The sequence below is a fragment of the Hordeum vulgare genome, chromosome 5H (genome assembly GCF_904849725.1).
Source record: "Hordeum vulgare subsp. vulgare chromosome 5H, MorexV3_pseudomolecules_assembly, whole genome shotgun sequence".
NCBI classification, from domain to species: domain Eukaryota; kingdom Viridiplantae; phylum Streptophyta; class Magnoliopsida; order Poales; family Poaceae; genus Hordeum; species Hordeum vulgare.
The window spans coordinates 227,055,851-227,200,029 of record NC_058522.1 but is presented as its reverse complement, the minus strand read 5'-3'; positions in this window follow the sequence as shown (position 1 = coordinate 227,200,029).

Here is a 144,179-nt window from a genome sequence, read left to right as displayed (position 1 = left end):
GTACCGGGATGTGCAACGATCTAGCTTGGCGTATGACTTGCTAGCTATCTTACGATCATGTAATGGAAATTTGAGAGTGACGGAACAAGTCATGAGACGGAATAGTGGGAGTTGCATGGAAATATATCTCGGAATGGCTATGAAAATGCCATAGTAGGTAGGTATGGTGGCTGTTTTGAAGAAGGCATATGGTGGGTTTGTGCACCGGCGAAAGTTGCGCGGCACTAGAGAGGCTAGCGATGGTGGAAGGCGAAAGTGCATCTATACCATGGAATCACATTAGTCATGAAGAACTCACATGCTTATTTCAAAAGTTTTTATTAGTAATCGAAAGAAAGTGCTAAACGCATACTCCTAGGGGAAGGGTTGGTAGGTGTTAACCATCGCGCGATCCCGACCGCAACACAAAGGATGACAATAAATGAATCAATTATGCTCCGACTTCCTAACATAGGGGTTCACCATACGTGCATGTTACGGGAATCACTAACTTCAACACAAGTATCTCTAGATTCAGAACACCCTACTAACATAACTCTTAATATTACCAAATCCACGTCTCAAAACTAATTGAGAGGAATAAAACTTCTCTTTCTAATTAATGCACATGAAGATGGAAGTTTTATTGTGTCCTCTTTGGGTGCCTATCACCTTTGGGACTAATTTCATAGCACAAGACAACTACCAAGTTACACACCGCCGTGCTCTAAAATATCTAAGTGAAGCACATAGAGAAAAGTTATCTAGCTAAAAGGATTTAAGCGAAGCACATGTGAACTAAATTGCCTAACTCAAAAGATATAAGCGAAGCTCAACGAGTATTCTAGCAAATTCACGATGAGTGCATGTCTCTCTCAAAAGGTGTGCAGCAAGGATGATTGTGACACAACAAAAAGAAAAGACTCCTACGATACAAGACGCTCCAAGCAAAACACATATCATGTGGTGAATAAAAATATAGCTCCAAATAATGTTACCGATGGATTGAACACGAAAGAGGGAATGCCTTCCCGGGGCATCCTCAAGCTTAGGCTTTTTGGTGTCCTTGAATTTGGCTTGGGATGCCTTGGGCATCCCCAAGCTTGAGCTCTTTCCACTCTTTATCCCTTTTTCCATGAGAACATCACCCAAAACATGAAAACTTCACAACACAAAACTTAAACAGAAACTCGTGATATCATTAGCACAAGAAAACAAACTACCACCTCTTTAGGTATTGTAGCAAACTTGATTTCTATTTATATTGGTGTTGGATTACTGTATTCTCTCTTTTCCATGGCTAGTACCCCACCCCCGATACTATCCATAGTTTCATCGAAACAAGCGACCAACACAACAAAAACAAAATCTATCAAAAACAGACCAGTCTTTAGCAATCTGTATACTTCATATACTTCTGGTTCATCACAAATTCTGAAAAATTACTACAGCCTGGGAAAATAGCATATCAATGAGAAGAAAAAAGAATCAGCTCAAAATCTTTTTCTGGATAAAAACTAAAAATAATTTCGTGAGCGAAAAGTTTCTGCCTTTTTCCATCAGGATCAAATAACCAACACCAAACTAGTCATAAAGGTTTTGCTTGGCTCAATCACAAAAAGAAACACGAAAGGCACAATCATAACAGAATTATGATGGTGTGGACGCAACAAAACAAAAAGCAAAAAGCAAATATAAATTCATTGGGTTGCATCCCAACAAGCGCTATTGTTTAACGCCCTTAGCTAGGCATAAGGTGATGGAATCACGTGTCGTCGTCTTTGGTACTCAAACCATAAGTAGCCCTCATCATCTTAAGGTCTTCATCTCTCTTAATAGACGGTTCACCACTATTTTTAGGAATGAAAACAGCCTTGGTGGCCTTATTGTGGGCAAAATTTGGAGTGTTCTACACAGCGGCAAAAGCGGAACCCAAGTTGGTCATAACATCCTCTAGTTTGCCAATCCTAGCGGAATCATGACCTAGTTTTTCGTTAATTGTGGGTTCCCTCTACTTTAATTTTTTCAAAGTCATTCCCACCTTGGATCTGTACTGAGTGATTTGATTGTGGATCTTTTTATCCAAATTCTCAATGAGTTCGATCGTATTAACTTTATTTTCAATGATATCCAGCCTACGGATCACGTGTTCCAGTATTAAGGTAGTTTCGTTAACCATGAGTGGGGGTGAGCCTACCAAATTTATTAAAGCACCTTAAGAATCAACGGTATGGCTACCCAAGAAATTTCCGCCTACGATGGTGTCAATAACATACCTATTCCAAGGGGAAATACCCACATAAAAGCTATGAAGTAGGACGGTAGTAGATTGCTTACGAGTAGATCTACTCTGAGCATTGCAAATCCTATACCAAGCGTCCTTTAAGTTTTCTTCCTCATTTTGCTTGAAATTTAGAACTTCGCTATCGGGAGTATAGTTCGAAGCGATAGGTCTAGCCATGAGGACAGGTTGACTATCCCACTCAAACAGGTAGAAAACAATCAAAGAAAAGGGCGAACGAAAAAGGCATATATTTTTGTAAATTTTTGTTTTTCAAAAGTGGGGGAGAGAAAAATGAGAGGCAAAAAAGTAAATGCAAGAGATGAGTTTGCGACACTTACTTGGATGAGCTTCACCTAGAATAATCCCCGGTGCCAGAAATTGACACGTTGATGGGAGACTATTCTTGACTTGATCCTCCCTGGCAACGGCGCGAGAAATCCTTCTTGCTACCTCTTGAGCTTGCATTGGTTTTTCCCTTGAAGAGGAAAGGGTGATGCAGCACAGTAGCAGTAAGTATTTCCCTTAGTTTTGAGAACCAAGGTATCAATCCAGTAGGAGAATCAAGCCAAGTGTCCCGAGTACCCGCGCATACACAAACGAGCTTGCACCCAACGCTATAAAGGGGTTGTCAATCCCTTCAAGATTGATTGCAAAGTGAGATATGAAGGCGGAAAGTGCAACGAAGTAAAAGTGTCAGGCTGGAAATATGATGTGAAGTAGACCCGAGGCCATAGTGTTCAAGAGAGGCTTCTCTCAAAATAGCAAATATTACGGTGGGTGAACAAATTACTGTCGAGCAATTGATAGAACCGCGCAAAGTCATGACGATATATAAGGCAATGATCATACATATAGGCATCACATCCGAGACAAGTAGACCGATACTTTATGCATCTACTACTATTACTCCACACATCGACCGCTATCCAGCATGCATTTAGTGTATTGAGTTCATGACGAACAGAGTAACGCTTTAAGGAAGATGACATGATGTAGAGGGATAAACTCAAACCAATGATGTAAACCTGGCAACAACACGATGCGTGCCTCGCTACCCCTTCTGTCACTGGGTGAGGTCACCGCACGGTATGAACCCAAAACCAAGCACTTCTTCCATTAGAAGAATCATAGATCAAGTTGGATAAACAAAACCCACAACTCGAAGAGAATTATAAGGATATGAAATCATGCATATAAGAGATCATAAGAAACTCAAACAAGATTCATAGATAATCTGATCATAAATCCACAATTCATCAGATCTCTACAAACACACCCCAAAAGAAGATACATCGGATAGATCTCCATGAAGAGCATGGAGAACTTTGTATTAAATATCCAAGAGAGAGCAGAAGCCATCTAGATACTAGATATGGACCCGAAGGTCTATCGCGAACTCTCACGCGTCATCGGAGAGGCAATGGTGTTGATGAAGAAGCCCTCCGTATCTGAATCCCCCTCCGGCAGGGCACCGAAACGTGCCCCAGATGGGATCTTGCGAAGACAGAAGCTTGTGGCGGCGGAAAAGTATTTTCGTGGATCTCTCCCGTGGTTTTTGATTTTTCAGGGATTTGTAGGCGGAAGAAGTAGGGCAGACGAGCCACAGGGGGCCCACAAGCCTGCTAGGCACGGCCCCCCTGGCCGCGCCTAGGGGGCTTGTGGCCTCCCCTGGTGGCCTCTGCCTTGGTTCTCACGCCTCCTGCGTATCTTCTGTTCCATAAACACTCTTTTCAGAAGTTTTATTCCGTTTGGACTCTGTTTAATATTCTCCTCTAAAAAGGGTCAAAAACACGAAAAAAACACGAACTGGCACTTGACACTGAGTTAATAAGTTAGTCCAAAAGAAGATATAAAAGGCATACAAAACATCCAAAGTTTGACAAGATAATAGCATGGAACCATCAAAAATTATAGATACGTTGGAGACGTATCAGCAGACTCTCGATGGTCTCGTACCATTCTTGCATGTTCTCTCGTGCAGGCGGGAAGTTGAGCAACAGTTGGGCTTGCGCCAGTGCTTCCCTTAGTTTTGGGCATGGAGCGATGCGAGGCGTGGGTGGCGCTTTCACTTCTAGCAATCCCAGAAGGAGTGCCTCTACGCACCGTGGTCCGTTGTCCATTCTCACTAGGAGGTTGCAGATGATGCTAGCCTTGCGCATATTGAGGTTGGTGCACAGGAGTCTCGTCTGCACGCCGGTCGGGGTTGCCTCCCCCGGGGGGTCGATTGCGGTAGTCTTGTGAAGCGCGTGGTGGACATGCCGCTGTACGCGCCGTGAGGTTGGTCATGGCGTTCGCTGTTGCCACAGCGCCGACCCCGGACCTCGCCGGCGCATGGTGGGATGTCACCACGACTAGGTTCAGAACGTGGTTCCCAGAGGTCCGCACAATGTTGTAGGTGCGCTCTTCAGCGTGAAGAGTGCGATGCCTGTCTGTTCCTCCATTGCCCATAGCAGCCGACGTGGGCAGCTCGGACGAAGACGGAATGGCTGTTGTTTCTCCCCTAGTCCTCTTAGGCACCATGGGAGCTTGAGGAGGATGGTTGGAGAAATGAACCGTGCCGGAGAATATTCGCGCACAAAATCCCCCTAGCGGGCGTGCCAAAGCTGTCGGGGCGCTTTATCGATGATCTATGGGACAAGTGGGGTCCCTTTTGCTATGATTCTGCGGGGATTACAAATGCACATACAACATCAGTGGCAGCATAGTAAGCGGGTGGTTTAGACAGGTTCGGGTCGTACGGAGCATAGAACCGTATGTTTTGTGTTTTTGTGGATTATGTGGATGATCAAGGTATAAACACGCTCGCCCGACAAGGGTGCCCGAGGGCTGAAGCTACGTGTGGAATGAACGGGATTTCTACCTTTCTAAAGGTAGCCATGGTTCTCCTTTTATAGTATAAGGGGCTACCACAATGGCTAAATTAGTATTTTCGTGGAAGAACAATCCACCCGCTAACAGGTAAAACTACTGACAGAAGCAACAATGGGAAATACCTAACCCTGACAGAGAAGGACATACTCATTAAATGCGTGGTGAGGTGGCAGGCTAGTGACGATCCCCGGCAACGACCACCTCTCCTTATGTGTCGTTCACCCATCTACCTTCTATTCACTTGACACATCACGGGACGAGTGTCGTTACAATGACCGCGCGCCTCTGACCAAGCCCACCTAACCGCCTGCTTGCTCGACACCTCACTGATGCTGACCATCAGCCCGAATGTGGTGGAGTGCACAGATGTGGAGGGGCCTTCCCACACGTGGTTGCTGTCCCGCTTTCCTCCTCCCAGCAAGGAGGTTTGCCGGGGCCTTGTCATGGCCTTTGCTCGTTGTAGTACGAAGGCCGGTGTTGATTGGTAGGGTCTTGCCGGTCCATGGGGTCGCGACTTCCTGTGCACAAGTATGGATACTAAAGCCACCATATTTTAGTACACCCACAACTACCTTTAATTAACCTTTTGGAACTTATGCTTATAGGCATATGCCTTTTGGTCTATGCAATGCACCCGCAACCTTTCGAAGATGTACGCGTGTTACATTCTTTGACTTTTGTGAAAAGATTGTTGAGGTTTTCATGGATGATTTTTTCGTTTACGAGACCTCTTTTGATTATTGCTTGAGCAACCTTGATCGAGTTTTGCACATATTTGAAGAAATTAATCTTGTCTGGAATTGGGATAAGTGCCAATTTGTGTTGAATGAAGGTATAATACTTTGCAATAAAATTTCTGAATGAGGTATTGAGATAGATAAGCCAACGTTGATGCAATAGAGAAAATGTCATGCCCAAAACATATCATAGGTATAAGAAGTTTCCTTGGTCATGTTGGTTTCTATATGCATTCCATTAAAGATTTTTCAAAGATCCCTAGGCGATTAACTAATCTTCTTCAAAAAGATGTTCCTTTTGTTTTTGATGATGATTTTGTAGAAGCCTTTGAAATATTTAAGAAAGCCTTAATTTCTACATTATTATTGAACCACCTGATTGGAACTTACCCTTTGAAATCATGTGTGACGCTATTGATTATGGTGTTGGTGCTATTCTAGGGCAAAGAGTAGACAAGAAACTAAATGTTATTCATTATGCTAGTAAAGCCTGGATACCGCTGAAAGAAATTATGCTACTACTGAAAAGGAATTTTTAGCACTTGTATTTGCATGTGATAAATTTAGACCTTACTTCATTGATTCTAAAGTAACTATTCACACTGATCATGCTGCTATTAAATACCTTATGGAAAATAAAAATTCGAAACCTAGACTTATTAGATGGGTGCTATTACTCCAAGAATTTGACTAGAATGCAAAATGTTCTTCATGACCCACTGTCCATTGATGATAATTTTCCTCATGAGCAACGTGTTGTTGTAAATACTTCATGTAGTACTCCTTGGTATGTGTATTATCCTAATTATATTGTTGCAAAATATATTCCACCAAGATTAACCTATCAACAAAACAAAATTTCTTCTATGATTTTCGACATCACTTTGGGATGATCCACATCTTTATAAAGAAGGAGAATATGGTGTTATTATATGTTGTGTACCTGAGCATGAACATGAACATATCCCAAGGAAGTGTCACTCCGAGGTCTAGAGACGACACCATGCTGGTGAAAGAAGTGCACACAAGGTATTACAATCCGGTTTTTGTTGGCCTACTCTTTTTAAAGATGCTCGTAAGTATGTCCATTCATGTGATGAATGTAAAAGAGTTGGTAACACTAGTAAACGTCAGGAAATGCACAAGAATTATTCACTTGCCATTGAACCATTTGATACGTGGGGCTTTGATTTTATGGGACCTTTTCCTTCCTCTAATGGGTATACTCATATTTTAGTTATTGTTGATTGCGTTACTAAGTTGGTAGAAGCTATTCCAACTAGTAGTGTTGATCATAATACATCTATTAAAATGCTTACAGACATCATTTCCCAAGGTTTGGAGTCCCTAGATATTTAATAACTGATGGTGGCTCACATTTTATTGATGGTGCTTTTTGTAAACTCCTAGATAAATATAATGTTAACCATAGAATTGCATCACCTTATCAACCTTAGTTGATGGCCAAGTTGAATTGAGCAACCGAGAATTAAAACATATTGCAAAAGACTATCAATAGGTTTAGAAAGAATTGATCTAAGAAACTTGACGATGCTTTATGGGCTTATTGAACTGCTTATAAAAAACCCATGGAGATATCTCCTTATAAATTTATTTATGGAAAGACTCGTCATTTACCTCTTGAGTTAGAACTTAACTATGACTTCAAAATTTTTTATGGAAAGAACTTAACTATGACTTCAAATTTGCCGGTGAAAAGAGGTTATTTGATACTAGTTCACAAGATGAATGGAGGACACAAGCCTATGAAATGCCATGTTATTTAAAGAGAAAATTAAAATATGGCATGGTAAAAGAATCTAAAAAACGAGAATTCAATGTAGGAGACCTAATAGTTTTGAAAAATTCTAGTTTCAAATTCTTTGCAGGTAAAATCCTCTCGAAATGTGAAGGCCCATATGTTGTCGAGGAGGTCCATCGCTCCGTGCTATAAAGATCAATAACTTCGAAGGCAAAAAATCCAAGAGTGGCAAATGGGCAATGAATTAAGCATTACACCTCACGTATGCCCAATAATGTTGAAACAAACATTATCAAGTGATAACACTGGAGGAGCACATAAGAGAGAGCTTCCAGAACCCATCAGAAACCTGAAAAAGGAGTAGGTACATGAAATGGTAAGAAAACTGACTCCAAAAATTGTAAAAAATATGTTATGTCAGTTTTGGTATTTTAGAAAAAATCCAAAAAGAAAAATAAGTTAGGGGGACCCATGAGGAAGCCCCAAGGCAAGAGGGCGCGACCATCACCCCTAGCCATGCCCTGTGGCCTTGGGGGCCCCTCATGTGCCTCCCGGAGTCCGTTTTCTTCCCAAGCACGTATTTTTACCTGGAAAAAAACCATAATTTATAGTCCCGACTATTTTGACCACCGCATTGGGAGATTTTACTCTATTCTCATTTTGGGTTGTTTTTCTGGCAGATCTGAAAACATGTCGTCACAAGATTCGTATGGAGAGACCTATGTTTCCCACTATGTTGCGGATCCAAAGATCTTTGGGGATATAGGTCCCTACCTTTGGTCCATATATGAAGAAGGAGACATCAAAGTGGAGGAGACAAGGGATGCCAGCTCAGGTTAAGATGAATCTCCACTGCCCGAGCCTGGAGATATGCATGTGGAATGCAAGAAGTGAAGTCTCCCAAACATGGTAAACAAAGCTAAGGTCCAATTTACCCCATCCCATTTTCTGCACGAAAGCAAGGCGGCATTACGCAAAAATATATTAAAGCTTGAGAAAGGAAATGATGACTTGAGGGAGGAGAATTTGATACAACGATGTAAACTGGAGAAGAAGAATGCCACCGCACCACCACCATCATCTCGCAAAAAGGATGCCTCAGTACATGGGTATGGGCACCACCCTTAGCTTCCTCCAAGCTTGGGGGAGGTTCCCCGGTATCGTATCACCATCACTTCCACCATTACCATCTATCTTAGTTCGATTGTGGGCTGTTTCGAGATTTAGATAAATAATTTTCAGATTTTCTTTGGTTAGAATTCTGCTTTGGGATCCATCTATCCTTATAACAGAGTGTGAGAGATATATAATAAAGATTAGTTCAGTTTGTGTGCTTTACTTATGTGCACCCATTATCATAGCTTGACAAAAAAAAAGAAATAGAAAGATCATATGCTTATCTCATGATAAGTAACGACTTCACAAAAAGAAGGGTATAAGTGATAAAAATTGCTGATAGTAAACAAACATAGTATTGGTCATCATGCAATCTAAGAAAGATTATGATGGAGAATACAAGACTCACATATAAATACACTATCTTGGACATCTTTTATGATTAGGACCCCTCACCAAATATTATATAATGATCAATTGTTGATGTTGGACATGGAAGACAACATAATGATTATGGTAGTTTACATTCACATAGATGTTATATGGTCATGGATCCTTTAACATGTGGTGCCTGCTTTATATCCTTTCTAGCCCAAAAATGCGGCACTAAGTAGAGATACTACTTGTGCATCCATAACCCTAAAGCCCAGTATCTTGCAATGAGAGTCCACCATACCTACCTATGGATTGAGTAAGATCCTTCAAGTAAGTGGTCATCGGTGCATAAAGCAATAAAAAATTGCACCTAAACATGTATTATCTTTTATTGTATGGGAAAATAAGCTTTCTACGATCTTGTGATGGTAAGGAAATAAAAGCGATGGAATACATAATAAAGTTTGCTATCACAAGGGGCAATATAAAGTGACATTCGTTTGCATTAAGAGTCTGCACATCCAAAAACTTAACAACGCATGACAACCTATGCTTCCCTCTGCGAAGGGCATATCTTTTATCTTCGGGAGTTGATTCTTGTGTGTGAGATGATAACCCACAAGTATAGGGGATCGCAACAGTTTTCGAGGGTAGAGTATTCAACCCAAATTTATTGATTCGACTCAAGGGGAAGCGAAAGAATATTCTCAAGTACTAGCAGTTGAGTTGTCAATTCAACCACACCTGAAAGATTTAGTGTCTGCAGCAAAGTATCAGTAGCAAAGTAGGGTGATAGCAGCAGTAGCAATAGTAACCAGTAGCAGCAAAGTAACAACAGTAGCAGCAAAGTAACAGCAGTAGCAACAGAGTAACAGCAGCAGCAGTGACAACAGTAGCGGCAAAGTAACATAGTAAGGACCAGCAGTAAAAACTCATAGGCATTGGATCGGTGATGGATGATTATGCCGGATGCTATTCATCATGCAACACTTATAACACAGAGAGATATGTAACTAGGTCCAGTTCGTCAATCTAATGTAGGCATGTATTCCGTATGTAGTCATACATGCTTAGGGAAAAGAACTTGCATGACATCTATTGTCCATCCCTCCCGTGGCAGCGGGGTCCTAATGGAAACTACGGGATATTAAGGTTCCCCTTTTAATAAAGAACCGTACCAACGCATTAACACTTGGTGAATACATGCACTCCTCATACTATGGTCATCTCCGGGAGTGGTTCCGGCTATTGTCACTCCGGGGTTGCCGGGTCATAACACATAGTAGGTGACTACAACTTGCAAGATAGGATCTAAAACACACATATATTGGCGACAACATAATAGGTTCAGATCTGAAATCATGGCACTCGAGCCCCTGTGACAAGCATTAAGCATGCCAAAGTAGTAGCGACATCAATCTCAGAACATAGTGGATACTAGGGATCAATCCCCGTCAAAACTAACTCGATTACATGATAGATCTCATCCAACTCGTCACCGTCCAGCAAACCTACGATGAGATTACTCACGAACGGTGAAGAGCATCATGGAATTGGCGATGGAGGAAGGTTAATGATGACGATGGCGACGACCCGGAGCCCAAAACGGACTCCAGATCTGCCATTCAGATGAAGAACAGGAGGTGGCGGCGCCTCCGTATCATAAAATGCGATGAATCCTTCTCCCTGATTTTTTTCTGCACGAAACGGAATACATAGAGTTGAGATTGGAGGCGGTGAAGCCTCGTGGTCCCCACAAGCCTGCCAAGCGCGGCCAGGGGGTGGTCGCGCCTCCTGGGCTTGTGGCCCACTGGCTCACCTCCTCCGGTGGATCTTTGCGCAGGTATTTTTCGTTAATTCCAGAAAAATTCTCCGTAAATTTTCAGGTCATTCCGAGAACTTTTATTTCTGCACAAAAACAACACCATGGCAATTCTGCTGAAAACAGCGTTAGTCCGGGTTAGTTCCATTCAAATCATGCAAGTTAGAGTCCAAAACAAGGGCAAAAGAGGTTGGAAAAGTAGATATGACGGAGACGTATCAACTCCCCCAAGCTTAAAGCGTTGCTTGTCCTCAAGCAATTCAGTTGACAAACTGAAAGAGACAAAAGAAAAACTTTGACGAACTCTGTTTGATCTTGTTGTTGTAACTATGTCTAACTCATAACCAGAATGTCAACAAGATCACAAGCAAACCACATAAGAAAATGACATCTAGGTCTCACGGTAAACTCATATCAATGGCATAATTAGCTAGCGAGCAAATAATACTAAGCCTCAAATGTCAACACTTCAATCAAAAAAACATGCAGCAGTCCGAACAGATGGTATCTTGCTAGCTCTTTCTGAGACCGCAAAACACAAATGCAAAGCACCTTCAAACACCAGGGGCTGACTAAACATTGTAACTCATGGCAAAGAAGATCGAGTCAGAGTCATACTCAACATAGTTAAAAGCAAAGCATAAAACCGACAGAGCTGCTCTCTAATTTGTGCTTTTATAAGAGGAGGATGACTCAACAGGAACATAAGTACACAAGCCCTTCGCAAAGGGAAGCATTGATTTGCAGAGGTGCCACAGCTCAGGCTTTGAAACACAGAGATAATAATTTTGGGTGGCATGCTTTCATTGTCAACGCAATGACTAAGAGTTCTCAACATCTTCCACGCTACACATGCTATAGGCGGTTCCCAAATAGAAAAGTAAAGTTTTGACTCGCCGACCACCAATCAATCACACTCCACGGCTAGCCGAATCCTCGGGTGTCGTCCATACCAACATCAATCATGGGGGAGTTTTGTTTGCAATTATCTTTTCGATTTGAACATGCAACTGGGAATTCCAATTACTGGCCCCTTTCTCATGAATTTTAGTGAATAAACACATATCGAGGATAACCCGCCTAGCATGGAAGATACTAATAGCCCCCTATCACCACATGAGCGGTTCGGGCATGCAAAATAGATTATTTCTTGAAGGTTTAGAGAGTGGCACATGCAAATTTACTTGGAACGGCAGGTAGATACCGCATATAGGTAGGTATGGTGGACTCATATGGAACAACTTTGGGTTTATGGAGGTGGATGCACAAGCAGTATTCCCGCTTAGTACAAGTGAAGGCTAGCAAAAGACTCGGAAGCGACCAACTAGAGAGCGACAACAGTCATCAAAATGCATTGAGATTAACTAACATTGAGTGCAAGCATGAGTAGGACATAAATCACCATGAACATGAATATCATAGAGGCTATGTTCATTTTGTTTCAACTACATGCATGAACATATGCCAAGTAATGCCACTTGAATCATTGAAAGGAGGATACCATCCTATCATACTACAACACAGTCATCTCAAAATTCATGTGGGCATCCAAGACAAACCATTATAAGCTCCTAGCTAAGTAAGCATGGCATAAGCAACTATGATCTCTAAGTTGTCATTGCAAACATGTTTCTCTCACAACAAAACTGAATCAGGCACAATGAGCTAGTCATATTTGCAAAATCAAAATAGATCGAGTTCATACCAGCTTTTCCAGGCTCAGTCACTTCATCACATATCGTCATTATTGCCTTTCACTTGCACGACCGAACGATGTGAACAATAATAAGCGTGCTCGTGCATTGGACTAAAGCTGGAATCTGCAGGCAAACACAAAGGAGAAGACAAAGTAATATGGCTCTTTAAAAGATAAACAGATATTCATGCGAGAGCCACTAAACATTGTAACCATGGTCTTCTACCTTGACCCAAAGAAAAATAAAACTATTTACACGGGAAAGCTCCCAACAAGCAAAAGAAGAACAAGAAAATCTTTTTGGGTTTTCTCAAACTAGACAGACACACGAAAATAAAACGAGAAAAAGAAATAAACTAGCATGGATGATACAGGGGCAAAGTGTGAACACCGACGAACAAAGTGAAAGGATACGCAAGAATGTAACGTCCGTGAGAAACACGTAATCCCCCAAGCTTAGGATTTTGGCCTAAGTTGGTCTACTCCCAAGGATGGTCCTGGCGAAACCCAAAATCATAATGGGGGTTATACGGGAGTAATGCAGCCACTGCCTGAATAGCTGCCTCACGGAGACGAGCAACCTTTGCCTCCCTCTCATACTCCTCTGCCTCTCCTCTGGTTATGTAATATCTTCGTTTTACCTGAAAGTTAAAGAAGGCAGGAGCAGGAAGGGTAATATGGAAAACACACTGTTGGTTAAATATCAAACGGTATAGCAGGAATTCATCATCCCTCTCATGGAACTGGTAGCGTGTCAAGGCGACGCGGTCAAAGACAGCTGTATGGAGCGGGGGATCTCCTTCGCATATGGGTACTCCAAGAAAATTTGCTATGCGAGTGGCATACACTACTGGAATTGAGAAATTTGCCGTCTGCCATGCCTTTGCCGTCTGCTGACGCATGGCGAAGAGCCTCTTTGCCGTCAGCTGGTACAAAGCAGATGGCAAAGAGGTTGCTGATGGCAAAGGTTTTATTTTCCGTCGGCCACCACTTTGCCGTCTGCTGACGCATGGCAAAGGCCCCAGAGGCGGACGACAAAGAGCACGCAGACGGCACAGGGGCGCCACCCTAACGGCCGAAGCCCGCCCCACCCCACCCACCCCTTTGCCGTCTGCCTCCCAGCTTCTGCAGACGGCAAAGGGGCGCTCCCCCTAACGGCACCCAACCCCCACCCCCGCTCCCCTAACGGCACACTCCACCCCCGCTCCCCTCAATATCCTGCCTCTATCACGCGCGCCCCTACCCACTCCAGCGCCGCCGCCACCACCACCTGAGCTGCTCCGGCCCACCGCCGCCGCCCACGACCGGAGCTCCCCGCGCCCCTCCGCCTTGCGGCCCTCCTCCTCGCGCTCTACCCACCCAAGCGCCGCCACCACAACCACCGGAACCGCTCCGGCCCTCCACAGCCGCCCACAGCGAGAGCTCGCCCTCCCCTCCTCCCCACGCACCTCCTCCCTACGCCCCTCCTCCCCACCGCCCAGGGCCGGAGCTCGCCCACCCCTCCTCCCACTGCCCTCCTCCCACTGCAGGTAAGTTTTTTTCTTTTTATCTTTATTTCCTGTTTTTTCTTTTAAATTAGATAGTTAATTTAGATAGTTAGTTAGTTTTCTATTTTTTCTGTTAAATTGGATAGTTAGTTTTTTTCCATTTTTTATGTGAAACTAGATAGTTAGTTTATTAGGTAGAAAAAGTAGATAGAGAAGAAAAAAATAGATAGAAAAAAACTTAGAAGAAAATAAGAGAATAATAAACTAGAAGAAAAAGGAAGAAGAAGAAGAAGAAGAAGAAGAAAGAGGAAAGGAGGAGAAAGATAAAAGAAAGAAGAAGAAGAGGAGGAGGAGGAGGAGGAGGAGGAGAAAGAAGAAGAAGAATAATAATATGATGATCAAGAAGAAGAAGAAGAAGAAGAGGAGAGAGGAGAAGAAGGAAGAAAAGGACCCCAACCCCCGACCCCCGGCCCACGACCCCCGACGCCCGACGCCACCAACCCCCGACCCTCGACCCCCGACCTACGACGCCACTGAGACCCGACTCCCGACTGCCGACGCCCGACACCACTGACCCCCGACCCCCGACTCCCGACCCCCGACTCCACTAACCCCCGACCCCCGATTCCTGACGCCATTGACCCTCGACTCAAGAAGCCACTGACCCTCGACCCTCGACCCCCGACGCCCGACGCCACTGACCCTCGACTCCCGTCATCACTGACCCTCGACCCCCGACCCCCGACGCCCCTGACCCTCGACCCCCGACCCCCTACCCCCGACCCCCGACACCATTGACCACCAACCCCCAACCCCCGACACCTCTTCGGCCTCTTGTTGACCAAAGAGACCCCAACCCCCGACGCCAGTGATCCTCTACCCCCGACAACACTAACCCCTGACCACCGACACAACTAACCCCCGACCGCCGACGCCACCGACACCCGACACCACCGACCATCGACGCCACCGACCCCCGACACCACCGACCATCGACGCCACTAAGCCGACGGGGTCATAATTTTGTAAATTATGAGTTAGGTCACGTATTTTCCGATTATGTTAATTACAAAAACATCATATTTGTGTTGATCGGGTGAATTTCAATGTGCAGTTGTTCGACGACCTCCACGTGCGTTGGACGAGCTCCGCCCTTGCGTTTGTTGGTGAGCACAAATGACTTCTCCTCCTACCCCCTTAATTTGCTCTGTCCCGGTCTTCGTGCCGATGAAACTTGCTAGCTATAGGTTTCTTCAATCATGAGTATGCGTGACCAGTATGTGTCTCCTGTTTGAAACGGCGACATCTATAAATATGTATTTCTTTGCATATTTATAACCGCCATCCTTTCGAATTGTCCAACATTATCCATGGACAGCCCGAGTATGTGTAGATTGGGTTTGTTTTCTCGTATGCTGTGCTCCAGATCCGATGCGGAATTTCGTCAGTGCCTCCCCTGTTGTTCTCCGGGTACACATCCTCTCTGCTTATTGCCGAGACGTGTATCAGGAGAACAGCGGGGAGGTGCTGCCGAAATTCTGCGTCACATCTGGAGCAGAGCATGGGAAAACGAACCCAGTCTACACATACTCAGGTGGGATTAGGACCTATCTTTACCTATTAGCGTGTAGGTTGCATGGACGTAATAAAACTGACAAACTTGATTAGCGTATGAATATAGATGATGAATTATATATTTATTTCTTGTGCCCCCATAGGTAGCTAGGAAACATGAGTGATCGTGCTTGGATGTACACTGGTCACCCTAGTCAGAAAGACATGACCCATGAATGGTTAACAAAAACCAGGGGGTTTGTGAGAGCCGCCATTGCAAATGGCCAGCATAAAACATGGTGCCCCTGTCCCAACTGCGACAACTGGAAAAAGCAGACAGAGTTTGAAATGGGTAAACACCTGCAAAAGTGGGGTTTTACGCCTAATTATACGGTGTGGAATTTTCATGGTGAGTCTGACCAACGTGCCAGAGATGAGGTGATTCGTCATCGCACTGACGAGCATGGTACCGGGATTGAAGACATGGTGCAAGACTTTGATGATGCTCGTGATTCGGACGATGAGATGGAGGAATCTGCAAAGGCCTTGTATGAAATGCTGGAGTCTTCAAAACGTCCTCTCCACGAGCAGACTAAGCTTTGTCAGCTGGATGCCATCGCGCAAGTAATGGCTTTGAAGGCTCAATTCAACCTAGGCAGAGAATGCTACGACGCGATGATTACGATATTTGGACGCTTTCTACCCAAAGGCCATGTACTTCCTACAAACCTGTACCAGTCAGAGAAAATCCTCCGTGTACTTAAGATGCCCTATGAGAAGATACATGCGTGTGAGAATGGATGTGCCTTATTTAGGCTTGAGTATGCGGCCTTGAACTATTGCCCCATTTGCAATTCTTCCAGGTATATTGTGGTAGACAACGGCATGGGTGAGAAGAATCAGACCAAAATCCCCATTAGTGTTCTTCGATATCTGCCAATCGTACCAAGACTTCAACGTCTTTTCATGGTCGAAGAGACGGCCAGACAGATGACATGGCACAAATTGGGCAAAAGAACCGAACTAGATGCGGATGGGAACAAGATGCTGGTACACACTTCAGATGGTTTTGCGTGGAGGCACTTCGATGCATTACATAAGGATAAATCGGAAGACCCAAGGCAACCTAGAGTTTCCATCAGCACGGATGGGTTCAATGTGTATGGTATGACGGCAGCACAATACAGTTGTTGGCCTGTATTTGTCATTCCACTAAATTTGCCACCCGGAGAGATTATGAAAAGAAAGAACATTTTCCTGACGTTGATAATTCCAAGGCCCAACTATCCAGGGAAGAATAGAATGTGTACATGCAGCCGCTTAAGGATGAGTTGCAAGAAGCCTGGGATAATGGGATCAAGACCTACGACGCGGCTACCAAAACAACTTTCAAAATGTATGTGTGGTACATGTACTCGACGCATGATTATCCGGCGTTTGCGCTATTCGCTGGCTGGTGTATGCATGGAAGGTTCCCGTGCACCACATGCAAGGCAGCTCTTCAGTTCCGTTGGCTGCAGGCTGGTCGCGAGTATTCTTGCTTCGACATGCATAGACAATTCCTAGATCCTGACCATAAGTTCAGAAAAGACAAGAAGAATTTCATCAAAGGTAGAGTTGTCAAAAACACTGCACCAGCTGCGTTGACAGGCCAACAGACCCTTGATCAGTTAAACGCTCTCGAGCCTGATCCTTTGCGTCCAGGATACTTCAAAGGGTATAATACGGAACACGCCTGGACTCGTAAGTCAGGCTTATGGGATCTCCCTTACTTCAAAGACCTCCTTTGCCCACACAACATTGATGTGATGCACACTGAAAAGAATATTGCGGAGGCCATTTTTGGTACATTGTTCGGTGTAGAGGGGAAGTCAAAAGATAATCCTAAGGCTAGAATCGACCTTGAGGCTCTATGTGATAGACCGTTGCAAAACTTGCGACAACGGAAAGGAAAGCAAAGCATAGCGAAGCCAAAGGAATGGTTCAATCTTGAAGGGCTAGCTATGAGGGAAATGCTATTGTGGGTGAAAATGCGGTTGATGTTCCCCGATGGGTATGCTGCGAATCTAAAGAGGGGAGCGAGTCTTGAGAAATTGAAAATATTTGGGCTCAAGAGTCATGATTGGCACATATGGATTGAGCGGGTAATGCCGGTGATGTTGCGTGGCTTTATCCCCGAGGATGAATGGCTAGTACTGGCAGAGCTGAGCTATTTCTTCCGTTCTCTTTGTGCGAAAGAACTATCGCCTGGCGTGCTAGATGAAATGGAAGAGTTGGCGCCGGAGTTGATCTGCAAATTAGAAAAGATCTTTCCATCGGGCTTCTTTAATCCAATGCAACATTTGATTTTGCATCTCCCGACCCAGGCAAGAATGGGGGGGAGTTCAAAATCGATGGTGCTACTCAACTGAGAGGTTGCAGAAGACGCTTCGAGCTAAGTGTAAAAATAAACGTAGAATTGAAGCATCGATGGCCGAGGCATTCATTACTGAGGAGGCGGGAAATTTCGTGACAGCACACTATGAAGCCAAAAATCATCATTTGCATAACCCGAAGCCTCGGTACAATGATGGCGATCTAGAAAAAGTTCGATCCAACCTCAGCCTATTCAAAGGTAAGCTCGCACCATCCGGTGCTTCGAAAGGGAAATCGTTGGATGTCGAAGAATGGCGGACAATTTCATTGTATATCTTCACCAACCTAACATAAGTGCGGCCGTATATCGAGTAAGTTCTCGGTAATTTATTGTTCCGCAACTTCTAATTGCTTTGAACTACTCTTATTCCCGGATATTTGATATAGTCGATACGTCGCCGAATTCTCGGATGGAGCGGTCATCGAAAAGGATTCCGTCGAAGAGTATGAGCTTCTCGCAAAGCATGGAGGCGACAATCCCGGTTTCATCTCTTGGTTCAAACAAAGGGTAATTAATTACCATTAAGGGCCCATTTGATTTATTGGTCTAATTTGCGGCTAATGCATCCATTCTTTCGTATTAAACTTGTAGGCTGATGCAGAGTCTATGGACGCCGAGTTGAGACAAGTCGCTAATGGTTTTGACTATAAGGTTCGTTCATTTGACAAATACAACATCAACGGGTATCACTTTCGTACCTTTGGCAAAGAGCTATCTATGCCCGACCTAAAGATTAAAAATTGTTCTGTCTCTGCTATCGGCGAAGGAGACATCGAGTATTATGGAAGTGTTGAAGCAATTTATGAACTTCTATTCTATGGTGAAAACCCACCGACCGTCGTAGTCTTCAAATGTTATAGGTTTGAGCCGAGGGAGACTAGAAGGACTCATGAATATATAGGACTAGTCGAAATCAACCTAAACACCCACTTAGATGTTCCCGATGTCTATATTATGGCTCAACATGCGGCACAAGTTTTCTATCTACCGTGGGCCTGCCAAACTGATCCAAATCTCAAAGGTTGGGATGTCTTTTATGAAGTGCCCCCACATTTTAGACCACCTACCCTCAATGAAGAGGATTACGAACCTCACATTAACCCAGACACATATGAAGGAGAATTCTTCCAAGAAACACGTATGTCCAAGAAAGGTTTCAAGAACCGCTCTACTTCACCCCAGAACATTGAAGTACACAGCGACAGTGAATCCGTCTTAACCCCTGAGCCCGAACAGGAAGAGCTGGAAGAAGAAGAGGTTACTGCTCCGGATGACCAGTCACTTCTTGACCGATTACATAATGGTGGCCTTCCACATGTTCTTCGTGATAGTGATGATGATGATGCATTTATTGATGATAGTGATGATCATGATGCATTTATTGACCCCGAAGCATATATAGACGAGGACGATTGTTATTAGTTCATGTCAGGTATTCAACTATTATACTATACATAAATTTTGAGTTCATGTTAGGTATTCAATTTGTATTAGTCATGTTGGTATTTATGACGATGATACACTTAAATTATATACATTTTATTACTCCTGTTGGTATTTATGTTGTACTAATTTCATTTACTCTTTGTCATGACAGGTGTTGAAAGATGGTGGGAAAGGGTCGAAAGCACTCTGCGGCTCCTTCTTCGTCGGCGGGTGATGGGATGGGTACTTCCATTCCTGCCTCGCCTCTTCGGAGAGTGTTGCTCTCTACTATGCAAGGAGCGCCCCCGTTGAGAGGATGTCGACCCCCCGCGAAGCCGTGAGGCACTAAAGGTACACATTGTATTCATGTTGGTATTTATGTTGTACTCATGTTTTATGCATATTGGTATCTATATACATTTTATTACTCATGTTGGTATTTATGTTGTACTAAAGGTACACGTGGCCGCGGGAGAGGTAGGGCTACACGGTCTCTGCCACCACTCCAAGCTGATTCACCTGAGCACATGACTTCTAGGGTGGATTCATCTGAGGTGGAGGCTACACGGTCTCCGGTTCAAGAGCCTCGGGTCGACGAGCCTCAGGTCGACGAGCCTTCGACCCACGAGACTCGTGTCCCAGAGGCTTCCTTCCAGGCAACTTTGGAGCAAAGCAGGGATGAGTGTACGTCCCAACAGACCCAGTGTGATACCTGGCCTAAGCCAAGTGGCCATGCTGGTAGCGACGAGGAGCTAGGTGAGGGGGCTACCGTCTACCAGCGTGGTAGTTCGGGGCTCCCGCTCGTGCCAGCGACCCCCGAGCAGAGGTGGTCGATTAGGCCAAATGGGGACAAGTAAGTTAATTTACTCTTATTTAACCTTTTGCCTTCGCGTTTTCTCAAATATCTAATGTTTTGGCTTTAATTTGTCATACTGTAGGGGTTGGATTGTTGCCAAGGGTGTCCGCAAGCCCAACAACGCCCTTGGTGTTCTTTGCCGTCAAAACTTCCGAGGGTTTGTTACGTTGCCCGGTCGGGAGCGAGAGGTAGGAATGACCTGGGAGCACTACTTGGGTGCCCCGGCCCCGCCAGAGGTGGAGATCGACGGTGTTTTGTGCGACACGAGGGCAGACATGGTGATCCGAAAGTTCTGGGTAATTTCTCTTTCACACAATTATAAATCAACCATAGCTATTTATTGTACTAATCGATGTTGTCTCGTTTGCAGACCTTCTATAGGTGTGAGGAGGGATACGAGGAGGATGCGGAAAAGGTTATCGAAACCGAATGTCGCCGCCTACTTCAAAACTTTCGGCACGAGGCTCGGGTGCAGGCTGTTCGAGACTACTATGCCACGCAGCGTATTAGGATTGACAAAGCAAAGTGCCGTGATGCTAAGATGGAGAAGGAGCATTACATGAAGGTAATTACATATTATTAAGGCTTTGTAGTTAGTTTCCTTGATTTGGTTCTTACACACTCAAATTTCTCTTTATTAACTTAGGTGCCCCCGGGATGGTGTGTGGATAAGATGGATTGTTGGGAGGCCTTGGTGGATCAGTGGTGCTCCGAAATGTGGGAGGCCAGCCACAACAATGCCAAGGAGAGGCGTGGCAAAATGGTTGGCGTGCCACACCATCAAGGGAGCGTCAACTTAATCCAATTTGGCGAGAACTGGGTATGTGGTTTGCTTCATGCCTCATGCAATTCATTTTTAATGCTATCTTGAGCCCTTTACCAATACCATTTTCCTCTCTCTCTTTTAGGCGCGTCACAATAAGACGGAGGCGCCATAGATGTACGACCTGTATGCGATGGCCCATACTGCCTCGTACAAGAAGGTCAAGGCATTCTCTGAGTCTAACCTCGAGCATCCAGAAAACTTCACCAACATATCCTCCCACGACAAGCTCGTGAAGTACAGAGATCACGGGAAGGCGAGGAAAGGGGAGGACTTTAACCCGAGCGAGGGGCGTATTGATCCAGAGCTGGTGATGATAGCTGGAAACGGGAGGCCCCATGGCTCGATCGCCATTGGAGACGGCCTTATACGTTGTCCTAGCACTCTCCGGCAGATAAAGGCACGCCAAACAAGCTCTTGTTTGGAGATAACACGTCGTCCACGGCCAGTCGAGCTCGCCACCGAGTTTAGTTTAATGGGCTCAACTATATTTCCGCTTTATGTTGTGCGTTGGAACCAATATGATTACATTGCTAACAATGAGTTGTGTTGCAGGCTGCTATTCAGAAAGAGAGAGAGGCAATGCAGGCGGCTATAGCGGAGAAGGATAAGGAAATTACGGAGCTGGAGGAGAGGACGACTGCATTGATGGAGGCGGAGACGGCACGGAATGATGTGTCTAACAGGGCCATATACGAGCTCTTCGTGGTAAGTTTCTTCTTCATGTTATTTGAAATCTTGCATTTGAATGTCCGTTTCATTAATAAATAAAAAGTTTGACTTGTCGAAACCAAATGTACAGTCTATGTGCGAGAAGAGCGGCCAAGTCCCTCCGCCGATGCCAGTCATTAACGTGGCGGGGACGGTGAGTTTCATTTCAGTGCAGTGATCTTAAGAGTGTCCTCATGCTAACTATACGTTGCAAACGATGTTTGGTGCAGAATATCTCCCGAAACGCATCGCACGACCCTTCTACAGTCGAGCCTTCTCCAGGTGAAACAAGCCAGAGCCACCATGCTTCAACCTAGCTTAGGTATGTTATTTCTAGTGTTTTAATAAAAGATAGCTAGACTTCCATCTAAATGACATAATTAGCTGAGCCAATTTAGCCTGAAGAAGGGAAGGAAGAAGAAGAAGAGGAGAAGAAGAAGAAGGAGAGGGAGGAGGATAAGAAGAAGGAGAAGAAGGAGGAGAAGAAGGAGAAGGAGCTCCTCCTTCTCCTTCTTCTTCCTCCTTCTTCCTCCTTCTCTTTCTCCTTCTTGTTTTGTTCTTCTTCTCCTCTTCCTTCTCCTTCTCCTCCTCCTCCTCCTCCTCCTTCTTTTACTTCTTATTCTCTTTCTCTTCTTCTACGTAGCTTAGACTCATCCAAGAATGGCTAAATTGGGTAATTATCCATCTAAATGACATAATTAGCTTAGTTAGCTCCAAAATGACCTATTTAATAAAAAATGACCTATACTTAGCTAGTTATCCTCGAAATGACATAATTAGCTCCAAAAAGGCATTCTTAGCCAATTTGGCCCAAAGAAGGGGTCAAGAGGAGAAGAAAGAGGAAAAATGAAAGGAAGGAAGGAAGAAGAAGAGGAGAAGAAGAAGAAGGAGAGGGAGGAGGATCAGAAGAAGGAGAAGGAGGAGAAGAAGGAGAAGGAGCTCCTCCTTCTCCATCTTCTTTCTCCTTCTTCCTCCTTCTCCTTCTCCTTCTTCTTTTCTTCTTCTTCTCCTCTCCTTCTCCTCCTCCTCCTCCTCCTCCTTCTTTTACTTCTTCTTCTCTTTCTCTTCTTCTACGTAGCTTAGACTCATCCAAGAAAGGCTAAATTGGCTAATTATCCATCTAAATGACAGAATTAGCTTAGTTAGCTCCAAAATGACCTATTTAATAAAAAATGACCTATACTTAGGTAATTATCCTCGAAATGACATAATTAGCTCCAAAAAGGCATTCTTAGCCAATTTAGCCCGAAGAAGGGGACAAGGGGAGAAGAAAGAGGAAAAATGAAAGGAAGGAAGAAGAAGAAGAGGAGAAGAAGAAGAAGGAGAGGGAGGAGGATAAGAAGAAGGAGAAGGAGGAGAAGAAGGAGAAGGAGCTCCTCCTTCTCCTTCTTCTTCCTCCTTCTTCCTCCTTTTCCTTCTCCTTCTTATTTTCTTCTTCTTCTCCTCTCCTTCTCCTTCTCCTCCTCCTCCTCCTCCTCCTCCTTGTTTTACTTCCTCTTCTCTTTCTCTTCTTCTACGTAGCTTAGACTCATCCAAGAAAGGCTAAATTGGATAATTATCCATCTAAATGACATAATTAGCTTAGTTAACTCCAAAATAACCTATTTAATAAAAAATGACCTAAACTTAGCTAATTATCCTCAAAAGGACATAATTAGCTCCAAAAAGTCATTCTTAGCCAATTTAGCCCAAAGAAGGGGACAAGAGGAGAAGAAAGAGGAAAAATGAAAGGAAGGAAGAAGAAGAAGAGGAGAAGAAGAAGAAGGAGAGGGAGGAGGATAACGGGAAGGAGAAGGAGGAGAAGAAGGAGAAGGAGCTCCTCCTTCTTCTTCTTCTTCCTCCTTCTTCCTCCTTCTCCTTCTCCTTCTTCTTTTCTTCTTCTTCTCCTCTCCTTCTCCTTCTCCTCCTCCTCCTCCTCCTTCTTTTACTTCTTCTTCTCTTTCTCGTCTTCTACGTAGCTTAGACTCATCCAAGAAAGGCTAAATTGGCTAATTATCCATATAAATGACATAATTAGCTTAGTTAGCTCCAAAATGACCTATTTAATAAAAAATGACCTATACTTAGCTAATTATCCTCGAAATGACATAATTAGCTCCGAAAGGCATTCTTAGCCAGTTTAGCCCGAAGAAGGGGACAAGACGAGAAGAAAGAGGAAAAATGAAAGGAAGGAAGAAGAAGAAGAGGAGAAGAAAAAGAAGGAGAGGGAGGAGGATAAGAAGAAGGAGAATAAGGAGGATAAGAAGGAGAAGGAGCTCCTCCTTCTCCTTCTTCTTCCTCCTTCTTACTCCTTCTCCTTCTCCTTCTTCTTTTCTTCTTCTTCTCCTCTTCCTTCTCCTTCTCCTCCTCCTACTCCTCCTCCTCCTTCTTTTACTTCTTCTTCTCTTTCTCTTCTTCTACGTAGCTTAGACTCATCCAAGAAAGGCTAAATTGGCTAATTATCCATCTAAATGACATAATTAGCTTAGTTAGCTCCAAAATGACCTATTTAATAAAAAATTACCTATACTTCGCTAATTATCCTTGAAATGACATAATTAGCTTCAAAAAGGCATTCTTAGCCAATTTATCCCGAAGAAGGGGACAAGACGAGAAGAAAGAGGAAAAATGAAAGGAAGGAAGAAGAAGAAGAGGAGAATAAGAAGGAGAGGGAGGAGGATAAGAAGAAGGAGAAGAAGGAGGAGAAGAGGGAGAAGGAGCTCCTCCATCTCCTTCTTCTTCCTCCTTCTTCCTCCTTCTCCTTCTCCTTCTTCTTTTCTTCTTCTTCTCCTCTTCCTTCTCCTTGTCGTTCTCCTCCTCCTCCTCCTTCTTTTAATTCTTCTTCTCTTTCTCTTCTTGTACGTAGCTTAGACTCATCCAAGAAAGGCTAAATTGGCTAATTATCCATCTAAATGACATAATTAGCTTAGTTAGCTCCTAAATGGTCTATTTAATAAAACATGACCTATACTTAGCTAATTATCCTGGAAATGACATAATTAGCTCCAAAAAGGCATTCTTAGCCAATTTAGCCCGAAGAAGGGGACAGGAGGAGAAGAAAGAGGAAAAATGAAACGAAGGAAGAAGAAGAAGAGGAGAAGAAGGAGAGGGAGGAGGATAAGAAGAAGGAGAAGAAGGAGGAGAAGAAGGAGAAGGAGCTCCTCCTTCTCCTTCTTCTTCCTCCTTGTTCCTCCTTCTCCTTCTCCTTCTTCTTCCTCCTTCTTCCTCCTTCTCCTTCTCCTTATTCTTTTCTTCTTCTTCTCCTCTTCCTTCTCCTTCTCCTCCTCCTTCTTTTACTTCTTCTTCTCTTTCTCTTCTTCTACGTAGCTTAGACACATCCAAGAAAGGCTAAATTGGCTAATTATCCTACGAAATGACATAATTAGCTTAGATAGCTCCTAAATGGTCTATTTAATAAAACATGACCTATAGTTAGCTAAGTTCTCTCCTAAATGACATAATAGGGCTTACGAAGCTGCAACATGACCTATTCCCCCTAACTTAGGTATTAAATGGCCTATAATTAGCCTAGCTAGATCAGAAATGGCTTAATAAGCATAGTTTGCTCCGGAATGACCTATTTTACCCAAGTTAGCTCCGAAACGACCTATAGTGAGCTAGGGTTCCACCTAAATGACATAATTAGCTTAGTTAGCTCCTAAATGGTCTATACTTAGCTAATTTCTCTCCGAAATAACCTATATATACACTACTTCATCTAGTATTATTCTTCTAACTTTCTTATTTGTTATTTTGCAGATTACCTTCACTTCACGGGATGCTTGGAAAATATTGATGGAATGCCTGAAGATGATTTCTTGTACCATGGGTTGTATTGCAACTATTGTAGTATATGAATATATGAAACTTTGTATGCACGTGGATGAAACTGGTGTAATATATGGTTTGGTACGGATGCAACTTGAAAGCTGGATATAAGAGGTTATTTTAATATGGTTATGACTACGGAAAGAAATTTATTTATGTCAAATATATATATATATATATCCTGATTATTGTTAAAAATGCTGGATATAACAAAAAATAAATAAATAAGGGGCTGGTTCCCCTCTTTGCCGTGTGCCCCCACATGGCAAAGGGGGGAAGGCAGACGGCAAAGGGGGGAATCTGCCCCCCTCTCTCTCCCCTCTTTGCCGTCAGCCCCACATGGCAAAGGGGGAAGTCAGACGGCAAAGGGGGAGAGAGAGGGGGCAGGTTCCCCCCTTTGTCGTCTGCCCCCACATGGCAAAGGGGGGAAGGCAGACGACAAAGGGGGGAATCTGCCCCCTCTCTCTCCCCTCTTTGGCGTCTGCCCCCCACATGGCAAAGGGGGGAAGGCAGACGGCAAAGAGAGGAGGCCTGCCGTTAACACTTAACGGGGATGTTGCAATATGTGTCGTCCCATTTATTTTGCCGTCTGCCCCCTCATGGCAAAGATTCTTTGCCGTCCGCTTTGAGAAAGCAGACGGCAAAGAACCTCTTCACTGGAATTTTTTTTGCCGTCTACTTTGCCGTCAGCTGACCGACAGCAAAGCCTTTGCCGTCCGTGGTTGCACCCTTTGCCGTCCGCCTTGGCAGACGGCAAATTTCTGAATTTCAGTAGTGATAGATCCCACCAAAGAAATCCCCTTCATTAGCATTATTATTCAACCTCCTTGCTATTATAGCTTCCATGTTGAAACTCTTATCACCCGTTACTGCGTTCTTAAGGATACTAAGGTCGGGTGCGCAGAGGTGACAATGCTCAATCTTGCCATTAATGCATCTGCCTATGAAGAGGGCAAAGTAATGCAAGGCAGGAAAATTAATGCTCCCCATGGTAGCCTATGTAATATCTCTAGTTTCTCCAACAGTTATACGAGAGAAAAAAATCTCTAACTGAAGATTTAGGAGGATCATTGAGGCTACCCCAAATAGGTATCTTGCAAATTCTATTGAAATCCTATAAATCCATGGTATACGATTTCTCATAGAGATCAAACAGTACCGATGTGTCACGGCTAGCTGAAAATTTGAATCTACGAACAAAAGAGGCAGTGAGAGCAACATACTGTTCACATTTACCGGAGATGAATTCTTCGAGTCCGACATTGTGAACAAGTGCATCAAACTCGTCTTTGAAACCTACCTCAATCATAATTTCATCAGAAGGCCATTCACATGGTTGTACCTGTGCTTCCCTTGGTTGGTAAGGATCGGGCTCCCGAATAGCAAGATGGGGACCTCTCTTGCTTGAGGAACCACCATGATAGTTTCTCCTGAACATCTTCCTTTTCTGAAATTTTCATTGACCCAAAGGAAAAGTGAACAAGGCTTAAGAAAACTCATGGCAACTACTCCCACAAGTGCCTAGAGGCCATATTACACATCAAAACCACTTGGGACAACCTAGAATTAGCATGCAAAGCTCAAGAACATGGTCACCAAGGCAGCAAAAATACGCGAAATATAAGGCACTAGAGCAAAAACTAATTGGATCAATGGACGAGTCACTTAACAAGGAGTAATTTCCCCAAAACATTTCGGAGAATGGTGCTTGGAGCAAAGAGATCGAAAATCCCAGCAAGAGGAGCAAGAACACGGGTTTGAGCTGCGAAACAATTTTTTCTGGAGGTAGGAGAACCAGATGAGAGCAAGAATGAGTGGAGGGGGTGCACGTGGGCCCCACAAGCCTGGGTGGCGCGGCCAGGGGGGTGCCCGCACCTCAGGGTCTTGTGGCCCACTGATGCAGCTCCCAGACAAGCTCTTTGTCTCGGTATTTTTCAAAAATTCCAGAAAAAATCATACTTGATTTTCAGGACGTTCGGAGAACTTTTATTTTCGGGGTACTTTTCCACGGGACGCTAAAACAGAAAACAGGGAAAATTAAGCTAAACCAAGGTGAAAACTTGGAACAGAGGTTGGTGACTCCTCGATTCATCCATCTCACGGTCATCGAGAGAAATCTGTTAGTGAGGTTGATCAAGCCTCCTCGACAAACCTTTTCAAATCGCAAAAGAGAACGAAGAATTTTCGAATAGTCACTAGGTCACCTCAATGGGGATGTGTATCTCCCCAACAAGCAAATCATACTTCATCTTGACAGGAGGTATAGGGCATTCAAAGCTCCCGATAAGTATCGACGAAGTTTTTTCAATAGCATTGATGCAATGTACTCGATATTGTTTCTTCGGAAAGTGCACCATATGCTCATTACCGTTGACATGGAAAGTGACATTGCCTTTGTTGCAATCTATAATAGCCCCCGCAGTGTTTAAAAAGGGTCTTCCGAGGATGACCGCCATGGCATCGTCCTCGGGAATATCCAAGATAACAAAGTATGTTAAGATAGTGACATTAGCAACCACAACAAGCACATCCTCGCAAATCCCGATTGGGAAAGCAGTTGATTTGTCGGCCATTTCCAGAGAGATTTCAATGGGTGTCCACTTATCCAGTTCATGTCTACGATAAAGAGAGAGAGGCATAACACTAACATCGGCTCCAAGGTCGCATAAAGCAGTTCTAACGTAGTTACCTTTAATGGAGCAAGGTATAGTGGGCACACCGGGATCACCTAATTTCTTAGGAGTTCCACCCTTGAAGGTATAATTAGCGAGCATGGTGGAAATCTCAACCTCATGTATGCTCCTCTTATTAGTCACAATATCCTTCATGTACTTAACATATGGAGACATTTTGAGCATATCTGTCAAACGCATTTGCAGAAAGACAGGTCTAATCATTTCAACAAATTGCTCAAAATCCTCATCATCCTTTTTCTTGGAAGGTATAGGAGAAAGGGCATGGGTTTCTGAACCCATGGTTCCCTTTATTTACCATGCTTCCTAGCAGCGAAGTCATTCTTATCATATCTCTTATTCTTAGGTTGTGGGTTATCAAGATCAACAGGTTCAATCTCCACATCCTTATCGTTGCTATTGCTATCTCAACATTATCAACTTTCCTCAAATGAGCTCAAACTTGGTGAATCCTATTGGTTCTTCTCACTACAAGGGGTGAGTTTATCGTCCTCAAACCAGCATCAAACACCTTCTGGTGAATTGGTAAAACTGCCACTTTCACCCACTACACTGTTCTCCTTCACTTCAAATTTTTACCACAAGCCCATAGAGTCACTTTTCACATGTAGTAGCAACATCTAGCTCGGGTTCAACTATTGATTTAGACAAAAAAAATCCAATTATCCCTCTAGTCCACCCTAGCAGAAGCTTTGCATCCCTCTCGGATGGACCGCAGTCCACCCCCTCGGCTCCAGGGCATCCCAGTTGCATCCCCACATACCCAGGAAAACAAAGGACAAGGTTGGCCGTGCCGGAGCCCGCCAGCATGCCGTGGGATGCCAAAACTATGCTCTCACCGCGCTACATTGCACACCCACACATTGGGAGGCCAGCCCTAGCCAGCTTTGGACCCGTCTGACTGTCCCCTAATGCCCCCTCGACAGGAGAAGACCTGCGCCACATAGTGCCACTCCTGTCTCCTCTTCTACTCCCCATGCGAGGCCTTCCCCGGCAGACGATTCAGTCAGATGGCGACCACCAACGTGGCACACCAGAATCCAGCTCCCTGCTCCTCCTTGATTCTGTTCAAACCCCACACCACGTCCACAAAGACATTCGTTGCACCACGCCCCCTCTATATAATGCCACCCCAAGCATCCCACTCACTCCCTTTGACCTCTTGCTGCACCTAATAGCACCCTTTAGCCACCCATTCATCCAAGGAGCGGATGAGGTCGAGATCGAGCTATGGATCACCGCATCGGAATTCCGGCAATCCCCGGGTACAAGGACACTCTAGCTCTCATTTCTTTGCCAATGGGACCGCACTAGTTTTCTCATGCTTTCCCACTCTCGCCCGTGTTCCTTTGCTATAGGTTTCAGCCCCTGTGACACCCCCCGAAGCTCCTCCACCGCGTGACCTCATCGTCGGTGACTCCTTGCACCCACGCTCCTCCCTCCACCATGAGTCGAATGGCGGCTCGTCCTTGGATCCAATCCCATCCCTAGCCGCACTCATCGTGCCCTCTGTCGTTGCTAGTGAGCTCGCCACCCTCTTTGTCCCGAGGTTGAAGATGACAGGTGGGGGCCACCTTTCATCCTCACCTCTCCGTCGCCTCCCCTCTGTCGCCGCCCTCTCTGTACCGGTGTTGAAGTTGACAGGTGAGCTTTTTTACTGTTTAGGTTTACGGTAATTAGTGTTTGGTTTAGGTTAGTGCTAGGTTTAGGTTTAGGTTTAGACAATTAGAATAATAAGAAGAAGGATGAAAAAAATAAGAAGAAAATAAGAATAATTACATAGAAGAAGAGGATAAAGGAAAAAATGAAGAAGAGGAAGAACAACCACAAGAAGAAGAAGAAGAGGAGGAGGAGAAGAAGAAGAAGAAAAGAAGAAGAAGAAGAAGAAGAAGAAGAAGAAGAAGAAGAAGAAAAAGAAGAGAACAGGAGAAGAGGAGCAGGAAGAAGAAGAGGAGCAGGAGAAGAAAAAATAATAATAAGAAGAAGAAGAAGAAGGAGGAGGAGAAGAAGAAAAAGAGGAGAGGAGAAGAAGAAGAGGAAAAAGGAAAAAGAAGAGGAAGAAGAGGAGGAGGAGGAGAAAGAAGAAGAAGAAGAAGAAGAAGAAGAGGAAGTAGTAGTAGAAGAAGAAGAAAATGAAGAAAGGGAACAAGAGGAAGAGGAAGAAGAAGAAGAAGCAGAAGAAGAAGAAGAAGTAGAAGAAGAAGAAGAAGAAGAAAAGGAAGAAGAGGGAAAAAAGAAGAATAATAAGAAGAAGAAAACGACACCCCGACACCTTGACACGACACCCCGACACCCTTACACGACACCCCAACACCCCAACACGACACCCAGGCACCCTTACACGACACCTGACACCCCAACATAACACCAGGCACATGCGCGTGCCTGTGGCAATGAGAAGATGTCACTGATAGATCGCCATTGCAATCCCCCGCGCAACTGTTAATATGCCGCCATCGACGCCACTCACCCCCGACCCCCCGACACCGCTTCGACCTCCTATTCACCGAAAAGGTCCTCTTCGGCCTTCTAGATGCCGACCGAGTCATAGTTTTGTCAATTATGACTTAGGTCATATATTTTCCGATTTTGTTATAAAAAAGAAAATATTTTTGTTGATCGGGTGGATTTACATGTGCAATTGTTTCGTCGTTGCGAGGGTCTGGTGTTCGACGACCTCCCTGTGCATTCAAAGAGCTCTGCCCGTGCGTTCATGGGAGAGCACAAATGGCATATCCTCCTCCCCCATTCCTTTGCTCTGTTATGGTCTTCGTGCTGATAAAACTTGTTAGATATAGGTAGGTTAAATCATTAGTATGCGTGACTAGTATGCGTCTCCCGTTTGAAAGGGTTAGAGTTATAAATATGCATGCATTTGCAAATATTTATAACCATGATTCTTTTGAATTGTCCAACATTATCCATGGAAAGCCCAAGTATGTGTAGATTGGGTTCGTTTTCTCATATGCTCTGATCCGGATCTGATGCATAGTTTTGTTAGTGCCTCCCTGTTGTTCTCCGGGTACACATAATCTATGTTTAATGCCGAGACGTGTATTAGGAGAAAAATGGGGAGGTGCTACCAAAATTCTATGCCGAATCCAGAGAATAGCATGGGAAAACAGACCCAATCTACACATACTCGGGTGGGATTAGGACCTATCTTTACTTATTAGCTTATAGGTTGCATGGATGGAATAAAATTGACAAACATGACTAATTGATGAATATATATGTGATGAATTATGCATATATTTCTTGTGTGTTTAGTAGCTAGGAAAGATGAGTGATCGTGCGTGGATGTACACCAGTCATAGTACTAGTCAGATAGAGATGACCAAAGAATGGTCTTCAAAAACCAAGGAGTTTGTGAAAGCTGCATTTGCAATTTGCCAGAGAACAATGTGGTACCCCTGTTCTGGGTGCGACAACTTTAAAAAGAGGACACATGATGAAAGGGGTAAACACCTGTAAAAGAGGGGTTTTGCATCTAATTATACGGTGTGGACATTTCATGGTCAATCTGCCCAGGGCACCAGAGCTGAGGTGGTTCGTCGTCGCACCAATGATCATGGTACTAGGGTCATAGACATGGTGCAAGACTTTGATGATGCTTGGGATTCAGATGATGAGATGGAGGAATATGCAAAGGCCTTCTATGAAATGTCGGAGTCTTAAAAACGTCCTCTCCACGAGCACACTAAGCTTTGTCAAGTGGATGCCATTGCACAAGTAATGGCTCTGAAGGACCAATTCAATTTGGGAATACAATGCTACGATGTGATGATGACACTATTTGGACGCTTGCTACCCAAAGGCCATGTCATGCCTGCAAACATGTACCAGTCGTAAAAAATACTACTTGTACTTATGATGCCCTATGAGAAGATACATGTGTGTGATAAAGGATGTGCCTTATTTAGGCTTGAATATGCACACTTGAAATATTGTCCCATTTGCAAGTCTTCCACGTATGTTGGGGTAGACAACGGTATGGATGAGAAGAGGTAGACCAAAATCCAAGTTAATATTCTTTGGTATATGCCAATCATACCAAGGTTTCAACAACTTTTCATGGTCGATGAGACGGCCAGATAGATGACATGGCACAAATTGGGCAAAAGAACTGAACTACATGTAGATGGGAATAAGATGTTGGTACACACATCGGATGCACAAGCATGGAAGCACTTCGATTCGTTACATCCGGATAAAGCGACAGATCCAAGGCATCCTCGAGTCTACATCGGCACAGATTGGTTCTATCCCTTTGGTATGACGACAACCCAATAGAGTAGGTGGCCTATATTTGTCATTCCACTCAATCTCCCCCTGCACAGGTTATGCAAAGAAAGAACGTATTCCTGATGTTGATAATTCCAGGGCCCAACTACCTGGGGAAGATATGAATGTGTACATCCAGCCGCTTAAGGATGAATTGCAAGAAGCTTGGGATTATGGGTTCAAGACATAAGGCGCTGCTAGAAAATAAAACTCCAAAATGCATGTATGGTACATGTACCCGCTGCATGACATGCCGGCATATGCACTATTTGTTGGCTGGTGTGTGCATGGAAGGTTCCCGTGCCCCACATGCAACGCAGCTCTTCAGTTTCGTTTGATATAGGCGGGTCAAAAGTATTCTTGTTTCACTTGCATAGACAGTTCCTAGATCCTCGCCATCAGTTCAGAAAAGACAAGAAGAACTTTATCAAACGTAAAATTGTCAAAAACTCGGCACCACCTGCGTTGACAGGCCAACATATTCTGGATCAATTAAACGCTCTCGAGCATGATCGAGAGTGTCCAAGGTATTTCAAGGGGTATAATTCAAAACACACCTGGACTCACAAGACATGCTTGTGGGATGTGCCTTACTTCAAAGACATCCTTCTTCCATGCAACATCGACATGATGCACACTAAAAATAATATTAGAGAGGCCATTTTTTGTACATTGTTAGGCACAAAGGGGAAGTCAAAGGATAATCCTAAGGCTAGAGTCTATTAGCACACTCAATGTGATCGACCGTTACAAAACATGCGACAATCGAAAGGAAAGCAGAATTGGTCGAAGCCAAAGGCCTGGTTCAATCTAAAAAGGGGAGGTAAGAGGAAAATTATCTTGTGGGTCAAAATGCAGTTGATGTACCATGCGGTATGCAACAATTCTAAAGAGGGTAGCAATTCTTGAAAATTTGAAAATATTTGGTCTTAGTAGTCATGATTGTCACATATGGCTTGAGTGGGTAATGCCGGTGATGTTGCATGGCTTTATTCCCGAGGATGAATGGTAGTACTGATAGAGTTGAGCTATTTCTTCCATGTCCTTGGTGTGAAAGAACTATCTCGTGGCGTGGTAGATGACATGGAGTAGTTGGCACCAGAGTTGATATGCAAGTTAGAGAAGATCTTTCCACCGGGCTTCTTTAATCCAATGCAACATTTGATTTTACATCTCCCGACTGAGGCAAGATTGGGTGGGCCCATGCAAAATAGTTGGCGCTTTGCAACTAAGAGGATGCGGAAGTTGCTTCCTGCAAAATGTAAAAGTAAACGCAAAATTGAAGCATCGATGGCCGAGACATTCATTACTGAGGAGGTGGCAAACTTCGTGACAGCACAGTACGAAGCCAGAAATCATCATTTCCCTAATCCGAAGCCTTGGTGCAATGATGGCAACCCTAAAAAAGGTGGATCCAATCTCATCCTATTCAAAGGGAAGCTCAGACCAGCCAGTGCTTCGGAACCAATAACGTTGGATTTCAAGGAATGGCGGACCATTTCGTTGTATGTCTTCAACAACCTAACAGAAGTGTGGACGTACATCGAGTAAGTTCTCAGTGCATTTTTCAACAACTTCTAATTCCTTTGAACAGCTTTTATTCCCGTATATTTGATACAGTCGATACATCGCCAAATTGTTGGATGGAGCGGTGATCCAAAATGATTCCGTCAAAGAGTATGAGCTTCTGGCAAAGCATGGAGGCGACTATCCCGTTTTCATCTCTTGGTTCAGACAAACGGTAATTATCAGTAATGGACCATTTCATTTCTTGGTCTAATTGCGGCTAATGCAATAATCCTTTCCTATTAAACTTGTTGGCTGATTTAGAGTCTATGGACGCTAAATTGAGCCAAGTCGTTAATGGTTTTGAATGTAAGGTACATTCATTTGAGAAACACAACATCAACGGGTATTGCTCATAAATGTCATAAATAAGCTAAAAAATTGCATAAAAGAAAAAGAAAGAATAGAAGAGGGAAGAGAATAAAAAAAGAATATAAGAAGAAGAACGAGCTTCTTCTTTCTTTCTTCTTACTATTTTCCTTCTCTTTCTTCTTATTTTTATTCTTCTTCTTCTACTCCTTCTTCTTCTTCTAATTCTCCTTCTTCACCTCCTTCTTCTTCTTCGTCTTCGTCTTCTTCTTCTTCTTCTTCTTCTTCTTCTTCTTCTTCTTCTTCTTCTTCTTATTGTCCTTCTTCTCCTTCTCCTTTTCCTCTTCTCCTTCTTCTCATTCTTCTTCTCCTTCTTCTTATCCTTCTTCTTCTTCTTCTTCTTCTTCTTCTTCTTCTTATTCTTATTCTTATTCTTCTTCTTCTTCTTCTTCTTCTTCTTCTTCTTCTTTTTCTTCTTCTTTGTCCCCTTCTTCTTCTCCTCCTTCTTCTTCTCCTTATTCTTCTCCTTCTCCTTGTTCTTCTTCTCCTACTCCTCCTCCTCCTTCTTCTCCTTCTCCTCCTCCTTCTCCTTCTTCTCCTTCTCCTTCTCCTTCTCCTCCTCCTCCTCCGCCTCCTTTTTCTTCTTCTTCTTCTTCTTCTTCTTCTTCTTCTTCTTCTTCTTCTTCTTCTTCTTCTTCTTCTTCTTCTTCTTCTTCTTCTTCTTCTTCTTCTTCTTCTTGTTCTTCTCCTTCTCCTTCTTCTTCTTCTTCTTCTTCTTCTTCTTATTATTATTATTATTATTATTATTATTATTATTATTATTATTATTATTATTATTATTATTATTATTATTATTATTATTCTTCTTCTTCTTCTTCTTCTTCTTCTCCTTGTTCTTCTCCTTCTCCTCCTCCTCCTTGTTCTTCTCCTTCTCCTCCTCCTCCCCCTTCTTATCCTTCTTCTTCTTCTTCTTCTTCTTCTTCTTCTTCTTTTTCTTTTTCTCCTTCTTCTTCTTCTTCTTCTTCTTCTTCTTATTCTTATTCTTATTCTCCTTCTTCTTCAGCTGCTCTTCATCCTTGTTCTTCTTCTCCTTCTTCTTCTTTTTATCCTCCTTCTTATTCTTCTTCTCTTTCTTCTTCTTCTTCTCCTTCTTCTTCTTAGCTAATTATCCTCCAAAATGACATAATTAAATTATTTAGTTCATTTATGACATAACGACCTTAGCTAGGTCAAAAATAGCATAAGAACCTTGGCTATCTCATTAATGTCATATACTTAGCTTATGTTCCTCCAAAATGACATAATAAGCTCAAGATGGCATAAAAAGAAAAATAAAGAATAGAAGAGGAAAGAGGAGAAAAATATCTTCTTTTTTCTCCTTATTATTTTCCTTCTCTTTCTTCTTCTTCTTCTTCTTCTTCTTCTTCTTTCCTTCTAACTTTCTTATTCTCATTTTGCCGATTTGTTTCACTTCATGGAAGCTGGCATTGATGGGCTGCTAGTGTTTCCTTTTTGTTTCGATTTGTATGGAGGAACAGTGTGATGTTTCAAACTATGTGTATACATGGATGAAGTATGTGAACTTTTTTGTTGTCTTGCTCATTATTTTCATGATGATGTTGGATGGATGGCCTATTCTTCTTCTATAATGTCTCGATCTACATATGATGTTTGAAATTATATATATCGTAGAACTATTTTAAAAATGCAGGGAAATAACTGAAAACAAAAGGAAAAGTGGCAATACAGGCGTTTTCCCGTCTGCCAGCTGATGGCAAAGGTGCCACATGGCAGCTACATGTGCAACCTGGGAGCAGCACGTCCGACCTATATGGTCACCTTGCCGTCAGCTAGAGCCCATGGCAGACGGCAAAGGGGACGCCCTGGCAGATGGCAAAGGGGACGACCCTGGCAGGCGACAAAGGCACACGGCAAAGGGGACGCCCCTGGCAGACGACAAAGGCAGACAGCAAAGGGGACAGTTCTGGCAGACAGCAAAGGTGAAGCTAGTGGCAGACGGCAAAGGGGACACCACACACAGACGACAATGGCTCCATTAGCCACCTAACACAGTAGATTCCTTTGCTGGCACACAGACGGTAAATTAGATCTTTACCATGCCTTTATATGACGGAAATTTTGCCATCCGCCAGTCGATGGCAAAGGTCTTTACCATCCCTAGAATGGTCGTTTGCCATCTGCTACGGCAGACGACAAAGAAGCTGATTCCGGTAGTGAAAGTATCCAATTTCATTCTCGTCAGTACCACCTATGGTGGGAGCAAGCTAGCCAACCTCTACATTGATCGCATCATCAGAATTCATGTAGTTCCTAAGGAGATTGTGTTAGATCTTGATACCCAGTTCACCTCGAGGTTGTGGAAGAAGTGTCACGAAGCTATGGGAACCAAGCTATCCTTCAGCACCGCTTTTCACCCTCAAACTGGCGGGCAGACAGAACGAGTAAATGAGATACTCAAGGACATGCTTCGTGCTTGGGTGTTGGCATGTGGAGCCAAGTGGGAAGATTTTTTTCCCTTTTCCGAGTTCTCCTACAACAACAGCTATTAGTGCACCCTGGAGATGGCACCATTTGAGGTGTTGTATGGTCGCAACTCCTGCACTCCCGTCAACTGGTCGAAAACCAAAAAAGAGCTGGTCTTCGAGCTAGATGTCCTCCGTCAAGATGAAGAGAAAGTTCAACTCTTTAGGGAATTCCTAGAGGCCGCTAAATCAAGACATAAGAGCTATGTAAATACCCATCGCCAAGACATGAGTTTCCATGTTTGGGACTATGTCTATCTCTAGGTCATGCCTCTCAAGGGAACAAAGCTCTTACACATCAAAGGGAAACTGGAACCAAGGTAAATTGGCCTGTTCATGGTCGCCACAAGACGGGGCGAAGTTAGCTACCAGCTAGAGCTACCATCCAAACTTTCGGAGGTGCACAAAATTGTCCGCGTGTCGCAATTCTGGAAGTGCCTCCAAGTTCCCAACCACCCTAAGCTCTACAAGGATGTCGATCATCGAGCTATCGATCTTTAGCCAGACCTTACTTATCACGAGAGACTGATACGCATCCTGGACGAAATCGAGCGTTGCACCAGAAGCCGCACCATCAAGTACTTGGAGGTCGACTAGAGCAACCACATTGAAGCCGGAGCAACATGGGAGCATGATGACTACCTCAGATCCGAGTTCCCTTCTCTTTTTAGCGCCTAGCCTAGGAATCTCGGAGACGAGATTCTTGTAAGGGGGATAGTTCTGTCACACCATGTGTTTGTACCACTTTTTCCACATGTGGCTCTATGGAAATTTGGAACCAATTAAAACTTTGTGCATGTTTGTTATGCTTGATTTCTGTTGCAACTTGCTTGTGTGACTGATTGAGTTTTTGAATCACTACAAGTGTTCTCCTCTCTATAACCTGCCCGGAGGACCCCAAGCCCTTCCCCAATGATCATGCCATGTGAATAGGATCAAAAAACCATTTTTATAAACTACTATTTTAACAAAAAGTTTTTAATCTTTTTTATGTTCTCCAAAACCCCTGATTTAACATTTGCACTACAAGACCCCAAATTAGGTGGGATGTTTTACACCAAAGGTTTTATTTGCACCCTGTTATACAAAAGACTTCCCAAAACCACAAAATAATTAGTTTTTAAGTTATTTTCTTCTTTAATTGACATAACGTTTTCTGAGGTCAGAAATGGTATGTCATAGGAAAAAATTATGTTCCTGCTTCATACATATTTGACAAAATTTAGGGAAACTCACCGGACATATACTATCCATACATAAGAGTTTCAACACATGGTCTTGTTCAAAATATTCAACGAAACCCCTCAAAACCCTTTCTTCCTACTTCAAGCTTTTGAAATATTAAAAAGGAAATATTCTCAATAAATCCTAGGAAAATTCTAGCAAGTCACGCATGATAAGTGTGGTGATCCTACAAAGTTTCATCTCTATACAAGTTGATTTGATCCGCATATTAACACCAAATCTCTTCCTGTACAGAACCAAATTTGAGAAACTCTACGTTGCCTAGTTTACCCAATTGCTCTTGAACTTTACAAGAGTGATCCAGCACCCAAATAACGATGCCACACCCAGTTGTGCATTTGTCGGAGTTTCTTTGATCACCTTGGTCCACAAAAATCTAATTCTGTCCCTATCTAGGGGTTTTCATGTCTACATTGTCAACTTTCCTCAAATGATCTCAAACTTGGTGAATCCTATTGGTTTTTCTCACTACAAGGGGTGAGGTTTATCTTCCTCAAACCAGCATCAAACACCTTCTGGTGAATTGGTAAAACTACTACTTTCACCCACTACACTATTCTCCTTCACTTCAAATTTTTACCACAAGCCCATAGAGTCACTTTTCACATGTAGTAGGAACATCTAGCTCTGGTTCAACCATGGATTTATACAAAACCCCCAATTATCCCTCTAGTCCACACTGGCAGAAGCTTTGCATCCCTCTCGGATGGACCGTAGTCCACCCCCTCGGCTCCAGGGCATCCCAGTTGCATCCCCACATACCCAGGAAAACAGAGGAGAAGGTGGGGCATGCTGGAGCCCACGAGCATGCCATGGGATGCCAAAACTACGCTCTGGCCACGCTATAGTGCACACCCATACGTTGGGAGGCTAGCCCTAGCCAGCTCTGGACCTGTCGGACTATGCCCTAATGCCCCCTCGACAGCAGGAGACCTACGCCACATAGTGCCTCTCCTCTCTCCTCTTCTACTCCCCATGCGAGGCTTTCCCCGACGGACGATTCAGTCATATGGCGTTCGCCAACGCGGCACACCTGAATCGAGCTCCCCGCTCCTCCTTGATTCTGTTCAAACCCCACACCTTGTCCACAAAGACCGCAGACGTTCTCCCAAGCCTCTCCCCTCCCGTGGTCGTGGCTATGGTCTCACCGGTGCACGCATATTCGTTGCACCTTGCCCCCTCTATATAATGCCACCCAAGCGTCCCACTCACTCCCTTTGACCTGTTTCTGCACCTAATAGCACCCTTTAGCCACCCATTTATCCCAGGAGCTGTTGAGGTCGAGATCGAGCTCTGGATCGCCACATCGTAATTCCAGCAATCCCCAGGTACAAGGACGCACTAGCTCTCATTTCTTTTCGAGTGGGACCACACTAGTTTTCTCATGCTTTCCCCCTCTCGCCCTTGTTCTTTTGCTATAGGTTTCAGCCTCGGTGACCACCCCCCGGAAGCTCCTCCACTGCAGGACCTCATCGTCGGTGACTCCTTTTACCCATGCTCCTCCCTCCACCATGAGTCGGACGGCGGCTCGTCCCTGGATCCAATTCCGTCACTAGCCGGACTCATCGTGCCCTCTGTCATTGCCTGTGAGCTCACCGCCCTCTTTGTCCCAAGGTTGAAGATGACAGGTGGGGGCCACCTGTCATCCTGGCGTCTCCGTCGCCTCCCCTTTGTGCCACTCGCGAGTGCGCGCTCTTAGTCCGCCTGGGCTGGCTCGCTCGCTGGGCCGATTCGGCGAGCAGCTCCACGCCTACAAACTGTGGCCGCTTTTTCTTTTTTTCTTTTAAATCCTGTTTTGAAAAAATTCCACAGGATTAAATATTTATCAAAATTCAAATATTCCTCCACCTCAAATCTTGCAATATTATTTAATATTTTAGAGTGACACTTGTGCAATTTTTTCAAAGGTTGCATGCACCGTATTATTTTAGAAACCTTGTTTTAGACATTTTAACAATTGGATAAAATATTTCTGCAACTTTTTTCAGTCCAAAAATAAAAGCCAATGATTTTTACAGAACCTACACTCACCCTACTATTTTACAAAAATGGTGTGACATTTTTCTGAGTAGAATAGTTTCCCTGATTTTGGTTGAGTGCTTATTTTTTCCCGTTTATATTGCCTTAATAGATTGCGTTGCTGACGAGGGGCTTGGGCCAGAAGACCTCGAAGACCCCAGAGAACTATTTAAAAAGGAAAGCAACCCTTTGACCATGTCCAAGAAACTACTTTTATGCATGTCAATTAGCACTTCGTTCTGATGCACTGAATCATGTTGAGTCCGTGACCACATTAGTGGATTGTCTCCAGAAATTCCTCGTTGCTACTTGCACCTCGGCATGACCCTACCTTCCTATGAGGGTTGTGCGAGTGGTAAGTAGTTAGGTTGTTGGTATAGCTACGCATGGGATTGGGTTCATGCATGGAGACGGTAAAAGGAGGTGATTTAAAATGTTTAACGAAAACACCGTTGCGTGCCACTAATGCCCAAGGGTGATGGGTTGAGCTAGGTAACCACTTGATGAGGGAGTGGTATACTGAGGGCACATGTGTGAGTGGGTTCCTAAAAAGCGGATTAGATTTAAGATTTGTCGACCGTCCCAAACTTACATGCACGACCACAATACCCCTTATGGGACGGGGCCTTGCTTATTACTTCGGTGCTAGTAGAGAGCCCGCATTACTAGTGACAGGAGTGATGTGGTCACTCTCGAGACGGGGTCGTGCCAGGATAAAGGGTGACCAGGGGCTGTTTTTACACACATCGGGCACACTGTTGCATGCCCTCCTGGATGATACATGTGATGTACATCACGAGGGACTGTCACCAACTAGTGGACTCTTGCTAGTATCGTCATGGGAAAGGTAATATTCGGGTACTTAGCTAAAGTATGATAAATACCGCGAGTTGTGTTTTGACACGGAAGTTTCCCGAGTCTTGTGGGTAAAGGGTGCAACCTCTATAGATTGTAAAACTATTCGAATAGACGATTCCACGGTCAAGGACAGTTGGGTGGTGCTTCTTAAACTACGTCCACGAGTTTTAATATAAACCAAGTGTGTGTGGCGGGGAGTGGTAGCAGAATGAATAATGAGCTAAGTCAGAAGACTTGGCATGATGGACGGACAAGGTTTGTCCGACCATCAGTTCATATTTACATCTATAACCTGCTCCGGGTTACCGTTTACCTTATGATGCATGCCCCAAGAGAAGTTGATCAGGTTATTGCACTAGGGAAAAATCTGCTTTCCGGAAATTAGCATAATAGTGTGATGTCATACTTCATTATTGCCTTGTTCCATACCATGGTTTTCTTGCGAGTATATTCAAAGTATTCATTGTCTTGCCACTGGTTATTTAATTGGCTAGGCATGGAAAAATTGTAGTTTGAAGAAGAGTTCATCAAAGATGAACAAGCGAACTAGGACGCTTCCCAGCTAGAATGCCTATAGGTTAATGCATATGGCACTGGTTCACACTTTCAACCAAGTTATCCGTTGTTAGTTTGTGTTGGTGTGTCGGTCTTCTAGGCCCAATCTCCGTAATGACTTGGCCTTAATGGCCTTTATTTGTATGAGGCAGTATGTATGGATGTAAGACTCATTTTATTTAGGTTTTGTGTGTTCGCTGAGAATTGATCTCTGGGATTAGTGTACACGTGCATTCGGTGATCACAACTTACAAGTCGGGGTCCCCACATCCATGGACGCCATGTCTCTTGGAGGGCGGCACCCCCTCCGAGATTGGATCTCTCTTTGTGTTTCTCTTCTCTTTTTGCTCCTATTTTCTCGTCCTTCACTGTTTCTTAAATATCCCGACATGTGTAACTCCGTTTGGGCTGAAACTTTGAGGGGATTTTCATAGCGAAAATATAGATGCGATGGTGGTCGGCGTGGGAATTGTTCAACCTCCTTTGCCTCATCTCATGCAACAACGCTCATCCACTCAATTCTTCTTCACCACCGGTGTCACCGGTGCCTCAAGTGGAGCCTCGCTGAACTGTTGTAGTATCCTCGGTGCTATAGTGGAATATCACCGGTATCTCAAGGGGGTGGTCCCAGCAGTAATGTTTCTGCACCGACCTCATGGGGGTGGTTGCAGCAGCATCGTTGTTGCAGCCCGTGAGCTCAATGCCATCGTAGCCAGGGCAGGTGCGTGACAAGCTCACCAACGTTTCCTAACGTTGTGGGTAGTGCAAGCATGGGCGGCGGCCTGAGGGCTCTACACGGGCAACTACTAACCTAACAACTAACCTAGTGCACAGTAGGTAATTAACAACTAACCTAACTAACCTAATTAATAGTAGGTAATTACCACTAGCGACTAACCTAATTACCACTAACAACTAACAACTAACCTAACTAACCTAACTACCAGTAGGTAACCACTAAAAACTAACCTAACTAACAATAGGTAATTAACAACTAACCTAATTAACAAATTAAACGAAAAAAGGAAAAAAAATAAGGACTCACCGGGGGGTGGCGGCCGGGCGATGAGGATAGCGCAGGGAGGACGACCGTAGAGGAGGAGGGGCGCAGGGAGGTGGCGGTGCACTCGGTGGAAGGGTCCGGTAGTGGTGGAGGAGGGGCGGCGCGGTGGTGAAGGAGGAGGTCATGGGGAGGAGGAGGGAGCGACGGTGGAGGAGAGGGCGATGGTGGCGGAGGGGCGGTGGTGGAGAAGGGGCGAGCTTCGGCGGCGGTGGTGGAGGAGGAGGTCCCGGGGAGGAGGAGGGGCGTGGTGGAGGAGGGGGCACAGGAAGGAGGAGGGCGCGGTGGTGGCACAGGGAGGAAGAGGGCACGGCGGCGCAGGGAGGAGGATGGCGCGGCGGCGCAGGGAGGAGGAGGGTGCGGCAGCAGTGGTGGTTTCAGGGGTGAGAGAGAGGGATGTGGAGTGGGGCTTGACGACCATTAGGGGAGAGATGGGTGTGGGGGTGGGGGACGATGGCCGTTATGGCGCATCCTCCTTGTCGTCTACCCCCCAATGGCAGAGAGGAAAAAAGAGACGACAAAGAGAGAAGCCATTAGGGGGGAGAGAGGGGGTGCGGGGTGGGCCTCCCGTGCTCTTTGCCATCTGCCTGAATGCTCTTTGTCGTCTGCCAGCTCACGGCAAAGAGGTTGCTGATGGCAAATAGTATCTTTGCCATGAGTCTACTCTTTGCCATCTGGTTTTTGGTAGCTGATGGCAAAGAGGGTCTTTTCCATCAGCCAGGAGACGGCAAAGAAGCAGCACATGGCAAATTCTCTTATTCCAGTAGTATAGGTATGAATACAAAACATGAACATCAAAGAATCCAATAGACATCCAAGAATTCCTGAAGTTGCATTAGACCGTGATGATTTTTTGACTCTTTGAGAGAATCTGGGTAGTAAACTATGTTGCACTGTGGTACAATGGCCACCAAGATGTAGTGGCTACAGTTTAAGAACATATTGAACTTACGAACTATGTCAAAAACTGAAAGACGATCAATGTATGTGTGGTTGTATATTAACTTACCCTTCATGATATGGCCACATGAAGAATTTCCTATGTGTAACCTATACAAGATATTGGAGACATGTTCAATGGAATCCTTGAGTGTACCATTTTCACTTAATAAAGTGTTGGTTGCTAAATCAGGATCTATGAAATACACATGCTCCCATAATGATCTCTACAGCGTCTATCCCCTGAGAGGAATACAATACAATTAGCTTTTTTTTGTTTACCACCTTGTATGGAGAAGTTGATCAGAGTTTGTGAAGTACTTACAACATCAAGCATTTAACAAGAGTGGTAGCAAGATCGTCGAAGTTGAAGAATAGATGAAAGTCATCGAACTCGACATTGGTGGTACCTGGAAGGTGATACGTCTCCAACGTATCTATAATTTTTTATGGTTCCGTGCTATTATCTTGTCAACTTTGGATCTTTTGTATGCATGAACATGCTATTTTATATATTTTTTGGGACTAACCTATTAACTCAGTGCCAAGTGGCAGTTTCTGTTTTTTCCATGTCTGTGACCTTTTTCAGAGAAGAATATTAAACGGAGTCCAAATGGAATAAAACCTGAGGAATGATTTTTTTCATAATAGAAGACACGCAGGGGACTTGAGAACCAAGGCAAAGGACCCCGGCGAGGTCACAAGCCCCCTAGCCGTGGCCTAGGGGGCACGCCTAGCAGGCTTGTCGAACCCCCGTGGCTCCTTTCCCTACTTCTTCCGTCTATAAATTCTCTAAAAATTCAAAACCACCAGAGAGAGCCACGGAAATACTTTTCCGCCGCCGCAAGCTTCTGTCTCGGCAAGATCCCATCTGGGGACCCTTCTAGTGCCCTGCCGGAGGGGGGTTTCGGACACGGAGGGCTTCTTCATCAACACCATTGCCTCTCCGATGATGCGTGAGTAGTTCACCACAGACCTTCGGGTCCATAGCTAGTAGCTAGATGGATTCTTCTCTCTCTTGGATCTTCAATACAAAGTTCTCCATGATCTTCATGGAGATCTATCCGATGTAACCTTCTTTTGCGGTGTGTTTGTCGAGATCCGATGAATTGTGGATTTATGATCAGATTATGTACGAATATTATTTGAGTCCCCTCTGATCTCTTATATGCATGATTTCGTATCCTTGTAATTCTCTTCGAGTTGTGGGTTTCCTTTGGCCAACTTGATCTATAATTCTTGTAATGGGAGAAGTGCTTGGTTTTGGGTTCATACCGTGTGGTGTCCTCACCTAGTGACAGAAGGGGTAGCGAGGCACGCATCAGGTTGTTGCCATCAAGGGTAAAAAGATGGGGTTTATATCTATTGCATGAATTTATCCTTCTACATCATGTCATCTTGCTTAAGGCGTTACTGTGTTTGTTATGAACTCAATACACTAGATGCATGCTGGGTAGCGGTCGATGTGTGGAGTAATAGTAGTAGATGCAGACAGTATCGGTCTACTTCTCTCGGACGTGATGCCTATATGTATGATCATTGCCTTAGATATCATCATGACTTTGCGCGATTCTATCAATTGCTCGAGAGTAATTCATTCACCCACCTTAATACTTGCTATCATGAGAGAAGCCTCTAGTGAACACTATGGCCCCCGGGTCTACTTCACATCATATTTTCAGATCTACACTTTTATTTTTTTCACTTTCCACCTTCAGGTCTCACCTTGCAAATAATCGTGAAGGGATTGACAACCCCTTTATAGCGTTGGGTGAAAGTTTGTTTGTTTTTGCGCAGGTACATTGGTGCCTCATCTTGCAACTGCTATTGGATTGATACCTTGGTTCTCAAATTGAGAAAAATACTTACTGCTACTGTGCTGCATCACCCTTTCCTCTTCAAGGGAAAAACCAACACAAGCTCAAGAGGTAGCAAGAAGAATTTCGGGCGCCGTTGCCGGGGAGGATCAAGTCAAGAATAGTCTCCCGTCAACATGCCAATTTCTGGCGTCGTTGCCGGGGAGTATTCAAAGTGAGGCATATCCAAGTAACTATCGCAAACTCATCTCTGGCATTTACATTATTTGCCTTTTGCCTCTCATTTTCCTCTCCCCCACTTCTGAAAAAACAAAAATTTACAAAAATATTTTCCTTTTCGTTCACCCTTTTCTTTCGCTTGCTTTCTGTTCGCTTGTGTGCTTGTCTGCTTGCTGAGTCACCATGACTGAAAACACCAAATTGTGTGACCTCTCGAATACTAATAATTATTATTTTATTAGTACTCCGATTGCTCCCGCCACTAGTGCGGAATCATATGAAATAAATGCTGCCTTGCTGAGTCTTGTTATGAAAGAGCAATTTTCCGACCTTCCTAGTGAAGATGACGCATCCCATCTTAATACCTTCATTGAGTTATGCAATATGCAAAAGAAGAAAGATGTGGATAATGATGTGATTAAATTGAAGCTATTTCCGTTCTCATTACGAGATCGAACAAAAACTTGGTTTTCATCTTTACCCAAAAATAGTATTGATTGTAGGAACAAGTGTAAAGATGCCTATATATCCAAGTATTTTCCACCGGCTAAGATTATCTCTCTACGTAATGATATCATGAATTTTAAGCAACTAGATCATGAACATGTTGCACAATCTTGGGAGAGAATGAAATTGATGATTAGAAATTGTCCCGCTCATGGCTTGAGTCTTTGGATGATTATTCAAATCTTCTATGCTGGTTTGAATTTTGCTTCTATAAATATCTTGGATTCCGCCTCCGGTGGAACTTTCATGGAAATCACATTAGGAGAAGCCACAAAACTCCTAGATAATATCATGACAAACTATTCTCAATGGCACACTGAAAGGTCACCTACTAGTAAAAAAGTGCATGCTATAGAAGAAATTAAATCTTTGAGTGCTAAGATGGATGAGTTAATGAAATTGTTTGCTAGTAAAGGTGCTCCTCTATATCCAAATGATATGCCTTTGTCTTCCTTCATTGAGAATATCAGTGAAAGCTTGGATGTTAATTTTGTTGGTAGGAATAATTTTGGCAACAACAATGCTTATAGAGGTAACTTTATTCCTAGGCCTTTTCCTAGTAATCCCTCTAATAACTTTGGCAATTCCTACAACAATGCTCATGGAAATTACAATAAATTACCCACTGATCTTGAGAGTATTATTAAAGAGTTTATCAACTCGCAAAAGATTTTCAATGCGTCCATAGAAGAAAAACTTCTCAAAATTAATGACTTGGCTTTGAAATTGAGATGTGCTCCTCCCAAGATTAATATGGATGAAACTTTGAAAGCTATGCGTGTTTCCATGAATTAGACTAAAGAAAGAACCGCCCAAATTCGTGTTAGACATGAATGGCTTAAAAAGGTGTGTTCTCGTGATGAGAATCACGAAGATCTTAAAGTGCTTGGTGTGACTCCTATTGAATGCTTGTTTTCTAATGTCAAACCTAATGATGATGTGGCTGGATATGAATTCACTTTGGTTGAGAAACGCCCCAATGATTCGGAGTCTATCTATCTTCATGCTAAAAGCACTGAAAGTGGAGTAGAGGATATCAAAACTTTGTGTAGTGATTAAATTACTACTTTGGATATCAAGGAATTCAATTATGATAGTTGCTCTTTGATACAATGTATTTCCTTGATGCAATCCATGCTAAACACTCCACATGCTTATAGCCAAAACAAGGCTTTTACCAATCATATCGTCGATGCTATGATGAAATCTCTTAAAGAGAAACTTGAGTTGGAGATATCTATTCCTAGAAAACTTCATGATGAGTGGGAACCTACTATCAAAACCAATATTAAAAACTATGAATGCAATGCTTTGTGTGATTTGGGTCCTAGTGTTTCCGCTATTCCAAAGTCTTTATGTGATGTTCTAGGGTTCAATGAGATTGATGATTGCTCTCTCAATTTGCATCTTGCGCATTCTATTGTTAAGAAACCTATGGGAAGGATCAATGATGTTCTTACTATTACAAATAGGAACTATGTACCCGTAGATTTCATTGTGCTTGATATTGATTGCAATCCGACATGTCCCATCATTCTTGGTAGACCTTTCCTTAGGACTATTGGTGCCATCATGGATATGAAGGAAGGGAATATTAGATTTAAATTTCCATTAAATAAGGGCATGGAACACTTTCCTAGAAAGAAAATAAGATTTCCTTATGAATCCATGATGAGGGCTACTTATGGTTTGAGCACCAAAGACGACGATACTTGATTCTATCGCCTTATGCCTAGCTAAGGGTGTTAAACAATAGCGCTTGTTGGGAGGCAACCCAATTAATTTATCTTTGCTTTTTTGCTTTATGTTTTGTTGTGTCCACACCATCATAATTCTGTTATTATTGTATTTTTTTGTGTTTCTTTTTGTGTTTGTGCCAAGTAAAACCTTTATGACTAGTTTTGGTGATGGTTGTTTCATCGTATTGAAAAAGACAGAACCTTTGTGCTCACGAAATTATTTTTAATTCCTATCCAAAAAGAGATTTTGAGTTGATTCCCTTTCTGCTGGTTGATATGAAAATTTCCCTAATTTTCATAATTTTTTAGAATTTTTGAGATACCAGAATATGAGAAGTATACAGATTGCTACAGACTGGTCTGTTTTTGACAGATTCTGTTTTTGTTCTGTTGATTGCGTATTTTGATGGAACTATGGATAGTATCGGGGGGGTACTAGCCATGGAATTGTGAGAATACAGAAATATAACATCAATCTAAATAAAAATCAAGTTTACTACAGTACCTAAAGAGTTGGTAGTTTGTTTTCTTATGCTAATGATATCACGAGTTTCTGTTTAAGTTTTGTGGTGTGAAGTTTTCAAGTTTTGGGCGATGTTCTCATGGACAATGGAATAAAGAGTGGAAAGAGCTCAAGCTTGGGGATGCCCAAGGCATCCCAAACCAAATTCAAGGACACCAAAAATCCTAAGCTTGGGGATGCCCCGGGAACGCATCCCCTCTTTCGTCTTCAATCCATCGGAAACGTTACTCGGAGCTATATTTTTATTCACCACATGATATGTGTTTTGCTTGGAGCGTCGTGTATTATAGGAGTCTTTTCTTTTTGTTTTGTCGCAATCATCCTTGCTGCACACCTTTTTGAGAGAGACATGCACTCACCGTGAAATTGCTAGAATACTCATTGTGTTTCACTTATATCTTTTGAGCTAGATAACTTTGCTCTAGTGCTTCACTTAGATCTTTTTAGAGCATGACGGTGTCATATCTTGAAGAAATAAAAACTCTCGATCTTCACTTATATCTTTTTGAGAGTGCTCTCTCTTAGTAACTTGGTATTTGGATTGTGCTATGAAAGTAGTCCTAAAGATGATAGGCATCCAAAGAGGATATAATAAAAACTTCCATATTCAAGTGCATTGATTAGTAAGAGAAGTTTGATTCCTAACAATTAGTTTTGAGATATGGATTTGGTAATATTAGAGTTATGTTAGTAGGGTGTTATGAATCTAGAAATACTTGTGTTAAAGTTAGTGATTCCCGTAGCATGCACGTATGGTGAACCGCTATGTCAGGAAGTCGGAGCATAATTGATTTATTGATTGTCATCCTTTGTGTGGCGGTCGGGCTCGCGCGATGGTTAACACCTACCAACCATTACCCTAGGAGTATGCGTTTAGCACTTTGTTCGATTACTAATAAAACTTTCGCAATAAGTATATGAGTTCTTCAAGACTAATGTGAGTCCATGGTATAGATGCACTTTCACCATCCACCATTGCGAGCCTCTCTAGTGCCGCGCAACTTTCGCCGGTGCACAAACCCACCATATACCTTCCTCAAAACAGCCACCATACCTACCTATTATGGCATTTTCATAGCCATTCCGAGATATATTGCCATGCAACTCCCGTCGTTCCGTCTCATGACTTGTGCCGTCACTTTCATATTGCCATTGCATGATCGTAGGATATCTAGCAAGATGTTTCAATGTCATACGCTAAGCTAGATCGTTGCACATCCCGGTACACTACTGGAGGCATTTCTTATAGAAGCATCATTGAGCTCTGAGTAAATAAAAGTGTGATGATCATCATTATTAGGGCATTTTCCCATGTGAGGAAATAAAAAAAAAGAGGCCAAAGATGCCCACCAAAAAAATGAAAAGAGGCCAAAGAGCCCAAACAAAAAAAAGAGAGAAAAAGAGATAAGGGACAATGTACTATATTTTTCCACACTTGTGCTTCAAAATAGCACCATGTTCTTCATGATGGAGAGTCTCTTGTTTTGAAACTTCCATATAGTAGTGGGAATCTTCATTATATAACTTGGCTTGTATATTCCAATAATGGGCTTCCTCAAAATTGGCCTAGGTCTTCGTAGCAAGCAAGTTGGGTGGACACCCACTAGTTCTCCTTTTGATCTTTCACACACTTATAGCTCTAAGTGCATCCGTTGCATGGTAATCCCTACTCATTCACATTGATATCTATTGATGCACATCTGCATAGCCCGTTGATACGCCGAGTCGATGTGACCATCTCCTCCTTTTAGCCTCACAACCTCCACCACACTCTATTCCACCTATAGTGCTCTATCCATGGCTTACGCTCATGTATTGCGTGAGAGTTGAAAAAGTTTGAGAAAGTAAGAGTGTGAAAACAATTACTTGGACAATACCGGGGTTGTGCATGATTTAAATTCGTTGTGCGGGGATGATGGAGCATAGCCAGTCTATATGATTTTGTAGGGATAACTTTCTTTGGCCTTGTTATTTCAAAAGTTCATGATCACTTTTGCTAGTATGCTTGAAGTATTATTGTTTTCATGTCAATAGTAAACTATTGTGTTTGATCTTACGGATATGAACGTTCATGCCACAAGAAAGAAGTTACAAAGGAAAAATATGTTAGGTAGCATTCCACATCAAAAAATCAGTCTTTATCACTTCCCTACTCGAGGACGAACAGGAGTTAAGCGGGGGGATGCTTGATACATCTCCAACGTATCTATAATTTTTTTATGGTTCCGTGCTATTATCTTGTCAACTTTGGATGTTTTGTATGCATGAACATGCTATTTTATATCTTTTTTGGGACTAACCTATTAACATAGTGTCAAGTGCTAGTTTCTGTTTTTTCCGTGTTTTTGACCTTTTTCAGAGAAGAATATTAAGCGGAGTCCAAACGGAATAAAACCTGGGGAATGATTTTTTCCATAACAGAAGATACGCAGGGGACTTGAGAACCAAGGCAAAGGACCCCGGGGGAGGTCACAAGCCCCCTAGCAGGTTTGTGGGCCCCCCGTGGCTCCTTTGCCCTACTTCTTCCGCCTATAAATTCTCTAAAAATCCAAAACCACCAGAGAGAGCCATGAAAATACTTTTTCGCCGCCGCAAGCTTCTATCTCCGCAAGATCCCTTCTAGGGAACGTTCTGGTGCCCTGCCGGAGGGGGATTCGGACAAGGAGGGCTTCTTCATCAACACGATTGCCTCTTCGATGATGCGTGAGTAGTTCACCACAGACCTTCGGGTCAATAGCTAGTAGCTAGATGGCTTCTTCTCTCACTTGGATCTTCAATACAAAGTTCTCCATGATCTTCATGGAGATCTATCCGATGTAACCTTCTTTTGCAGTGTGATTGTCGAGATGCGATGAATTGTGGATTTATGATCAGATTATGTATGAATATTATTTGATTCTCCTCTGATCTCTTATATGAAATATTTCGTATCCTTGTAATTCTCTTCGAGTTGTGGGTTTCGTTTGGCCAACTTGATCTATAATTCTTGCAATGGGAGAAGTGCTTTGTTTTGGGTTCATATTGTGCGGTGTCCTCACCTAGTGACAGAAGGGGTAGCGAGGCACGCATCATGTTGTTGCTATCGAGGGTAAAAAGATGGGGTTTATATCTATTACATGAATTTATCCCTCTACATCATGTCATCTTGCTTAAGGCGTTACTCTGTTTGTTATGAACTCAATACACTAGATGCATGCTGGATAGTGGTCGATGTGTGGAGTAATAGTAGTAGATGGAGACAGTATCGGTCTACTTGTCTCGGACGTGATGGCTATATGTATGATCATTGCCTTAGATATCATCATGACTTTGCGCGATTCTATCAATTGCTCGACAGTAATTCGTTCATTCACCATAATACTTGCTATCATGAGAGAAGCCTCTAGTGAACACTATGACCCCCGGGTCTACTTCACATCATATTTTCATATCTACACTTTTACTTTCTTGCACTTTCCACCTTCATATCTCACCTTGCAAATAATCGTGAAGGGATTGACAACCCCTTTATAGCGTTGGGTGCAAGTTTGTTTGTTTTTGCGCAGGTACATTGGTGCCTCATCTTGATACTCCTACTAGATTGATACCTTGGTCTCAAACTGAGGGAAATACATACCCCTACTGTGCTGTATCACCCTTTCCTCTTCAAGGGAAAAACCAACGCAAGCTCAAGAGGTAGCAGAAGGTCAGAGAAATGCTTACCATCAGAGTGCACTTGCGTAATGTTATGATCATCTCCTTCTAACATTATGTATATGCAATATTTATGTAACTTGCGACAACTGGAACTATACTCATCAAAGTATTTGCCAACAAGAAATGGCTTGCCATACTTGTACTTGCGGGCTTCAAACGGGTCTGCTTTATTACTACAAAGTAGCTTTTCAACTTTTTAATCGGGCATGGGGTCACAACCGGTATTATCCATACCTTCAAAAATATGTTGTTAATTTGGTTCTGGTTGATAAGTCTTTGTAGTAGGAGCCTATTGTTCCCATCCCTCCTTGGTTTTGGGGGACCCTTCTTCATGTGTGCAACCATGCCCGCTTTCCTCTTGTTAGCTGAAGCACTTCTTGTTTGACGTCCGGATATATGAACGACGTGCTGCTGAGTGCTACTTGTAAACTGCACTGGGTTTTCCCTGAAGAGAAGGGGAGATGCATCACAATAAAGATAACTATTTCCCTCAGTGGGAACCGAGGTTAGCAAATAAATGGGAGAATCATAGAAATTCCCATCGTGAGTACCTACATGGAAAAGAGGAAACAATTGCACCCAACACGGGCAAGAGGGTTGTCAAGCCCCTTGAACTCGTTGCTTGCAAGGATCAAAAAGTGATAGAAGGATAATAAAAATAGTAAATACAATAGTAAAAGATAAACGACAACAATATTTTTGGATTTTTGATAATTTGTTTTATGTAGACCCGGGGGCCATAGTTTTTACTGGTGGCATCTCTCTTGAAGATAGCTTAGGGTGGGTAAACAAATTACTATTGGGCAATTGATAGAATAACACATAGTTATGAAATATTTATTCACGGAATTGATCATGTATATAGGCTTCATGTCTATAAACAAGTAGACAGACTCGTGTTGCATGTACTACTATTACTCCACTCATCGACTGCGATCCAACATTCATTTAGAGTATAATGTATAAAACAGAGTAATGCTCGCAGCAAGGTGACATGATTTAGATAAAGTAAACTCAATTAATCTGAATCCACCCCATCGTTTTATCCTTAATGGAAACAATAAAAGTACATGTCATGTCCCTTTTTGACACTGGGATTGAGCACCGCATGATTGAACCCATCACAAAAGCACCCCTCATACTGAAGATAAACCAACCTAGTTGGCAAAACTAAGCTGATAGATGAGAGAGAAATACGAAGCTATAAAAATCATGCATATGCAAAAACTACGACTACTCAATATATTTTCATGAATAATCTGATCATAAAACCAAAATTCATCGGATCCCAACAAACATAACAAAGAAGATTACATCGAATAGATCATCGCGGGAATCGCGATGAACTTTGTATTGAAGAACATAGAGAGACAGAGCCATCTAGGTACTATCTATAGAGTCACAAGTGTGTGGGAGACTACTCACATAACATCGCAGGATCAACAAGGTTGTTGTAGAGGCCCTCCGTAATTGATGCCCCTCCGGTAGGGCACTGGAATAGGGCTCGAGATCGGATCATGATGGAACAAAGACTTGCGGCGAGGGAAGAATTATTTCGGGTAGCTCTCTAGTGTTTTCCTTATTTATTGGAATTTATAGTGCTGGAGTGTGGTCAGGAGGAGCCACAGGGTGGTCCCAAGGTATCAGGGCATGCCCACCGCCTGCTGTGCACGCTGTTGCCTTGGCACCATCTCATACGGCGTTTGGCCTCCCTCCGAAGCTTCTAGGTCTTATTTTGTCCCGAAAAAACCATCAACTTTTTTGTGGTATTTGGACTTCCTTTAGTACTGGTTACGTGAAATCCAAAAACACGCAGCAAATAGAAACTGGCACTAGGCACTGGGTTAATAGGTTAGTTCCCAAAAACGATATAAAACAACATATAAATGCAAATAACCATCCAAGTATGATAATATAACAGCTTGGAACATTAAAAAATTATAGATAGATTGGAGAAGTATCACCGAGCACCTAGTGAAGGTACGATGGACAGCTCAATAGATGGTGCTGCTAGGATAGAATTTTGAGCTATAGTAGCAGAGTCCACGGATAGCTGATGAGCCGTTGAAGCTATGTCGGGCTTCTGAGCAGCTGGTGCCAGTGCGTGGGTGTGTTGAGGCGGCTGTGACAACGCGTTGGTTTTTTTAGCCGGCACTGGTGACACATCGGTATGCTTATCAAGCGGCTGCGAACCGCTGGACAGATGAGCAGTTGGTTCCTCACTTTGTTGGCTGCTTAGCAGGCGGTGCAGACTTTCAGACTGCTTAGCATGTGGTTCCGTACTTTCAGACTACTTAGTAGGTGGTTCCATTGGATTTATCTACTAAGCATGCAGTGCCAATGTGTTTGCCCTTTCTGCTTCAGTGGCCAGCATTTGAACTGATGGTGCGTCTTCAGCAGTTAAAGGTCTAGCCACAGGCTGTTCAGGAGCAGACGATGGCCTGTACTGTATGGGAGGAAGTGGGGCGGGCTGATCACAGGTTGTTTGCTCGGGCGTCAGGTTACGTCTAGTATGTTCCTCAAGGGAGGCACACAAGATCTATTGTGGCGAGAAGAGAGTCATCGGTTCGAGGGAGATATTGGTTGCATTTGGGGGAGGGGGTTGGACGGATCACATCTAGGAAGTCTATTTATTTGTGTGGCCACTTGATACGATTGAACCAAGTTTCTTCCAAGGTCCTATGCTCATCACGGTCCCCTAGCACATTCGTGAGGGAAAAATTACTGAATACATGCTTTATTTTAGTAACATAGCACTTCACACCACTAACTTTAGTGGCACATTGTCCAACAAGAGTCCCCCGTCCAAGCTAGGGTTATAAACTCATGTTGTTGCACATTATAAAGTACCTTCATAATGTGTAAGCACGACCTACACTCCCCCCTATCCATATAGATCAGATATTACAGTATCGGGTCCAACTAAAACCTGATCGTCGCTAGGGTCTGAAATGTCTATGTCGTATCTACAATTTTTGATTGCTTCCTGCCAAAATTCTACAACTTTCATCTACTTTTGGAAACATTATATATTATTTTTGGGACTAACCTTCTTATCGGGTGCCCGGTGCCAGTCCTTGTTTTTGTATCTTTTTTTCATAGAAATTACATATCAAATGAAGTCTAAACACAATAAAAACTTATTGTGAAGCGGAGTACAAGAACACCCCCAAGCAAAGCTGGTGCAGCTCCAAGCAAAGCGTCGTAGCTAAGTTTACATGCGAAGCGGAGTACATAGCTCCCTCAGAGGCTTGATGACAGATCTTGGAGTTGTGCCGAGTGCATTGTATCCAATAAATCTGTTCTGTGACAACACAAAAGGGCCAGACACATAAAACGACCCTTCAATGCCATCCGCGACTACAGCAAGGTGGAGGACATAAATATTTGCAAAGTGGACACAAATCTGAATGTGGCAGACCCGCTGACTAAGCCTCTTCCATGCGCTAAATATGTATGGGGATACCGACGATGGAATCTTGGGCAAGTAACATACCGAAGGACAAAGGGAATGATATACGGGATTTTGTGAATCCTTGACGTAGAAGTTCAACTGGTATAATCTTCGTAGAATATGTAGGATCCAATATGGGCATCCAGGTTCCGCTATTGGATATTGACCGGAGAGTGTCTCGGTCATTTGTGCATAGTTCTCGAACCCGCGGGGTCTGCACACTTAAGGTTCAGTGACGTTTTCAGTATAGGTTAATTATTGTTGTTGGTAAATGAATGTTGTTAGGAGTCCCGGATAAGAGCCCAGATGTCACGAGGGTCTCGAAAATGGTCCGTAAACGAAGATTGATATATAGGATTTTCGCATTTGACCTCCAAAAAGATTTCGGGTATTACCGATAAAGTACCGGGAGTGACGAATGGGTTCCGGGGTTTTACCGGGCGGGGCCACCCACCTCGGAGAGAACCTAATAGGCCCATAGGTGGCGCACCATCCCTTAGTGGGATGGTGAGGCCAGCCCAATAAGCATATTTCGTCTTAAAGCAAAATAAAGGAAAAGAATAAAAAGAAAAGGAAGGAGGTGGACAAGATGGAAGGAGTCCTCCACGAAACCAAATTGGAGGAGGACTCCTCCCTCTTGACTCGGCCAAATCCTCCTACTTTGAGTAGGAGGCAAGCCACCCTCCCTCTTGTTCCTCCTATATATGGTGGAGGTTTGAGAGGCTTTTTGCACCCCAAACCTTTGTGTAGCCCTCTCTCCCTCCACTATTTCATGACACCTTGTAGCTAGTACGGTACGGCACGGTGAAGCCCTGCGAGAGTAGCTGCACCACCATCACCACCACGCCGTCGTGTTGCCGGAGAACCCAGCTACCTCTTCGTCTCTCTTGCTGGATCAAGAAGGCATAGATCATAATCAAGATGTACATGTGCTGAACATGGAGGTGTCGTCCGTTCGTTACTAGATCGAGACGGAGTTCATGGGACGGATCGTGATCGGATCGCGAAGACGTTCGACTACATCAACCGCATTGCTTCATGCTTCCCGCTTAGCAATCTAGAAGGGTATGTGGATCCGATCTCCCCTCTCGTAGATGATCATCACCATGATAGGTATTTCATGTGCGTAGGAAATTTTTGTTTCCAATGCTACGTTCCCCATCAACAAGAAACTTCATCTAGATGATGGTCGGCGAGTAGATCACCTATATTAGAGTATATTGACTTTAGGAGCCATGAAAGATTGCCTAATTCTAGGTCATACTCGTCGTTAACTTTAAAATGGGGTTACTATTTTTTGTTAAGCATTTTAATGTCTTCATATCACTTGAGTTGCTTTACCTCGTGACTTGGAGTAAAGCTTGATCAAGTATATGAGTACATACGTTCGAATGATTTTGATCATGTGGCATGTAGGTGAACTTGCTGTGGATACTCAATGTTGATGAAGTTCATCTTGAATAGGGATAAATCCTTGATTGATTTGGTACACTTTTCACCTACACGGGTTAGTTATGCAAGGAAGAACATGATATATCCAAATTATAATAGTGAAATTATTCAACAAATAGTTGTCAAGGATATGATTTAAGTTGTCTTCTTCCTCAATCCTAAAACAAAGGGTTGTTGATACTTGGCCATGAAAAGATTGCTTTTGATGTGAGTTGATGGCAGTCTTGTGAAGTGAAGTTCCCCCAAGTACATACAAAAGGTTAGATGCAATACAAGAGAGCATAGTTTTCCAAGGTATAAAATAATGTCATATCATTTGCATCATGGAATAGTCAAGTACGCTCATGCCCTTGCATGCTTCCGACTAAGTCTAGCTCCACTTTGAAGCATCAATGACGTTCAGCTCACTCCTCAATTGACAAAACAATTTCTCACTAAGTGGCTTACTAAAGATATTGGCCAATTGTTTGTCAGTACGAACATGCTTGAGATCAATATCTCCTTTGCCGACATGATCACGAATGAAATGATTATGAACTTGAATATGTTTAGTTTGAGAATGTTGCATGGACTATGAGCAATCTTAATAGCACTTTCATTGTCACATAACAATGGAACATGTTTCACATGTATGCCAATCCGTAAGAGTTTGCGTCATCCATAGCAATTGCGCACAACATAAACCGGCAGCAATGTTTTCCGCTTTGATGGTAGATAGAAATACCGAGTTTTGATTCCTGGATGACCCCGACACGAGAGATCTCCCAAGAAACTGACATGTACCCGAGGTGGATTTTCTATCAACCTTGTCTCCAGCATAATCCGAGTCAGAATAGCCAAAAAGATAAAATAAGATCCATTGGGATACCAAATGCCAAAGTTTGGTTTATGTATCAAGTATCCCACAATTATTTTCACGGCCCTTAAATGACGCTCCTTGGGTGCCGCTTGATATATGGCATACATACACACACTTAGGATGATATCAGGATGAGAGGCACATAGATATAGTAATGAACCGATCATTGATTGATAATAATTCTCATCAACTGGTTTGTCCTCCTTGGTGAGATCAACATATCCACTCATAGGCATGGGAGTATTCATACCTTTGAACTCTTGGATGTTGAAGTTCTTGATCAAGTCCTTGGTATACTTGGTTTGAGAGATAAACATACCTTCTCTCATTTGTTTGATTTTGAAACCAAAAAAGTATTTCAGCTCACACATCATGGACATCTCATACTTCTCGGATATCAACCTTCCAAAGTTTTCACTAAAATGTGGGTTAGTAGATCCAAAGATAATATTACTCACATAAATTTTGCACACAAATAATTCGCCATTAACTATTTTAATGAACAAGGCTGCATCAATTTTACCAATCTCAAAACCCTTTTCAATGAGAAACTTCATTAGGCATTCGGACCAAGCTCGAGGGGCTTGTTCAAGTGAAAGTTTATAAACATGACTAGGTTTCTCAGGGTTCACAAAACCGGGAGGTTGTTTGACATTGTCGGCGTTCTAGGAATGGGGGTACCCAGACCTGCCTGCATGTGGCCTAAGGCCGCCCCCTTCATCCAGCGAACCAACGGGCTCGGCGCCACTCAAGGCAGGGCCCTCGTAAGGGGCCAAGACTCGCGAGGAGGAACAACATCAAGGCCCGGAGGGGGGCTCCTCAGGACCCCTCTGGGGCGGTGGATATTCTGAGGTGAGGTCCGGCCTCAGGAGTCAAGGGTAACGCAAGGGAACGATAGGCGAGTAGTATACAACATGGTGGTGCAATTTCCCCTTTAGTGCAAAGGGGGCAAGGACGTACCGGGGCCCCGAAGGCATCTTCGAAAGGTTTCCGTTCTGGCGCAACCAGGTCGTCGCCGCCCGCTAGCCACACAGACGTCATCCCTGGGCCCGTCCCTGCAACGCTGATAGCAACTTTGCAGGCGAAGACCACCTTTGGGAAGGGGAGCATGTTCCCCCGTTCCCCTTCAAAATTGGCCACTGTCGGCTCCCTTCCCGCCAAAACAATAAGGGACGAGGACCGGGGCTGCCACAATAAATAGAGGATAGGTTGCTTCGTAGAAGGGATCGGATTCCTGAACCACTCATTCACTAGCACTCCGCAAGGTCATCCAGCCTCCGGAGGCGCCCACACAATGTACTAGTTCAACCATCAACCTCCACGAGAGGCAATCCACCAAAGCAGAAGTAGGGTTTTACGCTTGGCAGTGGCCCGAACCTAGGTAAACTGTTGTGTTTTGTGTTTCCCTCGCCATCGAGTGAGTTCCTAGCCATCCGAAGTGACTAGCTAGCCAGGGGAGGCGAATCAGTGAGAGATCCTCGTACAGGCCCCTGAGTTCGAATATTTAGGGTTTTGCGGAGCCCGAAATCCAACATTTGGCGCGCCAGGTAGGGGGCGTGTCAAGGTCGTCTCCAGGTTCTGTCTCCACCAAGCTTCATCGTTCCGATGGCTGACGCTCGACGGGATCGCGTTGAACGACGCGCTGCCCGCGTCGCTCAGACGGCGCCCGCAGGGCCCCGCCGGTGCACGACGGTCTCCGTCACCCATGATGAATGCCGCCACGGGCCCCGACGCTCAAGAACAACAGGGCTCCTCCCAGCCGGTTATTGAGCACCGCGACGGCCGCACCGCTACTCCGTCGCTCGTTCGGGGCTCTGAGGCGACCTCGCACGCCCGATCGGAGATGCCACACAGCCGGTGCGTGCTCGCCATGGCCACCGAGCTGCTCCGCTACCGGCCAGCTCCTCACTGGCTCCAGTGCATCGAGGAGCTCGTCGCTGCCGCCGGTGACTCATCGGCACTCTCCTGTTTGTTTCGACCCGAATCGTCCCAAGCAAACGACGAAGAACTAGATGCTCCGCTCCTACCACCGCGGATAGACGTGCGCCCTGATCCCAGTCAGGAAGCGCGTCCCCGCTACCAACCTCGCGAGCCCACGGGAGGTCCATGAGATGAATCCAGCTGGTAGGTGGTCCCTCGGCCCCGTGCTGGCACGCATGCACTCCGAGCGCTGCAACACTCACATCGTGAGGACACCCTCCTCGAAGCAGACCCGGTGGAGCAACAAGAACCGACCGCTCCCGCGCGTGTCGCACCCTTCGGGCCAGTGGGGTGCCTTGACATTGCCCCTGAACCCTACCCAACTGCGTGGCCCTACAAGTTCAAGCCCGACCTACCCCCACGCTAAGGCGGCACCCTGGACCCGACAGAGTTCCTAGAGCTTTACATGCTGAGCATCAGGGCGGCAGGAGGAGGCGAAAAGGGCATAGCGTGTTGGTTCCCCATGGCGTCAAGGGTGGCGCGCTCTGCTGGCTCCTCAACCTCACGAAGGCGTCCATCACCTCATGGGACAGCCTACGCGAGCACTTCATCATCAAATTCGAGGGTCCTCGCGACCGTGCCCCCACCGTGAACGACCAGCGGCGCATCAAGCAGAAAGAGGGGAGACCGTGCACAAGTTCATACAGCATTTCACGGTCAGGCGCCGTAAGATCCCTAAGGCGTCGCACGAGGCTATCATCTCGGCCTTCTCTGACGGAGTCACCGACCTCAAGATGAGGGAGGATCTTGCCATGAGTTACGAAATGAGCACTGCACTAGAGATGTTCAACCTGGCAAGCAAGTGCGCCAGGGCGGAGGAAGGTCGCCTGTCTCTCCTCCGGCCTCAGGCGGCGGAACCAGAGGAGAACAAGGCCAAGGCCAAGGAGGTGAAGCCGAGCCGGAGGCGAAGTACGGCCGAGGAGGAGAGCGCCCGTCAAGAGGGGGGCAATGTGCATCTTCCATGGCACCAGCGGCCATGACACCTTTGAGTGCCAAGAGCTCCGGCTGGCCCGTGCAGAGCATTTGAGCATGCGCCCTGAGCGGGGAGACAGAAGCCCTGCCCACGGTGGAGGCCGTTGGGGTGACCGATAGCCGCGTCAGGGGTGGCGCGAGAAGCCTCATGATGACCGTTGGCATGGCCAACCTTAGGAGGACTGCTGGCGTGACGACCCTCACGAGGGGCAACGATGCGGCCACCCTCGTGAGGTCCGCCCTCGTGAGGCTGGGTTGCCTCCTCTGCCTTCGCCACCCACGAGGAGGGATGAAGACACGCATGACGATGGGGCTGGGGGCTTCCAGGAGGTCATGGCAGTGGCCTCCATCTTGGGCGACGCCCAGACCCGACCCTCCAACCGCACCTTCAAGCAGTTTGCATGGGAGGTGAATGCTGCTCTCCCGAAGCCTGAAGCAATGTGTCCCATCAACTAGTCCCAGACCACCATCACCTTCGATCCCAGCGATCAGCTCAGGTGCTCGTTGATGGCCGGCAAGCTCCCCATGATGTGCACCCTGACCATCAACTATGTCCTCGTCACCAAAACTCTTATCGAAAGTGGAGCGGGGCTCAACATCCTCTCAGTCGAGACCTTCGACAAACTCTAGTTGTTGTACGCACAACTCCTGTCGATCAAGCCCTTCTCAGGAGTCACGGAGGGATGCAACATGCCTATTGGGCAGGTGCACCTGCCAGACACCTTCGGCCAGCGCAAGAACTACCATACTGAGGTCATCTTCTTTGACGTCGCGCACATCCACCTTTCGTACAATGTGATCCATGGATACCCGGCTCTTGCCAAGTTCATGGTAGTGACCCACCATGGATACAACGTCCTCATTATGCCGGGGAGCAGCGGCGTCATCACCATTGCCTGTAACGAGAAGGATGCCGTCTGTGCACTCGAGCGCGCTTACCGCGCAGGGGCAGTGGACCGTTCGGACGATGAAAAACACGAACTGCCTCATGAGGACCCATGCAAGAAGAAGAAGGAACTCCTCCACACGGAGCATCCGGGGGCTACGGGCTCCGTGACGGGGGACGAGGCCCTACCCCCATCACATAGGAAGGCGCGGTCGCCCCCCCCCCTTGGGTCGGGCTTGGGGGCTCCCACCAGGGAGATCCACGGCCAGGCCTATGAGGCAAGGGAGGTGCTCAAGCACAACTCGAGGGCGAGCACCGGCGCGCGACAGCTCAGCTCTCGCGGGTCCGTCATCAGTGCAATCCGAGAACTTCAAGAAGCCCATGTCGTGTGAGGCGGTGGCTGCCCTGCATCACCAATCGCAGCCATCGTCGGCGGCATGGTCGACCGGCCTCGCGCCTGCATCAATGCGCTCGCAATCGACAGAGTCACGGCCCAAGGCCTTTTTTGGCCCGTGCCAACCGAGTATCGGTGGGTGTACCCACGCGCCGGTGCACACATGCCCTTCGGGCTGGAAAATGCGGCTTCCAATTATCAGCGGCTCCAGCAGGCCATGCTCGTGCCCGGACCGCTGGGGCGTGTCGGGGAGGAGGAGGAGGCCCTCGGCCCGAGCGAAGGCCCCGAGCCTCAGGAGACGGCGGACCCTTGAGGGTCACGACCGCGGGGACATGAGATCGGACAACGACGATGCTTTCGGCACTTCAGCGGCAGGGCCGCCAAGTTGCTTTTTGTTGGCTGCTGCCAGGTAACTTTTTGTCTCACCCCATCCAAGGACACCGACAAGTCCATGCGGTCTCCAGGAGCTCAAGGCACTCCCAACCGTTACTTCCATTTAAATGTCTTTCAGTTGTTTCTACATCACCCTCTTCGAACCCTAACGTTCTACCTTGCTTATGTCTTTGGGCGATAGACCCCCGCATGGGGGCTCCGGTCGAAGGTTATCTTTGCAGGCCGCCTGAGACTTCAAACACCCAATCTCACTCCCAAAGAAAAGAAATCAACAGAGTTTGCCCATGACCCAAAAGAAGCTCAATCCACCAATGACACGGGGGTAGGGACACTCGCGAGGCCAAAGCGTCCTCGCGACCTCCCAGATACACCCCCACCGTGACATCTCACATAGTAACAAGCCAAGGTTGTATATGCCCATGGCCCCCAAGGACGCGGAGGGGTCCATCCCACGCCTAGTGGCAGCACTATGCTTCGCGCTGGGAAGAAGATCAGTCCCGCGGCCGGGGAGGAGATCAACACAGTCTGCCCCGTGACTACACCCATGCACAGTGCGTGGGACAAACAACTGAAGGTACGGAGCCGCTCGTACGTCAAGGGAGACCCCTGAGCATCACGACTCAGGGGCGTAACTGCGCCCCTAGCCCCCCTTTGGGCCGTCCTCGGTTTCCGGTCGGTTCAATCGCGGGGAGGTACGTGCGGGGCGTGCCCTGCCGACGCTTAGCCTAGAGCGCTCAACAAGCCACCTCAGATCACTAAGGAGGGACATTGGAATCACTCAAACGTCAAGGGGGACCCCAGAGCATTGTGACTCAGGGGCCGAACTGTGCTCGTAGCCCCTCCCCCCTTAGGGCCGCCCTTGGTTTCTGGTTGGTTCAACTGGGGGAGGTATGCGTGGGGCGGGCCATGCCGATGCGGAGTGCTGAAAGTGTTCTGAAGTTTTACAATCCTCGTCGTGTTCTCCTCATGAGGGAAGCTTGCGCGTCAAGGGGGACTCCTGAGCATCGCGACTCGGGGGGCTAACTACGCTCGTAGTCCCTTCCCCCTTTGGTCCGTCCTTAGTTTTCGGTCGGCCCAATCGCAGGGAGGTACGCGCGGGGCGGGCCCTGCCGATGTAGAGTAACACAACAAACATGATAGGAATGAGGCGAAGAAAACATTCTAGCATTCAGTTATTACAAGCCTTGACAAGTTCATGAAAATGCAAATGAGTTGAACGCCTGCGAGTGGCACGATGTGCATTGCAGGGAAAAGACATGGACAAGAAATCAGGAGCGGCCGCTGCCGGCCACCTCCTCCGCAGGGGGCTGGTTGTCAATGTCAGAAGCGCCATCTTCCCGTCGTCGGCTTCAGCGGCACCAGGAGCCGAAGGAGCTGCGACGCGGGCGAACCTCCTCACCAATGCCTCCACGGAGCCCTTCACCGCCTCTACGGAGCGGTCGCGGGCGTCGGGGGGGGGGGGGGGGCGAAAAGATCAAGGAGCCGAGATCAAATCCCGGCTCGCGAAGATGAAGGTGGCTGAAGACGCGAGTCGCACCCGTGAAGAAAAGGTTGCAACACTCGCTGTCCAAGATCTTTTCGACCTGCATGGCGGCGCCTTCCAGCGTCACGACGAGCTCCTTTGCGAGTGAGACAAAGCCGTCCTCCGTGGTGGCCAGAGGCTCGTCGAACCCGTCCTGGTAGAGGGAGCGGAGCGCCATGCGAAGCTCGAGCTCAACGTTAGGTAAGCAGGCCAGTTCCACAACCTTCTTCTCTGCGGCCATGGCAAGGGCATTCTCTTGGGCATCAAGGAGGGCCTTCCTCGAGGCAGCCTCCTTCTCCCACTCTTCCAAGCGACTCACCTCCTGGGACAACTCTTCCTATCGGGCGGCGAGCTTGTCCTCGCGGGCCTTAAGATCCTCCTCCTGCAGGGAGCGCTGATCGGCTAGCTTGGCCTGCTCCCCTCGAAGGGCCTGCAGGCGAGCCTTCACCCCTTCGCAGCGTTTGGCCGTCCCCCTGGCTCCCTCCAGCGCATCCTCACGCATAGCGCGGGCGGCCTTGGCTTCCCTCTCGGCCTCCCCCATCTCGGCTGCGAGCCTTCCCATGGCAGCGAAGGCCGCGTTGAGGACATCCTGGGAGAATACCGAGGTCCTCCCGACCTCCTCCTGGAGGGACTCCAATATCATCGCGGACGGTGCCGTTAGGGAGGCAGCGCCACGAAGAATAGGGGGGCTCCGGAGGCTACCTGGAGGTTGCAGGTATTGGTGCACCAAGAGGCCGCGGGGCCTCCAGAGCCCGCCCCTCGGGCAACGGTGTCACCACGGCTACCTCTGGGCGCTTGGGGACTCGGGGGCACAACGCTCAGGGCCTGGGAGGTTGCCTTGCGAGCCTCCTCCTCTCCATCGGCAGGCGACGACCCGTTGCACAGAACTGGCGGTGCATCAGGAGCCGCCTTCGGCTTGACGCCAGACTTTCTTCCTGCTCGTATTCGGCGAGGCGATGTCCCTAGGCATCAGGCAAAATATGGAATCAGCTAAGCAAGGACTTCGAACCCACATAGCGTGCTAAGCCAAGTGACTTACTCCTCGGGGTCGATCCACCTTTCCCTTTTCACCGCCCCCGTGTTGGCGGGAACAACAGGACCCCCCACGAAGGGGGGCGAGCTCGGTTCCTTGGGTTTTCCATGGGTAGAGGATGGATGCGCCAAAGATTACTGAGCCTCGCACTTCGTGGGGGGGGAGCACGCACGCAGACCGCGTAGCACGCGGGGTCGACGCGGGTCCCAGGGAGGTCCGGATCGGTCACGAGGGAAGCCACGTGGAGACCCCACCAGCGGCATCATCATTCGCGATCTCGCGTAGAAGGAAAGCCTGTGACGGGAGGGGCGCGCTCATCAGGCAGTCCTCGACAGTCTTCTCCGAGTCCCCCTCACCGAAGGTATCGCCGGACGACACCTCTACCGAACAAGAGCCCGCAGATGGGACGAGCCCATGCTCATCAAAGATGGGCATCCCGACAATCACGTTGGCCCGGTTGTCAAGATGGTACAATTGACCCAAAGCCTCATGCAAGTCACCAGGGTCGCCGCCCAGCAAGAACTCCTTCACTATCATCCCACGAGTCAGCCTCTTGGCGCTGATGTCGGGGGAGAAGCGCTCCAGGACAGGCGCAACCCAAGGGATGGAAAGCTTCCCCGAGCTCCACGCGGAGGTCTTCTCCGGCAATCCCTTCGTCTCCTCCAGCCGGGGGTTGACGTCCTTGAGGCCCATAAGAACCCAGCGTTGTCTAAAGTTTTCCACCTTGTTCCCGCCCTTCGGGAGCAGGTTTCCGCTCTGGTCCGCCATGAAGGAGACACACACCGACAAATGGGCGTCGTCATGAAGACGTAGGATGAAGAATTGGCGGAAGAGGGCCACCAAAGGCTGCACTCCTACGAAAGCCTCACAGTGGAAAGTGAAGATGGACATGAGCAAGACGGAGTTGGGGTGGAGATGAAGAGCCTGGATCCCGTAGTGGTTCAAGATGTCAGTGAAGAACAGGGAGAAAGGTGGCACCAGTCCGGCGAAGAGGCTATGGAAGAAGAAGGAGTACACCGCCTTCGTGCGGGCTGCTCCTCTATGGCGCGAGGCCAGATCGGGTTCCGCCCGAACTCGCTGGACCCGACCACAGTCCAGGGAAGTGCGGGGGTGAGATCCACCTCCTTGGAAAGGACGCGGTACAAGAGTGGAGAAGCCGGAGCTGGACCTTGTGCCTCTGGCTTTTGCTTGCCGGCGGGTGCCATCCCTGGACTAGTGAAGGTGTGGTGCGACGCTATATCTGGGGATGCCGCTTTGAGTTGGAGACCAAGGAGGAAGAGCGAGCGTGCGAGAAGGAAAGCAATAATGCACCGACGCAACAAGCAAGGCTCCTAATAACTCGGGCAATGACTGAAGACAAGGAATACTCAACGCCAGCCGCGTGACGCGTGCCGTCCAGGCCCACAGGCATTTAGGGCCCACGACATCTCAGGTCACCCCCGAGGATTCGCCTAGAAGCCAACCCGAGCGTGTCGTGGTCCCGGGGGCTACTATCGGCGTTCTGGGAATCGGGGTACCCAAACCTGCCTACATGTGGCCCAAGGCCGGCCTAATTCATCAAGCGAACCAACGGGCTCGGTGCCACTCAAGACAGGGCCCTCGTGAGGGGCCAAGCGTCACGAGGAGGAACAACATCAAGGCACGCAAGGTGGCCTCCTCACGACCCCTCTGGGGCGGCGGATATTCTGAGGTGATTCCCGGCCTCAGGAGTCAAGAGTGACGCAAGGGAAGGACTGGCGAGCAGTGGACAGCAGGGTGGTGCAGTTTCCCCTTTAGCGCAAAGGGGGCAAGGACGTACCGTGGCCCCGAAGGCATCTTCCAAAGGATTCCCTTTTAGTGCAACCAGGCTGTTGCCGCCCGCTAGCCGGATAGACGTCACCCCCGGGCCCGTCCCTACAATGCTGGCAGCTACTTTGCAGGGGAGACCACCTTTGGGCAGGGGAGCATGTTCCCCTGTTCCCTTTCAAAATTGGCCACTTTGGGATCCCTTCCTGCCAAAATGATAAGTGAAGAGGATCGGGTCCACCACTATAAATAGAGGATAGGTTGCTTCGTAGAAGGGATCGGATTCCCGGACCACCCATTCACTAGCACTCCGCAAGGTCATCCAGCCTCTGGAGGTGCCCACACACTGTACTAGTTCATCCATCAATCTCCATGAGAGGCAATCAACGAAAGCAGGAGTACGGTTTTACGCTTCGCAGCAGCCCGAACCTGGGTAAACTGTTGTGTTCTGTGTTTCCCTCGCCATCGAGTGAGTTTCGAGCCATCCGAAGCGACTAGCGAGCTTGGGGAGGGGAATCAGTTAGAGATCCTCATACACGCCCCTGAGTTCGAATCTTTAGGGTTTTTCGAAGCCCGAAATCCGACAGACATAAGTTTCGTTCTCAATTTCACCATTTAGAAAACCAATTTTGATATCCATTTGGTAAAGAGTAATATCATGGTGATTAGCATAAGCAAGAAGTATACAAATGGTTTCCAGTCTAGCAACGAGGGTGTACGTCTCACCGTAGACCATGCCTTCTACTTGTGTGTAAGATTTTGTTACTAGTGCCTTGTTGTGTAGTACTTAGCCATGTTCATCTTGCTTGTTCCTAAACTCCCATTTCGTACCAATGATGTTGTGGTAGTCCTTGGGCTTGTCCACTTGTGTCCACACTTCATCCCTCTCGAAGTTGTGTAGCTCCTCATGCATGGCATTCATCGAACCCAGGTCTTCGAGGGCTTCTTCTACCATCATAGGCTCAATGCTAGAGATAAATGATTAATGCTCACAAAAATTTGCTAATCAAGTTTTAGAGCGAGTGATTCTCCTGGTTTGTATGTCGTCGAGAATTTGTTCGATGGCATGATTCTTGTTCAATCTTGGTAAACTCATGGTAGCTTTTGCTTGTTGGATGGCGGAGTTTCCTCATCATCTTCTTCTTCTTCGTTGTCATTGAAGGTGTCATCTCCTTGAGGTGGTGGTGAAGGAGGTTGAGGTGCCTCATCATGATGTACATCTTCCTCCTCTTAATCTTGTTGTGTAATACTTGTGGATGCCTCCATGTCAATTTTTGGTTCGCATTGGCGCATACTAGGAGCTTCCACTTGTGTTGACGAAGTACTTTTCTTCACCTCCGTTGGATGAATCTTGCCGATACGATAGTCATGTCTTGAATGGATTCTGAATGTTCCTTATCTCCTACATCATTTGGCAATTTTTTTACTTGCAAACCATTAGATTCATCAAACTTCACATCCAACGTCTCTTCAAATTTTCGAGTGAAGTTGTTGTAGACACGGTAAATGTGAGAGTTTGATCCAAAACCAAGTAGGAAATCTTCATGGGATTTAGGAAATTTAAAACGATGATGCTTATCAAGAATATAACACTTTGAGCCGAATACCCGAAAGTATCCACCTTGGGGTTTGTTACGAATGAGTAGCTCGTATGTCGTTTTACCAAGAATCTTTTGTAGGTACAGTCGGTTTGTGGCATGACAAGATCTTTCCACGGCTTGTTCCGAAAAGTGTCTTGGCGTATTGTATTCGTCGAGCATCTTTCTAGCCATCTCTATGAGAGTACAATTCTTCCTCCCAAAAATTCCATTTGTAGTAGGTGTGTACGTAGCCGAGAACTCTTGTGAGATACCTTCTTCACCGAGAAGTTGTCCACATTGGTGTTCTTCAACTGTGATCCATTGTCGCTCTAAACGTTCTTGATCTTCACTTCAAACTGATTTAGAGCTTTCTGAGTGAAGTTCTTGAAGATATTTTGTACTTGAGACTTGTCATCAAGAAAGAATACCCACGTAAATCTGGAAAAATCATCGACAATAACTATACCAAGAGAATTTCCATCGAGGCTCTTGTAAGCATTTGGACCAAAGAGATCCATCTGTAGCAGCTCGAGTGGCCTCCTAGTAGTCATGATGTTCTTCATGGGATGACTTGCACCTACTTGTTTCCTTGATTGACAAGCACTACAAAGTCTATCTTTATCAAAGATAACATATTTAACACCAAGTATATGATTACATGTGATAAGCTTATGTAGATTACGCACACCAACAAGTCCTAGCCTTCTATGCCATAGCCAACCGTTAGATGATTTTGCAATAACACAAGTACGAGGTTCAGATTTTGTAGTGAAATCAATAATGTATAGATCACCTTTACGAAAACTGGTAAAGGCCATGTTATGATTATCTTGATGAAACACTTGGCAACCAACTTTCATAAATAGCACATTGAAACCAAAGTCCACTAGTCGAGATACAAAAAGAATTGTAGCCAAGGGATTCAATAAGCATGACATTTTGAATGGAACTATTATGGGATATGTCCACCTTACCAAGACCTAGTACCTTACCCTTGGAGTTGTCTCCAAAGGTCACATACCCTCATGGTCCATGGTTTGGTGTGATCTCATGAAACATATCTCAATCTCTGGTCATGTGTCGGTCCATTCACTATCGAGAATCCACTCTTTTCCTCTGGCCATGTAGTTTCTAAGATTTCCCCTAAGACTTAGGCTCCTGATGGTCTTCTCACATTTGATGTCAACCTTGTAGTCTTCATCATAGTAGCCATGCTCCACGTTGTTATTGTCAAATGGAATATCCTTGTCACAAGAATCAAGAAGATCAAACAATTAATTATCAAAGTTTGAATCACTATGCTTCATTTTGTGCAAGGCAATTGATTTATGGAGAATGGCATCAAGTTTTTTCAAGCAATATGTGGGACATATTTTCTCCAAATATTTCCACAAATTTTAAGCACACTCAAAGTTCTTCATTTGATTAAGCACAATTCTTGGCAATCCTCTAATGATTAGATTAATAGTTCTAAGATTGCAAAGCATATAAAATTCTTCCTCATGAGAAGGATGTAAGGGATCAATGGGAGGCACATAGGGGTTTTGAACATACTTGCTTAAACGGAATTTATCAAATATATCAAGCATTTCATATTTACATTGACTATAGTACTCCCCATTGAGAATAGACACTCTACAACTAAGACTCCCCAAACTAGACACATCCTTCTTCCTACAATGGTGATTAAACCAAGGCTATGGATACCAAAGTTGTGTTACAAACTGTGGGATCACTAGAAGGGATATCTACAGGGGGAGGGTGAATAGACTACTTGACAAAATTAAAACCTAAATTTTTCCCAATTTTAATGATTGGCATATTTAGCAAGTATAGCAAGTCAAACACACCCAACACATGCAACTCTACAAGTGTAGCGGTCGAAAATAAAAACATGCACATGGAAGTAAGGAGTCGAGTTAGGAAGATCAAACACAAAGATTGACTTGGAGATTTTAGGCGTGGTTCCAATAGGTGGTGCTATCGTACGTCCACGTTGGTGGGAACTTCATCCCGCGGAAGGTAGTGGATGCACGAGTCCATGGAGGGCTCCACCCACAAGGGTTCCACGAAGAAGGAACCTTGTCTATTCCACCATGGCTTACGTCCATGAAGGACTAGCCTAATTCGTGGTATATCTTCACGAAGTAGGCGATCTCCTTGCCCTTACACACTTCTTGGTTCAACTCCACACAAAGTCGAGGGATCCCAAGAGACACCTAACCAATCTAGGAGATACAACTCTCCAAAAGTTAGTAGATGTGGTAGTATGATGAACTCCTTGCTCTTGCCCTTCAAAAGATAGTATCGTTAACACTCAAACACTCTCTCGCATATTTGGCTTGGGTAGAAGAGATCGATTGGGTGGAAAGCAAGTTGGGGAGCCTAGAAATCAAGATTCATATGGTAGGATTGGAATATCTTGATCTCAACACATGAGTAGGTGGCTCTCTCTCAGAAAATGGATGGCGCAAGTCTTGGCGAGGCTTTGGATTGGTATAGGCTTCTTGATGACTCTCATTTACTAAATTGACAAGATATTATGCCTCTCTTTTATGCAAATTCTATCCTCTTCATGAAATACATCGAGACATGAATTATATTTATAACTTTTGGTCTCGTGACGGAGAAATCATCGCTCAAGCTTGGGGGGATTGAAGTCCTTAATACTCAAATGTCCCAATCATGAGCTCTCCAAAGAAATTATTCTCAGAAAGTTTTATGCAAGGCTTTCTCGTGAAGATAAAGATATGCTTGATGGTTCCTCTAGTGGGGCATTCTCCAACAAAAGTACTGAAGCTAAGTGGGATCTTATTGAAAGGATCCAGAAGAACACTGAAGACTGGGAGATTGATAAAAGTATTGAACCCGTTATAAATTATGAACATGATTACATTGAGAGCTATGTGAAAACAGATTACTTCAATACTTTTTGCACTAAGATTGGTCTTGATTCCCAGCTTCTAATTGATTTTTGCAAAGACTTTGCCTCTCATATTGACTCTTCTGAGAAGAAGGAGGATCAACACCTTAAACCTTTTAAGGAATTACCTGTTGATATTAATGTTGTTGACCCGATCTTGCCTGTAGTTGAATATGAAAAGACCACTTTTCCCGGAAGGATGAGGGGGCATTCTTTTGTCACAGGCATCCTGAATAAAAGTGAAAGAACGACTGATGAGCATGAGGACCTGATTAAAGTTGATCCTCAAGTTGCATTAGTCAAGGATCTTGTTACTAGTAATATTGAGGATTCTAATATAATTTTTTGTGTTGTATCCACTAACCTTGTTACATCCAAGAATAAAGGCCCAATTTCAGGTACTCCAGTTATGAAAATATAAGAGGTATCGAGCATATGCATTTAGGAATAATCAAGCATTAATAATTTTAACACAAAGAGAGGTAAGTGAGTATCATGAAAATTCCTATAACTATATTTTCCTCTCTCATAATAATTACATGTAGGATAATATTGAAATTCAATAGTATAGCTCTCACATAAAATATTATCTCCATGATCCACATGCACAAAAGTTTTACAATCTGCCAAGGTATTGGGATCACCAACCAAAATCATGACCTCTCCAACGCACCTTTATCAATAGAATAATAAGATTGAACACTCTCCGAATACGTGGGATTCTTATCTAAAGTTAACACTCCTCCAAATCCACTTTCAATATTATTGAAAATATTATTATCCATAACATATTCATCAAGAGGCTTAAATAAGTTTTCAAGATCAAAAGAAATATTCACCCCATAAGCAAAAGTAGTGGCATAACAAAATTATCATCCCCAAGCTTGTAGCTTTGCATGTCACTAGCACACTTGACATTAGTACAATTTATAGTCATATCATTGTAATCATCCTTTTGCATGCAATTGCAATAATTTCTATAGGAATTTCATCTCCATAAGCATTATCAATATTGGCATCGTGGTCATAAGAATAGAAAGCATCATGTTCATCAAGGGGGATATTTCAATTGAATCATAATTTTATTCCAACGAAGCAAACATCCTCTCAATTAAGTTATTACCATAGACATTCGAAGCATGGTTTTCATAGCAATATTTAAGAATGGTAAAATTTCCAGATTTTTAGAAACTAGCATCATACTTTTCAATCAAAGAAGCAATTTCATAAGCACCCTTAAAAGCAACAAATTCTTCAATTTTTTGATATCATTGTAACTATAAATACCATTGGCATAGTAAGATAAGATTTCAGTATCATTAAACTCACATAAATAGGGGAGGTGGTTTCTAGGATTCTAAGAGCAACAAGTAAAGTCATAAATTTCACACAGATTCCAATCGTAGCACAACAAACACTATATTTGATGGCATAAGAGTCTCCCCTTTTGATACAACCGTGATGCACAATATGAGCTTTATCATTTAATGAGCTAGTTGGGGTTTCAGTACGAGCACAAAACGATCAAAGATGATCCAAGTAGAAATCTTAATGTGGATCCATAAGTCTTTATTTCCTGTTTGTGTGTGAGACCATGATTATTGCAAGCAAATAAGTAAACTAGAAAATGTATTTTTTTTGTATTTTTGGTTTTTGTGGAGCAAGGAAAATATAACCAGAAATAAAAAAGAATAAGTGAATGATACTTTGTGTCAAGTGGCTTGATAGTAGGTTGATGACACTCCCCGGTAACGGCGCCAGAAATCCTTCCTAATGCTTGTGATTTGCGTTGGGTTTTCTGTGAAGAGGAACGGGTGATGCAACATGATATAGGTAAGTATTTGCCTCAGTAAAGAATCATGGTTTATCGGAGCAATATAAGAAACAACCAACCCCCATGTTCAGCAACTGTGCACAAAAGAAACAAACACTTGCGCGCAACACGGGCAAGAGGGTTGCTAGTCCCCTTGTCTCGTTATTTGCAAGCAAGGAAGTAGTATAGTTGAAAGTTGCAAAGTGAAAAAGTAAATAACAAGTAATTAAAGGCAGCAAGGAAATTATAGCATTTGTAAAGTTATAATTGAATAGACCAAGGGGCCATGGTGTTTCTTGGTAGCATCTCTCATGAAACCAAGCATACGGTTGGGGGATAAATTACTGTTGGGCAATTGACAACCGGATAGTTATGTGATGTTGAAGACAATGATCATGTGTATATTGGCATCACGTTCATAAGAAAACAGGCCGACTCCTGCCTGCACCTATTGATATTACTCCACCCATCGACCGCTATCCAGCATGCATCTAGAGTATTAAGTAAAATAGAGTAATGCTTAGAGGATGAAGAAATGATGTAAACAAAGAGAACTCAATTAATATGAATTGACCCAATCATTTTATCCTTAGTGGAAACAATACAAAGATGTATCTTGTTCCTTCTACCAATGTTATATAGAAACTCATTAGATTGAACCCACTACCACAGACCTGTCTCATTGAAGAAAGATCAATCTACTTCGCCAAAGAAAATAAATAGATCGATGAGATTTACGAGTAGAATTTACAGAAGGCTCAAATATTTATCATGAATAATGCAAACATAAACTCACAATTCATCGGATCCAAACAAACGCACCGCACAAAAGAGTTACATCGGATAGATCAAAGCAAAGATGTGATGATCATTGTGTTAAAGATCAAGATATATATATATATATATATAGCCATCTAAGTACTAACTACGGACTCATAGGTCTGTGGTGAACTACTCACAGATCACAATGGGAGTAGCAAGGTTGATGTAGAGGTCCTCCGTGATCAATTCCCCCTCCGACAGGGCATCAAAAAAGGGCTCCATATGGCCTCACGTCAAAATAGATAGTTGCAACATTGGAAATAATGTTTCGGCATGCTCCCTAGGGTATTTAGGATTATTGTGAATTTATAGGGCGAAGAGGTATGTTAGGAGGCAGCCGAGGGGGACACGAGGCAACAAGGCGTACCACCCTCGTGGGCGCGCCATGTTGTGTGGTGCTCCCTTCGTGAGGCTTCTGGCCTCCTCCCGAAGTTTCCAAGTCTTCTTTTGTTCCAAAAAAATCACCAAGAAGTTTCATGGCATTGCACTTTGTTTGGTACTGTAGACCTAAAAAGCAAAAAACACACAGAAAACAATAACTGGTACCGGGCATTTGGTCAATAGGTTAGTGCTCAAAAATAATATAAATTGGTGTATAAATACCCAAAAAGTATCCTAGAATGATAATATAATAGCATGGAACAATCAAAAATTATATATACATTGGAGACGTATCAATCATCCATCACCAGAGGTACAATACGTCTTGGGAGATTGTGTTCTCCAACAAAATAGTAACATAGTAAGCAACATATAGTAACCGACACTTGACTCATGTAAAAATAATGGATATATGTGATATACATGCTATATTCGAAACTCTTACCATGCATTTTCTACAAATGTTACCTCGGTTCAAGGTATGAACTAGTGGCAGGTATCGTGCATCGTTTGTACCGGCCCCATAAATGCCCTTAAGGAACTCAATGTGAGCAACAAAGACGATGAGGTAACATTTTCCTGCCAAGTAAGCATATGGCGGGCAGTGTAGTAGGTGTCGTCTACTATGTTCCGTATGTTTCTTGGAGATAGAAAATAAGATGTCAATTTTAAATAAATAAGATAAGTTATGGTTGAATAACATCTATTTCAGAGTGCAACCTAAATATTATTTAACAAGTCTATTTACAAAACTTACACGGAGGAAGAATGGATGTCAACTCTAAATCCACCCATATGTCTTCATCACTTAGAGAATAGGTACCGATATCTAACGTTATTTTCATACCAGGCTCAAAGACACAAGATTTGGCCAATGCTTTCTAGTTAGCACAACCAAAATATGTTTGATCTACCTCATTATGGATCGTACATTTGAAATTGAAACCATCTTTCATCTTGAGGTAAGTAGTCTTCTGAGTCACCTCTTCCATGTTGCGGACAAAAACTTGTCTAGGAGAAAAGGTCTTGTTTACCAAGGAACACACTAGTGACAAATAAGAAACATAAAATACACTTTGAAGCAAAAATAGAAAATTTTATTTTTTGACAATGTTAACATTGATTACCATATAATATTTGTAGTCACATTGTAGCGTGATGTAGAAGTATTTATTGCTGTCAAGGTGAGGATAGTCATACATACCTGCTGTGTCAGAGTAGTTAGAGCATTCTTCCATTTTGTGCTGCATTCATAGAAGAAAAAACCAACGGAAAAATCGATATGATCGTTGGTAAAAATGGACATACTAAGTGCAAAAAATTTGATGAAACAAAAATGAATCCACGTGTTGCCAAAACATTAGCAACTCTCTCGACATTACATGCATATAGAAGCATAGCACGAGACAATTCACAAGGATACACGATGCAACACGTATATAATGCATTCCAACAATTCACAAATAAACATATAAGTAATTCCTTTCATCAAATGGTGGAGGAAGTTTTGTACCCTTCGAATCGAGAGGGGGTGCCCGTGACCACTGCAGGATGGGTTGGGGGTGCTGAGCGGATGGGTCAGACGGGGCGGCCGGACAAGACGACTGTCGGGACCCCGATCCTAAGCCATAGGAATCCAGCCTGTAACACATCACATCTCTTTGCGGTCTCACGCACGGTTATCCCCACGGCTGCAGCCTTACCTTAGCCGGGACCATTTGCGCCTTTTGACTCGCGTATGCAATTGTGTCACTAGCAATCCATTGACAAAGAACCCGGGTCGACATGTCTAGTCATAAACCAAAGCGGCAGTTCCGCACAGGGACAGGCATACATGACCCAGCAAAGCAGGTGTCGGTCATCAGCGAATGTAGATGAGTCATAGCAAGCTACAAGGACTCCATTACATCGCGTGACGTTTCCCCAAAGGGACAGACACAATAGCTTAGAAGGACACATGCCGGTCAACCAATGTGTCCGGAGCAGTAGCGAACTACCTTGTCTCGTTGGAATCACAAAGCTGCATTTCTCTGTAAGGAGTGCTACTAAAGCCTACGGCTAGGTATTCGAACCCCAAACATATCAAGTACAACACACGTACGCATGGCATACCGATATGTATAGATACATCGATGGCATCACAACGTAACCATAAACATACAAACTTTATTTAGAAGGCTCGGAAGAGCTACACACATAATATTACAAGGTAGGGGTCTCACGACCCATCATCACAAGTCATACACACAATTCTTACAGACTAGCGGAAGAGTAAGTTGTCTGCGTACACACAGATGGAAAGACAAAGGCACATGGCCTGACTATCTACAGACCCATCATAGGGCCAGATCGTAGCTGGGATACCAGCTACTCGTCATCGTCAATGTCTAGGTAGAACCCTCCATTAGGGTCATTAACAACCTCTGCAACAATTATTAAGCAAACATGAGTACAAAAGTACTCAGCAAGACTTTAGGATAAACTATCTACTCATGCAATGTATTAATAAGGAATTGTGCGGTTTCATGCCGAAAGCCAGCATTTGACTCGTGGCTAGAGAACTTGCATTTTTAAATAGTTTTGACAACTTTGTTTTCTCGCACACGAGTCCACTAACACCACAACAATACTCCATCGTGGAATCATTCCGTATCGATACAGAAATGCCATCCACGACACTCACGCTTATCTTGACAATTTTATGAGTGGCCATTAAAGTTATCTATGAACAACATATGTCTCCAAGTAGTACATATCCGCGGACGCAGCTATTCGAAGAGATCATAACCCTGCCGGGGTGTACTTCTTCACACACGCTCTCGCCACTTATCGCCATGTGCACGTCAGGCACCTCGGCAACCTTCAAGCGGAAGCCCAGCGAGGGAGTCGGCCACGACCGTTAACCACGTTAATACTTAGTCCAAGTCTATCGCCTATCTGAGGGTAACCCGCACGGAAGTCCGACCGAGGTTTCCGCCACGGCCCCAAATGAAGTGCGCAGGGTTCCCAAGCCCACCATCCGGGTGCCACTTGGTACACCGTGCCACTGCCTACCGCATCATAGGCCACATTTCAAGTCAGCGCTACGCACGGCCTCCAGCATGACTATAAACACCAAAAACTACTTGCAACTCCTGGACCGAGTACCAAACGATTAATAAGTCGAGCGGGGTCATATTTCAGGGCCCAGCATGTGGTAGTATCTCGTCTTGGATTACATACACGGAACTCAGTTCCTAAGGACGGTTCCAATGAAACAACCCGCCATGTACTCCTAAATAGCCTTTCACCGGTACCTTTACCAAATCAGGTTCAACACACAACCTTTACTTACTAAACACATTCTCACAATTCTGTTCATCACCCAGATGACAGACCATACACAACTCTAAGCATAGCATGCATAGCAGGATAAGGCACATCATGGCTCAAGCATCTACCAGGTATGATAGGTTGCAAGGTTCAGCTATTTACTGTGACAAAGACAGGTCATGCAAAGGAAGTGGGTTCAACTAACGTGTCAAAAGCATTTGAAGCATTTGATCCTAATGCAATAAGTAAGTGCAGGAGCGAGAACATGGAATTTATCGGGATGATCAAAATGGTTGCTTGCCTTGTTGCTCAGCAGAGGGACAATATCCGTCTGTCGGATATTCGGTGGAATCCGGAGGAGCGAGGCCTAACGGTAAAACAATATCAATCAATAGCAATCATATGCAACAAGATGATGCATGGCCATGGTATGAAAATGAAAGGTGGTAGGCTAATGTGACTACCATTTCTTAAGTTGAAGTTGATTTGAATCAAGATTCAAATATCACTTCAAACAAGGTATTTTCAAATACCTTTTTAATTGATTCGACCTGATGCTTAGGTAATCTTGTTTTAGCATGCATGAAGATGGTATTTTGAGGTGCTGGTTGTTCTTGATCATTGTTTGGTCATAATGTTTGAAGTGGAATTCAAATGGATTTCAAATTCCAACTCCATGTTATTTAATAATGTTATCCTAATCATCATTTAATCTGTTTGGTGATGGTAAAATTTCCCAACATGTTTGAAAATATCAAAATTAGATTCCTTGGATTTTTCTGATACTTTTTCATATATAAATTATTTTCATTGGAGTTACAGATTATGTTCTATGATTTTTAGAAGTTTTGGGCATTTTCTGGAATTCTGTTAAATCAGAAAACTCTTTATTGCGTCATAACCATGTCAGCACTGAGTCAGCAGGTCAACTGACCTGGTCAGGTCAAACTTGACAGGTGGGGGCCACTGGTCAGCGTCTCAGGAGATAATCCCGCGCTGACCAGCCCCTAAGTGGGTTTGACCCACTGCTAGGGCCCACTGTCAGTGGCTACTTTGTGCTAATCCACCGGGATTAGGCCGGCCACGTCGTCTCCCGCGCGGAGACTGACCGGAGGCGACCAGATCCGCGGCAGATATTCGCCGGAGACGCACCAGATCACGCTGTGGTGCTCGAGATCGAGTGCCGAGAGCACTGGGATGATCCCCAGGCTCGGCCTCATCCTCTACGGGCATCAGGAGGGGCTATCATGCCGGCGACGAGCCGAGGCGGCTGCCGGAGCTCGGGTTCATGGGTCTCGGGGCTAGAGTGCCGGAGATATAGGGGAAACACAGGGGAAACGCTCGCAAGCTCACGGTGGAGACGAAGCTGGGCTCAGACTGCTCGGGGAGGGGCTGTAGTCGGCGATCCACCGTCGATTTGCCGGCGGCCGAAAGTTGAAGACGACGGCACTTGGGGCGTTGCAGGGCTCGGGGAGGATGGTTTCATTGACGTGCGTGTCGAGCTCGACGTTGCGGAGAGGATGGAGCACTCGGGAGGGCTTCCCCGTGGCCACACAGCTCGGGCTCCTCGAGCTCAAGCTTCTGTCAATGGCGGCAGGATTAGAGGGAAGAAACCGAGAGGAGGGGGAGGAATGGAGAGCGGGGATGGACAGGGACGCGCTCGGGGTAGTCATCCCCGTTGTCGCGCTGTCCTGGGGGCACCGGAGGACACCGCGGCGAAGCAGGAGGTGGAGGAGGCCGCCGTGGTCGTTCTCTCCTCTGCCAGAAGGCAGAGGAAGAAGACGACCCTACCCCTAGTGGGCTGGGCCTCGCAGGTAAGCATAGCTTAGGGTTTTTTTCATATTCTGCAATTTCTATTTCTGTTTTAATTGCTAACATTGATTTCTATTTATTTTGTCTTCAAAATTAAAACTAAAAATAATTTGAAAAAGGCTGGGGTGTTAGTTGGAATATTTCCAATCACCCATAAATTTTTCAGCATTTTTTAAAACTATATATTTTTGAATTCAAATATAAGTTTGAATTTAGAGACTTGCTAGTTTAAAAATAAAATGCCAAAAGTGATTTGAAAATAGTTTTCTCCCCTCATAATTTGTTTTCAATATTTATCAGAAATATTGAACTTTTAAGAAGGCCATTTTGGGTTCATTGATTTTGACAAGATTTGAATTTCCTTTGAATAAGAAGTGGCTCGGGTTTTTGGTTGAGTTTCACCACTTCTTTGGAGTTTGTTTCAATTTCTTGAATGCAATGGAAGAAAACATGAGCACAAGTACTAATCCGTAGTTAGGGATCCATGGATGTGACAACGACAAAGGGAGAGAGCAACCAACCGTGATGAGAGCGAGCTTGCCGACTGGAGAGGCTCTTGAATGAGCGGGATGGGAATGGCTGGGTGGCGTGGGGGCATTCCTTGCGTAGGGTGGGGGCACGGCAGGGCATGGAACGGCTGGGAACAACGCGGCTCATGGCATAATAGTGTACGGTGACACGGGTGAGAACGGTACCAAAGGAGAGGAGGCTAAAATGAGTCATTCTCACATCAGTATAAATTAAAGTGTCGGTTGGTTATTAGAGCTGGCGCCAGTGACATGGACAATGTCAACAATATTTGGTGTTGTTTTAGGGCTGCTCTAATTGATAGATGGAGTGAGAAAACTCATATTACATAAAAAGTATGCATCAAAGTATATAATAATAAAATTTAGGATGTACGCACAAATGAAGTACAAATGTGCGAAGTATTACACAATGAAAAGTATACAAACGTACATGAATGAAGTGCAGAAATCTTGTATGATGTCGTTTAACAATCGTCTCAACGACGGTTTGGGTCTTGTTAATCATACTTGAGTACTTCCGGCCCGTGTTATGACTCTTTTGTAAGAAGGTATGTCCTGTCTCAAGAAAAGTAGTTCTGCTCCTTCTGATGGTGTAATTTTTATCGTCTTCATGGTTCTCCTCTTCTTCTGGGTCCATGCTAAACTGATCACAGTCATCCTCGTTCGCGATTCCGTCCATCCTGACGATGCTCCTCTTAGACCTCGTGACGACAACACGACTCGACTTTGCCGGTTCAGTTATGTAGAGGCATTGCGAGACGTCCTTAGCGAATACCCAAGCCTCATATTTGGCAGTAATTCCTTTCACACCATTTACACCATCAGGTTGTGCTTCGGGCATAGACATGATAACGACACCATGTTCTTCCTTCTCGACATTCTTCGCCTATCTGACCCAGAATAGTGGCACCGTGTGATCTTCGGCATACTCGAGTTCCGATATCTCTTCGACACTTGGTCAAGGCAACTAGCATGACGCTTGAGTTATGGTAATCGAAGTTTTTGTCTTTTGCCTCAGTACATAATGTGTGTCCATTGATATCATATGATTGGTAGGTGGCGACAGTGCATGCGGGCCCTATTGGTAATGCGTAGAAGAATTTTGCATTGGCAATACCATTGGCAGTGGTTTCTACCGAATTTTCTCTTTTAACCAAGCTGCAAATTTGGATTTGTGGTCTCTAATTATGTGGGCTTTGGTCCTGTGGCTACCCTCCATTGGATGCTCTTTCTTTAAGGTGTCCTTGTGAGTCTGCTCCCATGGAGTGATTATATGTTCTTGTTGTAACACCACTGTGTGCACTCTATCAAAGTCGTCTCAGTAGTTTTGTATATCCACTCATCATCTTTGTGAAGACACCTTCGATGGCCCATGAAAATGGTTTTGCTACTTCCCTTTTTTGATAGCTAGAGCAAATATTTGTCAACCATACATTTAACACATCCACAATGTCCATGACATGCTTGTCCAGCAATATATCCATAACCTAGATATTCAGGGATGGTTGTGAGCACTGGTGCTCTCATGGGAAAATAGTTTCTAGTGCCAGCGTCCCATGCCTTGACCCCTTCATCCTTCCATAATATGCCTAGCTCCCCCTCCAACATCTCAAGATATGTGTTGAAATTGTAGCCTGGTTGAAGAGGACCTTGAATTAGCATTACCATGTGTATGTAATTTTGTTTCATGTAGATCCAAGGAGGGAGGTTGTACATCCAAACAAACACGGGGTATGTACTATGTGTGATACTCTTGTTGCCAAATTAATTTAGTCCACCACTACGAACACCCAACCTGGGTTTTCTTGGTTGTGTTGTGAATTCTAGTTCTATGCAATCGAGTGCTTTCCACTAATAACCATCTGCAATATGTCTCAGAATTCCATCATTTTTGGTTGTCCTAGAATTGTTCCAAGTCATGTTCTTTGCTTCCTTTGCGTCATCAATGGAATGTACCATACAACCTTTCGATGTTCCTTCTTTCCAGGCTTGTATCGTGGTTCCTTGCAAACTGGGCACTTTGTTTGGTGCTCATGCTCGTTATGATATAAGATGAAATCATTTAAGCATGCGTGGTATCTTACATTCGGCAAATCAAGAGGGAAGACGATCTTTTTTACCCCACTGACACTCTTAAGCAACAAATTCCCCTTGGGAAAAACTATGTATTAGATATTCCAATGTAGCGTCGAGACCCGCGTCTGTGCTATTGAATCTTGCCTTGATGTCTAGAAGTTTCAGTGTGACGTTCAATCGGGTGTGCTCAGGATCGCAACCATCATACAATGGAGCTTTCATGGAACTCCAATTGCACCAACTTGAGAGAACCTTTAATAGCAGCTCTCTCACATGTCGTCTTCTTATGAAGCAGTTCTTTAACATGGGGATCCTGTAGCATTTCACCCAACAATATATCGTGGGTGACATGATCCTCTTCAAGTTGAGGTGGCGTATCATCATTTCCTCGTGCATGTGCATGTTCACTGTTGTTTCCTCATTCTAGCGGCCCTTTCTCTTCCATATACACCTCTCCATTATCGTCATCACAAACATCCTCATTCTCCTCAACATGCTTTATCCATCATGTTTAACCTTCAATAAGACCACGACGAAGCAAGTCCGGGATGATGCTACAATCGAACGAACTATGGAAACTTCCATTTTTTGCATGATTTACATGGAAATAATATATGCATTTCACACTTTTGAATCATATACGTCAACGTGAAATTGAGAAAGGCCTTCACACTTTGATCCATACAGAATCTTTTGATAGATCAAAGTGTATCATGTAAAGGGAAATACAAAAAGAACTACATATATTAACAATGAGGGCATGCACAATTTTGGCATGACCATTACTAAAAAGTGGACATATTGAGTACCATAAATTTGACAAAACAGAAATGAATCAACATTTTGAAAAAACATTGGCAACTCTCTCTAAAAATTTCCCATCCATGTTTTGCTATATAAATAGCAATCACACAAACATAATTAAATAACAAGAAAATGTGTGTGTTAATTACCTCAAAAAGAAGAGCATGAGTCGAGCTAGTCCTTGATTGATCAAGCGAGAAGTTGTTGACCATGTGTAGGTTGGATGGTGACTTTAATGGAGGGCGGAGAAAATTTTATGGAAGTGCAGGGAGGAGATAGCTAACTAGCTAGCTTCGAGAGTGGGTGTGTCAAGGCTAAGAAACTTAATTAATGCATCACCTAGCTGGATCTAAGTACGCAATTAAGAATCAAGCTTATAAAATAATTGGGTTTATAAAGATGAAGAGGGGAGAGAGAGGAGGAATAGGGAGAGCAAGAGGAAGAAGAAGGGAATATACTAGGTGGATACACAAGTGTTATCACGTTGGAATAGTGTTGCGACTTTGTTGCTAGCGTTGCAAACCAAGGCAATGACAACACTACAGTGTATATCCATGGCGTGTCATATTAGGCTATGGCGGTGTTACGTGGGCCACAAAGTGGACCAATTGAAATGGACCCACAAAATATACTTCTTGTGTATATACTGTCGACGTGGCATAGATCTGCTACGCCAATAGTAAGTTACACCTGCACACAAAATTGGAGCCCGCATATAACTGGAATACCATGAAATTACAACGCCATCACTAAGTAATTACCTATGTCGTACAAAAATGGGTGAGGCCAGTGTTATTTGAAAAATATAGCGCTAGCAACGGTTGGAAATGGCTTGCCACCAACAAGTGTTGTGGCTAGCCATTTCTCCACTAATGATGGAAGGGACGCCACTGCCCAGGTCTCGAACAATGACTAGATCGATGAGGAGCCACCAAAGGACAAAGAAGATGACGACGATGAGGAGGAGGAATGGTCAAATAAGGAGGACGATGATGAGTATGCCGACGAGGACATCGACAATGATGATGAGGAGGAGGAATGGTCAAACAAGGAGTACGATAACGAGGACATCAATCATGGTGATGATGATCATGGCTATGAAAAGCCAGTGGTCAGCAGCAAGAAGCATCCACCCCAAATCAATGTCGTGAGGCCATGCAACAACAAGAAGAAGAAGAAGTAAATCACATTGTATATCTAGGTTGCCGTTGGATCATATTTACACTTGAACTCCGTTTCCCCTGTCGCTCTCATCTCAAACGGTTAAGAATACAGATTCGATAGTAATCATTCACATTGTCACACACAGTTGGTTTCTTCAACCGTGTGCCCTGTCGAGCACACAATTTAGAACAATAAATCATATGAGTTGTCCAGAATTATCGCACACAATTCTGATTACCAACCTATTTGCAGAGTATCACACACATCTTATTACGCCAAACCATCTGTGTTCTTCCAGATCAGCGTAAACAGTTCATCTGATTGACCTATCTACCGTATACCACACACACGTGGATCTGCTAACCGCTTGCATTACGTTGGATCTTCGCGAACAATTCTATGTTGTGAAATGCATGTCGTACATCACACACACCTATGTTTTTTTAACCTTTTTAGTTATTTTTCCTCATCACAAATATTTTGTAAATACCAATTGTTGGCCTAGCATCGCATAGACACCTATTATCTAAATCGTGGTTGATGGATCAACCATCGCACATAGTTAGTTTCATTGGTGGCGGGGCTAAAACTATACATGCATCGCACACAGTTTTGTCGAAGGGTCTCTGATACAAGTGCCATCTTAGAACCTTCCTAAAATAGTGCTAGTTCCCTCACCTTAACAATCTTTGTGAGTTTGTTGATTTGATCGATATTCATGGACACCTCATTTCCACACATGCAAAAAGGGTCGAACAACGGGTCTAAACCTCTTACACGAGGACCTACATGCGCAAGAACAAATTATTAAAAACCTAGATATTGGAATTATTCCTGCAATTGCACAATAATGTGCTATTATTCAAAGAACCATGGATGTGCAAACCTCGATGGTAAACTTCACTGTCTGCCATTGTTTTCCCCTACAACATATATAAGATAGATATTGATCAGATTGTAAGTGAGATTTGGCATACTATCACTAATATTTGTTAATGAAAAATAAATGCATTGCACATCCAACAAATTAATTCGAGCCACATTTTAGCCAGTTATCTAAACCAAGTATGCTAAGAACAAGTAAATATGGTAAGTGTTTATGTTTCACATGTATTTAGTACATACAAACTCAATTTATTTATCACATGCATAAAATACAAAATTGTACGGACAACAATTGAATATTACATTGCCAAATTGAAATAAACAATTAAATGATCACCACAACACATGTACCAAACAGTTAACTGAGCACCACATTGCACAATAAACATACTAGAAGACCAGATTGCATAGTAGCATTACATTGGACATTTCACTAGAATGTCTAATGGAAAGGTTGGAGCAGCACATGCAACATGTAAATTAAACACGCTTAACATGAGTAGCTAGATTAACATAGGTCCTTTGTAATAAATCTAAAACAACAAGCTATTCCTCATCGTCGGAGATATGGATAATTATGGGCTCCTTGAAGTTGGAAGAGGGCAAGGCCTCCACATCGTGGGTGCCCTCCTCGTAGTGGTGAGTGGCCTGACCCATGCCCAAGCACTAACCTGATGGCTCTGGAGCTGAGGTAAGCACGTGCATGCGGATAAAACACTTTTTACTCTTCATCGAAAGCACCGGTGGTACACTCGAGAAAAGACTATGAGATGTCATTTAAAGCAGCCAGCCGTGTGGCGGCGGCCCATTACTTGTAAACTACATTGGGGTTTTCGTTGAAGAGGTTTGGAGATGCAGCATAGTAGATATAAGTATTTCCCTAAGTGGCAACCAAGGTTATCTAACCAATAGGAGTATTAAGCAAACTCTTATTGTCAGTACCAGCACACACAGAACCAAACACTTGCACCTAACGGGGGAAAGAGGGTTGTGAACCCCCTTGAACTTGTTACTTGCAAGCATTAAATAGTTATAAATAGATAATATAAAATAAATAACAGGAAGTAAATGGTAGCAGTATTTTTGTAGTTTTTCTAATATAATTTGAGTAGACCCTAGGGCCATACTTTTTGCTAAAGGCTTCTCTATGGAAGATAGCATATGATGGGTAGACAAATTACTATTGCGCAATGGACAAAATAGTGCATAGTTTTGACATCTTGTTCAAGGAAATGAACATGTATATAGCATCATGTTCATAAGCAAGTAGACCGACTCCTACCTGCATCTACTACTGTTACTCCAGTCATCGACCGCTATCCAACATGCATCCACAAATACGTGTAATGTCCCTTTCTGTCACTGGGATTGAGCACCGCAAGATTGAACCCATCACAATGCACCACTCTGAGTGTAGATAAACCAATCTAGTTGGCCAAACCAAACCGATAGATTGGAGAGAAAAGCAAAGCTATAATAATCATGCATAAAAGAATTCAGAGAATACTCAGTTAATATTCATGAATAATCTGATCATGAACCCACAATTTATCGGATCCCAACAAACACACCACAAAGAAGATTACATCGAATAGATCACCGCGGGAATGAGAGTGAACTTTGTATTTAAGATCAAAGAGATAGAAGAAGCCATCTAGGTACTAGCTATGGACCCATAGGTTTGTGGCAGACTACTCATACAACATCATGGATGCAGTAAGGTTGACGTAGACGGGCTCCATGATGGATTCCCCCTCCGACGGGGCACCAGAAAAGGTCTCCAGATGGCCTCCCGTCGGAACAAAGACGTGCGGCAAAAGAAAAAGTGTTTCTCGTGGCTCTGTGATGTTTTCTTAATATTTTAGAATTTATAGGGGTGTAATTAGGCCAGATAGAGCCATGAGGGCCCACAAGGTAACAGGGCGTTCCTACCCCCCCCCTTTGTGTGCCCTGTTGCCTTGTCGTCTCTTTGTGTAGATTATGGCCTCCTTTCGAACCTTCCACGTCCTCTTTTGTCCAGAAAAATCATCAAAGAGTTTTGTAGCGTTTAGTGTCTATTTTGTGTTGGTTTCCTAAAAAGCCAAAAACAAGTAGAAAACAACAATTAACACTAGGCACTGGGTTAATAGGCTAGTTCCCAAAAATGATATGGAAGAATGTGTAAATGCATATAAAGAATCCAAGATTGATAATATAATAGAATGGAACAGTAAAAAATATATATACGTTTGAGATGCGCGCGTGGTCGTGCACGAGTCATTAGTGGTGTCCTCGATGGTGAGGTGCTCCACAAAGATCTGGGGTCGGCACCCATGAAAACCTTCTCGGCCTCATCTACACGTGCAACCGCGATTTGCTTCTCCGCTGCCAAATACTTCTTGAGGTGCTAGCTATACTGCATGCACCATGGCGTTCGGTGGTGATTATTTGGAGGATGGGGCAGTAATTTGGTTGAATGGTGTTACAATGGAGGTCGGGCATGTCGGATGTTGGAGGAGGGGATGGGGCAGAGGGGGTATGGGGGAGGTGTGGATTATCTGACTAGATGGACGAAGCCGAGCAACGGGAAGGAGCTTCACCGACGAGGTGGTAGTGCTGCAAACAAGGGTGAAGGTTTGAAGTATAAAAGCAAGGAGGAAACAGGGGAAACGTGGATCTTTGGTTGGTACCAGTGATGAGGGAGGTAGATATTTCCGCAGTAGCGAAAAAGTTTTGCTCACTGCAGCGGAACACTATCGCATAAAGTTTCAACGTTCAAAGTCCCTTTTCCATAACTGTGTGCGATATCTAAACATCACAAATTCTATAGTTTACCCTATGTGTGAGCTTGAACATGCAAATTTTTGGCTCCAAGCTTCCGGTGTAAGATATAGGATACTAAATTGCACATGGTTCGTGGTAGCAAATTCTGTGGGGTGTACTTGAATTTCATTTTTCTTGGAAGACAAAATGGGGATATGGCAGCAAACTTTGGTCCGAAGTTTTGTGGTTAAAGTGATCATCCACATCATTGGATAATTTAACATCATTTGCTAATTTGGGTACTACACGAAAGATCCCAAACTTTGGCCCAGGGCCCAGCTTACCACTACGAGTAGCCAGTTCCTCGTCCCTTCTTCCTCCTGCAGTTGTCACCTCTATACGACTTTCTCCTCCACCACTGATGCTCCCCATCCATCATCAGACTGCCAGGAGCATGTGGATGGGGTTATTTAGGAGCCTTCCATAGCCTAGGGTTGCATGCTCTCCCTCCTCGTCGCCGCTCTCCTCTTCCCCTTCTTCTTCTCCTTCTATTAGATACTTTCAGAGAGGTAGTGAGTGGTTCAGTAAGTTCACAGAGAATGACAGAGTTGCATCGCCGCCATCCCCACCGTCTCCCTCATTGCCGGTAGCTTCCCCGTGGCATCCAGGATGGGGACGAGGAGGTGGGTGCCTCCCTCGTTCCATTCCCATCACTAGGGGATGCCGGTGGCCTCCCTGGCATCGCCTCCGCGTCGTTGTTCTCCGAGCAGGAGAGCTCTGCCGCGGAGCGCCTCGAGCTGCATTGCCCCTTCTTCCAATATATCGAGAATTCCTCCTCGTCGCCGTGCCAGGGTGAGCCGCATCCCCTTCTCCCCTCTCCCTACACACAGTTCCCCTTGTTGTGTGTGTGCATCGCCGACGTCGTCCTCCGCATTGGTGGGAGCATCGGCTCCTTCGCGCCGCCGCTACAGCCTCCCTCCCGGTGAGTTTGGCACGGGAATGAGACCCCCATGTCCTCCGCATCCCCTGTAGGTAGCCAGCGTCATCGATGAGTGCATGTAGCACCGCCACCGTCCTCCCCTATTCCGGCCGCCATCGTGTAGATGCAGGGTTAGAGAGGACCTGCTTATGGGCAGTGCCATCCCTCTTCTATCGAGGTCCGGTTCAGGAGTGTAGTGGTAGCGCCTTCTCTGTTGGACTTAGCGTCGCGGGTTTGAGTCACCGTCGCCCCTCTTTTTATTGTTCGTTTTATGTTCTGTAGTGTAGCAGTGGCATTGGTATAGGAGGCCTTCGGCCCCTTCTAGTGCAACTATCCTAGCGTAGCACAATGGTAGTGGTGTGCGTGTTGTTAGCCAGAGGTGCAGGGTTAAAATCCCGCATGCACCTTTATTTTATTTTATTTTTGTGCATGTGTGTTTGTATCTGAGTGTGTGTGTCCTAGTGTGGAGGGCAATGTGCTCATGCACATGTGTGGATGTGAGGTATATGTGAGTGGTGTGTGTGCCCTGTGTGTGTGTGTGTGTGTGTCTGTGTGTGCACCATGTGTGCATGTGTGTGTGTGTGTGTGTTTGCAGTTTAGGCAAGATTTGACTTATAAGTTGAATTGGAAACTATGTGCAATTTATTTTCTTGTTTGTGGTGTTCTCCTGAATGCAACATGGGCAATATGATATATGGATTTGGGGTAGAAAATCCTATGGAATCAAATGGTGTTACTAGAATCTGGATTTGAGCATTTTTGTAGGAAGTCTCCTTGTGGTGAGGTGGCAATAGTTTTATCTATGTAAGGTGGATCATGTGCATGGTTAGAGGTAGTGCATGCGTGCACCATTATGTCTGTGGCATCATCTTCTTGCTGGTATTTATTTCCTTCTTGTTTCTTTTGGGTAGCTACTGGGACCAGAAACGAGTTTGAAGAGTCAGGTGAGTTCGTGCAGGAAGATCAGGATCAGTTCCACTCTGAAGAAATCAGAGGCAAGATGATCGTGACCTTGACACTGTTTCTAGGTTTGTAATGCTAAGTGCTACGTTTCTTTCATTACATCTCCGCTGCCTACCACATGATATATAGGCCATCAAACATTGCCATGAAACCTCAAACACCTACCCTCCCAGCAAATATTGTTTGGCTAAGTTAGGCTGCTCAACCACTAATTGTTAGCGTTGCTAGTTCCAGGTGTCAGATGGTCCATGTGATAACATTGGCATTTGATATAATCATATTTAACTTCTATTTAATTAATTCACTTGTATACTTGGTAAATAACGGATACCGGTGTTTTATTCCGTTGTTGTCGCCTTAGGTTCGGATACCGGTGTTTTATTCCATAACTTGTATAGTATCAAGACTTGTCTGGCAGGACCCAACTTTGGTGTTAATTTGCTAATAACTTAATAAAATGCATAGGGAATTGTTACCCTGAGGAAGTTTATCAACCCCCCTGGCCAGTGCGCCTCATGAGTGCTGGACCACCCACCTAGTAGTTGGCGGTGCCACCTCGGGGCAACTCGGGTCGTTTGGTTATCGTCCACTATGCATAGACGGTTGTGTCCTGAGAAGAGATAAGCAGCTCCTATCGGGTTAATCGAAACACCGGGTGGTCTTGCCGGATTTGTCTTACCTTAGCGATATATCTTGCGCATTGGGATTCCAGTGGGACTTTGGGTCTTCTCAGAGTTGAGGTTTTCCTCTAAGGAATCCGACGAGATCACGAGTTTCGTGGTAGAGGATTACTAAGCGGCCTGTGGTAATTTGTGATGGACTAGTTGGAGCACCCGTGCAGGGTTTAATGTTTCGGAAATCCGTGCCCGCGGTTATGTTGCAAACATGGATATTTTGTTAACATCCGGTTCTAGATATTTTGAAGTAATTCAAATAAAACATGCCAACTGGGTGCGTAACCATGACTGTTTCCTTCAGAGCTCCTTCTGTGATCGAGAGCACGGTGGGGTTATGAATGACGTAAGGAGGTGTTCAGGATTACTTAGTGATCAATCTAGTCTTCGCCCGTCTTGCGTAGACCACCATATTTAATTGCTTTTCATCGTAAGATTGCCACCATATATGCTTAGGATGCTGCAAACTCAAGTACTTAACCTACCTCGCCTATTTAACTTAGTAGGCTCGATACCAAGGTCATGAGATTGCTTAGTCCTCGTGGCTCACAGTTTACTACAAACCCCCACAGGTACAGGTACCCCAGATGCAAGAGTTCCCGATGATAACCAGCTAAGGTGAGAGTTCGACGAAGACAGTAGCACGCTGTATGTGACGTATCCTGAGGACTAGAGGCGCATAGTAATGATCATGGGACTAGCAAGATGGGATAGCATGATTTTGCCATTTATCTTCTCCGTAGTGGGACCCTGTCTTATGTATGAATAATGAATGCTTGTGTGGATTGTAACTTAGCTTGTGGAGAATGTAAGCCGAATCTTATACTCACCTCTCTATTTATGTAATGGAATTGTTATCCTACTTGTGAAATGCTTAGATGTGACCCTTTCCCCTGTGGATGCCTCGCCCCCAAATAAGGAAAGTGTCGCATCTTGGTCGTTACACGTTGGTATCAGAGCCTAACAACCATAGGAGCCTTTGTGTGATCAAACTTGGCCGAGTCGAGTCTAGCAAAAACTATTTTGAGTCTTAGTTATATTGGAGAGTAGGTTTCTTTTTTCTCCTCTTCTATGCTCTGGTGAGGTTCACGACTTAGGAAATTTTAATTCTACTCCTCTTCTCGCTCAAATTTTTTTAGGATAACGCGGATATTTTTGGAATCTATATGATACCGTTGTGAGGAGTTCTGTCTTGGTGCCTCCTGCTGTGTTGATTTTATTCTGGGGAGTTGAGCTCCATGGAATTCTTGAGCACATGATTATCATTCAGATTGCTTAGTATCTCAGGACGGAGGATGTTCGAAATTGCTTCAATACTAGTAGTGGCGAGATAACCTCGACATCCCCGGTACTCGTGTGGAGAGTTCGGGAGTACTACCATACATTGTACCGTTGTCATTACGAGGGTCTGACATAGATGAAGTTCCAAGATTCTAGTTATGTGTTGACGGATGTGATACACTGGACGGGTTAGTATAGGAGTTGAGTGATATATTACTCCTTGTATCCGTGGACCAGATTGCATGACCAGAAATTTCGGGAGTTCTTATGTGGGAATTCAGGTAGTTACTTACAAGACAATCTTCCAACACATGTATGATGTGAGGTTGGGATTCGACATTCAGTGGATTTGTTTGTTCACGGTCATCTTACATCGGTTCTCGTTGTGTCTTAAAGAGTCCTTGTAGCTTGCTACGAGTCGAGGACGCTTCGTATGTCGTGTACAATGCCTTGTACATGATGGCTACTATAGGATCGACCCCGTGCAACCATATCCACAAAAATATCGGATGGAATCTCTGACATACATTTGTTTCGAGCAATCCTAGCTCGTACTTGGTTTACGAGTGGCTTTGAATCAAATGTTGTCGGCAGTTACTTTGACGAAGCATTCTTACTAACTATTGTTCGAGTGCAATTGCTAAGTATTCTTGTTCAGATATTTCTGCTCGTTCATTCAGCTTAATCTTGAATGTTAATCTCTGGTCTAACGTTGTTGTCCGTCTCCAGGATGGCTCCACCAACTCGCCAAAATATGGGTCGTGAGAGTGTTGATCCTCCACCACCCCTCCTCCGCCACCGCATCCTCCTCTAGAGGCATGGCAAGCGGTGATGGCTGCAAATAATGGAAACACTCAGATGCTACTTAAGTGGTTGCAAGAGAGGAACAATCAGCAGCAGGGCAATTCCAACTATTGAGAACATCAGTTTGCAACTCTGAATCAATTCCTGGCAAACCAGCCGAAGTCCTTCACTTCCTGTGACAAGCCATTCGATGCAGATGACTGGATTCGTGACATGAACAAGCACTTCGAGTGTAGTAATGTGCGACCAGAGGACTTCTTCAAGTTTGCAACTTTTCAGCTCAAGGGTCAGGCACCAAAATGGTGGCAACAGTAGAAGGATTCCAGGGGTGAAAGAATGATCAGCTGGGATAATTTCTGCAGGGATTTCAGGGCTCACTATATTGCAGCTAGCTTCGCGGAATAGATGCGTGAGAAATTCAGGCGCTTGAAGCAAGGGGGTTCATCTATGTACAAGTACTATGTCGAGTTCTAGGAGCTGGCTCGGTATGCTAAACAGGACATCCCAGATCAGAAGAGCAAGATTTATTAGTTCAGAGGTGTTCTGAAGGAAGACTTGCAGCTGGCCCTTGCCTTGCACGATCCTCTTGAGGTCGACCAGTTCTACAACTTGACTCTCAGGGCTGAAGCGGCTTTGCTCAAAGTGGAGAACTCAAGGAAGCGTTTTAGAGATTCCAGTTCCTCGTCCTCTACTCAGGTGGTTCAGAAGCAACAGAAATATTGGGTTACTCCTCCTCCTCAATAGATTCAGAAGTTCAAGCTGTCAGGTGGTCAGTGTTCTTCCCACCCACCCAACCCAGCGTTCTAGTAGAGGTTTCAGCAGCAGAAGCAAGGCAATCCTCAAGTGCAATTTCGTCCACTATCAGAGGTAACTTGGCACAAGTGTGGGCAGAAGGGTCATTACTCTAAAAAGTGCACCACTCAACAGCGTGTTCCGCCTCCTCCTCCAGTCAAGCCGCCAGGAAATGCAAGGGTGAAGTTGAATCCCAAGTCTGCGAGAGTCAATATGGTGAATGCAGCTGAAGCATAAAACTCCTCAGATGTGATCATGCGTAATCTATTGGTTAAAGATATTCTTGCAAAGGTTTTATTTGATTCTTGTGCATCACATTTTTTCATTCCAAGTCCTTTCTCATTTAAGCATGGGTTCCCAACTCATGACTTGCCTAAGCCTCTGTCAGTTGTGTCTCCCAGCAAGATCATGAATTCTAGCATAGTGGTTCCCGATGGCTCTGTCAAGATGGGCGACTATTATTTTCTGGCTTCTCCAATTGTCGTTGGCAAGTCTGATATTGATCTGATCCTTGGGATGGACAGCCTGGCAATGAACAAGGTATTTCTGGATTGTCAAGCAAAATAAGTCAAGTTGACTCGTCCTTCGGAGCACGTGATTATCTTCGCTGCGCGTGATGACACGATCCGTCTATTTTCCTTGAATGAGAAGGGAGATATATCTCCAATTTCTAAAGTCCAAGTGGTCTATGAGTATGAAGATGTCTTTCTAGAAGAACTGCTAGGAATGGCTTTGCACGAGGCAATTGAGTTTTTAATTGAGCTTGAACCGAGAACTGAACCAGTATGCAAGCGTCCATATAAACTGGGTCTAGAAGAGATGAAAGAGTTGAAGAAGTAGCTTGATGAGCAAGAGAGTCTGGGTATGATCAGACCAAACTCATCTCCTTGGGGTTGTGGAGTTCTCTTTGTCAAGAAGAATGATGGCACGGACCGACTGTGTGTCGATTACCGTCAATGAATAAGAAGACGATCAGAAACAAGTATCCACTTCCCAACATCATTGAATTGTTCGAGGAATTGAAAGGGGCCAAGATTTTCTCTAAGCTTGATCCTCATAATAAGCTATCATCAGATCCGCATTCGTGAAGAAGACATTCTGAAGTCTGCTTTCAGGACAATCTTTGCCTCTTATTTGTACACAGCGATGTCTTTTGGTCTCTCTAATGCTCCATTGACCTTCTGTCGGACGATGAATTATATCTTCTCCCCATTCAAGAATGAATTTGTCGTGTTGTATCTTGATGACATTCTGGCCTTTTCTGAAACTGAGGAAGAGCGTGACGAACATCTCTGGCTTGTGCTTGATAAGCTAAGAGAGCATAAGTTCTATGCTAAGTTTTCCAAATGTGAGTTTTGGTTGAAGGAATTTGTGTACCTTGGGCACATCATCTTTGCCGAGGGCATCAAAGTTGATCTGTCAAAGGTGCAGGCCATTGTTGAGTGGGAACCTCCTCAGAATGTGAAGCAGCTTCGAAGTTTTCTCGGGCTTGCAAGCTGTTGCAGAAGGTTCGTTGAGAACTTCTCCGAGATTGCTAAGCCTCTGTCCAGCCTTCTTCAAAAGAGTATGAAGTTTGTCTGTTCTCCAGAAGGTCAGTTGGCCTTCGACACACTCAAATAGAAAATCACTTCTACTCGAATCTTGTCACCTCCTGATGATTCCAAGCCTTATCAAGTGTTCTATGGTGCCTCTCTTCAAGGTCTTGGTGCAGTTCTGATGTAAGAGAAGAAAGTGGTAGCTTACTCCTCGAGGCAGTTTAAGCCAAGTGAAAAGAATTACCCCACTCATGACCTTTAGTTGGCGATAGTGGTCCATGCTTTGATGACTTGGAGACATCTCTTGTTGGGCAAACAGTGAGGTCTACACCGATCACAAGAGTCTCAAATACATCTTCACCCAGCCTAGTCTTAATCTTCGGCAAACTCGTTGGCTGGAAATGATCCAAGATTATAATCCGAGAGTTGACTACACTCCAGGCAAAGAAAATGACATTGCAGATGCTTTGAGTAGAAAGGCTTACTACAACAGTCTCATTCTAAAGCCTCTCCAGCCTGATCTTTGTGAATCTTTCAAGAAGCTCAACCTTCAGATAGTACCTCAGGGATTTCTTGCTAATCTCCAGATTTCTCCTACCTTGGAAGACCAAGTCCTACAAGCTCAACTTCTTGATGTGATGGTGAAGAAAGTTAAGATTGGCTTGGCAAAGAGTATTCCGAAATATAAGTGCTTCTGTGTTGATGACAGAGATACCTTGTTCTTATAGGAACGCCTTGTCGTTCCAAAAGGAGAGCTCAGGAAAGTTATCATTGATGAATCCCGTAATTCCCTTCTCTCGATACATCTAGGAAGCTATACTTGAGACATGAGATTGTTGGATCTGACAGTTATCATGATCTAAAACAGACCTTCTGGTGGACTCGCATGAAACGTGAGATTGCTCAATTTGTGAACGAGTGTGATGTGTGTTGCAGAGTGAAGGTGGAGCATCAATGTCCAGCAGTTCTTCTGCATCCCTTGCCTATACCTGAGTGGAAATTCGATCATGTGGAGATGGATTTTGTCACTGGGTTTCCGAAGTCCAAGAAAGGCAACGATGCCATCTTCGTCATCATTGACAAGTTGACCAAAGTTGCTCATTTCCTACCGGTCAGAGAGTCTATCTCGGTAGCTCAGCTGGCAAAGTTGTATACGTCAAGGATAGTCTCGTTGCATGGTGTTCCTATGATCATTTCTTCAGATCGTGGAAGCATCTTTACTTCCAAGTTCTAGGATTCCTTTCAGTTTGTGATGGGTACTAAGATCTGTTTCAGTACAGATTTCCATCCTTAGACTAGTGGGCAAGTCGAGAGAGTCAATCAGATCCTTGAATAAATGCGTAGAGCTTGTGTAAGTTCTTTTGGCATGAAGTGGGAAGATTGCCTACCATTTTCGGAGTGCTCATAGAACCACAACTTTCAAGCAAGCTTAAGGAAGGCTCCAGTCGAGATTTTATAGGGCAAGAAGTGTCGTACCCCGCTCAATTGGTCAGAGACTGGTGAGCATTAGATTCTTGGGAATGACATGATTGCTGAAGTAGAAGAAATATGCCGTGTCATTCAGGATAATCTCAAAGCAGCTCAGTCCCGTCATAAGAGCTACTACGATAGCAAGCATCGTGACATGACTTTTTAGCTCGATGATTTTGTGTATATGAAAGTGTCTCCTATGAATGGCACTCAGCGCTTCGGCATCAAAGGAAAGCTTGCTCCTCGCTTTGTTGGTCCTTTCATAATTGTTGGCAAGAGAGGTGAACTTGCATATCAATTAAATCTTCCATCCAACTTCTCCAATGTGCATGATGTGTTTCACGTCTCTCAGCTCCGGAGATGCTTCAAGACTCCCGAGCGCACAGTTGATCTCCAGGATATCAACCTCCAGCCCGATCTATCCTACTATGAGCATCCAATAGCAATACTTGAACAGACTGAGCGCAATGCCCGCAATAATTCAATCAAGTCCCTCCAAGTGCAATGGTCACATCACTCAGACAAAGAAGCCACTTGGGAGCACGAGCACCACCTCCGTTCCGAGTACCCGGAGTTCTTCCAGTCTTAGATCTCAGGTCGAGATCCCCTTGTAGTGTGGGATAGTTGTGACAGCCCCAATGCTTTTCCTTCCTCCTTTGTAACTCCTTTCCATGTTTGGCAACCCTGTGATGCAATGTGAATGGATGAGAGACTTGGTGATGTTGTCGTTTCATGTGCATCATGCATCATGCATGTCATATTCCTTTTGCTTCTTGTTTGGTCTTGTGTTGTGGTGCCAACTTGGTGGTGTGTGTGATCGCATATGTGATTGGGTTATCATTTGTGAAGGGTGGTGTGATTGCAACAAGAACCCTTCAAAAACCCTACTTGCACCATGGACCAAAAACCCTTTCATTTCAAATACCTTAGGCAGATTTGAAGCTTCTCTTTTCGCCTATTAAAAATGTTCAAGATATTTGAAAACCCTTTTAAATAATTGTGGGTGGCAACACACACTTAGTTGAATTTATGTTTCCTTTTGTTTTATTTTAAAACAGGGCCACATTCAAATAAAACATGTTATTTTTTTACTCTAAAATGCCCCACCTATTTTAATAAATAGGAGGAACATTTTAGAAGCTTATTTTTATTTTTGGTTATATTATTTTTCTATTTTCCTACCCTGGCCTTTAATTCAAATCTGGTTGATCTTATTTAAAAGTTCAGCCCAGTGTTTATTTCTTTGAGAGAGAGAAAGGCCCAGGGCCCAGCTTACCCCTTCGAGCAGCCCATTCCGCGTCCCTTCTTCCTCCTGCAGTCGTCACCTCTGTACTACTCCCTCCTCCACCACTGATGCTCTCGAGCCATCATCAGACGACCAGGAGCATGTGTATGGGGTTATTTAGGAGCATGCGATAGCCTAGGATTGCATGCTCTCCCTCCTCGCCACTGACATATCCTCTTCCCCTCCTTCTTCTCCCTTTGTTAGATAGATTCAATGAGGTAGTGAGTAGTTCAGTAAGTTCAGAGAGAGTGACAGAGTTGCATCGCCGCCATCCCCACCATCTCCCTCTTCGCCGGTAGCTTCTCCGTTGCATCCAAGATGGGGACGAGGACGCAAGTGTCTCCCTCGTTCCATTCCCATCGCTAGGGCAGGCCGGAGACCTCCCCGGCGTCATCTCCACATCGCCGTTGCCGGAGCAGGAGAGCTTCGCCGTGGAGCGCCTCGAACCGCATCACCCCTTCTTCCTCTACGTCGAGCGTTCGTCCTCCTCGTCGTGCCAGGGTGAGCCGCATCCCATTCTCCCCTCTCCCGTGCACAGTTCCCATCTCTGTGCGTCTGCGTCGCCGGCGTCGTGCTCCCCTATTCCGGCCGTCGTCGTGTAGATGCAGGGTGTGAGAGGGCCTACTTATGGGCTGTGGCATCTCTCTTCTGTCGAAATATGGTTCAATAGCGTAGTGGTAGCCCCTTCTTTGTTGGCCTTAGCATCGCAGGTTCGAGTCCTCGTCGCCCCCCTTTTTATTTTTCGTTTTATGTTTTGTAGTGTAGCAATGGCGATATTACAGGAGGCACTTGGCCTCTTCTAGTGCAACTATCCTAACGTAGCGCAGTGGTAGTGGTGTGCGTGTAGTTAACCAGAGGTGCAGTGTTCGAATCCCCCTTGCACCTTTCTTTTCTTTTATTGTTCTGCATGTGTGTGTGTATCTGAGTGTGTGTGTGGGCATGGCCCAGTTGCATAAACTCACTAGGGGCCATGGGTCAATGACCATTGAGACCATGTGTTTTTCTTGTGTGTGATGTTGTTTTGAGTGTTTTTTCCCTTTAGATAAATTCCAAATAGTGAGATAGGCAGATTTGGAAGTTTTCACTTTAGGCAAGATTTGAATTATAAGTTGAATTGGAAACTATGTGCAATTTCTTTCTTGTTTGTGATGTTCTCCTGAATGCAACATAGGCAGTATGCTATCTTTCTTTTCTTATATTTTTCTGCATGTGTGTGTATCTGAGTGTGTGTGTGGGCATGGCCCAGTTGCATAAACTCACTAGGGGCCATGGGTCAATGACCATTGAGACCATGTGTTTTTCTTGTGTGTGATGTTGTTTTGAGTGTTTTTTCCCTTTAGATAAATTCCAAATAGTGAGATAGGCAGATTTGGAGGTTTTCACTTTAGGCAAGATTTGACTTATAAGTTGAATTGGAAACTATGTGCAATTTCTTTCTTGTTTGTGATGTTCTCCTGAATGCAACATAGGCAGTATGCTATATGGATTTTGGGTAGAAAATCCCAAGGAATCCAATGATGTTACTAGAATCTGGATATGAGCATTTCTACAGGAAGTCTCCTTGTGGTGAGGTGGCAATAGTTTTATCTGTGTAGGGTGGATCATGTGCATGGTTAGAGGTAGTGCATGCATGCATCATTATGTCTATGGCATCATCTTCTTGCTGGTATTTATTTCCTTCTTGTTTCTTTTGGGTAGCTACTCGGACCGGAAATGAGATTGAAGAGTCTGGTGTGTTCTGCACGATGATCAGGATCAATTCCACTCTAAAGAAATCACAGGCAAGATGATCGTGACCTTGACACCGTTTCTAGCTTTGTTATACGTAGTGCTACGTTTCTTTCTTTACATCTCCGATGCCTACCACATGATATATAGGCCATCAAACATTGCCATGAAACCTCAAACACCTCCCCTCCTAGCAAATATTGTTAGCCTAAGTTAGGTTGCTCAACCACTAATTGTTGGCGTTGCTAGTTGCAGGTGTTAGGTGGTCCATGTGATAACATGGGCATTTGATATCATCATATTTAACTTCTATTTAATTAACGCACCTATATACTTGGTAAATAACGGAAGGCCTAGCCTTTTGCCGAGTGATTTGTTACGTTGTTGCCGCCTTAGTTTCAGATACCGGTGTTTTATTCCATAACTGAGCGCACCTAACACCTTCGGGGTTCTTATGGGGACCCCCTCGATAAATCATATAGAGTTAAGACTTATCTGGAAGGACCCAACTTTGGTTTTAATTTGCTAATAACTTAATAAAATGCATAGGGAATAGCTACACTGAGGAAGTTAATCAACCCCCCGGGCCAGTGCTCCTCATGAGTGTTGGTTCACCGACCGAGTAGTCAGCGGTGCCACCTCGGGGCAACTCGGGTCGTTTGGTTTTCGTCCACTATGCATAGACGGTTGTGTCCTGAGGAAGAGATACGCAGCTCCTATCGGGTTCGTCGACACACCGAGTGGTTTTGCTGGACTTGTCTTACCTTAGCAGTATATCTTGCGCATTGGGATTCTAGTGAGACTTTGGGTCTCCTCAGAGTTGAGGTTTTCCTCTAAGGAATCCGATGAGATCACGAGTTTCGTGGTATAGGATTACTATGCAGCCTGTGGTAATTTGTGATGGAGTAGTAGGAGCACCCCTGCAGGGTTTAATCCTTCAGAAAGTTGTGCCTGCGGTTATGTGGTAAACATGGATCTTTTTCTAACATCTGGTTCTAGATAACTTAAAGTAATTCAAATAAAACTTGCCAACTGAGTGTGTAACCGTGACTGTTTCCTTCAGAGCTCCTTCTCTGATTGATAACACGGTGGGGTTATGAATGACGTAAGGAGGTGTTCAGGATCACTTAGTGATCAATCTAGTCTCCGACTGTCTTGCGTAGACCACCATATTTAAATGTTGTTCATCGTAAGATAGCCACCATACATGCTTAGGATGCTGCAAACTCAAGCACTTAACCTACCTCGCCTATTTAACTTAGTTACACTCGATACCAAGGTCATGAGATTGCTGAGTCCTCATGGCTCACAGTTTACTACAAACCCCCACAGGTACAGGTACCCAGATGCAGGAGTTCCCGATGATAACCTGTTGAGGTGGGAGTTCGACGAAAATAGTGGCACGCTGTATGTGACGTATCCCGAGGACTAGAGGCGCATGGTCGTGATCGTGGGACAAGCAAGATGGCATAGCATGATTTTGTCGTTTATCTTTTCCCTAGTCGGACCCTTTCTTATGTATGAATCATGAATGCTTGTGTGAATTGTAACTTATCTTGTGGCGAGTGTAAGCCGAATCTTATACTCATCTCTCTATTTATCTAATGACATTGTTATCCTACTTGCGAAACGCTTAGATGCGACCCTTTCCCATTTTGAGGCCTCGCCCCCAAATAAGGAAAGTGTTGCATCTTGGTCGGTACATGTAGCTACCCTGTCAGAGATTGTGGTTGCGCTCATGGATGTTGTGAGCATGCTTATGGATGATGCAGCCGAGCCGGGGCTAGATTGGGGCGCCGCAGTTTCCCCTCATGATGTGGATCCACATCCCCATCATTCACCGGGATGTTTGAACAGTAAAATGGGTGTTGGGAGCAAGTGTGATTGTGTGGTTGACACACCGGTGTTGGACTGTAGCCGACTATGCTTCGACCGCAAGCCATATATGAGGACTGGCCCAAGATATTTTATACTTCATCACACATGATTCATGATCATGAACTATTTGTGATGTACTTGATTTTCATATTGTTTTAAAAAGAAAAACGAGATTACATTGGCAAAGAAAGGTGTTTTTATTGCAATAACATTTATCTGTAGTTAACATGCAACTATAAGAGTGTGTTAAAATATGGAATTATTTAGGGTTCGTTTGGCCTTTTTATACATTAATTGAGTTTTTTAGACATTTTATGTGCATAGTTAAAATAACAACTATGATGACCCACAAGTATAGGGGATCAATCATAGTCCTTCCTTTAAATAAGAGTGTCGAACCCAACAAGGATCAGAAGGAAATGATAAGCAGTTTCCACCAAGGTATTCTCTACAAGTGTTGCGAGTAACAATGATAGATAGTTTTGTAGCAAGATAGTTTGTAAAAAGTAACAAGTATAAATAGTAGCAAGTATGCAACAAGGTGGTCCAATCCTTTTTTGTAGCAAAGGAAAATCCTGAAAGTTCTGTTAAATAAAGTAAAACACTCTCGAGGACACACGGAAATATTTGTCTAGTCATGTTCGTCATGTTGAGTTGATCTACGTTCGTTACATTGACAATTTGATATGTGGGTGGACCGGTGCTTAGGTGTTGTTCTTACTTGAACAAACAACCTACTTATGATTACCCCCTCTTGTAAGCATCCGCAACTACGAAAGAAGAATTAAGATAAATCTATCTGTAACATGAAACATATTGATACAAGAGATGAACTAGGGATTGAGATAAGATGGTGCTGGTGAAGATGTTGATGAACATTGGCCCTCGCACGAAGGAGGAAGCGTCGCTGATGATGATGGTTTTGATTTCCCCACCCACCGAATCACTCTGCCAAAGTGCAAAAGGGCCTCCGCATAGGGTTTTCACCTGAAAGTATTTTTATTTTCTCTATGTCAAAACCCACCACATAAGAGAAGAGGGGGTTGGAGCCTTCCTGTGGGCCTCCCAATCCATCAGGGCATGCCCTGTTGTCTTGGCACCAACAGGTGCCCCCCTCTGGTACTTCTTTGCTCCAATGATTTTCAAATATTCCATAAAAATCATCATGAAGGTTCAGGTCATTTGGAGTACAGAAAATTTCTAGCTTTTTCCACGACTTTCAGGTCCAGAATTCCAGTTTCAGCCAATTACCGTCCTCGTGTAGATCTTGCAAATTAAGAGAGAACATGCATTAGAATTGTATCATAAAGTGGAATAATGACCAAGAACAGTATAAATATCAATAAGAAATCATGATGCAAAATGGACGTATCAAACTGCAAAGCACATGCTCCAATGCACCAAAATGGTTTTTAAAATCATATATGTGTCCTTGGGTGCATTTTTAAGTTCCATGTATGAAATGGGAATGAATTTCAAACATCTCAACATCATGGTTAGGCCGCAAACATTGAGAATCTTGGTTTTCTAATTCCATTAAATCCAAATCTTGTTTGAAATTCAAAAACTTGGCATGGTGTCATGGCATGGCACATATATGCCTTGGTAGAAAAGTTGTCCAATTTCACTACAGGAATCACCTTCTTTGCCATCTGCCATCATTGACGGCAAAGACAATATCCCGGACGGCAAAGACAATACCACAGACGACAAAGATTGTCACGGCCGGCAAAATTTCTGCGTCAACCTACGACGGCATAGGACCTTCTTTGCCGTCTGCCCCCCAAAGCGGACGGCAAAGCTCTTTGCCATCAGCTTTCCTTAGGAGCAGTCGGCAAAGCGTTTGAGACGGCAGCCGACAGGCGTTGCCTCCGTTAGGGGTTAACGGAGCCTTTGCCGTCCGCCTCCCCGTCAATCTTTGCCGTCTGCCTTCCCCTCCCCTCCCCTACCCTCCATCTTTGCCGTCTGCCTCCAAGACCATCTTTGACGTCTGCCGGGTCGTCCCCTCCCCCCTCTCTCCACTCTTTGCCGTCTGCCTCCTCCTCTGTGCCCTCTTCTTTGTCGTCTGCCCCCCAGGAAGCAGACGGCAAAGAGACTATATGGCCAGCTGCTACTGCCCAGGTTGCACAGCTGGGTGCCACATGGCACCTTTGCCATCGGCGGGCTGACGGCAAAGGCCTTTGCCATCAGCTGGCAGACGGCAAAGAGCCTATATTTTCACATTTTTTTTATTTTTCTATTTCACAACACATATACATATAATTCATAGCACATATATCATAAATAGATAACAACACATATATGATATACATATAAAGCTCATCAATGCCATTTGTTCATCAACGTACATCCCATATATCAAAAGAACCAACACATACAAAGTTTCATCCATATATACATACATATAGTTGCACATATATTGTTCATCAACACATTGTACATCAACACATACAAAGAACCAACACATTGTTCATCAACTCAAATAAAAACGGAAACTAAAGCACTCCAACGCCAGCTTCCATGCATGTAGTACATCCAATCTGCAAAATGGAAATAAGAAAGTCAGAAGAAGAAGAACAACAACATATATATGACAAATAAGCTAAATTGAAGAAGAAAGAGAAGAAGCAAGAAGAGAACAAGGAGAAGAAAAACAAGAAGGAGGAGGAGTAGGAGGGGAAGGGGAAGGAGAAGGAGAAGGAGGAGGAGAAGAAGAAAAAAGAAGAGAAGAAGAAGGAGAAGAAGGAGGAGAAGAAGGACAGAAGAAGAAGGAGAAGAAGGAGGGCTCCTTCTCCTTCTTCATCTCCTCCTTCTCCTTCTTCTTCTCTTATTCTCCTCCTCCTTCTTCTTCTTCTCCTTCTCCTTCTCTTCTTCTTCTCTTCTTCTTCTTCTTCTTCTTCCTTCTGCTTCTTTTTGAGCTAAGTATTCCAATTATGTCATTTTAGAGGAAAACAAGCTAAGTATATAATATTCATGAGCTAACCAAGGTTCTTATGCCATTTTGATCTTATTATGGTATTTTGGATCTAAATGGGCTAATTATGTCATTGTTGGGTTAATTAAAGCAAGGATAATATGAAAGAGGATAAGAAAGAGGAGGAGGAGGAGGAGAAGAAGAAATCAAGAAGAAGGAGGAGGAGGAGAAGGACTAGAAGGTCCTTGGCCTTCTCCTCCTCCTCCTCCTCCTCCTCCTTCTCCTTCTTCTCTTCTTCTTCATCTCTTCTTCTTCTTCTATCTTTTCATTTTGCCCATTTCTTCTCCTCTTCTCCTCTTGTTGGAGCTAAATTACCTAATTATGTCTTTTTTGAGCTTAATATTCCAATTATGTCATTTTAGAGGAAAACAAGCTAAGTATATAATATTCATGAGCTAACCAAGGTTCTTGTGCCATTTTGAGCTTATTATGGTATTTTGGAGCTAAATGGGCTAATTATGTCATTGTTGGGTTAATTAAAGCAAGGATAATATGAAAGAGGAGAAGAAAGAGGAGGAGGAGGAGAAGAAGAAGAAGAAATCAAGAAGAAGGAGGAGGAGGAGGAGAAGGAGGAGGAGGAGAAGGATAGAAGGTCCTTGGCCTTCTCCTCCTCCTCCTCCTCCTCCTTCTTATCTTCTTCTTCTTCTTCTTCTTCTTTCTTTTCATTTTGCCTATTTCTTCTCCTCTTCTCCTCTTGTTGGAGCTAAATTACCTAATTATGTCTTATTTGAGCTAAATGGGATAATTATCCCATTTTAGAGGAAAACAAGCTAAGTATATAATATTAATGAGCTAACCAAGGTTCTTATGCCATTTTGAGCTTATTATGGTATTTTGGAGCTAAATGGACTAATTATGTCATTGTTTGGGAAATTAAAGCAATTGCAAGGATAATATGACAGAGGAGAAGAAAGAGGAGGAGGAGGAGAAGAAGAAGAAATCAAGGAGGAGGAGGAGGAGAAGGAGGAGGAGGAGGAGAAGGACTAGAAGGTCCTTGGCCTTCTCCTCCTCCTCCTCCTCCTCCTCCTCCGCTTCCTTCTCCTTCTTCTCTTCTTCTTCTTCTCTTCTTCTTCTTCTTCTATCTTTTCATTTTGCCTATTTCTTCTCCTCTTCTCCTCTTGATGGAGCTAAATTACCTAATTATGTCTTTTTTGAGCTAAATGTTCCAATTATGTCATTTTAGAGGAAAACAAGCTAAGTATATAATATTCATGAGCTAACCAAGGTTCTTGTGCCATTTTGAGCTTATTAAGGTATTTTGGAGCTAAATGGGCTAATTATGTCATTGTTGGGTTAATTAAAGCAAGGATAATATGAAATAGGAGAAGAAATAGGAGGAGGAGGAGGAGAAGAAGAAATCAAGAAGAAGGAGGAGGAGGAGGAGAAGGATAGAAGGTCCTTGGCCTTCTCCTCCTCCTCCTCCTCCTCCTCCTTCTTCTTCTTCTTCTTCTTTCTTTTCATTTTTCCTATTTCTTCTCCTCTCGTTGGAGATAAATTACCTAATTATGTCTTCTTGGAGCTAAATGGGCTAACTATCTCATTTTAGAGGAAAACAAGCTATGTTTGGAGGAGAAACTTACCGTAGTGGTCATCAAGGAGGAGAAACACCACGGTTGCTCGCGCCGGCTTCGTTTGGAGACGGTTGCCCTGGAGAAGGGTCGTGCGATGCCGCTCGGGAGTTATTCTGCAGAAAAGATATTTTGCAATGACTCAGTTAGCATGATGACACTCAATTATTAATACTAGTTTATAATGAAACTCACCGTGCCAATCGAAGAGAAGACGGGCATCGGCGGAGGGACTTGACCGCTCTTCTCGCACAGACCCTGAAGAGTGGGTCGTATTAGTTAGTATTGAAACAGACATTACACACATGATTTGGCTAATGTGAAAAAAACATACCACAAAAAGCTCGTACAGGGCCCGTTGACCCGCCTCATTCCGGGCCCTCTCCTCCTCAAGCAATCGTGCCGTGGTCTGGTCCCTCTCATCAAGAGCAGCCTGGCTTGCCAATCTCTCTTTCTCAAGAGCAGCCTGGTTTGCCGCTCTCTCTTTCTGAAGAGCAGCCTGAAAAACCATTCCTCGTTACCACAGTAATGATCTATGGTGACACACATAATGAAATGGATGAAAGTGTTCTTAGTCCGTACAACTAACCTCGATGGCAAGTTCGACTGGCCGTGGACGAGGCGTTATCTCAGGTATCTGCTCGACTGGCGCGCCTTGATCTCCGGAAGAGTGAGTGGACAACGTATTATCCCATCTCCAATGGCTATCGAGCCATGGGGCCTCCCACCACCAGATATCATCACCAGCTCTGGATCCAAAGGTTCCTGACTAGGGTTAAAGTCATCCCCTTTCGTAGCCTTCCACGCGTCCCTGTATGCCACGAGCTTCTGGTGGGATGATATGTTGGTGAAGTTACTGGGATCATCCAGGTCAGACTCAGAGAATGCCTTCGCCTTCTTGTACGAGGCAGTATGGGCCATGCCATAAAGGTCGTACAAATGTGGCATCTCAGTCTTATTGTGATGCGCCTAAAAGAGAGGAACAAAATATTAGCATCAAGAATGAATTGCATGAATCATGAAGCAAATCACATACCCAGTTTCGTCCAAACTGAAGTAAGTTGGCGCTGCCTTGATGGTGTGGCACACCAATCATTTGGCTACGCCGATCCTTCGCATTCTCGTGGACGGCTCGCCAGCTGCCTGTGCACCACTCATCAATCCAACGCCTCCCAACAATCCATCTAATCCGCACACCATCTTGGGGGCACCTGTAAGTTATTAGAAAGAATTTTCAGCGCTACGCCTATGAATGAAATCAAGAAAACTACGTAGAATGACTTAAGAATAGGTAATTACCTTCATGTATTGCTCCTTCTTCAGAAACTTTCCGCGGCAATCCTTCTTCTCCTTCTTAATACCACGCGTGGCGTAGTGATCTCGAATAGCCTGCGGCCGAGCCTCGTGGCGCAAGTTCTGTAGTAACCGCCTACACTCGACCTCGAGAACCCTGGCCGCCTCCTCATATCCATCCTCACACCTATAGCAGGTCTGCAATCAAACGTGAAAACACCGATTAGTACAATAATTAGGTATATTGTTAATTTTAGATTGTGTAAAAGGATAATTTACCCAAAAGCTCCTGATCACCATCTCGGCCCTCGTGTGGCACAAGCCACCGTCTATAATCTCCTCCGGCGGGGCCTGCGCAGCCTGGTAGTGCTCCCAGGTAAATCCTAGTGTAGGAACCTGACCCTCACCAGGCAACGTGACAAACCCTGGGAAATTTGTCCGGCAAAGCACACCAAGGACGGAGTTCGGCCTGCGGACTCCAAGAGGGTGTACCCATCCCCTGCAGTATGATAAGGTCAGCGCATTAGATATTTGAACAAACTTGAAGGCAAAAGCTAAAAAAGGGTAAATGTACTTACCTATCTCCTTCAGGTTTAATCACCGGCCTCTGCTCGCGGGTAGCCAGGGCGACCGGGAGACGTGTACTACCACGCTTGTACACGGTGGCCCCGTCCACCTGCACATCACCCTCACTATCCGTAAGCTCATCCCCGCCATCCCCGCCCCCTGAGCCACCCGGACCCTCGGTCCAATTCGGCAACTCGGTACGATCCGGCCAAGGCTCCCATCCGGGCCTCTCCACATCAGGTGAAGCCTCCGGAACCGTAGTCTCCTCCGGCTGCTCCTAGGCCGAATGCACCTCGACCCGAGGATTCTCCTGGACCGGAGTCTCATGGGACGAATGCCCGTGAACACCAGGCTCCTGGACCGGAGTCCCCGTAGCCCCCTCCGCAAACGGGTCGACCATACTAGTCCTAAGCTCGGGTGAATGAGCTGTTAGTGGTGGCTCAACAGTCCTCCTGGATTTTCCGCGGCCACCACCTCTCCCTGTACCCTTACCATTCCTCCCTACCCGACCAGCACCTCTCCCAGTGGGCAATGCCACCGACAAAGAAGAACCCCCGGCTGGTGTCGAAAGACTGTTTGCCAAGGCTCTACAGAGAGATAGGGGTGGAAGGGAAGTACCACCCCTCGTGCGGGGCGCCTGGGAAGAACCCGTCGAGCGCTCTGCACCCGCGCCCACCATCTTTCAACACCTGCCATGATAAAGATTAAAAGAAATTAGTACAACATAAAAAAATTGAATGAATGACATGAATAATAATATGTACATGAATAATAAAGATTAAAATATATATAATTTAAGTTGTGAATCTTACAAACTAATAATCATCATCAATAAATGCATCATCATCATCACTATCATGCATGTCTTCATGAATGACGTGCTCATCGGGTTCAACGGCGTGAAGTTGTGAAAGTCCTTCCTTTAATCGTTGAAGTATTGACAGGTCATCCGCATCAATAACCTCTACGAGTTCCAGGTCTTCTGGTTCTGGCTCAGGGCTGAAGTGGGATTCATTGTCGTTGTCTACTTCCATGTTCTTGGATGAAGCATGGCGGTTCTTGAAACGTTTCTTGGAAAGACGTGCTTCTTGGAAGAATTCTCCATCATATGTGTCTGGGTTAATGTGAGGTTCATAATCCTGTTCATTTGGGAGAGGTGGTCTGACATGTGGCGGCACTTCATAAACAACATACCAACCTTCCAGATTCTTATGCATTTGGCATGCCCACGGTAGATAGAAAACTTGGGTCGCCTGTTGAGCCGTAATATAGACATCGGGAACATCTAAATGGGTGTTTGGATTGATTTCGACTAGTCCTATATGTTCATGAGTCCTTCTAGTCTTTTTCGGCTCGAACCAATAATATTTGAAGACTATGACGTTCGGTGGGTTTTCACCATAGAATTGAAGTTCATAAATTGCTTCAACTCTTCCATAATACTCGATAACACCTTCGCCGATAGCAGAGACACCACACTTTATAGATTTCCGGTCGGGCAAAGATATCTCTTTGCCCAAGGTACGAAAGAGATACCCGTTGATGTTGTGTTTCTCAAATGAACGGACCTTATAATCAAAACCATTAGCTACTTGTCTCAATTCGGCGTCCATAGACTCTGAATTAGCCTACAAGTTTAATACGAAACGGTTGTTGCATTAGCCGCAAGTTAGACCAAGAATGAAATGGTCCATTATTGATAATTACCGTTTGTTTGAACCAAGAGATGAAACCGGGATAGCCGCCTCCTGTCTTTGACAAAAGCTCATACTCTTCGACGGAATCATTTTTGATCACCCTCCATCCGAGAATTTGACGACGTAACGGCTGTTTGAAATATCCGGGAATAAGAGCCGTTCAAATGAATTAGAAGTTACGGGAAAATGTGCCGAGAACTCACTCGATGTACGGCCGCACTTCTGTTAGGTTGTTGAAGATATACAACGAAATGTTCCGCCATTCTTCGATATCCAACGTTATTGGTTTCGAAGCACCGGCTGGTGCGAGCTTCCCTTTGAATAGGCTGAGGTTGGACCCACCTTTTTTAGGGTCTCCATCATTGTGCCGAGGCTTCGGATTATGCAAATGATGATTTTTGGCTTCGTAGTGTGGTGTCACAAAGTTTGCCACCTCCTCAATAATGAATGCCTCAGCCATCGATGCTTCAATTCTACGCTTATTTTTACATTTACCTCGAAGGGTCTTCTGCATCCTCTTAGTTGCATAGCACCAACGATCTTGCACGGGCCCAACCCAAACTTGCCTCGGTCGTTATATGTAAAATCAAATGCTGCATTGGATTAAAGAAGCCCGGTGTAAAGATCTTCTCTAACTTGCACAACAACTCCGGTGCAAACTCCTCCATGTCTTCTACCATGCCAGGCGACAATTCTTTCGCACAAAGAACACGGAAGAAATAGCTCAACTCCGCCAGTACTAGCCATTCATCCTCAGGAATAAAGCCACGTAACATCACTGGCATTACCCGCTCTAGCCATATGTGCCAATCATGACTCTTGAGACCAAAGATTTTTAATTTTTCAAGACTCGCTCCCCTCTTTAGATTTGCTGCATACCCATCGGGGAACATCAAGTGCATTTTGACCCACAAGATAATTTCCCCCATAGCTGGCCTTCCAAGATTGAACCAGGCCTTTGGCTTCGACCACTTCTGCTTTCCTTTGCCTTCTCGCATGTTTTGTAACGGTCTATGACATAGTGTCTCTTGATCGACTCTAGCCTTAATATTATCCTTTGTCTTCCCATCTATGTCGAACAATGTACCAAAAATAGCCTCTCCGATATTCTTTTCAGTGTGCATCATGTCGATAATGTGTGGAAGAAGGAGGTATTTGAAGTAAGGCAGATCCCAGAAGCATGGCTTGTGAGTCCAGGCATGTTTTGAATTATACCCCCTGAAATACCCTGGACGCTCTGGATCAGGCTCGAGGGCGTTTAACTGACCCAGGATCTGTTGGCCTGTGAACGCAGGTGGTGCCAAGTTTTTGACAACTTTACCTTTGGTAAAGTTCTTTTTGTCTTTTCTGAACTGATGGTCAGGATCCAGGAACTGTCTATGCAAGTCAAATCAAGAATACTTCCGACCCTCCTGCAACCAATGAAACTGAAGAGCTGCCTTGCATTGGGGGCACGGGAACCTTCCATGCACACACCATCCAGAGAATAGCGCATACGCTGGCAAGTCATGCATAGAGTACATGTACCACACATGCATTTTGAAGTTTTCTTTTCTAGCGGCATCGTATGTCTTGACCCCATTTTCCCAAGCTTCTTCCAATTCATCCTTAAGCAGTTGCAGGTACACATTCATATTCTTCCCCGGATAATTGGGCCCTGGAATTATCAACATCAGAAATATGTTCTTTCTTTGCATAATCTGCCCGGGGGGGAGATTGAGTGGAATGACAAATACAGGCCAACAACTGTATTGGGTTGCCGTCATGCCGAAGGGATTAAAACCATCCGTGGCGGCGCAGACTTGAGGATTCCTTGGATCTGCCGCTTTATCCTGATGCAATCCCTCGAAATGTTTCCACGCTTCCCCATCCGATGTGTGTACCATCATCTTATTCCCATCCGCATCTAGTTCCGTTCTTTTGCCCAATTTGTGCCATGTCATGTGTCTGGCTGTCTCTTCGACCATGAAAAGACGTTCAAGTCTTGGTTAGATTGGCATATACCGAAGAACACTAACTGCGATTTTGGTCTGCCTCTTCTCACCCATACAGTTGTCTACCAGAAGATACCTACAAGACTCGCAATTGGGACAATAGTCCAAGTGTGCATACTCCTTCCTAAATAAGACACATCCTTTCTCACATGCATCTATCTTCTCATAGGGCCTCTTAAGTACACGAAGTATTTTTTCCGACTCGTACAGGTTTGCAGGCATGACATGGCCTTTGGGTAGGAAACGTCCAAATAGTGTCATCATCGCGTCGTAGCATTCTCTTCCCAAGTTGAACTGAGCCTTCAGAGCCATTACTTGTGCAATTGCATCCAGCTAACAGAGCTCAGTGTGCTCATGGAGAGGACGTTTTGAAGACTCCAACATTTCATAAAAGGCCTTTGCAGATTCCTCCATCTCATCTTTCGAATCCCGAGCATCATCAAAGTCTTGCACCATGTCTTCGATCCTAGTACCATGCTCGTCCGTGCGACGACGGACCACCTCAGCTCTTGTGCGTTGTATAGACTCACCATGAAATGTCCACACCGTATAATTAGGCTTAAAACCCCTCCTCTGCAGGTGTTTAATCATTACAGCCTCTGTCGTCTTTTTATAGTTGTCGCATCCAGGACAGGGGCAATAATTTATTTCCTGGCCATTTGCGAATGCGGCTTTCACAATTTCCTTTGTTTTTAAAAACCATTCTTTCGTCATCTCTTTCTGACTAGGGTGACCGGTATACATCCACGCACGATCACTCATCTTGCGTAGCTACTAAAGACAGAAGAAATATATTTATATATAATTTAGCATTTATATTCATCGGTTAATCAGGTTCGCCATTTCTATTACGTCCAGGCAACCTACACGCTAATAAGTAAAGATAGGTCCTAATCCCACCCGAGTATGTGTAGATTGGGTTCGTTTTCCCAGGCTCTGCTCCGGATCCAACGCAAAATTTCGGCAGCACCTCCCCGTTGTTCTCCTGATACACGTCTCCGCAATAAACAGAGAGGATGTGCATCCGGAGAACAACAGGGAGGCACTAACGAAATTCCGCATCGGATCCAGAGCACAGCATACGGGAAAACGAACCCAATCTACGCATACTCGGGCTGTCCATGGATAATGTTGGACAATTCAAAAGGATGGCGGTTATAAATATGCAAAGACATGCATATTTATAGATGTCGCCCTTTCGAACGGGAGACGCATACTGGTCACGCATACTGATAAATTAATTGAATTACCTAAATCTAGAAAGTTTCATCCGGAAACCGAGACACAGTAAATGAAGGGGCGGGGAGGAGATGAAATTTGTACTGACCGACGAATGCAGGGGCGGAGCTCGTACAACGCACGGGCAGGTCTTCGCACAGCACACCTCACAGCGATGAGACAACTATCACATGTAAATCCTTTGATCAACACAAATATTCCAATTATGTCATTTTAGAGGAAAACAAGCTAAGTATATAATATTCATGAGCTAACCAAGGTTCTTGTGCCATTTTGAGCTTATTATGGTATTTTGGAGCTAAATGGGCTAATTATGTCATTGTTGGGTTAATTAAAGCAAGGATAATATGAAAGAGGAGAAGAAAGAGGAGGAGGAGGAGGAGAAGAAGAAGAAATCAAGAAGAAGGAGGAGGAGGAGGAGAAGGATAGAAGGTCCTTGGCCTTCTCCTCCTCCTCCTCCTCCTCCTTCTCCTTCTTCTCTTCTTCTTCTTCTTCTTCTTCTTCTTCTTCTTTCTTTTCATTTTGCCTATTTCTTCTCCTCTTCTCCCCTTGTTGGAGCTAAATTACCTAATTATGTCTTTTTTGAGCTAAATGGGCTAATTATCCCATTTTAGAGGAAAACAAGCTAAGTATATAATATTAATGAGCTAACCAAGGTTCTTATGCCATTTTGAGCTTATTATGGTATTTTGGAGCTAAATGAACTAATTATGTCATTGTTGGGGAAATTAAAGCAATTGCAAGGATAATATGAAAGAGGAGAAGAAAGAGGAGGAGGAGGAGAAGAAGAAGAGATCAAGGAGGAGGAGGAGGAGGAGAAGGACTAGAAGGTCCTTGGCCTTCTCCTCCTCCTCCTCCTTCTCCTTCTTCTCTTCTTCTTCTTCTCTTCTTCTTCTTCTTCTATCTTTTCATTGTGCCTATTTCTTCTCCTCTTGTTGGAGCTAAATTACCTAATTATGTCTTTTTTGAGCTAAATGTTCCAATTATGTCATTTTAGAGGAAAACAAGCTAAGTATATAATATTCATGAGCTAACCAAGGTTCTTGTGCCATTTTGAGCTTATTATGGTATTTTGGAGCTAAATGGGCTAATTATGTCATTGTTGGGTTAATTAAAGCAAGGATAATATGAAAGAGGAGATGAAAGAGGAGGAAGAGGAGAAGAAGAAGAAATCAAGAAGAAGGAGGAGGAGGAGGAGAAGGAGGAGGAGGAGCAGAAGGATAGATGGTCCTTGGCCTTCTCCTCCTCCTCCTCCTTCTCCTTCTTCTCTTCTTCTTCTTCTTCTTCTTTCTTTTCATTTTTCCTATTTCTTCTCCTCTTCTCTTGTTGGAGCTAAATTACCTAATTATGTCTTTTTTGAGCTAAATGGGCTAATTATCCCATTTTAGAGGAAAAAAAGCTAAGTATATAATATTAATGAGCTAACCAAGGTTCTTATGCCATTTTGAGCTTATTATGGTATTTTGGAGCTAAATGGACTAATTAATTCCAAAAAACTAAATACCATTCTTCTTTTTGTCATTCTTATGCCATTCTTCTTTTTGTCTTCTCCTCCTCCTATTCTTCTACTTCTTCTTCTCCTCTTCTTCTTCTACCTATTCTTTCTAGTAAGCTAACTAACTAACTAACCTAACTAACCAAGCTAACTAAACCTATCGCTAAACCTAGATAGCACTAAACAGCAAAAAAATAACAAAAACAGAATCTACCACTAAGTAAATAAAAAATAATCTAGCTACCACTAAATAACAAAACAAAATCTACCACTAAACTACCTACTAAATCTACTAATTAACTAACTAAATCTACCAACTAACTAAACTACCACTAAAACTACTAATTAACTAACCTACCAACTAAACTATATATGCCGCAACAACTACAATAACAACAACAACTACAATAACAAGAACAACTACTACAACAACAATAAAAAATCATGCCGGTAGTTATAATCTAATTCCAAAAAACTAAATACCAAAAAATAAAAAACAAGGGGGCGGGGGTGGATGGGCTTACCGGCAGTGGGGCTGCGGGGGCGGCGTCGAGGCCTGCGGGGCAGTGGCTGGGCCGCCGGCGCCGGCGATGGGGCTGCGGGGGCGGCACCAAGGGCGCCGGGGGTGGGGCAGCGGGGGTACACTAGGGGCACCACCGGGCGCCGGCGGTGGGGCTGCAGGGGCGGCACGAGGGGGCGCCGGGGGGGTTGTGGGGCTTCGGGGCGGCACCAGGGGCACCGGGGCGGCGCCGGGGGTGGCCGGGCGACAGTGGTGGCGGCGTTGGGCGTCGGGGGAGGAGAGAGAGAGGGAGGGGTCGTTTGAGAGAGAGAGAGAGGGCCGCGGTGGGGGCGGGACAGCCGTTACTAGATTCAAGACCTTTGCCGTCTGCTGGCACACGGCAAAGGGGTCTATACTCTTTGTCGTCTGCCTTTGGCATCTTTGCCGTCAGCCAGCAGACGGCAAAGAAGGGAGTAGTTTGACCTAAGGTTCCCCCGGCCAGATGAGCTTCTTTGCCGTCTGTTGGCCCCTTCTTTGCCATCTGCGGCACACGGCAAAGAGTTGACTGCTGGCAAAGACCTTCTTTCCCATCAGCCAGTTCTTTGCTGTCAGTTTTGCTGAAGCTGATGGCAAAGTGTGTCTTTGCCGTCAGCTAGCAGACGACAAAGACTAGGCAGACGGCAAAATCTCTGATTCCAGTAGTGTTTGTGACAAGTTTTGGTACAAGCCTCTTACAAACCGGAGCTTATCACATGAAGCTTTTGGGTTCTAAATGGGAACTTGTCACCATTTGTGGAAAAATGACATTTTCTACCTCTTCTCACCTTCAAACTTTTTATATAGGAAACATAGACCAATAGGACCGTCGAGCTAACATATGGAATTATTCAAGGTTCATTTTACCTTTTGTATACATCAATTTAGTTTTATAGGCATTTAATGTGCACACTTAAATTTGAATTGCAAAGACATGCTTGAGTGCACGAAAATGGGTTTAAAAGTCATATACTTGTCCATGACTGCATATTTAAGTCGCATGAAGAATCTTGGTTTTTAAATTCCACTAAATCAAAATCTTGCCTCAAATTCATGAAACTTGGCATGGTGTCATGACATGGCACACATATGACATGGTAAAAAATATTTTTGACTCGGAGGCTGCAGGGCTTACACCCCACAGTATTTTGTTGAAAACCCCACATTATTTTATTGGAAAAAGAGCAACATGGATTACATGGTTATGTAAAGCGGTAGTTTCTCTAGTAGAGGTAACTATAGAACCAAAAATGCTAAAAGATAAAATAAGAAAAGTTGGGGCTCCTCTAGAGTGGCAAAAACAAAAATTCTATAAATCGAAGTAAGTCATCCTCGAATTTGGACTTGATCATGTGAGTGAGAAGGGTGATATCATGTACAAACCGACTTCTGCACTGCCCAAAGGATGGTCTTATGTGCTTGAAGGCTTTATTGTTCCTGACCTTTTAGATCTTCCACCATGCCAGAAATACCACATGTATGAAGAATAGCTTGTCAAATCCTTTCCCAGCTTCCTTTGCAATCTCCACCATGTCACTACCAACAGTCCAATCAATTTACACGTAGTTCTAGACCCTACAGCTGATATTACATTGAAAGAACATATGCTTTTTGTCCTCATGTGCAAAGTAGGGCAAAGAACCCATTGAGGTCCATCACTGATTATCTAGTGTCTGCATCCAATCGTATCCTTAGTGTTAATCGTGTCCGTGATTACCAACCAAGCAAACATTTTGATGAACATGGTGTAGCAACTCTTCCAATTCCAATTGAGAATGGGGTTTGGTATAATTGGCTGGTGGACAAAAGTATAGTATCTCTTAACTGTGTATTCAGCCATAGATCCATGCCTCCATAGCCATATATCCCTTGAGGGCCTATTAGCTTGCATGAAGTTGAGCATAGACAACAGCTAACCCAGTTCTTGAAAGGCAATCTCAGATAGGGGCGAGTTGAACAAATCCAATGTGTTTTTACTCTCCAACACCTCTTTTACTGAAATTTATTTATCAAAAGCATAGGAATGTAACCTTGGGAATCTGGCCATGAGGGGAGTGCAATCTTATTGGAGGTTCCAATGATCCGACCAGAAAAGCACACTATACCCTGCAGATACAAAAACATTGGTGACTGATCTAAACATGTCCATGAGCTTAGAGACATTCCTCCACCCAAAAGAGCCACACAGTAAGGTAGCATGTGGAATTACTTGAAGTAATATCTGTCCTAGATCAGGTTTACCCATGGCACATCAACCTCATTATAAAATTTATTGAGGCACTACATGAGCATAGCATCATTTTGTTGCCCTATATTCAAAATTCCGAGTCCCCCTTTGTTTTGGGTCTACATACCAAAGGCAAAGAAGCCAATGAGAGAACATTTTCCTGTCCATATTTCCTCCAAAGACACTTCCTTTGGATTCTTTCCAGTTTCTTTAGGATTCTTGGTGGTACGGACAAACTGCATAGAAAAAAATATTCGCATGGATGAAAGGACTCAATTTACTAGTTTCGACCTACTCCCTTGGGATAGAAACCAAGAGCTTTCAGTGAGCCTCCTCTTCATGTAATCTACCATAGGTATAAGACCCACTATCTTGGGTCTGGTTGTTCCAACAGGAAGCCCCATATAGGTAAATGGCATGACACAAATCTTACAACTGAAAATTGCAGATAAAATAGTAGTTGCAGCCTGAGAGATATTGATTGGGTGTCGGGACCCCGATCCTAAGCCATATGAATCCATCATGTAACACATCACATCACTTTGTGGCCACATGCATGGAGAACTCCACGGCCGCCACCTTACCTTGCCGGAACCGCACAACCATACAGGGACATGTATATGTAACCCAGCAATGCAGGTTGCGGTCATTGCCATGTGTAGACGAGTCATAGCAAGCTCATGGACTCCGTTACACCGCGTGACATTTCCCCATGGGGACAGACACAACAATAAATAAGGATACATGTCGGTCAATCAATGTGTTCAGAGCAGTAACATGCTACCATGGCTCAGTGGAAGCACAATGAGGCAATCCCCATAAAGAAGGCTACTAAAGGCACACAACTAGGTGTCGAATCCCACACATACAATGCATTCCAAAACATACACACAATATGCATGATATGTGTAGATACAACATGGCATCACAACACAACTCTATGAATCAAGCATTTTTTTAAGACTCATAAGAGTCCACATAGTGTGATATTACAAAGAAGGGTCATATGACCGAACACTCAAGTCATACAAGCATCAAGCGGAAGCATAACATGTCTGAGTACAAACATCTACTAAATGTGGCTGGAGGAGCATGAAAATATACAACGACCCTACCAAAGGAGCTAGACCTGTGTCTAGGATTGCAAATCTATTCCAGTCAACATCGAATACATTGCGTAGAACAAATTGTGAGGCTAAGGTCTCATATGCAAAAACATAAATAAAGCAACTGTGAGTACAAAGGTACTCAACAGGACTTACATCAGAACTATCTACATATGCATCAGTGTCAATGAAGGGGTTGTGGAGTTTAATTTCAGCAAGCCAACTTTGACTATTAACTAACTTGTACTACGACTACAAGTACTTTATTTGAGGTGTCCACATATTCACCAAATCAATACATCACTATGGATCCACTCTCGTCTCCCTACGAGAAGGCCATCCATAGCACTCACACTTATATTGCGTATTTTAGAGTGTCCATTTCAAGTTGTCTATGTACCACATAATGTTTCCAAGTAGTCCTTATCTGAGGACACGGCTATTCCAAAAGATCAATTCACCCTGCAGGGGTATACTTCTTCACAAATGCTCTCACCATTTATCCCCATATGCACATCATGCATCTCGGCAACCTTCAAGCGGAAGCACTCGCGTGGGCGTCGGCCACGACCATTATCCATGCAAGATCCTAGTCTAGGTTTACCGCCTATTTGAGACTGAACCCGCAAGGAAGTTCGACCGAAGTTTCCTCTACAACCTCAAACGATGTGTGCAGGGTTCCAAAAGCCCACCATCCGGGTGACACTTGGTACATCGTGCCATTGTGTATCTCCTGCACAGAATCCTACCTTGTCTGGCAGAGCTAAACATGGCCGCCAACACTTTTCCTACAAACACCATAAACTAGTGGCAACTCCTCGACAAACATCAAGGAGATTTATAAGTCGATAGGGCCACTTAAGCATTCCAACGTGTGGTAGTATCTTGTCTTGGATAACATACACATAACTCAGTTCTTAAGGACGGTCCCAATGAGATAACCCGCCATCTACTCCTACATGGCCTCTCATTGCTACCTTTACCAAATCGAATTCACACACTTAACTCCCACATAGTAGGACATGAACATCTCCATTCCGATTCATAGTCCAAATGGATCAGACCTAACACGACTCTAAGCATAGCGGACACTGAAAGCAAGCATGGATGAGTAAGCACAACAAGGCTAAATCAGTTGCTAGTCATGCTAAGTGGTTTTAGCTATTTACTGTGACAAATACAAGTCATGCAAAGGAATGGTTCAACTACCCAGACATGTAACAGTTGAATCGTGATTGTCCTAATGCAATAAAAGAGAGCAGGAGTGAGAGAGTGGGATTGTATTAGTATGATCAAGGGGGTGCTTCCCTAACAGTTCTGAAGATCTCAATGAGTCTTCATTGGTGCCAACGATCACAACGTCAGAACCATCGTCTATCGAGGAGGACCAAACACCGGCAAAGAAGAGGGAAGACATTCAATTCATGCAATGCACTGGTAGATGGATGATATGTCATGTTAAAGCATTGAATTGACCTAATGCAATATATAGTCATATTAAGTGAAGTTGACTTCAAATATATATTAAATTCCAACTCCAACATTATTTCTCAAATTTTGCTAACCATCAGTTTCCCCACTTGGTGATGTTAACTTGTTCAAACATGCATGAACATGGCATAAACAGATTCCTCGGATTTTTCTGATAATTTTTCATATATAATTTATTTTCATATGAGTTATGATTGAATTTCTATGATTTTTAGAAGTTTTGAGTATTTTTATAATTTTCTTGGATTATTTTTAATCCAAAAATAACTGATTGCATCACTGTGATGTCATCATGACATCATCAGGTCAACCAACCTCGCCAGGGTCAAACTTGACATCTCTAACCCACACGTCAATGCCTCAGGGTAAACAAGGTTTGACTAAAATTAACCTACTGTTAATTAGTGAGGTGGGGACATTTGTGAGTGTCAGTGGGTTAACTAATTGTGTCATTATCTCTAAACTAAAAGGCCACGTCATCACCAGCATTTAACCGCCGGCGACCACAAACCGCAGCAGTGGCATACCAAAGATGCTCAGGTTTTGCCTAAGGGCGTAGATTTTGCGTGTGGAGACGCTCTACGTGGAGCTGGGAGTGAGTCGCGTACAACCGTGAATCTAGCTTCACCGCGGGTGGTCAGAGCGAACAACAACGACGACCAACCCGGTTGGTGGAGCTTGGCCTTGGAGGAAGGCGGAGCTAGAGTGCTCGGAAGGAACGTATTAAGAGCTCTACGAGATCGTAGGAACTCCAGGAGTTCATTAGCGGGACAAGCTCGAGCAGACGAAATCGCAAGTTCAACGCTCGCTAGCCATGGCCCGGAGCATGGAGCTTGAGGGGCGGGAGCTAGGGCACGGTAGTGACCAGGGAAGGAGGGAAAACGAGGCAGGGCTCACGGGGAGGTTGCAGAGAAGTTCACCGGCTCGGGGTCTTCGTGGATGTGGCGAATCGACGAAGAAGATATTCGGTGGTCAAAGGTGAGAACATCGATGATGACGACAATGAAAAGCTTCTGCGCTTGATTCCTTGGGCGCAGAGATGAGGCTAAGCATGACCGATCTTCTTAACATGTAAACACTACGAGGGGGCAACGACGGACACGGTTGCGACGGTGGCGCTCTCAGGTGGTTCTTGGCAATGGCGATGGAAGCGTGAGAGAGGCGAGGAGTAAAAGAGAGGGGTTAGCTTGATCCGAACGTCTTTGGGGATCTCATCCCCAGCGTCGACTTTGAGGCAGCTAGCACGAGGTGGTCGGGGACGGCTGCTCGCTCGACAACGGGTTGCATGCGAGCTCTGGCGAGAGGAGGAAGATGACAGGAGCTGCGTGGGCTGGGCCAGGTAGGTGGGCTGAAGAGGTAATTTACTCTTCTCCCTTTTCTTATCTATTTAAGCTATTGTGTTCTAATATATTTAATTTGTTCTGGTTTGGAAAAAATGCAAAACATTTTTTTTTAATTCTGATAATTTGTAGGTGAGTCCAATGTATTAAACCATAGCACCACAAAATGTTTCAGAATTAGTGGACTTATATTTTATAGATAATAAATATAAATCAAGGGGACAAATTGATAGATTAACTCGAAAGCCCAAAACAAAATGTTGTTGTGATCCCAAAAATAACGATTTGACTTTTACCTCATGCCAATATGTTCTTAGAATACCAAGGACATTTTCTTGGACTTCTTTAAACAAATTTTTATGTTGCTCTTTTAACAGAAATTCTTTATGAGGCTTCATTACTCGTCAATTCAAATTCAATTGAATTTAAAAATGTATGCATGATTATGCAATGACAAACAAGTCTAAATCTAGGGTTGTGACAACTCACCCCCACTTAACGAGAATCTCGTCCCGAGATTCAGGCATAGGGTAAGAGGAAGAGGGGACACTAAACTATCACAATTTTCACGATCCAATTGCCCTTCTTGAATATATTGATTCACTGAATCATGTTGATCTTTATATCTTTTCCTTTAAGGTATTCATCCAACACGACCACAAAAAGAACATGAAACTCTACAAGACTCGATCTCCTCGAAGATCGAGCAACTCATGATCAACTCATAGAATGAGACGTAGGAACGTCCCTTGACGTGAGACACAAAACACATAACAAGGATGAGGAAATGAGGCATATGACGAATTTTCAATTGTTAGGCAACAATTCCACGCTTAAAATAGATGGTGACGAGGTTTCAAAGTAGCGAGGAGTTAAATTGCCCTTCGTACCATAACGGGGCACCTTAGAAAGGTGACTGTTAGAGTTATTCCCTAAGGTGGCAAAAGAAATACCTTTGATACATAGATCATTGGAACTCTTTATACCATCCTAAGGCAATTGACAAGCAATCTTTTGAAATAACCTGAAAGGATGACATACTTAGTTTGGAAAGAAAACAAGAGGTATAGATAAACTTGACAAACGAAAGGCGGATTCCAATATATACCGAGGATATAACCTAGTGCCTGAGCATGCTCTCAAGAACTTGAGCATTTCTGTATTCATCAGGGTTTTACTAACATCCATGCAAAGGAACCTGGAAACACATCATACTACCATGATGAATAACAATGGAGGATGCAGATGCAAAGGAAGACACCACTTTCTCAGATTTCACCTTAGGAATGCCAAGGGAGTGAAATCTCGATGATCGACCGAGAGGCATTTGGCACCCCGCTTCTAATGTTCTCCTTAATATAATAGGGTAAATCAACTTCTTGGTATCCAGAACATCAAGTATAGGTTGGACTTCGGGGGCTCAAGGGGTCCACGAGGAACAACTTCTAGAACAAGTCATGCGAAACCCTCATGAGGAAATGGCTAAGATTTCTAATACAAGATATTATAATAATAGGCCACCCGACTAGGTGTGTAATCCATGACATCACCTTACCGGGTTACAATGCTACCAATATTATAATTCTTTGGAGATGTTCCAACCATCATATTTGCATGAGATTCAGATCTGGTTGGTCTCCCAATATTTTGAACTCATGATGCCTAAAAAGGAAGGTTTGCAACACGAATCGGTGAGATGACGTTGCGGGATTCTCGGAAAATGAACTATGGAAGCCAACTCCAAAACATGATCTAGATTATAAGACACACGTGAACACATTGTCCAAGACAATGACGACCACATGGAAGTCTTACAACAAAACACTACCTAGTTCGGGTTGAGAACCATCATTGGAGGATAGCGAAGCCGGGTGCAAGTTCGTCTGGTACCTTCAGGAATAACAATTAACTTCTTTTCCTTCAACAAATCAATAAGTGGCTTAGTATCCTATGGAATACAAATGGAATGGAGGCGTCCAACCTATCAGACATTTGCATACTTCGAACATTCATGACTTACTTGGGATGATTGCGAAAGAAACAAAATAACTTCTCTCGAAGTCACGACAGCAACTTGCATCAAATATACATGAATTTAGACAAGTGACTTCTTTCATCAAGACATACACTTCATGGTTAACATGAGGGTAATGCCTAATTTTGTTTTCCAACACTAGCTTTAATGTTCAACTTAGTCATCCAGAAGATAAAGATGTTGCCGATGGGCTCAACAACAACTCATCAGGATTTCCATATAAAGGAAATTCTACAACTATGTGAGAAAGTGATAGCTTTGGTCAGACCAGAAGATATAATGGTGTATGCTCGAGGAGATATCCACGAGTAAGACAAAATAAAGAAGTTATTTGGTTCTGATTTTGATTTGACGATAGCCAACACTCAAATCAAAGATTGGACAAGACGATAGATGTAACAATTGATCACAGGGATCAACCGATGAAGATATCCTCTTTCTTCAAGACTCACACAACACAAAAGACATCCCTTTGGAATGACCTAAGTCAGGCAGAGCTTTTATCTTCCAACTCTCCAAGTTGTTGTTTAGCTTAACCAACTCGTTTAGGTGTCACATCCCTAGAATCGTTATTGGTGTTTAGCAAGATTGTGCCTCGTGTTTTATCTTTGCATTAAAATTGAAATGGGAATTGAAGAAACCCTAGCATCTCACTTATTCAACCCAATTCAAATAATGTGAAAATTCCATGAACCCAAAATGGCCTGAAAAATGTTCATTGTTTTCTATTAAATATTGGAAAAAATATTACATGGGTGGATATTATTTTAAAACACATTTGGCATTTAATTAAACACAAAAGCGACGGTAAAATACCCAAACAATTAGTTATAAATATTTCAATACGTTATAAAATGTTGCAATATTTTGTGGAGCTTGGAATTATTCCAAATATCACCCCACAAATATATTCAACAATTTAGGGAATAGTTTGGAGGCAAAAATACATAAAACAAATGTCAGAATTGTAAAACAGAAAAGAAATAAATAAATGGGAGAAGGAGCTTACGTGTCGCCCAGGCCCAGCCCAACTCCCTCTTGTCGTCTTCCACCTCTCCCAGTAGGCAGAGGAGGAGGTGGCCGCCGCTTCCCCTCGTCGCAGCACGCAGCTGTGTGCTTGCTTGCCTCCCGCATCGCGCCGGCGCAGGGGATAAGCTCCCCCAAAGCCGTCCCATTTTCTCTCTCCTCGCCATTCACTCTCCCTCACGTGTTTCTCTCTACCGCCATGGCCTCCGTGCAAGCTCGCCATCGCGAGCTCGCTCCGACCGTCTATTCCTGCCTCTGAGCCACGCAGAAGCTCCGTCGAGACATCCCGAAGCTTCGCAGGTAGCCACACAACGCCGAGAGCTCCCGAGATACCAGATCACCGTCATCTTCAACCTTCGGCCACCAAGCTCGCTGTCATCAATTCGTCGTCTCCAGGTCGTCCATGAGCCAGCTCTTGTCGCCTCTGCATCCCTTGTGAGCTCAGGAATCCATTCCAGTGCTTTACCTCCTCATTTCCCGAGCTCTAAGCCCCGATTCCAGCAGAGCCCGACGAGATCCGTCGTAGGAGCTCGTCACAGGTGATGCTCCGGTGATCGGTTGGTCCTTCCGAGGCGACCATCGGCTTCAGCTCCACGAGTAGGTGCCATAGGAGCCAAACCCCACGCGTGTTCAGCCCCGTAGCAGTGACCCTGACGAGGCCCGAGCTTCCGCCGCCGCCAAGCTCATCGCCGGCATTGATTCTGGCCACCCCAACCCCTTGGGCTTGCTCCATCGTGCGCCCCATCGACTGGTCGTTCTCCTAGTGCCTTCTGTCGCTCGATTGGTGATCGGAGACGAGTTTCCGTCGCTCTCCGCCGTCTCTGGTGCTGCCGCAGGCTCACCGCCGGCGTGAGCGACCTCGTCACCGGTGGCTTCAACCCCCCTGAGACTATGACAGGTGGGGCCATCCCCTGAGTGATTAAGTTTGAGTTAATGAAAATAATTCATTAATTAAATCACTCAAACAGACACTGAGAGGTGGGCCAATCACTTCTAATTAGAGTCAGTAAACCTAAAACTTAAATAAATTCTAACCAAAGTCAGTGACCACTAGGTTCCACTGTTCACGTTTGACTTTCAACGGGCAGATTTACCTCGTGATGTCATGCCGATGCAGTAAATCTAATTCTGATTTAAAATAATTCCATAATAAGTTTAAAACTTCAAAAAATCATAGAAAATAATCTGTAACTCAGATTCAAATAATTTATATATGAAAAATGATCATAAAAATCCAAAGAATCCAATGGTGCTATTTTCATGCATGATAGAACAAGTTATACTAAGCATCAGGTCAAATCAATTAAAACAAGTTTATGTAAATGATTATTTGAAGTGACATTGAACCCATGCTTCAAACCAGCTTCAAACCAAATCATTTGCAGAGGCATTAGCTCGTCCATCATACTCTTGTCATGCCATGATCATGCATCATATTGCCGCACTTGTTGTGTATTGATTTCTACCGTTTGTTACGGTAGGCTCCCCTCCAGAGGATACCCAGGAGTATTTGTCCGAAGGAGTGTATCCTTCCGCTGATTTCCATGGCAAGCACCGTTTTTTATCATCCCGATAAATCCCATGATCTTGCTCCTGCTCTCACTTATTGTATTAGGACAAAATATTTCAAATGCTTTACTTCGGTAGCTGAACCCATTTCTTTGCATGACCTGTCATTGTCACATTAATAGCTAAACCTTGCAACCTAGCATACCTGGTAGTTGCTGGCGCCATGATGTGCGTTATCCTGCTATGCTTGCTATGCCTAGAGTTGTGTCTGTTTTGTTTCATCTGGGTGATGAACAGGAATGGAAGAATGTGTTTTAGTGACAAAAGAGTAAGTGTAGAACCTGATTTGGTAAAGGTACGGATGAAAGGCTATGTAGGAGTACATGGCGGGTTGTTTCATTGGAACCGTCCATAGGAACTGAGTTCCGTGTATGAAATCCAAGACTAGATACTACCACACATTGGGTTCCGGTAACTCGACCCCTCTTGGCTTATTAATCGCCTAGTACTCGGTCCAGGAGTTGCAAGTAGTTTCTGGTGTTTGTAGTCATGCTGGAGGTCGTGCATGGTGCTGACCTTAGAGGTGGGTTATGACGCGGTAGGAAGTGGCACGGTGTACCTAGTGGCACCCGGATGGTGGGCTTGGGAACCCTGTGCACATCGTTTGGGGTCATAGCAGAAAAATCGGCCGGACTTCCGTGCGGGTTCACTCTCAAATAGGTGATAAACCTGGACTAGGTATTAGCGTGGTTAACGGTCGTGGCCGACTCCCTTGCTGGGCTTCTGCTTGATGGTTGCCGAGGTGAACGCAGTGCACATGGCGATAAGTGGCGAGAGCGTGTGTGAAGAAGTACACCCCTACAGGGTTATGATCTATTCGAATAGTCACGTCCGCGGATATGGACTACTTGGAGACATATGTTGTTCATAGATATCTTTAATGGCTACTCATAAAAGTATGAAGATAAGTGTGAGTATCTTGTATGGCATTTCCATAGGAAGACGGGAAAGAATCCGTGTTAGTGTATTGTTGTGCTGGTAGTGGACTCGTGTACGACTTATCAAAGTTTGTTCAATAATAATTAAAGTTGTAGTATAGGCCAGCCAAGAGTCAAAGCTGGCTTGTTGCATGAAACCCCACAACCCCCTTTATTGATACATGTGCATGAGTAGATAGATCTGTTCTAAAGTCTTGCTGAGTAGCTTTGTACTCATGTTTTCTTAATAATTGTTGCAGAAGACACCCACGAGCCTTCAGGTGGGTTCTACCTAGACCTCGATGATGACGAGTAGTTGGTGTCCCAGCTACGACCTGGCCCCTTTCATTAGGGTTCTGTAGATAGTCATGCTTTATGGCTTTTCCTTTCATCTGTCTATACTCAGACAACTTTAATGCTTCTGCATGGCTTGTATGTATGACTTGAGTGTCGGGTCAAGTGACTCCTACCTGTATGAACTTATTATGCAAGGCTCTTCCGAGTCTTCTAAATAAATGTTGTGATGTTGTATGGTTATGTTGTGATGCCATTGTTGTATCTATGCATATTGAGTATGTCATGCGTACGTGTGATGTGCTATGATATGTATGGGGTTCGACACCTAGTCGTATGCCCTTATTAGCTCGCTATACAGATAAATGCCCCTTTGTGCTTCCACCGAGCCTTGGTAGTTCTCTACTGCTCCGGACACATTGGTTGACCGGCATGTATCCTTCTCAGGTGCTGTGTCTGTCCCTACGGGGAAATGTCACGCGGTGTAATGGAGTCCTTGTAGCTTGCTACGACTCGTCTACACTCGCTAATGACCGACACCTGCTTTGCTAGGTTATGTATGCCTCTCTCTGTGCAGTTGAGCCACTTGAGTTTATGACTATTTATGTCGACCCGGGTTCTTTGACATTGGAATGCGAGCAACACAATTGCATACGTGAGTCAAAAGGTGCGAACGGTCCCGGCTAAGGTAAGGTGGCAGCCGTGGGGTTAACCGTGCGTGAGACCGCAAAGGGATGCGATGTGTTATAGGCTGGATTCATATGGATTAGGATCGGGGTCCCGACAGTGTTGGTATCAGAGCCTGAGTGATTGTAAGATTACCAAGCCAAACTAGTCGAAGTCGAGTCTAGAAATGCTTTAGTTATATGTAAGGGAGTTTTTTTGTGGAAGGGAACTTAAGGCTCTTGCTTCTGCTCTCAAGTCATTCTATTCTGGTCATCCTCATATTTTCTATGGGGATTAAGAACTAGGTTACTAACTTATAGACTGTAGGGAAGTCGTTCGAGAGTTAATCCCTGTTTTCTTTTGTTCCGAGGAAAAATAAGTATTTGTTGAACATGGAATTCGAACTAGATAGTTGAGTGGTTATGATATCAAATCTTTTGAGCATTTACAGCCGTTATGCTACCCAATTTCTTTCCAGAGCTCTAATTCCTTCGCATTATTCTCTGTTTCAGATGGCTTCCCGTCCTTTTCGTAAGGTGGTCCGTTTGACTAGGTGCATTGATGTACCGGGTCACACGACCATGTTGGTGAGGATGATGTTAGTAGCCGGTTACCATAGGTACCAAGAGTATATAATGGAAGAGCAGTACCGGGATTTTAACCAGAGCCAGTATATGTGCACTGTTAGGGAATACCTAGATTACCCTGGAGCCGAGGAGCCGATCCATTGGTCTTATGGATTGGGGGTTACCGTTGACATGGCGGTCCAAGATGCCGCCTATTCAATGTTGACCATCATGAGAGCAAGACATGCACTGTTGCAGAATTCAGAGTTCTGTTATGTTCCAGGTTCTCACCGAGGAGAAGAAGGATATCTCATTGGAGTCTACTTTGATTCTTCTTTGGAGGATCTGTTGCTGCAGATTACCACTCAGATGTTAGAGAATAGAGACCGAGATGCTCGTGCTCTTCGTATGGAGATTTGTGCTAATCGTGCCCGTCTGTGTACAGCTTTGACACAGCTGGCACCTGTAGTTCAAACAGGTTACAGAGCCATGGAGATGTTGAACCCAGTAAGGACTCATTTGCCAGCTCATGTTAACTGGACTGCTATCGGAGGTGTCACCCCTCTTCGTGGACCTCTGTTGCCACCAGTTAGGGGACCGAGGCCACATCTGTGTCCTTATGGTTTCCAGGGATCTCACGCTATAGTGTTTCCTGATCCACAGGTTCAGCTCCCAGGTCACGGAGGAAACCTATATGAGATGTTCTATGCGGATGCTTGAGTTCGTGAGTGGAACAGTAATATTGTAGCAGTTTTATTTCCACAGTCCTGCGTGTCTGGTGGAATATGACTATGTCGTGAGATGAGTACCGGAGGCATAGATAAATAATTTATAGGAAGCTTGGAAAGCCTCTGATGAGTAGTATCATCTTTTGAGTAGTTTTCTCTTCAGTTTGAGGTTGTACTGAACTATGTTATGGTGTGTATGAACCATGGTGTATATATAGCAGTTTGCTTGTTACCATGTTGTTCGGATGTTCATTTCCGCATTCCATGTTGTTCAGTGCATTCCTAATCCTTAGCTAGCATTGTATTTTATCTAGACTAAGCTGTGAGTTTGTTTGCCAGGATGGTGTTCACCAGGCACAACCTTGCCCCTAGCCATGAGCAGGGAGAGGGTAGTCAAACAGCTCAGGAGGACCTGCCGCACCCGCGTTCTCTGGCGGAGGTTATGCTGGGGGCAGAAAGGAACAATAGAGAAACCAATCGTCTGCTAGAGCGTATTGAGTAGAATACGGCTTGTCAGCCGCGAAATGACACAGTGTCCCTCAATGACTTTGTGAAGCTCAATCCATCTAAGTTTCATCATTCTGTCGATCCTCTCGACGCTGATGATTGGTTGTGTAGTATATCACACAAGATATGTTCTGCCAACGTTGCTGAGGCTGACAAGGTAACATTCGTTGCTTACTTTCTTAAAGGCCCCCCCAATCTGTGGTGGGAGAATTATGAAGCTATCCGTCCTGCCGAACCAGCAGCCACCTGGGCTGATTTCAGCGCAGATTTCCATCTGCATCACATTCCAGAGTGTCTGATGGACCGCCAGAGAGAGGAGTTATGTGCCTTCACTCAGGAAAGTTGACTGTAGATGCATACAGCCGTGAGTTCAGAAACCTCGCCCGTTATGCAACTGAAGAGGTGTCAACTAACGCCAAGAAGCAAGCAAGGTTCCGCAAGGGACTGAGCCCCGAACTTCGTCGTGATCTGCGCCTTCATGAATGTACCAGTTTCCAAGCTCTTGTCAACAAAGCGGTCAGTGTTGAGACTGGTCATACCGACTTTGAAGAAACAAAGAAGCACTCCCGTGATTCTGGCTCCTCATTCTGTTCAGCGTTTCAGAAGCGTCGGGTGTGGGTCCCGAATAGATCTCTGCCACCAAGATATCCCCCGCGGCCATCCTATGTGGCGCCTGAGGCAAATCAGACCAACCCTCCAGCCAAGACCTATGGTGGTCCAACTACCAATTCTACACCATGTGCCAATCAAGTGATGTGTTACAAGTGTGGAGAACCAGGTCACTATTCGCGTGAGTGTCCTCAGAATACCGCTGCCAAGCAACCTGGGAAGTCTGTTGGGCAAGGCAAGCCGGGGAAAGCATATTATGTGAAGCCAACTCCTGCACGCGGCCACGTGAATTATGTTTCAGCAGAAGAAGCTGCAGAGGATCCCAACGTCATTTTGGGTACGCTCCTTGTCAATCGTCATCCTGCGTCTGTTCTTTTTGATACCGGGTCATCTCATTGCTTCATTTCCGAAAGTTATGCGCAGTTTCATAACATGTCCTTTTGTGATATGCCAATTCCATTAGTGGTCCAAACTCCTGGTAGTAAATGGCTGACTTCTAGGATAAGTTATGACAATGAAATTCTAGTGGATAGGCTAGTTTTCCTAGCATCATTGATAGCCCTTAAATCCTCAGATTTTAATATCATCTAGTGTATGCACTGGATGTCAGCTCATTACGCCAAGATTGATACCCACTCTAGGAATGTTCAGCTTACACATCCATCGGGTGAGATAGTTAATGTCTCAACGCGAGTTGCCAAATACCAACTCTATTCCCTCAATGCTAGTCCTCTTCCAGAACTTGAAGACATTCCGGTAGTCCGTGACTTTCCGAATGTTTTTCCAGGAGAACTGCCAGACATTCCACGTGACAGGGATGTAGAGTTTGTGAGAGATCTTGTTCCAGGAACTGTCCCAATAGCCAGAAGACCCTATCAGATGTCACACTTAGAGCTAGCCGAACTTAAGAAACAACTAGATGAGGCCTTGAATAAAGGTTTCATTCGTCCTAGCTCTTCTCTTTGGGCTTGCCCCGTCCTCTGCGTCATGGAGAAGGATGGAACGGATCGTATGGTTGTAGATTATCGGCTAGTTAATCTGGTCACCGTAAAGAATAAGTATCCGCTCCCCAGGATCAACAATCTGTATGATCAGCTCGCTGGATCCTCAGTCTTCTTCAAGATGGATTTGAGGTTGGGATACCATCAAATCAAGATTAAGAACTGGGACATTCCAAAAACGGCCTTTGTCACTCGTTATGGCCAATACGAGTACACCGTCATGTCATTCGGTTTAACCAATGCGCCAGCCACCTTCTCTCTGTTGATGAATTCGATCTTCATGGAGTACTTGGATAAATTCATCGTGGTATACCTCGATGATATTCTCATCTACTCGAAGAACGAACAAGAACATGCCGAGCATCTAAGGCTGGTATTGATGAAACTTGGAGAGCATCGCCTTTATGCCAAGTTTTCAAAATGTGAATTTTGGTTACCAAAAGTAACCTATCTAGGCCACGTAATCTCTAGTAAAGGTATTGATGTCAATCCCGAGAGAGTTCAAGCCGTCCTTGATTGGACTCAACCTGTATCGGTTAAGCAAGTTAGGAGTTTTCTTAGTCTAGCGAGCTATTGTCGTCGCTTTGTCAAGAATTTCTCTAAGGTTGCAAAGCCTCTAACTTAACTCCTAAAGAATGATAAAAAGTTCGAGTGGACACCACAGTGTGAGCACACTTTTCAGGAACTGAAAAGACGCCTGAGTTCCGCACCTGTTTTGGTACAACCATATTTTTCCAAGGACTTTGTTATCTATTGCGACGCCACGCGACAAGGATTAGGTTGCATTCTCATGCAAGATCGTCATGTGATTGCATACGCATCTCGACAGTTGCATCCACATGAGGATAACTATTCCACACATGATCTTGAGCTTGCAGCTGTAGTCCATGCACTAAAAACCTGGCAACATTACCTTCTTGGTAATCGTTGCAAAATTTTCACTGATCACCAAAGTGTGAAATATATCTTCACCCAGCCGGATTTGAATCTCAGGCAAAGACGATGGGTCGAGTTGATCACGGATTACGACTTAGGGATAACTTACACCCCGGGGAAGGCCAATGTCATGGCTGATGCACTAAGTTGCAAGTCTTATTGTAACAACCTGATGTTACAACAAGGTTAACCATTTCTCTATGAGGAATTTCAGAAGTTGAACCTCCACATTGTTCCTCAAGGATCTCTTTCCAACCTGGTAGCAAAACCTACTTTAGTGGATCAAATCATAGAGGCCCAGAAGCATGACACTAGCATTTCCCGGATAAAGAAGAAAATTAAAGGGGGAAATGCCAATTGTTTCTCGGTTAATGATCAGGGTGTTGTTTTCTTTGAGAATAGCTTGGTGGTACCCAAGAAACATTATCTCCGGCAGTTGATCCTTAAGGAGGCTCATGAATCTCCTCTCACGATTCATCCTGGTAGTACCAAAATGTATCAGGACCTACGCCAGAGGTTCTCGTGGACTAGGATGAAGAGAGAAATTGAGTTCGTTGGGAACTTTGACGTTTGTCGACGAGTTAAAGCAAAACATCAAAGGCCTGCTGGCACCCTTCAACATTAGCTATTCCTGAATGGAAATGGGATAAAATTAGTATGGATTTCATCACCGGATTTCCCAGGTCCAAGAAATGGAATAATGCTATCTTTGTGGTCATTGACCGTCTTTCCAAAGTAGCTCATTTTCTTCTAGTTCGTAAGAGTATAACAGCTAGCCATCTAGCAGAGTTATACATTTCTCAAATAGTGTCTCTTCATGGTGTTCCATTGGAGATTAATTCAGACCATTGAAGTATTTTTACTTCTCGTTTCTGGGAAATCTTTCAAAATGCCATGGGGACCCATCTCTCCTTTAGCACTTTTTTCCATCCTCAATCAAGTGGTCAAGTAGAAAGAGTCAATCAAATCCTAGAAGATATGCTCCGAGCTTGTGTTATATTGTTTGGTATGAATTGGGAAAAGTGTCTTCCATTCGCCGAATTTTCTTATAACAATAGTTACCAATCAAGCATGGGCAAAGCCCCTTTTGAAGTTCTCTATGGACGAAGATGTTGAACACCTCTTAATTGGTCAGAAACCGGAGAGAGGCAACTCTTTGGACTGGATATGATCCAGGAAAAAGAAGAGCAAGTTCGCATTATTCGTGAAAAGTTGAAAACAACCCAATCTCGTCGAAAGAGCCAATATGATCGTCATCATAAGGCTGTGACCTTTGAAGTTGACGAGAAGGCTTACCTTCGGGTTACACCTTTGAAGGGTACCCATCGATTCGGTATCAAAGGAAAATTGGCTCCTCGTTACATTGGTCCTTTCCGTATTCTTCTGCAACTTTCCAAGGTTCATGATGTTTTCCACGTCTCGCAACTGAGGCGTTGCTTCTCGGATCTTATCCGTGAAGTGGACCACGAAACGCTTGATCTCTAGGATAACCTTTGATACCGAGAATACCCTGTCCATATTCTTTATCAAGCTGAGCGTATCACTCAACCTCAAAACCTCAAGTTTCTTAAAGTTCAATGGTCAAATCATTCTGAAAAAGAAGCAACATGGGAAAGAGAGGACCATCTCCGACTTGAGTACCCCACGCTCTTCACGGCGGCTTCCAAATCTGGGGACGAGATTCTTTTGAGTGGGGGTGAGTTGTCACGTCCCTAGAATCCTTATTGGTGTTTAGCAAGATTGTGCCTCATGTTTTACCTTTGCATTAAAATTGAAATGGGGATTGAACAAACCCTAGCATCTCATTTATTCAACCCAATTCAAATAATATGAAAATTCAATAAACCCAAAATGGCCTTCAAATGTTCATATTTTTCTGTTAAATATTGGAAACAATATTACACGGGTCGATATTATTTTAAAACACGTTTGGCATTTAATTAAACCACAAAAGCCACTGCTAAATACCCAAACAATTAGTAATAAATATTTCAGGATGTTATAAAATGTTGAAATATTTTGTGGAGCTTGGAATTATTCCAAATATCACCCCACAAATATATTCAACAATTTAGGGAATAGTTTGGAGCAAAAATAAATAAAACAAATGCCACACTTGTAAAACAGAAAAGAAATAAAAATAAAAATGGGAGAAGGAGCTTACTTGTCGCCCAGGCCCAGCCCAACTCCCTCCTGTCGTCTTCCACCTCTGCCAGTAGGCACAGGAGGAGGTGGCCGCCGCTTCCCCTCGTCGCAGCACGCACCTGCATGCTTGATTGCCTCCCTCGTTGCGCTGGTGCAAGGGATAAGCTCCCTCGAAGCCGTCCCATTTTCTCTCTCCTCGCCATTCGCTCTTCCTCGTGTGTTTCTCTCTGCCGCCATGGCCGCCGTCCAAGCTCGCCATCGCGAGCTCGCTCCGACCGTCCGTCCCTGCCTCTGAGCCGCGCAGAAGCTCCGCCGAGACGTCCCGAAGCTTCCCAGCTAGCCAAACAACACCGAGAGCTCCCGAGACGCCAGATCACCGTCATCTTCAACCTTCGGCCACCAAGCTCACCGTCGTCGATTCGTCGTCTCTAGGCTGTCCCCGAGCCAGCTCCTGTCGCCTATGCATTCCTTGTGAGCTCAGGAATCTATTCTCATGCTTTTCCCCCTCGTTCCCAAGCTCTAAGCCTCGATTCCATCGGAGCCCGACAATATCCGCCTCGGGAGCTCGTCGCCGGTGACGCTCCGGTGATCGGTTGGTCCTTCCGAGGCCACCATCGGCTTCAGCTCGATGAGTAGGTGCCATAGGAGCCAAACCCCGCGCGTGTTGAGCCCCGTAGTAGTGACCCCGACAAGGGCCGATCTTCGGTCACTACCAAGCTTGTCGCCAGCGTCGACTCCGGCCACCCTAGCCCCTCGGGCTTGCTCCATCATGCGCGCCATCGAGTGGTCGTTCTCCGAGTTCCTTCTGCCGCTCGATTGGTCATCGAAGACGCGTTTCCGACGCTGTCCGCCGTCTCCCGTGTTGCCGGAGGCTCAGCGCCGGCGAGTTCGACCTCGTCGCCGGTGGGTTCAACCCCCGTGAGCGTACGACAGGGGGGACCAACCCCTGAGTGATTAAGTTTAAGTTAATGAAAATAATTAATTAATTAAATCCCCAAACAGACACTGACAGGTGGGCCAGCCACTGCTAATTAGCTAGTTAACTTAAAACTTAAATAAATTCTAACCAGAATCATTGACCAGTGGGTCCCACTGGTCACGTTTGACTTTCAACACGCAATTTGACCTGCTGATGTCATGCTGATGCAGTGAATCTAATTCCGATTTAAAACAATTCCAGAATAAATTTAAAACTTCAAAAATTCATATAAAATAATCTGTAACTCAGATTAAAATAATTTATGTATGAAAAATGATCAGAAAAATCCAAAGAATCCAATGGTGCTATTTTCATGCATGATAGAACAAATTATACTAAGCATCATGTCAAATCAATTAAAAGAAGTTTACGGAAATGATTATTTGAAGTGACATTGAAACCATGCTTCAAACCAGCTTCAAACCAAATCATTTCACATGCATTAGCTCATCCATCATACTCTTGTCATGCCATGATCATGCATCATATTGCCGCACTTGATGTGTATTTATTTCTACTGTTTGTTACGGTAGGCTCCGCTCCACAGGATACCCAGGAGTATCCGGCTGAAGGAGCGTATCCTTCCGCTGATTTCCAAGGCAAGCACCATTTTTGATCATCTCGATAAATCCCATGATCTTGCTCCTGCTCTAACTTATTGCATTAGGACAAAATATTTCAAATGCTTTACTTTGGTAGCTGAACCCCTTCCTTTGCATGACCTGTCATTGTCAGAGTAAATAGCTAAACCTTGCAACCTAGCATACCTAGTAGTTGCTTGAGCCATGATGTGCCTTATCCTGCTATGCTTGCTATGCCTAGAGTTTGTTAGGTCGGTTTCATCTGGGTGATGAACAGGAATGGAAGAATGTGTTCTAGTGACAAAAGAATAAGTGTAGAACCTGATTTGGTAAAGGTACCGATGAAAGGCTATGTAGGAGTACATGTCGGGTTGTTTCATTGGAACCGTCCTTAGGAACTGAGTTCCATGTATGAAATCCAAGACTAGATACTACCACACATTGGGTTCCGGTAACTCGACCCCGCTCAACTTATTAATTGCCTAGTACTCGGTCCAGGAGTTGCAAGTAGTTTCTGGTGTTTGTAGTCATGCTGGAGGCCGTGCATAGTGCTGATCTTAGAGGTGGGCTATGACGCGGTAGGCAGTGGCACGGTGTACCAAGTGGCACCCGGATGGTCGGCTTGGGAACCCTACGCATATCGTTTGGGGCCATAGTGGAAGCTTCGGCCGGATTTCCGTGCGGGTTCACTCTCGAATAGGCGATAAACCTGGATTAGGTATTAGCATGGTTAATGGTCATGGCCGACTCCCTCACTGGGCTTCCGCTTGAAGGTTACCGAGGTGCGTGAAGTGCACATGGCGATAAGTGGCGAGAGTGTGTGTGAAGAACTACACCCCTGCAGGGTTATGATCTATTCGAATAGCCGCGTCCGCGGATATGGACTACTTGGAGACATATGTTGTTCATAGATAACTATAATGGCTACTTATAAAATTATCAAGATAAGTGTTAGTATCATGTATGGCATTTCCGTAGGGAGACGGGAAATAATCGATGATAGTGTGTTGTTGTGGTTGTGGTGGACTCGTGTACGACTTATCAAAGTTTGTTCAAAAATAATTAAAGTTGTAGTATAGGCTAGCCAAGAGTCAAAGTTGGCTTGTTGCATGAAACCCCACAACCCCCTTTATTGATACATGTGCATGAGTAGATATATCTGTTCTAAAGTCTTGCTGAGTACCTTTGTACTCATGTTTGCTTAATAATTGTTGCAGAAGACACCCACGAGCCTTCAGGTGGGTTCTACCTAGACGTCGATGATGACGAGTAGATAGTGTCCCAGCTACGACCTGGCCCCTTTCAGAAGGGATCTGTAGATAGTCAGGTGTTATGCCTTTTCCTTTCATACGTGTGTACTCAGACAGCTTTAGTGCTTCCGCATGGCTTGTATAATTTTTTTGTATGACTTGAGTGTCGGGTAAAGTGACCCCTACCTGTATGAACTTATTATGCAAGGCTCTTCCGAGTCTTCTAAATAAATGTTGTGATATTGTATGGTTATGTTGTGATGCCATTGTTCTATCTATGTATATTGAGTATGTCATGCGTACGTGTGATGTGCTATGATATGAATTGGGTGCGACACCTAGTTGTATGCCCTTAGTAGGTTGCTATAGGGAGAAATGCACCTTTGTGCTTCCACCGAACCTTGGTAGTTCGCTACTGCTCCGGACTCATTGTTTGACCGGCATGTATCCTTCTTAGCTGTTGTGTCCGTCCCTACAGGGAAATGTCACGCGGTGTAATGGAGTCCTTTTAGCTTGCTACGACTCGTCTACACTCGCTGATGACCGACACTATCTTTGTTAGGTTATGTATGCATGTCTCTGTGTAGTTGAGCCACTTGAGTTTATGACTAGTTATGTTGACCCGGGTTCTTTGACATTGGAATGCTAGCGACACAATTGCATACGTGAGTCAAAAGGCACAAACGGTCCCGGCTAAGGTAAGCTGGTAGCCGTGGGGTTAACCGTGTGTGAGACCGCAAAGGGATGCGATGTGTTACAGGCTGGATTCATATGGCTTAGGATCGGGGTCCCAACATTAGGGGTGCCCAACACAGATTCTTGGAGAAAAGGTGGTGTTATAGGAAAAGCAACTTGATCACGAGCTCAACATAACGGTCAAGGAACAACCTGGTAATACTTCCAAAAATATTTTCGGAAAATCACAAAACCATCAATATGTTATTAAGCCAGGGAACAATCTTGCTTTTCACGACAAGATGATATTATCAAAAGAGCGAATGATTAACACAACCCTAACCCATTGATCGAAAAGTGCACCATGAATAATGGACTAGGAAGCATGATCAATCTTTGGGATGGTGATTCAGTAACCAACACACCAAGAATGAAATTATTGTCCATTAACCCCCAAGCAACAAGGTTGCTAGAAGTATTGGTTTCACACATCATGGTTCACTTGTTGATATTCCGGTTACAATCCACACGAAGACCGAGGAATGAATATTGATGGCAAGAAATATCACTACATCAAGAGTTCATAAGATATGGTGCAATTCTCACAACATTCTTGACATAAGAGGGTAACATTCCAAGGTAGAACGAAACAAAAGCTGGATTGGCATTTTGATCTACGAAATACAACCTTTTGACCCAATCCAAGAATTGGATGAGGTACTGGTGTTTGTTTCTCCTAGTCATTCTGAAATAGAATGTCTTGACAGACCACAAGAATAGTAGGCATCTTTAAATACAAGTGCACAACTACTCTTGACTATCCACTCATAGTTGAAGGCCAGAATACAACTGAAGAGGAGCAACTCAAGAGCACATATTTTTTCTTAGTTGTAGATGCATATGTTAGTATGTCGAACGAGTTCAACATAATTCCTCTGGATAACCCATGCAAAAGGAGGGATTGGAAGAGTCAGAACTAGAATGGAGACCTAATCAAGTACTCTTATTGTGATCATTTAGTTCAGGAAGAACTTCTGCCATGATAGTTCATTGTATTGCAAGAATGATATACCACGGACCCCGAGGACTAGAACTAGGTTACTAATATTATGAGGAAACAAGCAAATACTATCGATAGAAATGAGTAGAACGATCCTTGTATTCAAGAAGCAAGAAATAGAATACCTACTGACTAAGTAGCATCATAGGATGCTTTCCATAATGATGGACAGAATAATCACACTAAGAACACAACACACAACTAGACTATTGGGTGGTTTTCTTAGACAACATGGTTTACTAACACTTCCGACAAATACATCAAGGTAATAGAGTACCTTAACACAATAATTGGTGTGCTTTGTGTGGCCAAAGAAAACATCGGGAACGGGAGGAAGGAATTTGCAATTGCATACGGCTGTATGTGCATGAAATATGAGACAACCTGCATGAAACTGACAGCTTACCCACTTAATTCTTATGGAGACATCGATGCAGGAAAAAACAACTTTCCTATAGGACTCCAGCATAGTAACTCGTCATCCTAGTAGATAGATGAGAACCCTAACTCTTAAATCTCACAGAATAAAGTAAGACGGTGACTCGGAATAAGAACAACACAAGGAAAGGAGTAAAAAGTGTTTTATGTTTCCTTACAAAATCAATTACCTTATATAACTAAAGAGTTGCTAGATTTAACATCGACAAGTTTGGCTAGGTTATCCTACAAGCAGTCAAGCTCTGATACAAACGCTGTTGGGGACCCCGATCCGAAGTCATACGATTCCAACATGTAACATATCACATCACTTTGCAGTCTCACGCAAGGTAAAGTCCACGGCTGCCTCCTTACCTTGTCCGGAAACGTTTGCGTGTTTTGGCTCAGGTATATGAATGTGTCGCTAGTAATCATATGTCAGAGAACCCGAGACAACATGACTAGTTATGGACCCAAGTGGTACAATCGTACAGGGACACGGATACGTAACCCAACAATGCAGGTGTCGGTCATCAGCGTGTGTCGACAAGTCGTAGCAAGCTACATGGACTCCATTACACTGCGTGACATTTGCTCGTGGGGACAGATACAACAGCAAAGAGGATACACGTCGGTCAATCAATCTGTTTGGAGCAGTAGCAAGCTACCAAGGCTTAGTGGAAGCACAAAGAGGCATTTTCCCGTAAATAAGGTTACTAAAGGCACACAACTAGGTGGCGAATCCCACACTTACAATGCATTCCAAAACATACACACAATATGCACGATATGTGTAGATACAACATGGCATCACAACACAACTCTATGACTCAAGCATTTTTTTAAAAACTCATAAGAGTCAACATAGTGTGATATTACAAAGAGGGGTCACATGACCAAACACTCAAGTCATACAAGCATCAAGAGGAAGTATAACATGTCTGAGTACACACATCTACTAAAAGTGGCTGGCGGAGCCTAAAACTCTACAACGACCCGACCAAAGGAGCCAGACCTCCGAATTGGATTTCCAAGCTATTCCTGTCAACATCAAACACATCACATAGAACTAATAGTGAGGCCAAGGTCTCATCTGCTAAATCATAAATAAAGCAACCATGAGTACAAAGGTACTCAACAAGACTTACAGCAGAACTATCTACATATGCATCAGTATCAATGTCGTGGGTATAAGTCTGACAGTAGATCTGTAGGGTACGAAAGGATGGGCAGAGCCTTAGCTACGGTGAGGTTGTATGAGTTCAGGCCCCTCTACGGTGGAGGTAATAGCCCTACGTCTTAGTGCTCTGGGACCTTGTTGTCGAGTGGAATATGGATTACAGTGAATTGCTAACCCTTGCACCAGTGGGAAAGGGCGGCTTATATAGAGTGCGCTGCCCTTCACAACGGTTCGGTGCATAGGGGTGGAGTAGTGGCGAATAAATGCCGACGTTACAGGTAACGTATGTCTTAAATGCTAATAAAGGCACATAGAAACGTATGACCATTGCCCTCTAGGGGGGTTACGATGTACAGAGTGGAATCCAGTCGGTAAGTTTGATACGCTCCGAATGCTCATCTCCAACTGGATGATGGAGGGATCGTCACCGACTGGATGATGGGAAGTCCTTAATTCAGTCGGAACTGACTAAGGGTCTTGTCCCTTATGAGAGGTAGTCCTTGGGTAGGACCTATAGGGGAGGCCTATGACCCTACCCTAGGACTATAACCCCATCATTAGTCCCCGAATGGATTGGGGTTGGAACGACGAAGCGATGCTTGGAGTACGGATCTGACTGGTATGGATGCGACTTTGGCGTTGTTTGCCTCGATCCATTTTATCTTCTTTGACCTGATGCGACTTTTGCATTGTTTGCCTCGATCCATTTTATCTTCTTTGACCAATGATCCGAGTGGATGTATTTGTGAAACGTACTGTCAGGGACCGAGTGCTTCCGTGGTATCTTTTGACGTGACCAGTCAACTAACAGCGGCGGATTTTCCGAGATCTCCAAATTTCGGTTTCCGCGCGCTCAGCGGGCATGACGACATGGCTATCGAGTAGTATCTGACGCCTCGATTCCAGCGCCTTCATCTTCTCCACTAATATCGCAGCAACCAGTCGGGGGATAATATTTTGGGGCCACCTGCTAGTGACCCAGTCGGAACCATATTTAAACCTCTGCAGCAAGGGTTTTTTGTTTCACTTGCCGGATAACTTGCACTTGCTCTGCTTCTCTCACCATCCCCTGCGCATCCCAAGCTCCTTCCTTCTCCTTCTCCCTTGCGGATCTGCAACCTCCGCCATGACAAAGGGGCAGACTAGCAAGCTAGACGCGTGGAAGAAGAAGGGGAAGGCGGCGGCCCCTGCTCAGCGGCGGCAGCGAGCGCTACCGGCAGGTTGGATCCAAGGGGATTTCCTCCCCTCCACGGTGACGGAGGAGAACCTGCTGGAATTGGTGGAGCACGGGATGATTGCGCACAAGTCGTGGAGGTTGCCGGCGGAAGGCGAGACCGAGCCGGCGCCCCGGGAGGGGGAGCGCATCTTGCTACTGAGCCACGTGCACCGAGGTTTCTCTCTGCCTCCCCATCCATTCTTCGAAGGTATAATGAACCACTTCGGGGTGCAGCTCCACCATTTTCCTCCCAATGCCATAGCTCATCTCTGTGCCTTCGTCATGTTGTGCGAGTGTTTCATCGGCTGTCCTCCCCATTGGGGGTTTTTCAAACACATCTTCTCTGCTAGATCCCAAACCATCAAACGATTTAACCAGTCGGATGATAAAACTCACCTCCTCCAGCTCTGCGGAGGCTTAGGCTTCCAAAAGAAAAGCAAAAGTAGCTATCCTGCTCTCCAGCTGAGTGAATCTGATAGGAATTGGCAGTCGACATGATTCTACTGCCAGGACGTTGCTTGCCTGAATGCTACCACTGGACTGCGTCCTTTTAGCTTAGAGCGTCCGGCTCCGCCTAGGCAGCTCGCGCTCATGAAGGCGGAGAAGACCCAGAACTAGCCTCTGGTCGATGCGCTTGTAGAGGTCGTCCGAAGGGGAGTCACCGGCATAGATTTGCTGGAGGTTTTCCTGGGTCGGCGTATCCAGCCTCTGCAAGCTCGATACCACGCCATGTGGCACTACACGGGGCCTGAGGACTCCACTCGGACCAACGTCGAGTGCGTGTCCGGGGAGACGGTGGTGTCGTGGGTCCTCAACATCACAGGCGCCTGCGAAAACCCTAGAGGAGCCCGGTGAGTGAAGGCCTTCCGCGCGGACAACCCTCGTCCGAACGCAGTGAGTATAACTTGTCGAGTGCACACAACTGTCTTAGATTTATCGCTTTCTTGAATCACTATCTGACGTCTGATGTTGTCGACTGTATCTTGTGCAGGAGTTGACTAACTGGTTTTCTCCTGTCTCGAACTGGAATCCGGCCGAGGAGGCGGAAGGCAGCCAGGAGGGCAGCGTGGAGAGCGTCGAGTACGTCTCCGACAGTGGGGAGACAGAGGAGGAGTCCGCAGAAGAACAAGAGGCATATGAGGAGCAGAACTCGCCGCCTCCACCGCCAGAGCCTCGGACTAAGCGCCGTCACGAACCGGTGGCTCCTTCGGGTCCTCCAGCATCCTCGATTGCGCCGCCAGCTCCGCCAGCTGCTCCTGTGGTACCGAGTGCTTCGCCAGCCGTTCCCGTGGTTCCGACTGCTCGGAGCACAAAGAGGACCAGGGACTCTGCTACTGAGCCTGCGGGTCAGCCCTCTAAGGTGGCTTAACCGAGTGGATCTAAGCCTCGGAAGGATTTGCCGCGGATGAGGGTCACAGTTCCCGTCACCTCAACGTAAGTGCATGGTTCTTCTATCTTCTTACAGTATTTGACCGAACTCCTGCTTATTGGTCGAATGAATTTTACTCGACAGAGTTGCCACCTCTCCGGCACGCCCGGGGGACGATCCCATGGACATGGACAACGTTGTCACATCCCAGCCAGTTGCATCGTGGCGATTCCGAGAGTTTACATTATTGCATCGGAATTCTGTCTTTGGTCTTGCCTTTTTCCTGCGGTCTCACGCCGTTCTGTCGGGTTTCCCTCAGGGGTGATTTATGTGGAGGAGGGCGACCAGAGGAGGTCCGAGCAAGCTGCGGTGCCTGTCCTTGAGGCTGTTCCGCCGGTTACCACTCTCGCCATGGACGCGCCGCCGACTGAGACGATGCCGTCGACTGAAAGGCGCTGATCGCTGCTGAACCGACTGGAGCAGGCCTTGGGATTCCCAAGGAGCCTCCTACGATACCAGGCCCGTCGACTGTCGAGTACAACGTCCAGCGCCTCCTAGAAGATCAGGTGGGAGCTGCCAAGGGGGCCATGGTGCAGGCAGAGCTGATGGCGGGAGAGGCCAAGAAAGCGTACGACTCCATCGCGTCCGTGTACAAGCGAAGCTTGGAACTGCGGGACGATATCCGAGTAAGTAGGCTAGTAAGTATTTACTTTCCTCTTGTAACCCAGTGGGTGTTTGAGCAATGCACTCGGATATTGTATGATTTTTTGCAGTGGGTTCACTCTTAGTGAACCCAGTGGGTGTAGTCCTCGAGACTTCTGTCGAGTGCTTGCACCGGCACTTGTCTTTATACGCATTTTCTTTAACTTGATCAGATCAAAAACTAATCCGTTCGAATGTTAGCAGTGGGGGCACTGGGAGTGCACCTACTGGATGGGTCCCCGAGAGTAATTTTACTCAGGACGGGTAGTAGTAACCTCATAGGCTTATTTGTTGTCATGTAGCTCAATAGGGCGGACTTGTTTGAGTTTCATGCCACTGGGGTCACTCTTAGTGAACCCACTAGGTGTAGTCCCCGAGACCGCTCTCGACTGCTTGCGTCGGCAGGGGTATGAAGAACTTAGAATTTTTATTGTTGTCCTTGTTGAATTTGTCTGATCGTATCTTAGCGCTGACTTGTAGAAAACGTGCGAGATGGAAGCAGCGTACGAGATTCTGAGGGCTGAAAAGGTTCAGTTTGCTGGTGAACTGGATGCAGCAATGGTTGCAATGGCTGGTATGAAGGATGTTCTGGCGGAACGAGAAAAGTCCTTGGAGTAGGCCCGTGAGGCAAACAAGGCATTGACTGCTGAAGTGGAGAAAATGGGGAAACAAAGGACCGAGCTGATGGGACAAATGAAAGTGTTGAACAGGCGGTGCATAGCACAGGAAAATTACGTCAGTGATTGGACCCGGAAGATGATAGCGCTTGTCGGTGGTAAGTTCTGTTTTTCTGAGTGCTTGTGGACTGTGCATTTCATTCTGCGCTTACTATTTGCTCGTCCTGTCTTTGCAGATTTTTGCATGGACGCTGAGGTTGAAGCACCTGACGTTGAGCGGTCGATTCTTGAGAACGTTCCACTCGGCGAGGAGGCCAATCGAGATATGCTCCGAGCGCACATTCTCCTGGGC